Genomic DNA, 121155 nt, shown 5'->3' on the forward strand with positions numbered 1-121155 from the left:
GGGTTCAGTATTTTTTTCATGGAATCGAGGTTTTTTAATAAAATAATTATATTCCATCAAACCGGGTTCAATTTAATTATTACGAATGATCCAATATAAGGATGTCAACTTTGACTCATAAACTATAGCACTATAAATATAGAAACCACTCATTTCATTCAAGATATGGCATCAGATTGGAATCAATAATCGGGTTAAACTGGTATGAGGTTGAGGTATCATATCTGATATCGTATTTGGTTGAGTGCTGGAATGAATATCTTTAATTTAAAATATTTTAAGTCAATATTTTTAATTTAATTAAATATACAATTTTATTATTATTTTAATATATTTTTTGTTTATATATATTTATTTTGGTATTAAACAATTAAATTTAAACACTTAAATCAAAATTAAAATAGTAGTTATAAAGTTGATTTCTCTCATATCCACATCCCCAATTGGATATGAAAAACTCATATTTTGGGGGTTTGAGGAAACTCATACTCCGGGGGTTTGAGAAATGAATATTAATTTTTCTTTTTATGAACCAAACACGGAATTGAAATGACTGAAACTCATAATTGATTACAGAATTTAGTGAAAACTACCCTTAGGCTTTACGAGAACAACACATGTAAGTTTAAGTGAAATAAAATTTATAAAATTTATAACAATATAGGATGGTGTGAATATACCATATGGTAAGAATTTGTGTGTATTTACAAGAAACAATAACAAAGACAACAAAAGTGGAATGTTAAAAGAATAATACATACAAGTCAATCCAAAAAATGAAAAGAATCAACCACTAAAAACTAAAGTATAACATCACCAAGACCATAACCAAACAATTGACCCAATTGAGAACTCTAATTTCTAACCCAATTGACCAGCCAGAAGAAATATCAGATTCTAACAAAGAACTATACTTAAAATTCGGGTTTGACCCATACAAAGCTTGGACCCCTTCCACGTCATCAATCTTTAGGTCCACTTTTTTAGTTCTCGGGCTTAAACTGGGGTACATCACTGCTTCCTTAACCGATGTATGAGCTAGCCCAAGTATATGTCCAATCTCATGGGTCACCACTGATTCTAAATCAACGGCAACTTTTGACTTTTGTTTCTTGAAATCAACGGCCCATGTCTCCGCTCCGTCTAGGTGCAGTCTTCCGTTCTCCGGGGAGAAAGCGTGCGCGAGGACTCCGAGTACCCCGTCGAACGCCTCCCCGTCTCCGTGATCACCTACGAGAGTAGTCGGAAAAATAAGTCAGTACGTTTAACTTCGTTAAAACTAATATACATCAGACAGTGACACGTTATGTTTGACAACATGTGACATAACAAGATATCGTGAATTCAAATTGTACATGAGTGTTTTAAAAATTTGAAGTCATTACTTTTAACTTGGTTGACACGAATATACATCAGATAGTGATACGTTATTTTTGATAGTAGGTGACGTAACAAGAGGTCGAGAATTCAAATTGTACATGAGTTTTTAAAAATTTGACTTGTCAATAAAGTTATGCAACAGTAGCAGATGCTCACCTTGATAAAACCCGATTTTTATATCGGCCGATTTGTACTCTTTATCTTCGGTGAAGTTGACAGGTATAACCGACGACCACCGCGAAAAAGCACGTTGAAACACCGGTCTGATTTCCAGTAAGGACAAGTCATCGGTTATATATTTAGGCGAAAAGGCGTAGCTGAGCATCAACGGTTGATTCGCATCGGATTTAACCCATCTCGGCTGACCGTAAAAATACGCAAAGTGTTGCGTTACATGCAACTTGTTGTTCTTATGATCTTCATCTGTAACCCCGCATCTCGGTGACATGATTTGTTGTACGGTGCTCGAATCGAGCTTCCCGGTTTCCGAAAGTCCTAGGTTTTGTTGATACTTTAGCACAGCTGATTCGAATTTTTCGTCGAAAATATCCGTTAAATTTTTGTCTGCAATTTTAAGGTATCCGAAACGTTCGAAGTATTTCTTGAGCTCCGACATCCCGGTAAGCTGGCTCCCCTTTCCGGCGTCGACGAATTTAAGGAAGTTGTGCCACGTGGCGTTCTGCGCCTGGACGGTTAATTCCGTTAAGGGATCAGTTAAGGTTCTGGCGGGAAAGACAGGAGAAATAAAAAAGAAGAGAAAGAACAAGATGAGAAACATGGTATAACTGAAAAACCGAAACTTGGTCTGTGACAGTTATCTTGGGATTCGAGCCTCAACCTTAAATATACATACACCCTATGTCTATGTTATCCTACCTCGACTCGACTCACTTTCCTGACTGATAATTGTAATTATATATTGTAACATACTCCGTTTTACCGGTACACTCTATATGGTCTGTTATAAAAATTGGCCGATTTTTCAAAAATCGCCGATAAATCGCTTAAAAATCAGTTGAAAATATTTGTCCGATTTGACCGATTTCCGATAAATCACCGATAAATCATTCGATTTTTTAAAAATCGTCCGATAAATCGTAAATCGGTACCTCAACCGAATAATTCCGATTTCCGAAATCTGTAACACTGTGTGTATCGGTGTATGTCTTTTCCTATTATGACTCGATTTTCTGACAAATAATTATGGTGTTATTTTAATCGGACTCGATTTTCTGACAGATAATTGTTACAACGTACTTTTGATTCTGTTTCGGATATGAATTATATATGCACATGTGTGTTTGGATAGGTTAAAGGAGGAAGAATTTAAAAAGCTTGGTGTAGGTAAGATCGATGAACAAGAAAAAGGAGGAATGATGGGAAAGTTAGGAAGATCCTAACTAGTATCGTGTGACCATTTATAAGGAGATTCTGACTTTTGGTTTTGGAGGGTGTTCTAAATATGGTGGGTTAACCACTAACTTTTTGATTATATAAGGTGATGAAATTCCTAATCATATATAATCTTGGAAAAGAAGCTAATTTGGGTTTTTAGCTAGGTTGATAACCAATAATTTGGGATACGTATGTATTGGTGTACTTGGTTAGAACTCCTTTGATGGTAGATGGTTTGTTGACCCAAATATATTAGTTTTAGGTGAGTTCTATTTTTGTATTTGCATAAATATGTATCAATCTTTTCATAAAATTATGAAAAATTATCAAAAATACTAAATCCTTTCATAATATTTTCTGATTTTTTTTTCAAAAATACGGAATCAGCCAAAATCAAACAGATATGCAATCAGTTGAATGGAGTTGCATGTATTTGGTGAGACTCGTCAAAGTTTGCATGCAATTGATTTCAGTTGTCAAAAACCGTATTTTTGCAAAAAAAATTGAAATAGTATTTTTGTAAATTAAAAAGTATTTTTACAATTTTTTTAAAAAATGACAATATTTTTCCAAAAATATTTTTAGACTTGGGTATTTTTCAAAAAAGCCCTAAAATTATTTGTTTTCAATTGTATCTTATAATTGTATCTAATAATTTTTGAAAATTTTATAAATTGTTGAGCATGAGATTTACGGCTATGTTCCCGAATTTTTGAGTTAAATGAAAAGAAAAGAAAGGGAAAAATATTGCAGAAAAGAAAAGAAAATATTTGATAAGTAATTTTATTTCTTATGTTCCTAAGTTTTTGAAAAAAAGAACAGAAGGTAAAAATATGTTAAAATATTCGGTATAAATATTATGATAATTATCTTTCTCTCTCAATCATCCCATTTTTGTAAATAAACTTTTAAAAAGAAATGAACCCATTTTTAACTTCTCTTTTTTTTCCTTTCTTTTCTTAACAAATCTTGGGAACACGGTCGAGAAAATAAATTAGCTAGATCAACATGTTTGTCATGGTTCCATTCCTAAACAACTCCGGAGTTATCAATATTATTGTCTAATTTAGAAAAAATGACAAAAATACTTCTTTTTTTAAACTTTGTGAGAAGAATACCATTTTTTGGAATGTTTGGCCAAAAATACCTACCTAATACGCATTTTAAAATGGGGTATTACTAATACGCATTTTAGAAATGGGTAACTTGTATAAAGAAAATTAAAAAAAAATTAAAAAATAAAATAAAATTATGGATACACATTCGTGAGATGCGTATCATGCCTTTACAAAGCATGATACGCATGTCAGGAATGCGTATCATGATTTTACTTTTTTTTTTTTATTTTTTTTTGTTTTTTTTGTTTTTTTTTAAATAATACTCATTTGTCAAATGCGTAATAGCCTTACCCATTTTTAAAATGCGTATTAGAAATGTATTTTTGGCCATATCTTTCAAAAACGGGTATTTCTGTTACATTTTCTAAAAAAAAAGGTATTTTTAGCCATCACCCTCTAATTTAAATTGAGTGATATTAAAATATACCAATTTTTAGAAAGCCTAAACAACTAGAAATAGCGTGTAAGAGGACGCTAATCATCTCCTATGGTGTGTTCTATTTGTAGAAGAAATCGATTTAAAAGGATTGTGATGTAAAGGCGTGATGCATATGTTTATTAGTTTTGTAATCTAGCTTATCCTTTTCCCAAAGATGGCTGAAAAAACAAAGCACATGTTAATATGTTATACATGAATGAATAAGCTTAATTAATGAAGTATTGCTTTGATACCCACGGACAGCTATAAAATAAGGAACTTATCCGTTTACTTAATATCGAATTATATACCTCTAGTTTTGGGTCGATTTTCAGAATATTTTCTATTATTTGTTTAAGAAATTTATATGTTTATTTATTATCGGATTATATATCTCTCGTCACTTGGTCAATTTTCAGAGTCTTTTCTATTATTCGTCCTTGGTCGATTTCCAGAATCTTTTCGATTGTTCATTCGATTTATTATTCGTTTTTGTTCAATTGTCAAAATCTTTTTGATTGTTCGTTCAAAAACTAAAACGTCAATTTCACGAGATTCGTTCACTTTTCGTTTAGCCTTTGAGAATTTGTAATTAGTTCAAATTATAGGGAAATCAGTGATCCTTGGCTAGGATGTTTTATACCCAAAATTTGGTACTAGCATAGTTCGAGTCAAAATCGGGTTAATTAGACAAAATTGGGGCAAAATTTATGAAGATCACCACAAATTAGGGTTTGCCCCTTTATGAGAAAGAAAGGGCGCGCCCTACAAGGCAGGAGATCTAGCGCGCTCCAACTTATATAAATATTAGGGCGTGTCCTGTTATTTGGGTGGCAGCAGATGGATTTTTAGGCAGATTTTTTGGACGTTTCGTGAGGATAGGAAAACGATGGATCATTATCACTAACATATTTTCTGCAGGTACTCTATTGAATAACTCCTTACTATAATGCAACCACAGGAAGGCGGTGTCCGTGGATAGAGACATCCAGGAGTATGCCTGGACGGAAGGCCTCCTCTTGTAGTCAATGGGTGTCTTTATTGGGGATGTGGGGTAAACTCTGGTGTGTGCTTTGGGAGCTCTGCCTCTGTAGTCGACAGGTGTCCTCGTTAGGAGAATTCGGAGTATCCTGCATTTTGCACCCAAAAAATTGGGTTCAATTTTCATGTAATCTAGTAGGGGCTCCTTATTCGAGGGACAAGGATGTGTCCAATATTTGGGATAAACCATGGCTATACATGCGTTCACGGCTAGAGAAACAGCTAGTAGTGGAGGGTTATCCTCGGCCGGGGAGATGCCTTATTTGCGAAGTATCGAAGCTGACACTAACCCTTAAGATCGTGCTATAAAATAACTCATACCTCGCACACGTTATTATGCCAGTCTTAATATTATTTGGAGACGTATATATATTGTTGACTTTGAAATTTGGTAATCAACAAATTTGAGATAGTCGGAATCAAGATCTATGACTGTGGTTTGTCCCCAAAAATTCACCGGTGTGCGGTGGTTTTTTGTTGATTGGGGGTTGAGATTAAAAAGATTGTGGTTGTCCTTCAGAACTCTTAACTTTTTACTCCATTTATGTGACTCGAACTCGAATTATTTGTGAACAAATCGAACTCGACTCGATTCTTAACGAACTCAAGTTCGAACAACAAAAAGTGCTTGATAAGCTTAATAACCAAACTTAACTCGTTAAGTAAAAACTTGAACTTGAACTCGCTAAACAAAAACTCGACTCGGTTAGTTTACTAATGTAGAGTTATTACTTCTTTTTCCTATTGAATTATATACATTAGGTTTGGACACATAATTCAGGAATATATATAAAAAATGATTAAAGTTACATGAAAAGTGGACACAGTGGTGAGTCCCTTTTATATTTAATAGTAGATTGAGATTGTGGTGGAAAGTAGATTTAATAATGTTTTAAATTATTATAGGATGGCGATAGCGAAAAAATATAGTGGATATAATAATGTTTTATATTACTAAAAATTATAATTTTTGAAATGTATAGAAATGAGTGAGACATCGCAAAACAGAAATCGAATAAAAATGAATAAGACAAATGGAGCAGGATGTTGTGTGAATTTAATGCCTCAGCTTCATACCGCGGGAATGGAATTCATGAGTTTATGGAGTGATGTTATTTAGGACCGAACTTCCACGATAATTTAGTATCTATAATTTAAATTAAACTGAAATATCTTACTTTCTTGCTTAAAACTTTTATAATTATAAATATTTGCGTATATTTTATTAATAAACACAAATCAAAGAGCTTAAAAATTACTAGCCGTAAAAAGTTAAAAAAGATGATATTACAAATCTTTTTTTAAATAATATCCTTCTATCCCCTTCATTTCAATATAATTTCTATTTTTTAGGATGTCTCTTTCAATTCTATGCATTCCAAAAATTATAACTTTTAACAATATAAAAAGCTTTACAAGGATGAATGCAAGAGATTCTTGTACAAGGATGTGGAAGGCAGTGTTGGCTGAAAGGTTGGGAGAAAGGGATATTAGGCATGCTTTAGGAAAGGATGAAAGGGAGGAAAGAGAAAGGAAATATGCTGAAGAAATTGAGATGTTTGAAAGGAGATCTAATGAACTGAAGGCAAGGGGATTGAGCAGGGTTTCTAAAGATGGACACTTTCTGAATATTAAGGCAGACTGAGTTTCAAAATTCAGGATATATCTTCTCAATATTTACTCGTTGGATGAATGGCTCAAACTAGTGGAAGCTCTAAGAGGGGAATAGATTCTGGAAGAACTTGAAGAATGAGTCAAACTCAAGGACCTCATTAGAAAAGAACTTAGTTATGAGAAATCCACCTTAGTTTTGTAACTATGTACTGATGTAACTGCTAGTTGTATAAAAATTATATTTTGTTAATCTGTCAATCTTTTTGTAATTGATTTTAGCTTGGGGTTAGTCTCGTTATGAGGCATGAATTTGTGACAAGTAATCTTCTCATAAATTGGGGGAGATTGTTGTACAAGACATGCTTGTATATAACAAGACTAAGTTATATTGACAGCCCTAAGGTTAAGTTGTATGATAATCTATATTTGTGTAATGTAATTATATTCCTTGAATCTGTAAAAATATTTAGTAGATTAGACTAGGGGAATTTTTCTGTGAACAGCCTTCAAGCTAAGGAATAAACCCTGGAAAAAGATCAATTCCTGATCATGCCTCAGAGAAAAATGTAGCATCTTGGATTTGAATAAAATTATTAGAAAAAATATTCTAAGCCAGATATCGGCAAGTCATAGATCAAGGGATATCGAAAAGTCTGTCGAGAAGTCCAAAATGACTTATCGAGAAGTCCAAAATGACTTATCGAGAAGTCCCAAGTTATATCCATAAGTCAATCTACATGTAAAGATCTCAGAGATATCGACAAGTCATTTCCTCATGTAGAGATCTCAGAGATATTGACAAGTCATTTCCTCGTGTAGAGATCTCAGAGATATCGACAAGTCAAATTCTTCATATAGAGATCTCAGAGATATCGACAACTCATTTCTGCATGTAGAGATCTAGAGTATATCGACAAGTCAAAATATTCATGTAGAGAACTCAAGATGTCGATAAGTCAAAAGCCTATGTAGAGAACTGGAGATGTCGACAAGTCATTCTACATTTAGAGAACTAGAGACCTCGACAAGTCATTTATATATGTCGAGAACTCGAGATATCGATAAGTCACTTTACTTATCGATATGTCACTTCTCGATAGAACAAAAGGAGACCTCGACAACCTATCTCATAATTTAGAATGCAGAGAAATTCAAGACTCAAAATTATCAGTCAATAAACAATTAATTCACTGAATTGGAAAAACTACAAAAGCAGTTTGAAGAATACAAGATCAAGGGTCAAGATTCACTGGATAAAGGATGGTCACAGACCTACAAGATTCTGCACAGATTTGTTAACACCAGAAAAGGAAATAGACAAGATATCTTTAGAAACTATTTTAGTACATTTTAGTGCAAGTTTTGTAATCTGTGTCGTTGGTCTATAAACCATGCACGGGTCCCCAGTTTAGAAGTAACAAATAGATCTAGAAATATCTTGTAGTCTCTCTCAAGATTTGTAGATGAGTTCTTATTTCTAAGAACACGGATTTGTAGCAAGACAAATTTAATTAATACAATTAAGTGAGTTTTTTGATAAATTGTTCCATGTATTTACTGTCAAATAATTTATCTCTACAAATTTATATTTACTTTGTTCAAGTCAAGCTAAACACTTTCAGAAGAGGATTAAAATCCAAGAAACACATTCACCCTCCCTCTGTGTTATATTTCACTGCACTCAATATCTAACAGAGTTTGAAAGAAGCTTTATCATGGGCTAAAATATTCCGAACTTCTAAATGTATTTTTGAGTCGGGTTCTAAGATGCTTGTTGATGCAGTGAATGGAAATTAAGGCGCATCAATGTTTGACACAATTACGGAGGATTGTAGTGAGTTAATTAAACACTTTGATGAAGTGTTAGTTATTTTTGTACATTGATCTGCGAATAAGATAGCTCACCTAGTAGCAAAAACTTTTTATTCTATGTCAGGTCTGCAGGAATGGCATGATAACCCTCCTAATTTTATTGTTTGTAATCTTGCTCTTGATGAGATGGTTCAATGAGTGCAAGTGCGTTTTCATTCAAAAAAAAACTTGAACAAATGTAGGCTATTAAAATTAGCCCACAATTACAACTTTAAACTACATGCACACCATGTCTCAAGCATCGAAAAACATAACCGACTTATTCATACCATTAAAATTTGAACAATGAAACACAAAATAAAGCAAATAATACCTCTGAAAGACTGTGGTCGTTGGATATCAATTCTCCAAGTTCATTTTCTAGCTGAGATTCTGATGGAGTTTTAGCAATGCATATCGTCTTTCCTTCAATCAAGAATGTTATCTCCTCCTTTGGCGTGTTATTTGAGAATATTAGTTTTGCATCACCCAGGGTGCCACGCCAGAACTAATGAGAAATTATCATTTTTCTAGTAAATCAAGTGACACACTCATCGTTACATAACATGTAGTTCAATGAAGTAAATATATGCACCTCTTCGTGTATCTTAGTAAGCTTCCAAGCCATGACACATATCCTGAAGCAAATCCAGATTTAAAATTTTTGTATTGAGAAGAAGTATGTGTTAAAATTTTAAAAATATCGTCATACTTGGTGCAGTTAGACCAGATTTTAAATTATTAGTAATGGACATGATACAGATATATACCTAGAGTCCGCAAATACTGAAGAAATCTCTTCAAGGAATTGGGAAAGCTTGTGTGGAGGAACGAAGAATATCTGGGCAGTTGCTTCATTTGCCGAAACCAACAAACTCTATTTCCTTGTTCCCGCATGCTTAGGAAGAAATCCAACTGCATACATGCTGAATCTTAGCGATGACAATTCCAAGCTATTAACACTGTCAAGAGTGTACAGATTAAGAGAGAAAGGTACCAAATGTGAACTCATTGAAAGGTAATCCAGAGGCTGAAACAACATTTACTAAAGCAGACGGACCAGGAATGGGTGTAACGAGTATGTTTTTATCAGTGCATAACTTGGACTGCATAGAAATGACAAATATAGAGAGAAAAAGGTTGTTACAATTAGCAAAAAGAAGGGTTTATAATTGGGTGCAGTAGAAATTGCAAACACCTGCTCCATTTAGCTATAGTAAGTTCATTAAAGCAAACTTACATGTGACAAATGAAGAGTTATACCAAGTTTAATGATTGATCCTAATATATACTATGCAAACCTATATATAAATCTAATAAATGAATTAAAAACATATTCTGAGTTGTAACGAGAACTAAAAAATTGGAAGAATATTAAGAAAAATAATAGTTCTAGTCTCGGTCACAACTATACAAATAACTTTTAACTTTCACATGATTAAAAAACATTGGTTCAGTAAAAATAAGCTTCCTACCAAATCCATTATGGGATCACTAATGTCGGGTGTTCCAGCATCACTAATCAAAGCGACAATTTCACCTTCTTACAACCTCTTCACACACAGCTTGTTCCCTTTGAAGCTCATTCAATTTGTGATGACTCAACTGAAATTGTAAAGCTTAAAAATAAATATAAATAATTAAAGATTAGAAGACTATTATAACAGTTCACACAAGGATAAAGAATGAGCCACATACAAGGGGGTTTTGATATTGTAATGTTGGAGCAACCGCCCAGAATGCGTTGCATCTTCGGAAAGTATTACATAAGCTGATTTTAACACCCTTAGAGCACTAGCAAAAATACAATCATAAAATTAGCACAAAACATGCCTAAAACACAAAACCCGCAAAGGTAGCAAAATCAGACATGATCCTTAAGTTTTCTAAATTTTCAACATGCTTATAAGTAAAATGCAAATATAAAACAACATGGATCGATTAATCCAATTATTACTACCCATTTTTTTTATAAAAAAATCATTTCCTAAATGTTATCATAATCATACTAAAACAAGCGTTAGAACAATACATTTACAAACACAACCTGAAACTCGAAATTGACTACATTGATGACCTTGCAAAAGAAACAATTTTAGTAAAAGAAAAATACTAATTAGTACAGAGAACTAACCGAAGAGTAATATCTTCAAGATTTTCGATGGGGGTTCCAACAAGATACAAACCAAGCTTCAAAATTCCCTAAAAAACCAACCCATTTCATAAAAACAACATATCACATTTGTCTATTAGTATTTAGGAAGATACACAAGTCGATAAGAAGTTTTTTCGAAGCTAAGACCCGATGAAGTAATCAAATTTTGCCTAAATCTTTTAATGTCAAAATGATCAAAGTAATATCAAATTTGGAAGTCGACAGAGAAGTTAAACAAAGAGAAAATTGGCACGATAAGTTTTTTGAGAGGAAATGTATATGATACAAAGTTGAAACCTCAAAATTGGTAAAACACTAAGGCTTTATCTACATTGAACTTTGGAAAAATGATTACCATTTCCACATTTGAAAAAGATAAATTACGAAAGCTTACAACCAAAAAAGTAGAAATTTAATAAGACAACAGAGAGAATTTTGTCTAATGTGACTTGTTTTTCTTTTTTAATGTTTATTATTCCTCTTTTTTAATGTTTATTACTAGTAAAAGTTAGTAAATATTTTCTTTCATGTTCTTATAGTTCTATATTCCTCTGCCATTTTCATGGTAGCAGAACCCTTCTACCAATAAGAATTCTTTAAATGATCTAAATTATTCAAGTTATGACAGAGCCAATTTAATATACTACAATATTCTATTAGCTATTGCCTATTAATGAATAGTTAATTTTCCAGAAAAAAAGAAGAATAAAATAAGAGGAAAAGTTGAAGAAAAAAAACTTGCATCCAAAAGACAAAGTCATAACTAAATCCCACTTAAATGGTCAAAACTATTGTTTCTTTTGTACAACTGAATCATCCAAGATAAAATACGACTGATAATTTGATAACTAGACCAAATAAATCTTATTCTTACTCATGCCAATGTACAGAGCTAAAATGAAACATTTAAAGAGGTTAGAGAGATAAAGATCAATCTGACATATCTTCATTGAACCACCTCCATGAATCTGCTGATAATGATGCAGTATGTCTCTCATATATTTGAGGGGCATTTATGCGCTCCCCTCAAAATATTGAGGCTTTAGGCATCATCTTTCTTGTTTTCAGAAACTTTCCGGGGAAAAAATGGGAGTCTTGTAGAAAATTATATCGGTTGAAATCTTTTTTTATCTAGTCAAAGCACTTAAGATCAGAAGGCACCGTTCAAACGTTTTGAATGGTACATCAAGAGACTCGCGGACTTTCCTGAGTTGCACATCCAATTATAATAAACATTGATAAGGAAGTTTGCGCGCTGTTGGTCACACCAAAAGCCGGTAAAGTTTCGGAAAACTTTTTCTCACTTCAAACTGATCATTAAGAATATTTGGCTGAAGACTATTTGGTTCAAGAAGTTGGATTTGGAACCAAACTTTTTTGGGATCCCCCAAAACTCTCGACGCGCTGTGAAAATATAATATTCGCATGATTTGACAAATTACTGTGAATGCCATTATGCTCAAGGTAATCCAATACATCTGATAGTAGTGATTGCATGATGGTTGAAGATTCCCTCTTTAACTTATTCTCACTCCAATGTACATTATTCAATCTCATATCAGGCTAAGACAACAACCACCTAGAGTCGGAAGACCTATGCTTAAACATCCAAGCTTCGTGTTTAATGAAAAAAATTAATCAAATTTTCTTAAAAAATATAAGAAATTTGGATAAAATGGGAGAATTAGATTCATTAAAATTCTTAAAAAGATTTTCGTGCTTTCATAATGTTAAAATTATATATATAATTTTAATAATTATTCCTATTACCGTTGCACTTATAAAAAAAAAGATTTTTCTAAACTCAAGTTGTAGAAATTTTATTTACGGACAACTATGTTGTAAGAAAGGCTAAATGTTGATAATGATTTCATTACAAAATAATATATTTAAGTGAATATATCGAAATATATTTATGGTTACAATGTATTTTTAATATTTAATTTTGTTTAGAAACCGTTACTTTAATTTCTTATTGAAGTAAAGATTAAGGGTCTAATTTTGAAATTTTACACATGACCCTCAATTATTTTTCCCCGGCCATATTTCTCCACTCTCACCACCACCATGAATAGTTTGTTATTTTTTATTTTGCCCTTGCTTTTGTCTTTCTGGCCTTCAATGAATTCAACTTGTCTTTTCAACTCGTCAATTTCATCTTTTTTTTTTGTAAAACATATTCATACTTCTTGTAAACTAAATTTCTTCGAGTCTTACTCACAAAATCTACCATATATTCAATGTCCTCCTTTTATACTTCAACGGGTTGGAAATTAAAGTCAGCCTCATACCAATCCAATTCTTTATAAATACAAATTGGTCTCAAGCTTCTGCCCAATCTGGATTTATCGTCTTCGTCAAACTACGACCATCTAAAAACTAAGTTATTGAAAAAGTATCGATGTTGAGTTGAGGTTTGAACTTTGTGTTCATCTCTTCTTTGAAAGGAGTTGCACACACAAATTCCAGAAATTCTTTCTCATTATAATCAACCTTATTGATAAGTTTCATTACTCCGCTGCCTTCCTCTTTGCCCTTGCCCTTGCCCTTTTTATTGCCCATTACAAGTCCACAAACAAAAACTCATGTATAACAAAAAAATAGCTAATTTTTTTCAATTTCAATATGAACAACCCAAAATTCACTCAGAAAAACAAAGATGCCAACAAATACTCCTAAACTATATCATACAAAATCAGGAAAAGAAAAATATATTCCTAAAATCAATCTAAACCAGTGTTCCAAAACTCGAATTTCGGTTCGACTTAGTGAAATGATGGAGTACGGAGTATTCGGAGTACTCGGAAAGAGTACTCGGTTGAAAAATCGGAGTAAAAAATATATATTAAATTTTAATAATATTATTTATTTTATGTTTTTAACTTTTCATAAAAAACACATAATTAAATTAATGCAGTTATCAATTTTAGAACAATGTCAATGCACCCAAATATATTAATACAGTAGATCTGCAGAACTAGCATAAAAAATCAACAAGTGATAAACCTAATAGAATTATGTTGGTTTATTGGTATAAATTATAAAATAAACTTACAATGAACAGAGAACCAAAACTCAGTGTTCACCGGGATAATTAAGAAAAAATTGTATACTAACAAAACTTAGCTTACCAAATTGTGTTACAGAGAGTTATTTTGGCGGCACCCTAATAGAAAATACAATAAATAATCCTGCTACGGTGAAAAGCTTAATAAGCACGATTATAATGTTTAACCTCTGAAATAAACAAAACAAAATTCTGTTTTTAGTCCAAAAACTTCTGCAAAATAGTCATATGTACATTCATCTGAACTTTTACCATATCTCTTGATCAGATTCATCAAATATGATATCATCATCCACTTCAACGTCGGACTCGAAATCATCTTCGTCAAGCTCTCTAACGGCTCTTCTAGGACCGACAGAGGGCAATCCAACAAATTCGCCTTCGTTGTAATCCACACCAGTGGTTGAATCTGGTGGAACTTTTTCATCATTGTCACCGTCTTCTACAATCCAACCTTGTGCTATAGTTGCGTCATTAGCCATCAAAACATCATGATTATCCTTCATCTTATTCTTTTAATTTAATAGCTTTGCATTAAATTGCACATAAGCAAGAGTATGCAGCCTTTCCACATCTAATCTATTTCTTTTCTTGGTACGAATCTACAAAATATATACAATAGTTTATAAATAAATAAACAAGTTATAGATGGAACATATGAAGAAAACATACAAGTAGATTACCCCTTCAAAAGTGCTCAAATTCCTTTCACATCTAGAAGAACTAGAAGTTAAACCAACTATTTTCAATGCCATTTTCTGCAAATTTGGAGTTTCTGCTCCATAATTTGACCACCAGCCAACTGTCAAAACAATTAGCAGAATTATGAACTTGAGTAAACAAAATATGTATACATCTATGTAGTAAAACTATGATGTTACTTAAAATACCTATATCAAAATTATCTTTATTCTTCGTTCTTCTCATGATAGCCAATTTTTTCCCAAGCATTCCTTCCATATTTTTGTATTTCAGTAACTCAACATTGTCAACCAGATCTTGCAAGTCATAATCATCGGGAAAGAATTCCTCAATACAAGTTATAACTCATGCCATATAGTTAGCATCTCTTCCCACAACTTTCTTATCTTTGTAATAAAAATAAGGGTTTAGCAAATATGCAGTTAAGTGCAATGGATTATCAAGACGATCTTTAGCTTTGGAGTCAATGATTTCCAATATTGGTTCATAGGTGTCTTTAGCATTATTACAAATTTTAATGATCTCAGTTTTTGCTTCCTTAATATCTCCGCACTCAAAAACCATTAAAGGGCGCCAATCTCCATCAACAAGTCGAAGTATTTTTACCAAAGGCTTAAATAATTCCACACACATAGCAATGTTCATCCAAAAAGCTTGAGAGACAATTTTTTGATATGTTTTAATACCTTTTGATTTTGTAGACCACTTAGATTCTCCCCATTCTTTTGATAAGAACACGTGCTTCAGTTTTTCTTCTTTCTCCAAGATACTTTGCAAGGTAAGAAATGAACTGTGAACCTTGTGACTCCGGGTCTAACAATATTTTTTTCTTGTAAATTTTCTCATCAAAGCTAGCGTCGTGTGATGTGCATAAAAAAAATTGTCACTGCCTTTGCCTATTCAATTATATGTTGAATTTTTGGAATCTTACCTGGTACGTGTTAACAAAAAGTATAAATATATTTAGTTGCTATTTATGGAAAAAATACAAAACTGGAAAATTAAAAGTAAAAACAAAATGCAATGAGATTTGAGAGTTACCAATTCCTTTCAGGATCAAGCTCAGCGTATGAGTAGCACATGATGTCCAGAAAATATTTGGTCTCTTGATCATTTGAAGCAGCCATGTTATTAGTAACATTATCTGTTATGACTTGAATGACATTGGCACCCCCAATTTCACCAATATATTTATCAACATAATCAAAAATAAATTTTGCAGTGTGTGCTTCTTCTGAACTTTCAATGGAAGAAATAAAACATGTGCCAGCTTAACAATTAACACAAAGATTCATAATACTCCGTCTATTTCTATCAGACTACGCATCTGTCATTAGTGAGCACCCAATAGCTTTCCAGTCTTACTCTTGTTCTTTCATTGATTGTTTTATCTTCTCAAATTCTTGTTTAAGGAGTGGCTCTCTCGGTTGATACTGACTTGTTGGTACATATCCTGGACCAAACTGTCCAACTGCCTCAGAGAACCTTTGAAACCCGTCATTGTTTATAGCATTAAATGGTATACCAGACTCGTACACCCAGCGAGCCAAGTATGCGTGCACCTCATTGGTCCTCTGCTTAAACAAAACATCATTAAGATTCTGTTGTCTCCTTCTTTAACGCGACTCAAAAGTTGATTACATTGGATTACATTGGATCAGTTGGTCAACTAAATTGATCCATAGGTCCAAGTCTACGCGGATTTTTTGTGGAACCTTCAATCTCAACCACATCATCTTCATTTTCGATGATATCTACCTCATCTCTCACCTCCTTAATATGCACTTTTTGTTCTTCTTTGCCTTTTTAATTTGCCTAATGCATTTTTACACCTTTCTTTATTTAAAGGAGTGGAATGAGGACAAGCTTTCACATTCCCTTTTATTCCAGAAATATAATACCTAAGACGATTGATACATCCGTTAAGTTCTTTACCACACAATTTATACCTGACTTATCTAAGATTAGTAGACCTGGCAATACTGGTATACGACACGTGAACACGGAACGAAACGACACGAATAATTAGTGTTTGGGTTCAAAAATTTGTACACGAAAGTACACGAACACGAAAAAACACGAATATAATTAGTGTCGGGTCTGGGTTTCCGATATAGGTACACGACACAGAATGAATGTACACGGAATAAATAAATAGTTAAACTTTTTAAAAAATAATATATATATATATATTACATATAAAATATGAATTTTACATATTCTAAATAATATATATAATTGTAATTTATAAAAACTAAAAGTCTAAAATACACTTTATTGGCCATTTAGCTAGTTGAGCAGCTATGAGCATTTAAGGTTTTCTTGTAATAATTTCTATTCAGCCGTGGGGGTAGGGCTGAGCATTCAGTCGGTTCGGTCAAAAACCGAACCGAACCGAAAAACACGAGATCCGAAATTTCTAAATTTTTTAAACCAGACCGAACCAAAATATAGTCAGAAACCGAACCGAAACTGAACTGAAATAATTTGTTATTTTCGGTTCGGTTTGAAAAAACCGAAATTTTGAAATCATTTAAACAGACCAATCATTATATATTCATCTTCTAGACTCCAGGTCATTCAAAACTCAAATATGAAAAGTTTAATAAATATTTTTTAAAAAAAGATGTACATTCCCGAAGTTTGTGAATATAGCTTCTCGACAAAAAGAGTCTCTCAACTTTTGATTTTCTATAATTCTGCAAAGATGTAATTATGATTTCGATCCGGGGAGCACAATTTTACCAGCAATTAAGTTAGAAGATCGGGAAAGAATATAATCCCCACTAAAATTAAGAGAGGATACCTGTTTGAAGAAGAATCTTGATACTTATGTTTTGGATGTAAATGAATCCACGGCAGCCTATCATGTTGAATTAAATATCGGTGTTTAGGTATGGCCCTCTAGAGTTCAGACTTCAGATCTTTTGCCAGATTCAATTTGGATTTAGACATTTAGTAATAGAAATATATACTGAACTGTAAATATATCTATATAAAATATATTAAAAATACATATAAATATATATTTCTGTTAATTCGGTTTTAATCGAATTTATACAATAACAAACCAAACCGAACCGATATTATTTCGGTTCAAACCGAAAAACTGAAATAACCTAAATTTTTAGAAAAACTCAAACCAAACTGAACCGAAATTACCCTTTTCGGTTCGGTTTTTCGGTTTCGGTTCGGTTTTGCTCACCCCTACGTGGGGGGCTTCCCATAATTGGTCACACGAGAGCTCCATCGTGTGTTTTGGTAGAGAAAACGAGTGTCTAACCTTTGCAAATGGCCTACATGTCCTATATTTATAGGAATCAAGTCCATATGTAATTTTATAGCATTAAGACTCCTCCATGATTGGCTACCCACGTTTTTACTAAGCCCATAACAAATTCTAAGGCTTATCCAAGTAGGTTTAGACTAGTCACCAAGAGTCCTTCTTCTAGTAATGTCACTAGAATCCTTGTTTATTCGTGTTATTACCATAATAATCCGTGAGATATATGTATATTCCATACATATACCATGTATATCCACGTTTTCCAGGTTGTAGTAACCTGTTAGTAGTCCAACTCTCTATTCCTTGCTGGTGAGGAGTCATCTCTTAGTAGAACACTGCCTTTGTAGGTTTATCACCATAATCAAGATAAGCCTGTATATAGGGCTGTTAACGAACATAGCTATTCGCGAACAAGTTCGAACTCGGTTCATTAAGAGCTCATTCGGCTTGGCTCGTTAACGAACTCGAGCTTGATCTCGAACAGACAAATGTGTTCGTTAAGCAAAATGAGCTCGAGCCGAGTTTTGATTTGTTCGGTTCGAACTCGGCCGCTCGGCTCGAGCTCTCTCGTTAAAACTCGAAAAAATTATAAAATATCCTGATTTTTTTTAGTCATGAATTGGTGTTTCAAATTTTTAAAAAAATATTTTTCATCGATCCAACCGTATGGATGTCAATATATATATTTTAGTGATATAACCAAAGTTCCAAAAAATATAATTTATTTGATAAGTTATTTTCACAGTCAAATAGCAGTTGTTCTGATTTTTTCTGACTCGGCTCGGCTCGTCTATGTTCGCGAACAAGCTCGTGTTCGGCTCGTTAGTTAACGAGTTCGACCTCGAACATAATTTGTGTTCGATAAAAAAGCTCGGCTCGGCTCAGTTCGTCAGAAAATAAAATAAAATTTGGCACTGTTCGATCAAAACTCGGCTCGCCTCGGTTCGTGAACAGCCCTACCTGTATAGGAAATAGCTCGGCCTATCATGATTCCTGATTACCCCGTGGTCTTGGCATATTATAAGAAGCACATGGCATTGGATAATCTGTAAGTGGCTGTTCTTATTGCCATGTTATGATAATCCTCATAACAGACCCTAATCATTGTCTTAATACCCTATCATCCCAGCCTGTTTATATCCATAATTCTTACTTTGTTATCCAAAAAACCTAATCCATTATGTCAATCCATCAAATCCCTCTATGGACCATACACTTTCTTAAAATTGAAAAAATAGAACTTCCCAATAGTAAATTTGTGAGTTTAAGTGCCACTTTTCTGGCCAAGGTCCCTGATTTCAGAAGGAGATTATAGCATGTCCTTGTTAGTTGGTTCCCTTGTCTGATTAGTACTCTCTTGTACATGAAGAAAGAGTTTTTACTTCTATTTTTTTAATATATGACATTTGACTTTCTGACACATATGTTTAGGAGATTTGATCATATAGTTAAAATATTTTTTTTTCGAACTTTTTTTTGTAAATAAAAATTGTCTCATATTTTTTTTCAAAAAAAAATTTCTTAAAAATAATAATTCTAGCTACGTGGTCAACTCTATTAAATATGTGTGTCAAAAAAACAAACGTCGTATATTAAAAAATAGAAGGAGTAATATGTAACATGGACATACTCTAATAACTAAATTTTATGCATTTTTAATGGATTATCTTATTTTTATTAATGGGAATTTTATACGGGGTACATCACTATTAATTAGACAAGCATCAATAAAAATTTGTAATCTAAATTGTGTGCTCATGTGCAAGTCACATAATTGCAATACTTATACTACATTTGTTGGACCAGTGGCCCAAGTAAAAGGATCAAAGAAGATAAGTAGGCCCTAACGAGTGTGTGTGGGCTGATTTGGGCTGATTTCTTCTGTGAATAATGTAAGCCAGGATTTGGGTTGGGCTTCGGGCTATTAAAAGCCTAGCTTCGCCTCCCTTCGGGATTTGGGTTGGGCTTCGGGCTATTAAAAGCCTAGCTTCGCCTCCCTTCGAATTTCACAAGCCCAATATACCAATCTAATTAATTCCCATATTGACTTTTTTTTTTGCAGAATTCTGATGTTGACTACTGAATTATTGGAAATTATAAAAAATACTATACTTTTAAAGTTGTTTTTATGATATTGTTTTTTTTTGAATTTTTTGTCAAAAATACGAAATCAACCAAAATCAAGCAGACATGAAACTAGTTGAATCAAGTTTTTTTATTGCATTTGAGATTGTACGAGATTGTATAGAATTGTAAAAAACCCGTAGAAGGTTTCATTTAATTGAATCGAATTGTAGAAAACCGTATTTTTTGAAAAAAATAAAAATAGTATTTTTACAAATAAAAAGATTTTTTGTAATTTTTTACAAATCGAAAGTATTTTTATAAAAATATTTTTGGCCTTGAATATCTTTAAAGAAAATTCTAAATTATTTTATCCTATGCGGATAAGATTTGATCTCCGAATCTCCAATTAAATAAGGGTCTTCATAAACTTTCTCCCTACATTTAAATAATATTTAACTCTTTGACCAAAAATCATAATTGATATACTAAACAATATAACTATACAATTTACTCGAAAGAGTATATATCTTTAACAATTTAATTTACCAAAAAAACATAAAAAATATTAATAACATGAGAAAATAACAAAATAAAGTGAGGGTGATGTTTAAAAATAACCATTTTTGGGGTATAATGGCTGAAAATACTCATTTTTAGAATACATGGCTGAAAATACCGTTTTGGTTACGCATTTTGAAATTGGGTAAGTGTAATACGCATTTGAGAATTGGGTATTTAAGAAAATTACTAGAAATACGCATTTGTAGTTTGGGTATTACCATTGAGATACCAAATGCGTATTTTAAAAGAAAAAAAAAATTAGATACCCATTTGACAAATGCGTATATAGTACAAAACAGGATATTCAAATGGCAAATGCGTATCCAAATTGATATTTTCAGTCATCCACTTCCAGAATGTGTATTTTCAGCAATTTGCCCCAAAAAATTGTTATTTTTAACATTTTTTCATAAAGTGACGACTCAATAATATGAAATTTTAACATTTCTCTTTCATTTTTCCAAAATTGACCTGGTTTCCATTTCCACTTAATGGCACATTTTTGTGATAAAATGACATTATCTAGTAACTTTTCCAATAATTGATAAAATCACTATAATTAGCCTAAACAACATTTAAGACATGTTATTGCTAGAAACCTCATTCATGTAGCTTGTCCTTTAGGTGTGGGCGTCAAAAGATGCCTATCATTAGGAACTTACCTTTTTCTTTATTATAAACTCCGCGATGGTATGTCTTAATTGATTAAGAACATATTTCTTGTCGTTTGAGGTTCTCGATTCTACTTTTAGTCATCCCAAAATTTGTTAGAACGGATACTCAATTGTAATACATATAAGTCAAATTATTCGGGAAAAAAATCTCTACCACTAATCGGACATAAGCTATGTTTGAGATTGCGATTAAAAATTGCTGGCCTGTTAGAAAAAGTGCTGCTGAAAAATGTGTTGTTTTAAAAATCAGATGACTGTTTGATAATTTTTTTTGATATGTATATATTTTGATGCAAAAAATTAAAAATAATAATATTTTTGATAAGGTTTGATGATGAAATAAGCGTATACTTCCCGCAAAGTACCTTTTTCTCAAAGTATGGAGAGACTTGCTTATCATATTTTAAGCCTAAATCATTTTTCCGAAAAACACCTTTTAAATTTTATCAAATAAATTTTTAACTGTTTTTCAGCACAAAGCTGATGTTACTGTCAGCAACAGCAATACCAAACACACCCATAATTAAACTTATCTTAAATTTAATTTCTTGATCTTTATCAATTAATTACCTAAAATATACTCAATTATAAGGCATATAAGTCAAATTAGTCGGGAGAAAAACTCCTATCACTAATCGGACATAATTAAACTTATCTTTGATGATTTAAATTCTTGATATTTATCAATTAATGGCCTAAAATAAATTAAAACTTAGTTGTCTTCATAATCATTCATCAAACATGGCCGGTGGGGCGGTCACGTCCCACACAAACCATGACCTAGAGATGCACAAAAAGCCCGAGCCCGAAAATCTGGCCCGGCCCGATCCGGTCAAAGCACGGTCAAGCCCGGCCCGGTCCGGCCCGGTTAAAAGCCCGGGCTTCGGCCCGGCCCGGCCCGATTAAAATCCCGAAAAAGCCAGGTTATAATCTGATTATTCTAATATATTTTTTTATATATTTATAAATTCACATTTACTATACATATAAATAATACTTTAAACACATATATATTTACATATTTGTGATTAATAATATTATTTATATACTTCGTTGCATAAATAATGAAAGAATATATAATAAGTACACTATATATATTTGGATATCATTGTCATGAATATTTGGATATCATTAACAATGATAAAATATATCATATAAACATGTTTATTTTTTGTCGAACTTAAATGTTTTCAACGAAGTAATGTTTTCCTAAAATATTCCATGTAAACTAATATATTTTTACGATGATCTAGTTGCTAACACATGTATTCTTCGGAATCTCTAATAATACTAGATCCGATTTAAATTAGAAAAAAGTCCGGCCCGATCCGATCCGGCCCGAAAAAAAGCCCGGTTAGGCCCGCCTCGAGGGCCCAAACGGGCTTTGAAATTTCCGGAAAGCCCGGCCCGGCCCGGCCCGGTCAAAGTCAAAGCCCGAAAAGCCCGGCCCGGTCAAAGCCCGGGTTTTTTAAGGTCCGGTCAAGACCCGGCCCGGTGGGCCTTTTGTGCATCTCTACCATGACCACACAAATTATCACAAAGTTCTCGAACCAAAATGTTTATAATTTTATTATTTTTAAATTCTTAAATATATTTTTTGAAATTCACTTTAAATGTTATTAATAGCTAGAATATTCTTAAATATTTATGTATTTTTTCCCTTACTTTAATTCCAATGTTCAGCATACGAGGATATTACGAAATTCGTTACAGTGAATACTTGGTCCGTCTCATCCAATTATCAATATTCAGCTGAGATACCGAGATCGAAGAGTATAAAAGAAAAAGGTGAAAAATGTATTATTTTAAAAGATATTAACATTTGGATTTAAAAAAGTGTTAATAATATGTTGAAACAGAGAGAACATTTAATATTAACAAACGCGTAATTTTACTGAGATACGAATTTAATATTTTACTTTTGCTGGACAAACTTAGTAGTTTAGACTAAGTTGTGAATCATTTTGAGACTCTATATGAGTGAGACACATTATGTGTTAGTGGTGTGTATTTATTGGAACGTATTCTCCTCTTCGAGGGGATTCCAACGCATATTTACACGCTCAAAATGAGTAAAAGGTGAATGAGAACTGATGTTCCAAAATTCTACCTTTTAATATGAAAAGTGGTTTTGTACCACATGGAGAGTAGTACAAACCTATTACTTAGTTTATAAATACCATGTAGCACATCGAAAAGAAGAATAAGTCCTTTCAACTCTCTCTTTATAAATAGAGTCTTAGGGTATCAGTTTTATTAAGTCAAGAGAATAAGAGTCATCTCTTTCATTCTCGATCTCTTTAGTCTTAAATTTTTTCCAATATTCCGGTGATAGTTCTCGGGCTTAGTTCAAGTTCGCTGAGAGTATATTCGATCTATCGATTATACTGGTAATATACTGATATTTCGTTTTATCCTGGGAGGCTATCGACTCGCACATACGGTGAGAGGCGAAATAGCTTTAAGAAGACAATTTCAACTGAACTCGAGTATCTCCCTTTGGTTATATCTTTTCTTTCTCTGTTTGATTTCGTTTACTCACGCACACACTTATTTGATTTATATGTATTAATCGCAGATTGTGCTAACAACTTTTACGGAGAAAATGTGTAAAGATATTAAAGTGTAAAAAATACGTCAACTTTTAAACGTGTCAATTAGTAGGGGATCTAGTAAGGGTCACTGAGACACGTGTCCCCCCTAAAATTGAAAAATATATGAAAATGCTTCCTAAAAATTGAAAAATATAAAGATTTATTCACAAAATATGGTCGGTATCCCCCAGAGTTTAAATCTCGGATCCGCCTCTGCCCCCTCCAATCAGTACAATGATCGGAGGAAAGGATTGTTTTTAATTATTTGTTATTTTTTTATCACAAAACATGTGTAGTATATAAAGCATGCTACTCTGCACAACTTGATGCACACAACAAAACCTTAGAACAACATTTCTTCAACTCTTCTAGGCTCTCTGCTTTGCTCTGTTCTTATTCTTTTCTTTTAGTAAAAAAAATGGTGAAGCTTGCAATTGGTAGCATTGGTGACTCACTGAGTGGTGTGTCAATCAAGTCTTATTTTATTTGGCTGAGTTCATTGCCACTCTTCTTTTCATTTTTGCTGGAGTTGGATCAGCCATTGCTTATGGTAAGTGAAAAATCTCGAAAAATTGAATACTAAGTGTATTTACCAAACTAAACGTATCGAGTATGTTAAGTAGGATGCGGAGATGGTAATACGTCTAGCCCCGGGACAAGACTTTTTTCGCGAAAACCCTGAATTCATAACTTACATCTTATTTTAGAAGACTTTTTCCTTCTTCTAAACCCTAATTCACTCACAATCCTATATACAACAAACAAAAACACTGATAATTTTTTTCAATTTCAGTATAAACAACCCCCAAATTCACTCAGAATAAACAAAGATGCCAACAAAGACTCCTAAACTATATCTTTCCTAAAACGTAACCCCGGGCAGACATTTTTTTGGGTTAATTTTTGCTCAGCCCAATCGTGAAAACCTCTTACCCAAATAAACTTGACATATATTAAGGTGTTTGACTTTTTTAAATGTGATTTAAAAAGCCTTTGAAATTTTGTTTTCATCTTTTTTTAATCCATAATAAAATTAAACATGACTTATTACATATAGAAACTATAAATAATTATTAAAATATTTTTTTATCATCCACTAAGAATATATTCTGGATTTTTATTAATTTATGTAAAATTTTGATTTGATCGATTAATCTTCAATTCACAGCAGATCACAACAAATAAAAAGTCCTAATTTAATGATAATGAAATAACCGATGCAAACAAGCCCCAGAAATCTAAATTCGGGATCTGAAGTTGATAAATTGATGTACGTGAAAAACAAATTTCTGTTGAAAATCTATGTAGAAGATATAAAATATCTTATAAATAAATAGTTTTGATTTGATTCCATATTAAAATAGAAGATATAAAATTTCTTATAAATAATTATTAAAATATATTTTTATCATCCACAAAGTATGTTTTGGATTTTTATTAATTTATATAAAATTTTGACTTTAGCTAATGTGAATAATATATCTATTTATTCATTATTTTACAAAACAAGATAATTTAGGTAAATAACTGTAAGAATATATCGAAAGTTAACTTTAGAAACCTTTTACTAATATAAAATTTTAAACTCAATTTTGGATTTGGTCAAATCAAGTGTTTGGCAATTTTTTTTTAAAAATATGGATTTGGATTTGTACAAATCCATCAAATTTAAAGAATCCATATCTTAATAATAATAATAATAATAATAATAATAATAATAATAATATAATCTTTTTATATATAAAGGAAAATTCTTAGGAGCTCCAGAATAACTCGAATCATATATAATTCCAGCCCGTTACAAAATCCCAGTTGAGGCATAATAATGAAAAGACTAAAGATTTCAATTTTCACGTTAGTAATAGTAATTGAACTGATAAGAGACTGTTATGCCCAAAATTTGGCATTGAGATTGATTCGGGTCAAATGCGGCTTACAGACAGTCAAACCCGATATTGCATTGTGGAAGAGAGGACGCGTCCAGTACCTTAGGACGCGCCTACTTTGGAAGAAATAAGTTACGAAGCGAGAAGAGTGCATGGTCAAGGGAGGACGCGCCCAGAATTTATGGACGCGCCAATGTTTATGAAAATGCTTGGCAGATGGAATCTTATGGTGATGGGCGCTCTAGGGCGCGTCTAAGTTAGCGAGGACATGTCATAGGAGGCGAAATGCTGTGCATGATGGTTTAGAGGGGATGTTGCAAGTTTGATGAGGTTAAGGACGCGCCCAAAGCTCTAGGACGTGTCCTGTGATTTTGATTGCTATAAAGAACGATTGATGAGGAAACAGGTTTTGATTTGTGGGAGTTAGGACGCGCCCAATTAGAAAGGACGCGTCCTGAGTTTGATCTGTGTACATTTGATGTTGAGTTCAAGACAAAGCTTGCATGGAAAGGAGCGATGGAGGATTATTTTTACTAATGTGTTTGTTGCAGGTACTCTATGAAGAATTCCCTCCTTGAGATGGTCAAGGAGGGGGATGTCCGTGAAAAGCTTGAAGGCCTCCAGGGGTATGCCTGATGATTGAAGGCCTCCTCCTGTATTCAACGGGTGTCCTCGTTGGGGATGTGGGGTTTACTTTGGTGTGTGCTTTGGGAGCTCTGTTCTTGTATTCAACGGGTGTCCTCGTTGGAGAACATTGGAGTCATCCTGCACTTTGCACCCAAGAGCTTGGGATCACCTGTCCTGCTATCTGGTGGGTTATCCTCATTCGGGGGACAGGGACGCGTCTGGCACTTGGGGTGAACCGCGGCTATACCTGCGTTCGTAAATCAAGGGAGATAGCTGTAGCGGAGTGTTATCCTTGCGCAGGGAGATGCACTATCCGTGAAGTCCTACGATTACGGACGAGCCTTGGGCCTTTGCGGTTGGGCCTCATAGTTGGACATTCCTAAAGCTAGCGGAAGATGGATATCGGATGGGCTTCTACTGGGCTTAGGAGTAAGAAGTCTCAACGCGTTAGACTTCTTGTTCTACGAGAACTACGTCAGGCTTGATCCCTATATAAAGGGTACGTAGGCACATTGAGAGGGTAAGAAGTTGAGAGCTGATAAGAGAGCCACCACTTACTCTGATCAATCTCAGCCTAAAACAACCACAATCAACCATACACCGCTTAAGTTTCCGGCAAAGAACCACCGTCACAGATCTTAATTCCGGCGAGAAACCTCAATCTTTGTTGATACCAAATTCCTCCGTCAACAAATTGGCGCTAGAAGGAGGGGCTGCTAATTAAGGTCGCAATCTTAGGAGGAAAAGATGTCTTACAATCGTGATGGAAGTTCTTATGATGGAAGTGACAGCAGGTCAGAAGGGGAAGGCGGGGGGCGTTATACTCGCCACGAACCTTACGTTCCCAGAAACATGGCGGACCCACCAAGGGCTCCAGATGTGGGGGGGACACCTCCAGTTCTCATCAGCAACACTGATATATTGGAGCAATTATATCGCATGGGGGATACTCTTAACAGTTTTAACTCAAGACTGAACACGGTGGAGCGTCGAAGGACGAGGAGAGGTCGTCGTTTCCCCCGTCACGGTCATGCCTTGGGGAAAGCCCCTGTAGTTGAGGGAGATACCCAGGGGAGCGGGGATAACCCGCGAATCACTCCGCGGCGTTTGCAATATTCTGACGATGTAGAACCTATTGTAGAGCTTGCGGACGAGGACACTGAAGGCAGAGAAAGGCCTCACCTGGGCAACCAGGTAGTGCCACACCCGCATAGGTCTGGACGTACGATGGACGAGCGTCGCCGTGTGGAGAACGCTCAAAGCCAAGACGAGGAAGGAAGGGATCTTTCAACCTTGAAGAAGAGGCTTGGCATAAGGTTGGAGGACGACGATTTGAGGATGTTGCTGGTAGAATGGCAAAAGGAAGGAAACGCCGGAGAAGCGAGGCCCCGTGATACGACGCGTGTGCCCCCCGCATTCCAAAGGGATGACGGGATGCGGCACCGCGAGCACGAGCGTGCCCCTCCGCGAGGAAGGCCCGGGAATTTCTACCGGGGATATCAGAGGAATGGACGAGGAAGAATGGGATATCAATACGGAAGAGCCCCTTACAATGGTAGGAGAGGTGGCGCGCACTCCGCTGGAGAAGCCCCCGCCGTTATTCCCGTAGCTTCTCACAGCGTTACTGGTAATGGGTCTGGAGCGCGTCCTCATGACCAGGACGGCGGGCGGACTCAAGTAAGAATGCAGAATAATGATGAAATTCCGCGACACGGTCAGGATGAACCTCGTGTACGGGAAAACATTCAGAACCAAAATGGTAATATGCCACCGCCGCAGCCTCAAGGTGAGGGGCGGCGAGATCCTCCGCCGCACCCGGGGGGTAATCAAGGGGAATTTCAGCAGGTCGCAGAGCAACCCCAGCAGCCTAATGTTCAAACCATTCCTGGGGTAGGGACGTTTAATGTGAACGACCTCAAGCGGTTACTCAACCATCTTGAGGGAGGAAGAGTAACGGCGACAGCGCAAGCTCCTTCTCCTTTTGCTGTTGTTGTGAGGGAGGCGCAATTGCCCGCGGGATACCGGAACACAACCAACGACTTGCGTTTCCACGGGAACTCTGATCCTGTAGAGTTCTTGGGGCGTTTTAACATTGAAATGGATGTATATCAAGTACCTGATTTGGCTCGATGCCGTCTCTTGGCAGCCACTTTCAGAGAAGGTGCTCAGCAGTGGTTCCAAAAGCTTGGTCCAGGTGTAATTACATCCTGGGAACAGATGAAAACTTTGTTTTTGACACAATTTCAAGCCGCGGTGAAGTACACACCACCTGTTACCACGCTGGCTAATGTGAAACAAAAGGAAGGAGAAAGTTTGACTTCATATTTCAAGAGGTTTAACGCAGAATCTACTTTGGTGAGGGGTGCAACTGACGAAACGTTGAAAATATTGCTTATAGCTGGGTTGCGTGTGGGGACGGATTTCTGGAAACACCTACAAGGGAAAGACCCAGTGTCATTGGCAGATGTGCTCGCACAAGCGGAGTCGTTCAAAGCAATCGAGCAGTCGCTTGCAGAAACAAAAAAGAATGATGATACCTATAACTCCAAGGGGCGATCCAAGAGAAGGGACAGATCTGTAAGTCCGGGTTATCGGCGAAACGCCAGAAGCCCTAACAGGGTAAACGCTGTGAGCTCGCGAAGAGAATGGAGCCCACCATCGAACTACGAGAGAAGAGTCAGCAATTATACCCCGCTGGCGGCGTCCATTGATCATATCTTCGAGGTAAATAAGGACAGGGGAATCTTCAAGAAGCCCGACCGTCTAACTTCATGGCAAAGCAGAGATAAAAAGAAGTACTGTGACTACCATGAGTCTACTGGCCATGACACCCACGAGTGTCGTCACTTGCGGGATGAGATTGAGGAATTGATCAAGGCTGGACACCTAGGAGAGTGGATCGACAAGGTGAAGCGACGCAGGGGACTTGATGACAAGGGTAAAGATGAAAGACAACCCCCGCGGGCGGAGGATGTTGAGAAAACGGCGGAGGTCAAGTTTCAGAGGGCCGGCAGCATCAGGGCAATTTTTGGAGGACACCCTTTTGTTGGTGACAGTAATCGAGCACTTGAAAGAAACGCGAGAGAAGCGCGACATCCACCGCTCACTAACATCCACAGCTTGGAAGATAGACCCCCGAAGGTCTTTAAGGGGGAGTCCGCTGATATTACATTCAGGGAAAAAGAATCTAGGTGGGTGCATCATCCTCACAACGATGCGCTGGTGATTACCATGCTTATTGGGGCAATGAACGTACATCGAGTGTTCCTGGATAATGGGAGTTCTACAAACATCTTGTACTATAGCACCTACAAAAAGCTGGGTTTCCCAGATAGTGACATGTATTTCGAAGATGCGCACGTCTATGGCTTTACGGGGGAAGCAGTGAGAGTTATGGGCTCAGTCAGACTTCCCGTCACGCTTGGGGAAGGGGCTTTGTCGGTTACTCAAATGATAGATTTTAAGGTGCTAGATCAGGATTCCGCGCACAACGTACTGGTCGGCAGACCTTGGTTGCGTGCGTTCAGGGTGATAACCTCGATACACCACTTGATGATAAAGTTCCCGACGCCAAACGGAGTTGGCAGCCTGAGAGGGTCACAGTATGAGTCACGTGACTGCTATCACAAGGCTGTCAAGGAATTTCGCAGAAGAAGGTATGAAGGGAAAGGTCTCCCAGTTGAAGATGTAAAAGATATTCATACAAAACCGGGTGGAGAGGTCCATGCCCACTATTTTGTTGAAAATCCCGGAAAGGAAGAAACCAATACCTCTGGGAACTCTTTTGTGATGCAGGGACGTATTTCGAAAATCCGTAGTGTAGAAGAAGTGGTGGCGAGTCACACAGGGGGAATCATGCGGAAAGAGGTTAACGGGGAAAAGTTGGAAGGGAGAAGTGAGATTTTGCAAGGTCTCGGCGATAACTGCAAGGTTGATGCTCCTCAAAAGAAGGATGCGCCCTTGAATGAAGTTGAGGTTGATGCTCCTCCAAACGAGGACGCGCCCTCAGGTGAAAAAGTGGAAATTGAAGACCCCCGAGACTTTGATTTCGATTTGGATCCCAGGATCCCTATGCCTATTGAAAAAACGGGACCGGCCGAAGACACAATATCTATTCCAGTTGATAAAAATGACCCAAGCAGGGTTTTGAAAGTGGGATCTCAGTTGGATGAGGAGATGAGAGGAGGTCTTACCCGCTTTCTAATTGCAAACCTCGATGTTTTCGCATGGAGTCATTCAGATATGATAGGGATCGACCCGGAAGTAATGTGTCACCGTTTGAATATCCTCCCGAATTGCAAGGGCATACGCCAGAAACGCCGCCCAGTAAGTGGAGAAAGGGCGATAGCATTAAAAGAAGAAGTAGACCGGTTGTTGGAAGTGGGGTTGATCAAAGAATCGTTCTACCCCGAATGGCTTGCAAATCCAGTACTGGTGAAGAAACCGAATGGGAAGTGGAGGACATGTGTGGATTTCACGGATCTCAATAAGGCATGTCCAAAGGATAGCTTCCCGCTGCCAAGAATTGATCAGTTGGTTGACGCGACGGCAGGGCATGCGTTGTTGAGTTTTATGGATGCATACTCCGGATACAATCAAATTCCGATGTATGGCCCCGATCAAGAACATACATCCTTTATTACAGACAGGGGGTTATACTGTTACATAGGAATGCCGTTTGGCTTGATTAACGCTGGCGCGACCTACCAGCGGCTGGTAAACATGATGTTCAAAGACCAAATCGGGAGAACCATGGAAGTGTATGTAGACGATATGCTGGTGAAATCTAAGGTGACAACTGACCATATCAAGCACCTGACGGAGATGTTTAATATCTTGAGGAGGTTTCGTATGAAATTAAATCCGCAAAAATGTGTGTTCGGCGTGGAATCGAGAAAGTTTCTCGGGTTCATTGTCAACCACAGGGGAATTGAGGCCAACCCCGCGAAGATCAAGGCATTGTTGGATATGAAGTCACCTACCAATGTGAAACAGGTGCAGAGTTTGACTGGGAGAATCGCCGCGTTAAATCGATTTGTTTCCAAGTCGTCTGATAGATGCAAGGAGTTTTTCAAGGCGATTAAATTAGCTGGGAAAGACTTTATATGGACGTCAGAATGTGAAGAGGCTTTCAAAAGAATCAAGGAGCAACTGGGACATCCTCCCATGTTGTCAAAGCCATTGGAGGGGGAAAATCTAATACTGTACCTCGCAGTGTCTGAATATTCGATCAGTGCGGTTCTGGTAAGAGAGGAAGACGGGCAACAATCACCAGTGTACTACGTGAGCAAGCGGTTACACGATGCGGAAACTCGCTACACAAGTATGGAGAAACTGGTTTACGCCCTGATTCTTGCGTCAAGAAAATTGCGGCCGTATTTTCAAGCCCATAGAGTTGAAGTTCGTACAGCATACCCGCTGCGGCAGGTCCTGCACAAACCAGAGTCATCAGGCAGAATGCTGAAATGGGCCGTGGAGCTGGGACAGTTTGATTTGGAATATGTGCCTCGAACAGCGATAAAAGGGCAAGCCTTAGCCGATTTCTTGCTGGAATTTGATTCTGAAATTGATGATAAAGCTTTGGTGATGCTATATCCACCTCATGCCGAGGAGTCTTTGGAGGAGTTTCCGCATCCTTGGTGGATCTTGCATGTGGATGGGGCGGTTAACAATGGAGGAGCAGGTGCGGGCATAGTACTTGTATCTCCGGAAGGCCACCACCTGATGAGTGCAATTCATTTCAAGTTTTATGCAACTAATAATGATGCGGAGTATGAGGCGCTGATTAATGGCCTGAAAATCGCTCTGGAAATGGGGGTGCGAAACTTAATTGCAAGAAGTGACTCAGAGTTGGTAGTGAATCAGGTGAATGGGGGATTTCAAGCGCGAGGCCCGCGAACAGAATTATACTTGAGATGTGTACAGCGCCTGATTGGAATGTTCAAAGAAGTTAGATTGGAATGCGTTCCGCGGGAGAAAAACAGTAATGCGGATGCTTTGGCAAAAATGGGGTCACAACAAGAGGCTGTGTTGTTAGGATCCATCCCTCTTGAAATCCAGGAGGTTCCTAGTATCCCAGAGATAGAAACTATGCAAGTGGATGAAGCTCCCAAAGAAACATGGATGACGCCCATTCTAGCTTACATTCGCAAGGGAACACTCCCCGAAGATAAGTTTATGGCTCGTCGACTCCGTTATCAAGCCGCAAGATATGTGATATACGATGAAGTCCTATACAAGAGAGGGTTCAACCAACCTCTACTCAGGTGTGTTGAAGAAGGAGAAGGAAATTACATCCTAAGAGAGGTGCATGAAGGAATCTGTGGCAATCACTCGGGGGGTAGCTCGTTGGCAATGAAAGTGTTGCGCCAAGGGTATTATTGGCCCACAATGAGAGAAGATGCTACAAATTTCGTCAAGGCATGTGATCGCTGCCAGCGCTTTGCAAACTACTCGTCTATGCCGGCTACACTCTTGACGCCTATGGCAAGCCCATGGCCGTTCGCCATGTGGGGAATCGATCTTATCGGAGAATTGCCGAAAGCTAAAGGAGACGTCAAATATGCAGTGGTTGCGGTCGATTACTTTACTAAATGGGCGGAAGCTATGCCACTGGCTACTATCACCGCAAAGAAAATCAGAGATTTTGTTTTCAACTCAATTGTATGCAGGTTTGGAATCCCTTACAAGCTGGTCTCCGACAATGGAAAACAATTTGATAGCAAGGAGTTGCGACAGTTATGTGAGGAGTTGAAAATCAAGAAGGAATTTGCGGCGGTCTATCATCCTCAAAGCAATGGACAAACAGAGGCTGTTAACAAAATAATAAAACATACCCTCAAAACCAAGCTGGAGGAACGTAAAGGGAATTGGCCTGAAGAACTCCCGAAGGTGATGTGGTCATACAACACTACACCGCGATCTACTACGGGAGAAACGCCGTTTATGCTGACTTACGGTTACGAAGCTATGGTCCCCGTGGAAGTTGGATCGGGATCACTTCGCAGAGACTGTTACGGGAAAGAGGACGCTGAGGTTAATCAAAGGCTTCATTTAGATCTCTTAGAGGAGACGAGGGAAAATTCTCAGCTAAGGCTAGCAGCATATCAGCAGCGCGTCGCAAGGTATTATAACAAGAAGGTAAAAGGACAGTTGCTGAAGGTGGGGGATTTGGTACTTAGGAAAGTGATGCCCAATACGAAGAACCCCCAACATGGAGTGTTTGGAGCTAATTGGGAAGGACCGTACAGAATAAAGTCTATCCTGTGGAAGGGGACTTATCACCTTGAAGACATGGACGGGAAGCTGATTCCGCGAGCTTGGAATGCGGAACATCTCCGAAAGTATTACCAGTAAGGCGTGGCTTTGGCCCCTTGCATATTTCTTTTATTATTTTGGTTTATGCCCAGTTTATAGGCTAGAATTAAATAAATTCCTCCTAGCCTAGGGGGGTAGTGCATGTACTACTTACCTTGGGACTAGTTGAAGGGTCAATTTTTAGAAATAATTTTCCCACAAAGCACAGTAGCCGTGGGACTGGTGCACTTTTGACACCAGAGCGTATTATAAATAAAATTTTGAAACTTTCCCAAAAGATATTTGCTCAATTTGTTTGATCTCATGACGCGTCCTAAGTATAGGGCGCGCCCTAAGCTAGGGTTTTGTATAAAGGAAACTCAAGAAAAATACTGTTTTAAAGGACGCGCCCAAGTTATTTTGGTTGATGCTCCTTTAGACTAAGATGTTACTATGAAAAAGAAAAAGTACTTGTCAAAGACGCGTCCAGCGGGAAGGGTGATGTATTTTGTATTTCCAAGGACGCGCCCAAGTAATATTGGTTGATGCTCATAATTTAAAAGCAAAAGCAAGTCCCTACCAAGGACGCGTCCTCCCTGAGAGGAAATATTTCTAAGAGAACATTAAGGCATGTCAAACAGTTAGGACGCGCCCCGTCGTGCCTTGTGCATTGGTTAAACACACAAGTACAGTGTAGTGCCGTGCTCATGCACTTTCCAAAACAAGCAAAGACGCGTCCAACTAGAGAGGACGCGCCCATAATGGATATTTGCTTATTGGGAGAAAATAATAACAAATTAATCAAAGGCGATGCGCCCTAAACACAAGGCGCGCCCATGTGAATGATTGAGGATAAAAAAAAAGAGAGTGCAAGTGAATGAGGTTCAAAAATAGTCTTTACAATTTGCAAGGCTTCAAAGGGCCTGCGCCTTTAAAGATAGTTTAGGAAAAATATATAGAAAACATAGGACGCGTCCTAGGCAGGAGGCGCGTCCAGGGTTTTGTCTTGATCATTTGCGGGAGGAGGTTGAGTTTGGAGAGGAGCAGGGGACGCGTCCTCCTCCTCTAAGCCCAGGAAAATCCTCTTGTTTTTGATGGAGTCTGCGGCCCTTACCCTGAAGTCGTTTACCCATATCTGGGTATCTGCATCAAACTTTGAGAATGTATACTCTGGGTCGTTGGCAATAAACCCAGAGCACCATTCTTCAAACCCAGCCTGGAAACCATGCTGGTAAACTAGCTTTTTCTCCTCTGTCCACCCATGCAGCCTATCATCATTCAGGATGTCGAGCTCCAGCTGCATGGTGGAGTTCAGAGTGATGACGCTGTCCACTTGTTTTTCCATTGCAGTGACATTGCCTTCCAAAACAGCCTTATCTGCTTGAAGACGCGTCCTCTCCCCCTCCAGGCGTCTGATTTCAGCATCTTTTTCTTGGGTGAGCAGGGCAATGTGTTTTTCCAGAGATTTGACTTTGTCTTCGGCCTGGCACTTTGCAGTATCAGTAACTGCAAGACGCGCCCTGAGCCTTGCCGCCATGTTGGCACTCTGTCTGGCATGAAGGTGAAGCTCAGCAGCAGCCTTCACCATGGCTTGTTCTGTTTGTTGCTCCGTTCTGAAAGTCCAGCCTCTGACTTCCTCCTCTGAAAAATCCCCAACAGAGGACGCGCCCAGGTATCTGAGAACAAAGGATTGATCGTCAGGAATGATCTTTTGGCGTTTAGAAGGCGCGTCCTCTTCCTTCTCAGGAATGTCAAACACGGGAGTCTCAGTTATCTTTGGAGGAGGAGAAGGAGTTGCTGCAGGAGGTGGGGTTTTTGCCTGTGGATCAACTTTTGTAGGAGCCTGTTTCCTTGCCCTTAGTTTTTTAGAAGCCCCAATTGCGAATCCTTTGGGGAGTGAAGCCATATCTGCGGTATAAACATAAAAAGGAATTAGTTATGTGCAAAAAGACGCGTCCTGAAAGAAGGACGCGCCCATAACGTGATATAAAATCTACATGCAGGACAGATATGGATGAATGCAAAGATGTATAAATGGGTGTGAGAATGACGCGTCTTGCCTAAGACGTTTTCTGTGATAATGAGACACGCCCGGGGGGTAGGGCGCGTCCAAAGTGATAATGCATATATAGTAACGTTTATAGGTCAAGCTAAATATGACGCGTCCTAAAGTCGTGACGCGTCTTATATATAATGATTTCTTACCTTGCTCTAAATCCACTTTCTTGTTGACGTCTGGCTGAATAATTTCTGTGGCTTGGAGCCCTTTGGATTTTTCAGAAGCGGTGAGGATGGGTTTCCCATTGTGGAAATCTCGAAATTTGCAGAGAGAACCCACTCGTGGGGACAAAGCTCCTATTTTCTTCAAATTCTCTTCGGTAATCATGTCTCTGAGGTTGAAATGTTTTTCGGCATACTGCAAAACCTTCTCTGCTCTCTTCTTCTTCTTTCCCGTAAGCTCTTTCTGGGTCCTTTTGTCTAAAAGAAGGAATGATAGGTTACAACAAGGAAAATAAAGAAAAGGATTATAAAAGGGAAGGCGCGTCTTGAAAGTGTGGACGCGTCCAGAGCATTGAACTCACTTGGTTCCAAATTGAAGCGAACGCGCGTCCTTTTGACGTCATAAATGTAGAAAAATGGTTCCTTCCAGTCTCTCTCGTGGCTAATTTTGCCTTCATTAAATCCTTTGTTGTTCAACCATTTGTTGACTACCAGAAAATGGTACCCGGGAATTGATTTCCTGATGCTGTAAAAGAAGCTGAACTCTTTCATTGAGGGCGCGCCCAACCTCAAATTATGGTACATAATGTACAGAGCCCAGGCTAGTTTATATGAATTTGGTGATAGTTGGACTGGAGCCACGTCGTACCATTTCAGAATTCTCTTAATGAATGGATGTAAGGGCGCGCCCACGCCTAGGGAAATCAGCTTTGGAGTAAGCACCATTCGGGGGATCCTTTGATTCCCGACGTTAAAAATATGCGGCCTCATGGTTCGAAGAGGGCGCGCCCAGATGCCCTCCATGTCATAGTACTTCATGTGCCATTGAATTTCCCAGTCGGTTGCAGTTGAGTCAAGAGCTACGCATGCCAGCTTACCCTCTCTTTTCCTTCTGGCATTCTTCTCTGCTTCAGTAAGGGTACCGAGCCTCGCCCAGTCACAATCTATTTCCACATCTGAAGGTTCCCAATGCTCTAGGGGAGGATCAGATTTTTGAGGAGATATGGGATATGTCTCAGGATCAGGAATCCTTCTTTCGAATTCGCTTACACTGTGTGGGGACAAGTCTTCGGAAGGAGCCGCGCCCTGGGAAGATGACGCGTCCTGTGTGTTTGACGCGTCCATATCAGAAATAGCCATTCTTTGAGGTTTTTGGCTTGTAGTAGGGATAATTTCGTCGTCCGTCCAATCTTCGATGGCAGCCCTTGAATGGAGAATTGGAGTTCTTTGCCTTTTGACTCCCTTCTTTTCCATTCTTGAAATTATGGGAACATGGTCCATGGAGTCAGAGCTAGAATCAGACATTATTGAGTTTTTTGATTTGAGAGAACGGAAGACGCGTCTTTCTGCTCTAAGGAAGGAATTCGTCCTGTGGATGTTGGGAAAGTCGGGGTTAAAGGAGATCAGGTGTGGGGAATAGGTTCCAATACGCTTGTTGAGTGCTTTAAACGGGTGAAATGGTGAAGAAGAAGACGCGTCCTCCAGCTGCAAAAGAATGAATAAAAATTTGAGGACGCGTCCATTTGTTAAAATAAAAAAAAGAAAAGAAAAGGAAAGATGGAAGAAGGATATTGGGAGGGCGCGTCCTGAAAATCCACCGCAGGGGGGTGTGCTACAATGACGCGTCCTAATAAACCTTTGGCCCTATATTACCCTTGTTTGGGATAACTTGAACTTGTCTTAAATCAGAAAATACAGGACGCGTCCTAACGGGAAGACGCGTCCTACATGATTATGATAGCGGAATGTTAATCGACTGTTGGCAGTTTGGGGAAAATATGACGAAATTCTAGAAATATGTTGTTGGGAGATCAGGGAAGCTAAACATGTTATATTTACCTATACATACATATATACATACAAGCAGACATGAAGAACAGTTTATATGAGCATGGAGTATACGAATAGTTTCTTGCTCAGTAAGATTAATGTATTCAATCAAATAAAGAAATGAGAGGAAATTTGTGTACCTTTTGAGTTGAGGAATGAGTTGAGCTAAAAAAGTAGGGGAATGGTTGAACAGATCACCGGAATGTGGCCCTCGAAGCTCCTGTTTAACGATGCGGCAATGGCGGTTGTGTGTGAGAGAGAGAGATGATGGTGGTGGTATGATGGAGATTAGAGTATTTATAGAAGGATGATCCTATGGACGACAGCTGTACCCCGCATGCAGAAAGTAAGGGCAGGACGCGTCTTTAGGCTACGACGCGTCCGATTGTTGACGGAGCCAACTTTTGGTACTGGGATTTAAGGATAAAACTTCCAATTTTGTTTTTAACTGCAAATGGAAGTTGGGGGGTAGTTGTTATGCCCAAAATTTGGCATTGAGATTGATTCGGGTCAAATGCGGCTTACAGACAGTCAAACCCGATATTGCATTGTGGAAGAGAGGACGCGTCCAGTACCTTAGGACGCGCCTACTTTGGAAGAAATAAGTTACGAAGCGAGAAGAGTGCATGGTCAAGGGAGGACGCGCCCAGAATTTATGGACGCGCCAATGTTTATGAAAATGCTTGGCAGATGGAATCTTATGGTGATGGGCGCTCTAGGGCGCGTCTAAGTTAGCGAGGACATGTCATAGGAGGCGAAATGCTGTGCATGATGGTTTAGAGGGGATGTTGCAAGTTTGATGAGGTTAAGGACGCGCCCAAAGCTCTAGGACGTGTCCTGTGATTTTGATTGCTATAAAGAACGATTGATGAGGAAACAGGTTTTGATTTGTGGGAGTTAGGACGCGCCCAATTAGAAAGGACGCGTCCTGAGTTTGATCTGTGTACATTTGATGTTGAGTTCAAGACAAAGCTTGCATGGAAAGGAGCGATGGAGGATTATTTTTACTAATGTGTTTGTTGCAGGTACTCTATGAAGAATTCCCTCCTTGAGATGGTCAAGGAGGGGGATGTCCGTGAAAAGCTTGAAGGCCTCCAGGGGTATGCCTGATGATTGAAGGCCTCCTCCTGTATTCAACGGGTGTCCTCGTTGGGGATGTGGGGTTTACTTTGGTGTGTGCTTTGGGAGCTCTGTTCTTGTATTCAACGGGTGTCCTCGTTGGAGAACATTGGAGTCATCCTGCACTTTGCACCCAAGAGCTTGGGATCACCTGTCCTGCTATCTGGTGGGTTATCCTCATTCGGGGGACAGGGACGCGTCTGGCACTTGGGGTGAACCGCGGCTATACCTGCGTTCGTAAATCAAGGGAGATAGCTGTAGCGGAGTGTTATCCTTGCGCAGGGAGATGCACTATCCGTGAAGTCCTACGATTACGGACGAGCCTTGGGCCTTTGCGGTTGGGCCTCATAGTTGGACATTCCTAAAGCTAGCGGAAGATGGATATCGGATGGGCTTCTACTGGGCTTAGGAGTAAGAAGTCTCAACGCGTTAGACTTCTTGTTCTACGAGAACTACGTCAGGCTTGATCCCTATATAAAGGGTACGTAGGCACATTGAGAGGGTAAGAAGTTGAGAGCTGATAAGAGAGCCACCACTTACTCTGATCAATCTCAGCCTAAAACAACCACAATCAACCATACACCGCTTAAGTTTCCGGCAAAGAACCACCGTCACAGATCTTAATTCCGGCGAGAAACCTCAATCTTTGTTGATACCAAATTCCTCCGTCAACAGAGACCAAGTTTACATTTTCAGCCTAAACTTTTGATTCTCATTTAGAAATTACAAACTACAAATTATAATATTTATAATCCTTCTTAAAAGTGAAAACACGGGAAATTAGAATTCAAAGAATAGAGAATTAAGAGACAGCCACGTCTGCCTCATGAGATTCAAAGGTTCTATAATAGCATAACAAGGGGATAATATTGTGAGATTAAAAGACTAAACTACCCCTATTTTTAAAATTTTTTAAAATTTATATAAAAGTTGTGTTTTGTGAGAATCGAACTCGGGTTTATTCATTCTTCTATACAACCTCATACCACCACACCATATTGTCACATGTGCTTTTTATCATACACATAATATGTAACTGTGCTAAAGAAATATTTTATTTAACTTTAAAAATAGCTACTTGAATTCCGCAAAAAAAATGATAGTTACTTAAATATTTGTACAATTAATTTTAAAGAACTGAATTTCAGATATAAAGTTAGGCATAATACATAAATGAATTATTATTTTATTTATTATTATTTTTTAGTTTGAAAATATATCTCATATATTTTTAACAATTTTTTAAAATAAAAAGTAATTAAAATGTATATATATAATTTTTAAAGAAAATATTAAAAATGAAAACGCCTATATATAAATAATCTAGATTGGTATTAAATATTTAGATAAGTTCGAATTATAATGAGTCAATGAATTTTAGTTTATTTTAAATTTGAAATCAGAATTTGGCTCATTGTTCAAAAAATACTCGAAATTTGACTACATAACTAGCCGAAAAACATTGTCACATTCTACGTTTAGTAAATTTAAATTACAAGTTCGACGAAAATATCTTACCAATAATGTGAAATTTTTTGATATCTTATATTAATATAAATTAATGTGTTTGAGGTATTTATAGGATCAAGTCAATTGATTATTTGTATTAAAATTACTAACTTAACTGATAGCGCAATAGTGTTTTGGGACTTGTCCAGATTTTAAAAATATTTGAAATTTGATATGAGATCTCACGAGATTTGTTAAAACTACGATGATATATTAAATCGATTTATTTTTCCCGATTTTAAAATTATTTGAAATTTGATATGAGATCTCACGAGATTTGTTAAAACTACAATGATATATTAAATCGATTTATTTTTCATTTTTCACTTAAAAAAAACGAGCATTTTAAAAAAAATTCTTTTAGATAAACAATATTTATTGATCAAGATAATATTGTACAAATATTTTGAATTATTTTAATATTTTGAATTATTCAAATAAAAATTATATCTATACTATATTGTAGCATTTGATTCAATACATTTTATACTATTTAAAAAATATATATTGTTCAATAATTTGAAGGAATTAACCAGTTCAACTAATATTTATAAAACTTTATCGAATTGAAAAATATTTAATTTTAGGAAAATAGTATACAATATTATCAAATTATTATATGAAGAAATATTAGAGTTGTAATGAAAGGAACTTTAAAATAGTTTAAATAACAATATAATTACAATTTTTCCTTCAAATTCTTGTAAAAAATCATGAACATCAATAATAAGTCTTACAATATATAATTTATTTTTATGTTACATGCATGGTTAGAGAAATCAAAAATCGGACTAGATCGGTTGAGCTACCGATTTACAATTTATCGGAAATCGGGGATTTATCGGAATGTTAAATCGGAATTAAATCGGTCATATTTTAATATTCTTTTTAAAATATATGTATTAAATATATATTACATTTGTAGTTGGGTTGGGTATTGGACATGGTTTATGGTGGACTTGACTTTGTACAGATATAGTGTGTTGTACTGCATTTTAAACAACCAAAGCATCAATTATATTATTGTATTGTTAACCCCTCATTCCATCTACCCACCCTCCTCCTCCGCCGCTTCTAATCTTTCTCATCTCTCTCCCTCTCTCTAATTCACGTTGTTTTTCTCCTACTTTTATCTCTTTCTTCTTTTATATTCTTATTTCTTTCTTCTTCTTCTTTCATAAAATACGAAGCTCTGGTTATTTCTTTAATATTTCGCCGAAGAAAATGGATCTTATAATTTTGCCTATCGACACCTTCGATAGTACCCGATCTCAACCGGATTTTGACCGATATGAAGAAAAACGATTAGTGGACCGATTCTGGCTTGTTAGATCGGAAGCCGGTTGTTTTCCGATATGTCGGCCGATAAATCGCCGAAATCGGCGATTTTTATAACACTGGTTAAATGATTGATACTCGGTCGCGTAAAAAACAGATATGGATTGTTTGTCAGTGATAATGTGAATACCATATATAAATTATTGCAATTTATTTATTACATAATTTTAATTTTTGAATAATTATAAATACATGTTATTTAAGTAATCAATTGTCTCACTAGATATTAATAATGATTATACATATACATAAATCAGATATTTAGCATATAAATAATTGAAACCATCGTAATTTTCTAAGAAATGTAACATATGATAATTCACATGCTAACATAGACACATATAACTTAATCTTATTTTGTTAAGAGTAGTGTAAAAAACTAACATTTTTCCAAATATACATACGTTAAATTTTAAAAACTAACATTTTTCATTAAAATCGACTTTTATGTTAACAGTAGTGTAAATTTTATATTATTTTATATTATGATTGCAAGTAGTTCTGAATTCAGTTATTTATTTTTTATCTTTTTAAATTGAGTAAGTTAACTGTAAGTTAGTAGAGAACTCAGTAATAATATAGACCAGTTATATAGTTTATTTAAATGAAATTCAAAATTTTTGGTCAACTCTGTATTCAACATATATGTTAGTTTTTAACTTTTTCTTTGTAAACATACCAACGACATTCTACATATTAAGTTTATTTGTTTCATTTTAAACGTACACCGACTACCCTGTTTATAATCATTCATTAAATACAATTATACAACGCAAACAAGAATACATATATTTTTCTTAATAAGCTATATTGCAAACGTTGTGTAATTTAGTAATGTCTTATATGAAAATGATACACAGATAAATACGTTAGACATTATACAATATTTACAAATAAGAATATAACTAAAAACATTATAATTACATTCATAAAAAAATTCTAGAAAATAACCCGTGCCTCGCACGGGTTATTATGCTAGTTTATTATATATATTGGAAATCGTAAAAGTTGCATCAACTTGATTAAAATACTTAAGATCAATACTTACCTTCTTTTAATTGATGATTGGCGCTTTTGACAACCCAAAATTTTAAATTTTAAATGTGGATAGCAGAATACAAGCTGAACCTGCAAGAGCAAGAAACAAAGGGAGAAAAAATATGCAAAATCACACACACAAATCATATGTTATAGTTAATGATGCAAATGAAAATACAGAGCATATAAGAAAAACACAAAATTCTTATGCTATATTCAAATAAGTTTGCAAATCTATGTTCTTTATCTTGTCAACCTGAACGGAAGTAAAACACGTGTTCCTAAATCCATTACATGCAGGATTTGTAGGATTTACAAAGGTTTTTAGGAGTTATAGAAATCTGAAATCTATCCAAGTGATTTTCAATATATTAGAGACAAACATTATTGTACTTGACATAAAAGTAAATAGGCTACAGACCTTGCAAAATCCAATAAATTATAGATTAGCAAGATTGAGCCAAAATTTGAGGTGAATATATCGGCTTAAGTAAAACACACCAGAGAGAAACAATTCAAAACAACAGGGAATAACTTATAACTTTATTATCTTATACCAACTCCTTTTATGCTAATTATTTAATAATTTTATTTGTACAATTCAGGTTTTGCCAATTAAGTTAGAATAAAGTGCAGTAAACAGAGAACTAAGAGAACTGAACTATCATGTAAAATAGTAAAATGAGAGGTGTTCCCTTTCTCGGACCCTTGTCCCACACATTGCTCCCAGTGTATTGGTCTCCGTTAGAATTGTTGTCCATAATTGACACGACCTCACGGGATCAACAAACGGCAATGCAGTCCGTAGATATGTAATCAGAACAATTAGGGGTCGTTGTTTCGCCAAATTCTGGAATCAGGTATGGGTTTCAGTCAATTTTATACCGATTCCTTAAACCCCTGATTTTTCATACCTTGGTAGGGAGGTGGGTACGAGGGGTATGAGTATCAACTTTAATTTTATTATTTTAATTTCTGTTTAATCAATTACATAGATATGTTTGGTACTAAAAAAATCTATGAGCCTGAAATATATTAAAATAATAATAAATTTAATTAAAATATAATTATTGACTTAATATATTTAAATTAAAAATATTTATTGCAGTAATCAACCAAACACATCATATCAAACATGATACCTAATACTCATAGCACTCTAACCCATTCCTGATTCCAACTGATACCATATATTCAACCAAACGACCTCTTATATGGATGAGGGTGAGAATTGCGAGAAAATAGTTTGAACAATTGTGAGAGGAACAATTGTGAGAGGTTCCACGTCACCCGCTGAAATCTTACTTTATATAGATATATGGATTCTTTAAATATGATGGATTTGTAAAATAATGAATGAATAGATATATTATTCACATTAGCTAAAGTCAAAATTTTACATAAATTAATAAAAATCCAAAACATATTCTTAGTGGATAATAAAAAAATATTTTAATAATTATTTATAAGAGAAAAAATGACTATTTGATTTTTCAGTCTATTCGGTTCGGACCAACCGAATGCTCGGCCCTATCTGCAGGTACATCAATTTATCAACTTCACATCCCCATTTTAGATTTCCAGGGCTTGTTTGCATCGGTTATTTCATTATTATCAAATTAGGACTTTTTATTTGTTGTCATCTGCTGTTAATTGAAGATTAATCGATCAAATCAAAATTTTACATAAATTAATAAAAATCCAAAACATATTCTTAGTGGATGATAAAAAAAATATTTTAATAATTATTTACAGTTTCTATATGTAATAAGTTATGTTTAATTTTATTATGTATTAAAAAAATATTAAAACAAAATTTCAAAAGCTTTTTAAATCACAATTAAAAAAGTCAAACACCTTAATATATGTGAGGTTTATTTGGGTTAGAGGTTTTCAGGTTTGGGCTGCGCCAAAATTAACCCAAAAAACTGCCTGCATGGGCTGGGGTTAGGGTTTAGAAAAAGTATAAAAGGGATGGAATCGGAGAAAACGGAGAAGGTTTATTTTTGTTGGCATCTTTGTTTTTAATTTGAAAAATTTATCAGCTGTTTTTCTTTGCGGGTTTGTAATGGGCAACAAAAAGGGCAGGGGCAAAGGCAAGGGCAAAGAGGAAGGCGGCGACGTATTGAAGCTTATCAATAAGGTTGATCATAATGAGAAAGAGTTTCTGGAATTTGTTTGTGCAACTCCTTCCGACGAGGAGATGAACACAAAGTTCATCCCTCAACCTAGCTTCGATACTCCTTCGATAACTTGGTTTTTAGATGGTCGTAATTTGACGAAGACGATAAACCCTGACTGGGCAGAAGCTTGGGACCAATTTTGTGTCTTTAAAGGCTTGGATTGGTTTGAGTCTGACTTTAATTTCCAGACTGTGGAGGTGCAAAAGGAGGGCATTGAATTTATGGTGGATTTTGTGAGGAAGGCTTGGAGAAGTTTAATGTACAAGAAGTATGAATATGCTTTACAAAAAAAGAAAAAAGAAGAAGATGAAATTGATGAGTTGAAAAGACAAGTTGAATTCATTGAAGGCCAGACAGACAAAGGCAAGGGCAAACTAAAAATAGAACAAGCTATTCATGGTGGTGGTGAGAGTGGAGAAGGAGAGACGGTGGATGAAGTGAAAGACGATGAGGGAGTTGTAAAGGCTGCGGGAGCGGAAGAGAAAGAGGGGGTGAAAGAAGCGAAGGAGGATGAGGGAGATGTAGAGGTTGCAGGAGCGGAAGAGAAAGAGGGGGTGAAAGAAAAAGTGGTAGAAGTTCAGGCTGATTGGAGGGCGGCTGGGGACGATGATGTTGGTGATAACACCATTATTGAGATGACGGATGAAGCAAAAGAGGATAAGGCAAGTGTAGAGGCTGATGACACTTTAGGTTTCTTGTTCACCCCGGGATCTCTTGTTGCCTTTCCTTTTTATGAAGATAGGGATAATATGGTGTATTACGGTGGTCCTTTTTCACTTAAAGATTGGATGCTTAAGCATAGGTCTCCCGACTCCAGGTGGTTGTCGTCGTGACCTGATATGGGATTGAATAATGTACATTGGAGTGGGAATAGGTTGAAGAGGGAATCTTCAACGGTCATGCAATCACTACTATCAGCTGTCTTGGATTACCATGAGCATTATGGCCCTCACGGCAATTTGTCGAATCATGCGAATATTATATTTTTACAACGCGTCGACAGTTTTGGGGGATCCCAGAAAGTTTGGTTCCAAATCCAACTTCCGGAACCAAATAGTCTTGAGCCAAATATTCTTAATGATCAGTTTGAAGTGACCACGTATTTGAATAAAGACATGGTAGAAGTTATTCGGGTCTTCAGGGAAATTCTTGAGGGTAGGGACTTGGATGTTGAAATGAAATATTTGTTGAATGTTCTTTTGAAAGCCTATCCTTTCAATGGCAATGACAAAACGTTATGGAAAACAAAAGTCCTCCGCAACTTTACCGGCTTTTGGTGTGGCCAACAGCGCGTAAGCTTCCTTGTCAATGTTTATTATAATTGGATGTGCGACCCAGAAAAGTCCGCGAGGCTCTCTCTAGCCATTCGAAACGTTCGATCGATGCCTATGGTGTCTTCTGAAGTTAAGTGCCTTGACTGGATAAAAAAGATTTCAACCGATTCAATTTTCTACAAGACTCTCATTTTTTCCCAGAAAGTTTCTGAAGACCAGGAAGATGATGCCCCAAAGCCTCAATATTCTGAGGGGAGCGCAGAAATGGCCCTCAAATATATGAGGGATACACTGCATCATTATCGGCAGACTCTTGGAGGTGGTTCAATGAAGATACGCCAGATTGAGATTTATCTCTCTAACCTCTTCGAAGGTTTCATTTTAGCTCTGTACATTGGCATTTGTAAGGGTGCGATCTATTTAGGCTAGTTATCAAATTATCAGTCGTATTTTATCTTTGATGATTCAGTTGTAGAAAAGAAACAATAGTTTTGACCATTTAAGTGAGATTTAGTTATGACTTTGATTTTTGGATGCAAGTTTTTCTTCCTTCAACTTTCCCTCTTATTTTATTCTACTTTTTTTCCTGGCAAATTAACTATTCATTAACAGGCAGTAGCTAATAGAATATTGTAGTAGATTGAATTGGCTCTGTCGTAACTTGAATAATTTTAATCATTTAAAGAACTCTTATTGGTAGAAGGTTAGAAAGGAATTTGATCCGGAAAGATGGGTAGAGGAGACCTGCACTTGGCAGGTAAATCTTGTTAAAAAAAGGCCCCCTCGACCGAGATGACATTAAGTTTCTCAACGGCCAATGTGTTCTGCCCAAACAAGAGCAGCTCATTGCCACGATTGAGGAACTGGAACCAGACCCCCAAGACTCTTTCTTCACTGATAGGTTTAGAGAAATTTTCCATTTGGGAGGCTGCTTTTTCAGCTATGTGGTCACTGCCTGGCTTACTAGTATTCACGCCAACAGTCAACCTAATTGCCGTGGTGTCTGGATCAAGGTTTCTGAGGAGCTCCCCGGTTCTGAACATCCTCCCCAGCCTCATGTCCGGACTTTAGCTTCTTTCTGCTACAAAATTCGCACTAAATTTAGATGTGACGATTATTTCATCCGCTGCTGTGGTTCCAGACTGTATGTCCTCTCACCATCTGTTTTTCTAGATGTGCTGTTGTTTCCAGTATTTTCTGTTTTTCTAAACTGCTTTCGTGCATTGAAAAGCCCTTGTGCGTTCTTCTTGCATTGTACCTCAAAATATCATCTTTTTCAGCCCAAAATTAATGTTAACTCCCACCCTTTTTCCATATGAATACTCTCTCATTTTTCTGTTCCACTCCTCAGAACCATAAAGAACACACTCACCTTTCTCTTCAACAACAATCCCCATCTCAAAAGGTGATTTTTTTATCAACACCCTTTTTTTATTTATCATTATGATGGTTTTTTTAGCTTAATATGTTGTTTTTCTGATATAAGTTGGTTTTTTTAGGGAATTTTGAAGCTTGGTTTGTATCTTGTTGGAACCCCCATTGGAAATCTTGAAGATGTTACTCTTCCGTTAGTTCTCTGTACTAATTAGTATTTTTGTTTTACTAAACTTGTTTCTTTTGCAAGGTCATCAACGTAGTCAATTTCGAGTTTCGGGTTGTGTTTGTGTTTGTAAATGTGTTGTTCTTACTTCTCATGCTTGTTTTGGTATATGATTATGATAACATTTAGGAAATGAATTACAAACCTTTTTTTTTGCAGATCTTTAATTTCTTAAAAATGAGGATTCATGGATATGGATCCGAAATTGGACACGGGTGCGGGAATTCGACATATAACCTTTATATATGTTAAATTATATACCTACATTTTATATATTTTAACTTTGTAAAATAGTGTCTTTTACCAATATAAAGACATATACTTGCTGTTTCTTTCAAACCAATGCTCCAAAAGAATAGCATGGAAATCAGTAATTTCTAGACATCCCTCGCTTAAAAATAAGTTGTGAGGTTTTGTAAATCATTTAAAACTATATTACTGGAAATAGAAGTGTCCAGATTTCAGTTGAAGGATCCGACTCAGATCTCATACCCACACCCATGTCATGTCCGAGGTTTTTACTTCATTGAACTGCATGTTATGTAATGTTGAGTGCGTCACTTGATTCACTAGCAAAATGATAATTTCTCATTAGTTCAAATTATTTGCTTCATTCTTTCAGAGATATTATTTGCTTCATTTTGTCTTTCATTGTTCAAATTTGTAATGCTTTTTCGATGCTTGAGACATGGTGTGCATATAGTTTAAAGTTGTAACCGTGGGCTGATTTTAATAGCCTACAATTGTTCAAGTTTTTTTTTAATAAAACGTACTTGCATTCATTAAACCATCTCATCAGGAGAAAGATTACAAGCAATAAAATCAGGAGCTATCATGCCATTCCTACAGATCTGACATAGAATAAGAAATCTGTGCTATTAGGTGAGCTATCCTATTCGCAGATCGATGTACAAAAATAACCAACACGTCATAAAAGTGTTTAATTAACTCACTACAATCCTCTGCAACTGTGTCAAACATTGATGCGCCTAGATTTCCATCACTACATCCACAAGCATCTTGGAATCCACAAGCATCTTAGAATCGTAATTGCCTCTCGCCTTGACAAAAGCTCCAAACTCGTCTCGAATTACACATCCAAGCCCTACATATCCAACACCGGGAACACAAACAGCGTCTACATTGATTTTAACTCACCCAGGTGGTGGTTTAGACCAGGTTCTCGAGCTGCCCTGTTGCTGAGATTGAGTGTATTTTGTTACCCTCTTCTGAGCATTCTTCCAATCACTTAACATATTCTTCCAATCATTTCAATTAAATTGTCGAAACCGAACCACATGTGCAACCCTATTCATATTTAAAAGTCTCTCTCCTCTCGTCTATTCATTTTTTATTAGCATATATCACTTTTCTCAACTTCAATTTACACAAGTATTGTTTAAAAAGTAGATTAAAAATAGATAGAGATTAATTTGAGAAGGATTGTTGAAGTGAGAACACGTATTTGTATCTTAAATCACTCGGAACTCATTTAATAATTATTTTTATGAGAATAATGCTAGGTGACTCTCGGAGTTGCTCTAACCGCGACTCTATAGCAGCATGCAAATTGATTTCAACCTTTATTCCTGATGAGCAGTCCGCATAGATAGGCAAAATATTATGCGTAAAGAAATAGTTTCAGTGGGTATTTTGTCGTTCTAGATCAAAGATTCAAAGTGCAGTCCCTAGATTACTACTTTACTAATTAGCTAATTCTGCAATTCTTGTGCTGAAAGTTGATTGTAAAAACCAGAGCAATGCAGCAGCGAAGTTGTTACTAATCTTGGAGAAACAGAGTTTTACGGTAAATGCTAAAATTAAATATCAATATATTATTCTATTTTATATGCAGCAGCGAACTAGAAAACATGTAATAAGATTAAATACCTACCGACTGACCAAAATTTATAATATTTCAACTTTAACATGATAGTATTGAATAGTTTAGCATAAAATAATAAACTTTTGCAAGCATGAAATAGTTTAGCTACAAAAAATAAGTCAAAAGTATGCAAGTCAAGTTCGTCTAACCTTCGAGTGCCACTTTTAAAAGTGCCAGGTCCCATAAGTTTCTGCAATTTACAAGAATTTATTAGGTTATTATGTGAAAAAAAAACTTGGTTTATTTGCAAAAAAAAACATATATAATATATATACAATATCAAGTTCAATGGCTTTTTTTTAACCAATATGCTATTTTTCTGCTTTTAGTTGCATAGTAGATTTATCATTAATTTTACCAAATACACTACATATCAACCATCAGCAGTTTTAAACAGCAAATACCAAACAGATTCTACAGTAAATGATTTCAATACAACCTGCAATTTTAACCCATTAAAATTTTAGCACCATCTTCATACATTAACTTGCTGAGAGCATTCACTATATATATTTTTGCCTAGGCTTTTTGGGCCAAGGCCGCCGCCTCATAGGCTTTCAAGAGTTCGTCCTTCTTTGCCAACTCAGCTTTTAACCTGATGATTTCCTCTTCAGGAGCTGCAATTGAAAACCCAATTCATTCAATTCACATACTCATTTACTCAGAAGTTCTAGATGTGTTCATGCGACAATTCAGTTTTACCTGCTACACTCTTCTCCAGGATGCAATTCCCTTGTCCCTTACCCCCACCACCATGTTCATGATGGCTCTGCTCAACTTTGAGGACCTTTCTCTCTTTTGTAACCACATGATTTTTCTTCATAGGTGTCTTAACCCATGCTGCATTACAAAGGTGAAGAACCATTAATACATCAAATAAGAAACTTATGATTTCTTAATTTCATGTTTGTACTCTGAAGAAGTAGCAAATTCATGATTCTGCAACGTGGAAGGGAAAACTCCTCAGCTAGGAGTACAAATAACAAGAAAGCCTATATTAAAACGAGAAAAAATACACTACTGAAGAGACAATTATCACCATTGTTAAAAAGACGGAAGTTCAACTCCAACTAAAAGTAAACAACAGATATCGATGCCCACCATCTTATGGACAACAAAGACCGACAGCTTGTTGGGATAGAGGGAAATGAAGGGAAGGGGTGGAAGAGCCCTTATTTCAAATGCACGAAAGCAGTTTAGTCATTCAGCCGGAGGGGGGGACCAACTTAAACAACCATGCTCATTGTTCTACATAAGCAGGCCATGCATGTTACATGCAATTCTAGAAAATGACAGAAAAAATTGCAAAACAAACTTGTAGAACTAAAACAACCATGCTCTTTGTTCTACATAAGCAGACCATGCATGTTACATGCAACTCTAGAAAATGACAGAAAAATTTGCAAAACAAACTAGTAGAACAATGCCAACTCTGAAGAAAAAAAAGAATAGTAAGATTATTGAGAAACTATGATCTGCAACAACAATGTCACAACACTTGAGCACAACAGCTAACAACAAAAATTTATCCATTTTGATCCGTATATGTTAGGAATAGCTCTACATCAGTATTATATAAGTAGTAATAAGAGTGTATTAGTAAGAGTAGTTGTGTCTTTTCCATTTAAAGAGTTAGTTCAGGAAGTTGAGTCTATAAATATATTTGATAGAGTCTTGTAATGGAGATTATGCATTATGAATATATGAAAATGGAACTTGTTCCACAAGTCTCTCTCTTCTCTCTCTAGGGTTTCTCTCTAGAAATCTATCTTCTTTTTCAAGTTACCATCTGATTCTGTCTCTCTCTCTACAATTTCTGACTCCATCTCTCTGTTTCTGCCTCTAATCTGTTGTTTCTCTCTGTTTCTTTGCTATATCTAGCTGTTATCTCTCTCATTTAACTAGAAAATACCAAAAACAGTTACAAACTAGTTCAGGAACCACCAATTCCTGACAAATTGGTATCAGAGCTTCAGATTTTGTTCAATCCACTGCTTCAACTGTGTTGTGCACTCAAATCCGAGCCGATCAAGCTTAGGTTAACAGATCAGAACTTTAGTATTTCTCATCTCAGGTGCTTCCTTTCAATCTCTGTTCTCAGATGTGTTCTTAATCTGTTGAAATAAGAGGCTGATTGTATTGTTACTGCTTATTCAGTTGCATTTAGACTCAATTAGTGTTAGTAGCTGTTATTGAAGAAAAGTACAAAAATATTAGGTTAAGTTCTGCTTCGTGTTGTTAGTAATTCGCATAGTCTGTTAGTGCTTATACTGGTTGTTAAGTGTTGAAAAAGTATTCATAGAAATAGGAAACCAGATCGGCAAGTTTGTTAGCTCATGTCCCAACAATTACAAAGGTATCTGGCGAGAATATATGCGAATCAGAGTCACTATTGACATTGCAAAACCCCTGAAGAGAAGAATGAAGGTGCGTAAATCTGGAAACGAGTGGAGCTGGATTACATTTAAATATGAAAACGTCCCAACGTTTTGTTTCATATGCGGAGTCCTTGGGGATTCGGATAAATTTTGCAGTAGATTGTTTGAAATTCCAGAGAATGAGGTCACAAGGCCATACGGTGTATTGATGAGAGCTCCTTTGCGTCGTCCTAATATGATGTTCGGATCAAAATGGCTAAGAAATGGAGTACAAGATGATGCATTCAGAGGCATGGAGGCAGGTGGAGCGTCTGGATCAAACAATGATCTAGCAGCTGAGGTCGACATCAGGACTCCTACAATGACGGGGGGATTGATCACAGCAAAAAATTAGGAGATACAGTTGAACAGAATCAGATAATGGGAGAGAAATCAGGAGTTTTAAATTCATTGGATAAGGCTGAAGGCGGGAAAACAAAGACAGGTGTAAAAAGCGTGATTTTAGAAAATAAAAAAAGGACAGATGCAGGATTTGACAATGAATTGGGCCTAAATACAGAACTGGGGCAGGAATCGGATTGTGAGGAGATAACTGGAATGGAGCAGGACAATGTCAATGGGCCAAAAAACGTATATGGGGCGGGTTCCGATCTTCGGGCCCGCCTGGAGTAATGAGTATCCTTAGCTGGAATTGCCATGGGCTTGGGGCCCCATGGACTATACAATTCCTTAAAGATTTAGTGTCCCAGAAAAAACTAAAATAGTATTTTTATGTGAAACTCTTTGTAAAAAAGATAAAGTTGAAAAAGCAAAAAAAGCGATTGGTTTTGAAGGTATGCTAGCTGTGGATTGTCAGGGGCAAGGAGGAGGAATAGCGTTGCTAAGGAGAGATAAGGAGGAGGTAGTTTTACAAAGCTATAGTATTAATCATATCGATGTAGTGGTGTCTATTCCGGGTTGGAATCAATTCAGGTTAACGGGGTTATACGGCGAGCCAAACAGGACTAAAAGGAAAAGTACTTGGGACCTTATACGTCATCTGCATAGTCAAAATCATTTGCCTTGGTGTCTAATAGGCGATATGAATAATGTTCTTAGTCAAGATGATAAAAGAGGAGGTCGATCATACCCTCCATGGTTGATTCGTGGCTTTCAAGAGGTGTTAGATTCATGTGAGCTCCAAGATATGGAATTACAGGGTTATCCGTTTACATTTGAAAGAAGTTATGGGACAGACAAATGGACAGAGATTCGCCTCGACAGAGCTTTGATTTCAAAATCGTGGTCAGAGTGTTACAGGGATGCCAAGCTAGTCAACCTAAAAACTTCTACCTCAGATCATAGCCCAATTATATTGGAGCCGAAGACGGTGTGTACATCCCCAAGCAACAGAAGAATGAAGTTTGAAAACGCGTGGTTGCGAGAACCCGTGTGCAGAAAAATAGTGGAGAACTCTTGGAATAAAGTCCATAATGCTTCGTTCCAGGTAAAGCTTAAAATGTGCCTAGAGGAGGTATCTGCTTGGGGTTCTGAATTTACTGGGAACTTCAAACAAAGAATCTCGAGAATAAAAATATTAATTCATTGTACAAAAGGTGCTAGAAATGAGGAAGCAGTCCGAAGATACCAGGAGGCAACAAAAAGCTTGACAGAGGTCCTCACTCAACAGGAGGTTTTCTGGAGATAAAGATGTAAACATATATGGCTGAGAGAAGGAGACCATAACTCTAAGTACTTCCATGCTATGACAAAAGCCAGAAGAAGAAATAATCACGTTGAAAATTTGCTTAATGAGGATGGTATCTCAGTAGGGTGGAATGACGGTCTCGAAGACTTGATGGTTCAGTATTTTAAAAATCTATTCAGGGCATCTGATAATAGATGGGAGGAAGTCATAGACTGCATCACGAGTACAATAACGGAAGAACAAAATGCAAGCTTGATTCGTCCGATAGAAGATGGCGAGGTAAAGCAGGCCCTATTTCATATGCACCCGGATAAATCTCCGGGCCCAGACGGTATGAGTCCTGGCTTCTATCAAAAATTCTGGAACATTGTAAGTCTAGATACTATTGATATAGTGAAACATTTTTTCTCGTCGGGTAATTTTGTCGACCAAATGTCTGCCACTAATATTGTGCTTGTGCCTAAGAAGCGGAATCCAAATAATGACAGACCTTCGTCCAATTTCTTTATGTAATGTGTCCTATAAAATTATCTCAAAAGTATTGGTGAATCGTCTCAAAGTGGTGATTGATCACATTATTTCAGAATCTCAAAGTGCATTCATCCCGGGCCGCCTAATTTCTGATAATATCATGATATCATATGAGATAATGCACTATATGAAGAGGAAAACGAAAGGCAAAATAGGGTGGATGGCACTTAAATTGGACATGAGCAAGGCGTATGACCGCGTCGAGTGGAATTTTGTAGAAGCAGTCCTGCTTAAAATGGGGTTCAATGAGCATGTTGTGAGTTTGTTTATGAATTGCATGAAATCAGCTAGATATAAAAATTACTCATGCAGGTAGAGAATTTGGGGACATAGTGCCTGAACGCGGATTACGTCAAGGTGATCCACTGTCTTCGTACTTATTTCTGTTATGTATGGAGGGACTTTCTGCACTTATAAAAAAGTTTGAAAACAGAGGTCTGATCAGAGGGGTCAAAGTAGCTCGAGGAGCTCCTTCTATCACCCATCTCTTTTTCGCGGACGACAGCTACGTTTATTGTCGTGCAACAAGTGACGAAGCTTCTCAGGTCATGACTATGCTATCCGTGTTTGAAAAAGCTTCAGGACAGAAAATCAATATTGAGAAATCAAATGTGTTTTTCAGTCGTAATGTGCAGGATGTGGTGAAAAGGGATATATTGCAGATCACTGGCTTTATGGAGGCGTCAGCTTCTACCCAATATCTGGGCTTGCCTAACTGTATGGGTAGGAATAAAACTGCAATCCTGGGATATTTGAAAGACAGAGTAAGAAATCGAATTCAAAGTTGGGATGGCAAGCTGTTGAACAGAAGTGGCAAGGAGATACTTTTGAAAACGGTATCTCAATCAATTCCTAAATACGCAATGAGCGTTTTTCTGATTCCTCTAGAGATGTGTAAGGAAATGGAACAAATGATGTGCGACTTCTGGTGGCAATCTTCAAGTAAGAAAAACAAGTGCATTCACTGGATGAGCTGGGGGAGAATGTGTAAACCGAAATTGTTTGGTGGAATGGGATTTAGGCATTTGCACGAGTTCAATATAGCGTTACCAGGGAAACAGGGCTGACGCCTAATCAATCACCCTGAAAGTCTGGTGGCTAGAATCTATAAAGCTCGATACTATTCAGATGGTGGCTTTCTCAATGCTAAATTAGGAGCGAATCCCTCGTTCATTTGGAGAAGTTTATTAGCTGCTCAAGATTTGCTCAAACAGGGACTGGGTTGCAGAGTTGGAAATGGGCAAACGGTGAGTATCTTGAATGATCTCTGAAAAACAAAAAAGTATGCTCGTTATTCAGTATGGTTGATCACAGCTGGGATGTTGACCTCATTCGTGATGTATTTGAGGAGCGGGACGCAGACATAATTATGGCAATTCCTCTACATTCTAACGAGCCGGACAAATGGTACTGGAGGAAAGAAAAGCTTGGTATTTATTCTATTAAGTCTGCCTATACGGTCATACAAGAGAATAAACCTCAGCACGATATTTGTGGTGATACTAGGTCCTGGAGAAGATTGTGGAATCTTAAAATTCCTCCAAAGGTAAAGAACTTTCTTTGAAGGGCTGCCATGAACTGTCTTCCTACTAAGGACCTATTACGAATAAAGAGGGTCAATGTAAATGACCGGTGCCCTTTATGCAATGAAGAAGTTGAGAGTATTGTTCATACTCTGATTTCATGTACGTTTGCTAGGGAGTGCTGGAATAACCTTCTGATTGATACAAACGTCAGTCCTCAGCAATCCTTTTTGCAATGGATGTTAGTCGAGCTGAATGAGTGGACAGTTGATCAAAGAAGCATGGGTATAATGTTATGCTGGTCTATATGGAAGTGCAGGAATGATGTGGTTTGGAAACAAAAGGGTATGGAAGTCTGTGAAGTCGTAGCTTTGGCTAAATCGGTCCTTAATCAATGACGGGAAGCTCAGGATAAAAATTTTGACAAGTCATGGGGTCTTTTGAATTCTGATGATGGAGATGAGCTGTGGACGTTACCAACAGACAATAAGATTAAGGTAAATACCGACGCTGCGATATTTCAGGACACAAACAGCTATGCCATTGCTTTTGCTGCCAGGAACCATAAGGGCGAGCTAATTCATGCACATTCCAGCTGCAGGCCAGGGAGAATTACTCCAGAATGCGCATAAACAGTTGGCATTAGGGAGGTATTAAGTTGGATCAAAGACAGGAATTTGGCTGAGGTAACAGTGGAAACGGATTGTCTTGTCGCAGTCCAAGCCATTAGAAGTTCGAAGCAAATGCTTTCATACTTCGGGAGGTTGGTTAATCAGTGCAAGGAGCTCTTAATAGAGTTGTCAAACAAAGGTGTAACCCTTAGATTTATAAAACGTTCCGCGAATAATTTCGCGAATAATTTAGCTCATACACTAGCGAGCTCTAGTTATTCCATAGCTGAACATACTTGGGAGCCGAATGTGGCTTACCCTGATCTTATTCATGTTCTTAAAAACGATCTGAAGTAATAGAAGTTTTCTTTCTTTTGGCAAAAAAAAAAGTGTGGAGAAGGTGAATTGTGGTGTGATCTATGGTGTATTGGTGTACTTCGGTGGTGTTGTGATTGTGTACTGCTGTTGTGCAAGTACTGGTGTGATTTTTGTGCAAAACTAAGTAGTGCAATGGAGGTGTTTGATATTTCTCCCGAGTGAACTGAACTACTGTTAGAATTGTGGAGTGATATGCAGTTTTGAAGTGTGTAACAGTTGTTTGAGTAATTGCCTAAGCGAAGTGAATGTGAATTGATTTAGTATCTAGAAGTAAAGGTACTCAAGTTTATTACTGAGATTGAAATTGTAGTATTGTTGTGTGTCAGCTGTGGTTGTGGTCTGGTGTGATTGATGAACATTGCTGGTTTTGGTAAGTAAGTGAGATTGAGGATTTGATTGATCTGTTGAGTACTTGTAGTACTGGGATATTTATTGGATTCAATATCAGCAAACTGTTGTGAAGTTTTGTGTTCAGTGATTGTGCACACCAAGTGTTTGTAAAAAATTTAGTTTGAAGAAGTTGTAAGTAACTGAAGTTGAAATTGCAAGCAGAATTTGTGTTGTGTGGATAGTAAAGTTACTGAACTGCTGAAGTATTGAGACTGATCTGGAGAACAAGTGTGTGGTGGTTTGAGATAGTGTTGTGACTATTACTAGTGTTCAGAATGCCAGAGATGGAGACATTGATAAGAACAGCAGAGGATAAGGCGTTTGATGAAGCCGTGTGTATGGTACAGCAGCTAATAGCTGAATATAAAGATAAAACAAGTAAGAAACTACAGAAGCTAGAGGCTACAATAGAAGTAGCCAGGAAAATGATGGTAGAAATTTTGCATATAGGTTCAGGAGCTTGAGGAAGGATATGCAAATTTTTGTTTGGCAGAATGGAAGGAAGGAAAATGCTAGCAAGTTTAGTGACAGTCAGGTGGTTGAAGAAGCTGGAGACGAGGAATCTTTACAGGACTTGGAGCAACTGTTGGCAGTTGAAACTATTTGTGATCGTCAACCTGTCTATGATAAAGAACCTGTATATGATGAAGAATCAGGATCTAGCCAGGAGTTTTGGCCTGAGCGAGAATTTTTCTTAACAGCACTAGAAGAAGGTAACTCCAAATCATTTAACCTCTTACAATTTGAAATCTGTACAACCGAAAGATCAAAGGAGCTGGTTGAACTTTCAAAACTGCAAAGATTACAAAAGAAAAGGAGCAATAACAAGGCACCATATGGAGGTACACCATGTCAGTTGAAAGATAGAGTGAATAAGGCTTGTTTCCGTACTATCCTGAGTTTAAGGATCAACAATACGTGTGTCAGCAAGCTTGCCCAATTTTACTGACAAAAGAGGAACCTGCAAAATCCTTTGCCCACAAACCAAGCAAGGTACATGAAGATGGTTACAAACCAAAGTTGGTGGATTACCAAGGTGCTGCTGATGAAGAGTATATCAAGAGTGGTATAACAGGGGGAAGCAAGGAAGAGAGTAACATGAAGTTAAGGTCCTCTGGACTTGTACTTGGACCCATGTCCAAGATTGTTGGTAGTTACAAAGTTGGAAAGAAACAAGGTGCCAACGATGCAGTATCCTCTAGGATTTCTACCAACACGGGAGTGGTTGCTGAGGCTTTTTTTAGAAAAACGACTATCAAAGATTTTCCAACAGCTGACAATTCATATAGCTTGTGTAAGAAGTCTAGCATTATTGTTTTTGGTCAGCTGGGGCAATTGGAGGATATTATTTGCACTACCACATCACATCACAGTTGTATCAGACAATTGTTATTGATCAATTGTTAGATATTTCACATGATTGCAAATACTTTTATTTGTTCTTATTTGTTAACTCTTCTAGCGTTTTCATCATTCTCTTCAAGGGTCAGATTCTTAATTTCTTAGAATCTCAAATAAAACATTGTGGAAGGAGTTGGAACTTAGAACCTAGAACTTAGAAATCTAAAATACATAATACATTTATACATACCTGTGTGTGTATTTATATATTGTATTTATAATTTTTAATTATAATTTTTCTGTCGACTAGTCTACGACGACTAGTCGACTAGTGGGAGGTCCATTACTCGCCTCGACTCATCGACGTGACAACCATGCTCTGCATTAATTTACAAAGCAGGTGTTCATCTTTCCCATAAAAGCTACTTCAGGTATGAGACTGAAACATACAACACTTACACCTGAAGATGCAAACTGACTTTAAAAGTTAGGATCAAACCAGTCAGAATCAAGTTTTCCAGAGTTTTAGCACAACAAAAAAGCTGCAGAAAATGAATAGTATGTAAAGAACACACTGGCGGCTAGTGCAAAGAAGAGGACATACTATGTGCAAGATGGTACATACAAGGTAGGATAAAAACTCCGTTGATCAAAAAAGCTTTACTTCCTTTACACACGTCGCAAATAGTACTTGGCATAGTCTCATACATGATAAAAATGACTCAAACATAATATTAATGTCAATAAAAAATTATCAATCAATAACACTCAACCGGTCCGGTTTTGTTTAACTCGGATTACTAACCGGTTTTCATTGAAATCAGTCAAAATCGGAGAAAATCAGCCAAACTAGGACGGTGTGGGCGAGTTCTCGGGTGAGTACTTGGCTTCTTCCGGTGATTTCAAAATTTTATGGACTGACCAAGAAAATTTTACTGACATCAAGATTAGCAAGGTCGGGGCTAGCTTATCCTAGCAGTTTCTGGTATCTGAATACATATGACTACATTTCTTTTGTAGAATAACACAGCCATTATCAGGTAAGTATCAGTTAGAAAATAAGAACCGGAAACAATACCACATCTAGAAAAACAGAAAAATACCGGAAACAACAGCACATCTAGAAAAACAGGAAATAGCAGAGAACAAAGCGGAAATAGTGAGAGGACATACAGTCTGGAACCGAGCCAAAAGCACAGCAGCGGATGAAATAGTCATCACATCTAAATTTAGTGCGAATTTTATAGCAGAAAGAAGCTAAAGTCCGGAAATGAGGCTGGGGAGGATGTTCAGAACCGGGGAGCTCCTCAAAAACCTTGATCCAGACACCACGGCAATTAGGTTGATTGTTTCCATGGATACTAGTAAGCCAGGCAGTGACCACATAGCAGAAAAAGCGGCCCCCCAAATGGAAAATTTCTCTAAACCTATCAGTGAAGAAAGAGCCTTCGAGGTCTGGTTCCAGTTCCTCAATCGTGGCAATGAGCTGCTCTTGTTTGGGCAGAACACATTGGCCGTTGAGAAACTTAATGTCATTTAGTTCGAGTGGGCCTTTTTTAACAAGATTTACCTGCCAAGTGCAGGTCTCCTCTACCCATCTTGCCGGATCAAATTCATTTCCAACCTTCCACGCGTCCCGGCCTCTCAGATAGTAGAGGCAGGCATCCACATATAGAGACCCACACGGGAAGCGCATTTCATATCTAGGTGGTTGCTTACGGCAAAACATCCATTTCAGGGTATTAAGGTCGAAGCAAACAACCATTGTTGAATTCCCCACGAAAACGTACCTATCCTCAAACACGGTGGCAGAATCAAACAAGGTTGCGAAATCCATACGGTGCTGCAGCCCAAATGGAAAGGGCGGGTCAGGCAGGAGTTCCCACTTGTCCTCAATGGGATGATATCTCTCAAACAAGTTACAAGGCCTAGGCCGCCGCTGGTGACTAGAACCTGGAGGGACGGATCCGAGAACATAAATGAGGCCGTGAGCCGAGAAAACGCAAGGTGTGGCCTTAGGAGCGTTGAGGGAGGCGACAGTACAGAGCTTCTTTGGGTCCCGCTCGATGTCGATAAAACGAACAATCTGTTTTGATTCACAAGGGAAATCAGCAAGTTCATCTACCTCGTCACATAGATCAGGAATGGATCCACCCCCAATGAAGTAAATACGTGAACCCAATTGGAACATTGCAGGAGCGGTTATAAAGCAATCAATCACCTCCTCTTGCTCCAGTGCTATGATTGGAGATACAGTATCAACCACAAATCCATCACAATCCATCTCCTTTTCCTCGTACTCCGCCAGATCCACTGGGGGTTCTATCATGTATATCGACCTATTCATCTCCGGAAAATAATGCTCCACGTACAAGCATATTTTTATCCCCTTCATCCCCCTCTTTCTCCTTCTTCTAAACCCTAATTCACTCACAATCCTATATATAACAAACAAAAACACCTGATAATTTTTTTCAATTTCAGTATAAACAACCCCCAAATTCACTCAGAATAAACAAATAACCCCAGTCCAGCCCAGGCAGGCATTTTTTTGGGTTAATTTTTGCTCAGCCCAAACGTGAAAACCTCTGACCCAAATAAACTTGACATATATTAAGGTGTTTGATTTTTTTAAATGTGATTTAAAAAGCCTTTGAAATTTTGTTTTCATCTTTTTTTAATCCATAATAGAATTAAACATGACTTATTACATATAGAAACTATAAATATCATCCACTAAGAATATATTCTGCATTTTTATTAATTTATGTAAAATTTTAATTTGATCGATTAATCTTCAATTCACAGCAGATCACAACAAATAAAAAGTCCTAATTTAATGATAATGAAATAACCGATGCAAACAAGCCCCAGAAATCTAAATTCGGGATCTGAAGTTGATAAATTGATGTACGTGAAAAACAAATTTTTGTTGAAAATCTATGTAGAAGATATAAAATCTCTTATAAATAAATAGTTTTGATTTGATTCCATATTAAAATAGAAGATATAAAATCTCTTATAAATAATTATTAAAATATTTTTTTTATCATCCACAAAGTATGTTTTGGATTTTTATTAATTTATATAAAATTTGACTTTAGCTAATGTGAATATATATCTATTTATTCATTATTTTACAAAACAAGATATTTTAGGTAAATAACTGTAAGAATATATCGAAAGTTAACTTTAGAAACTTTTTACTAATATAAAATTTTAAACTCAATTTTGGATTTGGTCAAATCAAGTGTTTGGCAATTTTTTTTAAAAAATATGGATTTGGATTTGTACAAATCCATCAAATTTAAAGAATCCATATCTTAATAATAATAATAATAATAATAATATAATCTTTATATATATAAAGAAAAATTCTTAGGAGCTCCAGAATAACTCGAATCATATATATTGGCACTAGATTCTAAATTCTTAGTACGAGCAACCCATAATTATATATAATCCAATTGTCAAAAGTAGAAAAATGTTATTAATATTTATTTAAGGAAGGTAGATAATTACAATTTAAATAGATAAACTTAACCTTCAAAATTTATTTAGCAATTTCACATGCTATGCTGCAGTTGATAAAACTAAGTAAAGGGAGATGCAAAGAGGACTCTGAGAACTTTGAGAAAGAGAATTTTGCACTTGATTGGGAGGTTTAAACTTATGCATATAAATACAAGTGCTCGAAAATTTAATTGATAATTCCAGCCCGTTACAAAATCCCAGTTGAGGCATAATAATAAAAAGACTAAAGATTTCAATTTTCACGTTAGTAATAGTAATTGAACTGATAAGAGACCAAGTTTACATTTTCAGCCTAACTTTTGATTCTCATTTAGAAATTACAAACTACAAATTATAATATTTCTAATCCTTCTTAAAAGTGAAACTGATTTTCATCATAGAGTTGGTGTTTACCATCTCTTCTATATATAATAGTACAACAAGAGGATAATATTGTGAGATTAAAAAGTCTCATTGAAAAGACTAAACTACCCCTGTTTTTAAAATTTATATAAAAGTTGTGTTTTGTGGGAATCGAACTCGGGTTGATTCATTCTTCTATACAACCTCATACCACCACACCATATTATCACATGTACTTTTTATCATACACATAATATGTAACTGTGCTAAAGGAATATTTTATTTAACTTTAAAGATAGCTACTTGAATTCCGCAAAAAAATGATAGTTACTTAAATATTTGTACAATTAATTTTAAAGAACTGAATTCCAGATATAAAGTTAGGCATAATACATAAATGGATTATTATTTTTTATTATTATTTTTTAGTTTGAAAATATTTCTCATATATTTTTAACAACTTTTTATTAAAAAAAGTAATTAAAATGTATATATATAATTTTTAAAGAAAATATTAAAAATAGAATCGCCTATATATAAATAATCTAGATTGATATTAAATATTTAGATAAGTTCGAATTATAATGAGTCAATGAATTTTAGTTTATTTTAAATTTGAAATCAGAATTTGGCCCATTGTTCAAAAAATACTCGAAATTTGACTACATAACTAGCCGAAAAACATTGTCACATTCTACGTTTAGTAAATTTAAATTACAAGTTCGACGAAAATATCTTACCAATAATGTGAAATTTTTTGATATCTTATATTAATATAAATTAATGTGTTTGAGGTATTTATAGGATCAAGTCAATTGATTATTTGTATTAAAATTACTAACTTAACTGATAGCGCAATAGTGTTTTGGGACTTGTCCAGATTTTAAAAATATTTGAAATTTGATATGAGATCTCACGAGATTTGTTAAAACTACGATGATATATTAAATCGATATATTTTTCCCGATTTTAAAATTATTTGAAATTTGATATGAGATCTCACGAGATTTGTTAAAACTACAATGATATATTAAATCGATTTATTTTTCATTTTTCACTTTAAAAAAACGAGCATTTTAAAAAGAATTCTTTTAGATAAACAATATTTATTGATCAAGATAATATTGTACAAATATTTTGAATTATTTTAATATTTTGAATTATTCAAATAAAAATTATATCTATACTATATTGTAGCATTTGATTCAATACATTTTATACTATTTAAAAAATATATATTGTTCAATAATTTGAAGGAATTAAGCAGTTCAACTAATATTTATAAAACTTTATCGAATTGAAAAATATTTAATTTTAGGAAAATAGTATACAATATTATCAAATTATTATATGAAGAAATATTAGAGTTGTAATTAAAGAAACTTAAAAATAGTTTAAATAACAATATAATTACAATTTTTCCTTCAAATTCTTGTAAAAAATCATGAACATCAATAATAAGTCTTACAATATATAATTTATTTTTATGTTACATGCATGGTTAGAGAAATCAAAAATCGGACTAGATCGGTTGAACTACCGATTTACGATTTATCGGAAATCGGGGATTTATCGGAATGTTAAATCGGTCATATTTTAATATTCTTTTTAAAATATATGTATTAAATTTATATTACATTTGTAGTTGGGTTAGGTATTGGACATGGTTTATGGTGGACTTGACTTTGTACAGATATAGGCTTCTAGCCCATACCTTTCTTATACATGTGATGTACTACTGATGTACTGTGTTGTACTGCATTTTAAACAACCAAAGCATCAATTATATTATTGTATTGTTAACCCCTCCTTCCATCTACCCACCCTCCTCCTCCGCCGCTTCTAATCTTTCTCATCTCTCTCCTTCTCTCTAATTCACGTTGTTTTTCTCCTACTTTTATCTCTTTCTTCTTTTATATTCTTATTTCTTTCTTCTTTTTCTTTCATAAAATACGAAGCTCCGGTTATTTCTTTAATATTTCGCCGGAGAAAATGGATCTTATAAGTTTGCCTATCGACACCTTCGATAGTACCCGATTTCAACCGGATTTTGACCGATATGAAGAAAAACGATTAGTGGACCGATTCTGGCTTGTTAGATCGGAAGCCGGTTGTTTTCCGATATGTCGGCCGATAAATCGCCGAAATCGGCGATTTTTATAACACTGGTTAAATGATTGATACTCGGTCGCGTAAAAAACAGATATGGATTGTTTGTCAGTGATAATGTGAATACCATATATAAATTATTGCAATTTATTTATTACATAATTTTAATTTTTGAATAATTATAAATACATGTTATTTAAGTAATCAATTGCCTCACTAGATATTAATAATGATTATACATGTACATAAATCAGATATTTAGCATATAAATAATTGAAACCATCGTAATTTTCTAAGAAATGTAACATATGATAATTCACATGCTAACATAGACACGTATAACTTAATCTTATTTTGTTAAGAGTAGTGTAAAAAACTAACATTTTCCCAAATATACATACGTTAAATTTTAAAAACTAACATTTTTCATTAAAATCGACTTACATGTTAACAGTAGTGTAAATTTTATATTATTTTATATTATGATTGCAAGTAGTTCTGAATTCAGTTATTTATTTTTTATCTTTTTAAATTGAGTAAGTTAACTGTAAGTTAGTAGAGAACTCAGTAATAATATAGATCAGTTATATAGTTTATTTAAATGAAATTCAAAATTTTTGGTCAACTCTGTATTCAACATATATGTTAATTTTTAAAACACGTGTTCCTAAATCCATTACATGCAGGATTTGTAGGATTTACAAAGGTTTTTAGGAGTTATAGAAATCTGAAATCTATCCAAGTGATTTTCAATATATTAGAGACAAACATTATTGTACTTGACATAAAAGTAAATAGGCTACAGACCTTGCAAAATCCAATAAATTATAGATTAGCAAGATTGAGCCAAAATTTGAGATGAATATATCGGCTTAAGTATAACACACCAGAGAGAAACAATTCAAAACAACAGGGAATAACTTATAACTTTATTATCTTATACCAACTCCTTTTATGCTAATTATTTAATAATTTTATTTGTACAATTCAGGTTTTGCCAATTAAGTTAGAATAAAGTGCAGTAAACAGAGAACTAAGAGAACTGAACTATTATGTAAAATAGTAAAATGAGAGGTGTTCCCTTTCTCGGACCCTTGTCCCACACATTGCTCCCAGTGTATTGGTCTCCGTTAGAATTGTTGTCCATAATTGACACGACCTCACGGGATCAACAAACGGCAATGCAGTCCGTAGTCCGCTCCACCACGGTGTCGAAGCAGATGATAAGTGATCGATGGAATCCTGAACCCCTTCACGTTCTTTAAAATATACGGAATGATATTCTCAAACTAAATAAATGTACTTTTATGCCGCAAATCACACCTAGATTGTCAAAATACATTTAGAATTTCAAACAATCATCTCATTTTCTATCTTCAGAAATAAATTTAACTACCAAGAGTTTTTTATGAACAAATTCTCTCAGAGTTAGGGACTCTACAAAAGCAAAATGAGACGATCCTAAACTTAATCTTAACATGAAATGGTCTACATTTAATTACTGTGATTATATTAGGCACAATCCTTAAACTTAATCCAAATGTGGGATGATCTACATTACAAAATCCAATGTTTTATTGGTTGCATTATTCAACAAACTCTGAACAAGTACAATTCATCTCTGAAAAGCTAAGCTTCTTTATATTCTCAGAAAAAGAACCAGCTCAATTAGCTGAGAAGACACCAAAAGGCAAAAAGAAGTTTCAAACACGCCAAATAACACACAGATGCACATGAGAATATTTTGTACATTTTCATCACTTCAATCTTTTTATTAAAATAAACATAGTACCTATTCTACTATTCCAATTTTCATTTTTCAGTTTTGATTGATCTGGCAATCAGTTCTTTTAAGACCAAAACTCCAAAAGAGCCGACCATCTAAAACACTTTTTCATAAGTCGGCAGATTACGTTCAAATAACTTAAGTAGGTCACTCATTATAAATTTGAGTTAAAGTGATTATTAGTTAATTTAATTTGATTATTTCGATAAAGTAAAAAAACAGAAATTATCCCAAAATTGAAAAATGATAACATAATATGGTTGAGCTCGTTTTGGGTTTCAATCTCAGTACTAAAACTTTCTGTTTAGCTCAGATGAAATTTGGTTTTGATTCTCCTAATTTAAGTTATTTTCAAAATTTTGAAGATTAAAAACGAGATTTCTTCATGATTTTGTGAGTCAAAAAACAAGTTTTATAACCATGTTGAAGCCCAGAACGACCCCTACCCTCCTGTGTTAACATTTTTCGATTTTGGCTAATTTCAGTTTTTGACTTTAATGAAATGATCAAATTAAGTTAATTGACGATCATTTTGAGTTAAATTTGACGTGAGTGACCTATTTGAGTTTTTCAGACGCAGTCAGTCATCTACTTGATTATTAACCCCAAAAAATAACATTTCACGGCTCTCTAGTTACCTCAGAACTATGTTTAGGGAGAGTCTCGGATTGGAGTTACAAAAATCAGGTGTCGTGAATGAATTATTATTTCTTGTTGCGTCCTAAACTAAATTTTTGTAAAGAATAAAGTTTTATAATAATTTTTAAAATTTGTTGACTGTGATCAACTCGCAAAATCATCATGAAATTCGCAACCAACCGGCCACCGGAAAACCAGAATAGTGTTTTCTTATGTTTGTTGTAATGTTTCGACAAATTTATATTGGTAAATGGGATCTCGAATATAAATATGTTAACTCTATAGAGTATGTTTTGTTGGAGTCTTTGAGACGTTAGAACAGGGGTCAACACTAGATTACCAGTCCATTTTTCTATCTATTGGATTTTGTATCCCTTTGATGTTTACACAACCAAATACCAATGTCCAATGTAGTTAAAAATATGTCTTCATGTGCATGTAGTGTGCATATAAAGTTACCCCGTTACGGTTACGGGGTTCTCGGAAAGTTTACGCGATACGTGTACATACATCGACGCCCATTTTTATATGTACCGTATAAATTTTTTACGGAACGATGTGCTCATCATAATTGTTTATTGGTGATAATCTCACATGTAATATTCATAATGTATTTTATGGTAAAAGTGTCTAATTATTATTCACAGTGAATTTATTTGTAAAAAAATTCTTAAAAACAATGTATTTACGGAAAATAAAGTTAATATGGCTTACATCGAACTTTTACTCAATTATCGTGGGACGGGTATAAGACTGCATACATCGCGACATCGAACTTTTCCCGGCTCACATCGAACTTTTCCCGGCTCAATTTTCGTGGGACGGGTATAAGACCGCATACATCGCGACAATTCTTAAGCCTGCGGCTCAAATAGCATTTCGCAATAGGGGTGTGCAGAAAACCGCACAAATCGCCCGCACCGCATCAATCCTCACCGCAAAACGCGGTTTTTAATTTTCGTGGTTCAGTTGCGGTTTGAATTTTTAATAAACCGCGCGGTGCGGTGCGGGTTGTGATTTTAAATTTCTAAAATGCGGTTCAAACCGCACCGCATCACATTTATCAACTTTTATTCCATTTAATATGCTATGAGTGCTTACTTAGTGATCATCTTGTTTAACAATTGTTGCGTGGTGATCATCCTATTTGTGTTTCTTCGAAAATAATGAGACACATGTTACAAAGCCACATATTTAATAGTGAACTCATTTAATTGCCGAGCCAAGTTTCTACATTAAACTTTATAGTGTGGAATTTCTAATTTGTATTATTGAAGAATATTTGCGACTTTGTTATATTATTCGAAAATTTAATTAATTTAAGTTTTGTATTTATTTAAAATTTTCGAACTTGTAATGTATAAACCGCAGTTAACCGCATCACACCGCACCGCATTTTTGTGGTGTGGTTTATGCGGTTTTTGAGGGTACGCGGTGCGGTTGCGGTTTGGAAATTTGATCAAACCGCATGTGCGGTTTGAGGAAAAAACCACACCGTCCACACCGCGCTCACCCTTATTTCGCAACCATAGTAGCATTGTTTATGACTAAAGGGTGCGTATATTCTTGGGGGTTAAAAGCACGAGACTTCATGTGTAGACATTTTGTCCTACTTTTGCGGGCTCTTGTGTCCCCTTGGGAATCTACTATATACAAGTACTTAAACAAGTGCACAAGTGCTTACTTCATTTTTGTCTCAGAACAAGTAATCAGCTTCTCTGTAGAAATCTGTAAGTGTAAAAGGTTAGCAATAGCTCTGTCTTCTTTATCAATTTCAAGATTCTTGCTTAGTCCAACTTGAAAATCTAAGAAGTTCTAATGGAGGGTGATCACTTAATGGCCTGGAACAAAAGATCTTTTAGCTGGATTAACAATGCAGATGAAGAAGAAAATGAAGAGGTGAAAGTTGCAGAAACACCACAAGAGCCCTTGGATTTCCTGTCAAGATCTTGGAGTCTTTCTGCTACCGAGATCTCGAAAGCTCTGGCTCAGAAAAATGTTCAGAAGCAATTTATTGTTGACAACAATAATCCAATATTAGTACCTGAAACAGTCATTGCACCACCACACATGGTAAGTTTAAGTTCTTTTCGTTTACTAAGTGTCTCTACTCAGACTCGAACCTTTTAACATTTCAGTGTTGCTTTACAGAAGGCAAGCATCACGAATGTCGTTAATGCTCGGAAACCAAGGACTATTGGGAGATGGTTTCATATAAGAGAGACGAGGAACAGCACAGTGAAGAAGAAAGATAAAGCTAGGATAGAAAATGCTCACCTGCATTCAGCAATCTCAGTTGCTGGAGTAGCTGCTGCATTGGCTGCTGTTGCTGCAACAAAAAATGCAAATGAATCAGGCACGAAAATGAGCATGTCTGTGGCATCAGCTACAGAACTATTGGCATCATATTGTATCGAGATGGCAGAATCAGCCGGTGCTGCTCATGATACTGTGGCCTCTGTTGTTAAATCATCGATTGACATCGCAAGTCCAAGCGATTTACTTACTCTTACAGCTGCTGCAGCAACCGGTAAAATCATTCAATCATGCTGACATGATTTGAGTTGTCATTTCAAATTCTCATGTTTATATTAATATTTGAACGTCCTGGATTTCAAATGAAATCCAAATCCAATTTTCCAAACAGCTTATTTGATCAAATCCAGTTTCCCAAACAGGTCATTAGTGAATTTTTGGTTATTTTTTGTTCCAACTAAATGTTATACATTCATTATAGCTCTGAGAGGGGAAGCAGCTCTAAAAGAAAGAGCTTCCAAGGATGGAAATAAGGTTGCAGCCATTAGCCCTTACGACAAGAACATGACAGAAGCTCGTGTTTTCGATGCTTTACAGAATGAATCTGAAGGAAGGCATCCTCCCTGCATAGGGGATCTGCTGCAATACACTTGCAAAGGTAATTTCTTCATTAATCAAGGCATTAGTCTAAGTTTAAGCATCTGATTACTTGATCAAGCCTCAGTTTGCTTGATCAAGTATGCATCTATTTTGTTACCTTTTTATCAAAATTTTGTGCTTAATAACGGAGAAACTTCAGGTATCTTTCGATGGAAGCACGTGTCGATCTACATCAACAACAAATATGAGGTACAACGAGTAATAAGAGTGTTAGAACAAAGTATCAGCTACCGAGTTATGGTATCTTTACAACATTTGGTATTGTTCTTATTTGAGCTCACTGCAGGTGATAATCAAGCTCAAAAGCAAGCACGTTGGAGGAGCTTTCTCCAAAAAGAATAAATGTAAGCAATCCGTTCTGCAATGCTGCCTTATACAGTTGAACCTCGATGGAGTAATAATCAATAAAGTAATAACTTCGCTAAAATAATATTTTTCTCTGATCCCAACATAATGAACACAATGTATATTTACTCCCGATAAAGTAATAAATCCGCTAAAGTAATGTTTTTTCTTGGTCCCAACCATATTACTCTAAAGAGGTTTAACTGTAGTGAGTCCGTAAGTTTTAAGAGATAAGAAGGAAGTTGTAGAAGCCGTTTCTTACTGTTAGTGACTACAGGTGTTGTCTACGGAATTTGTGATGAAGCTACAGCATGGCCGTTTAGAAAAGAAAGGGAAAATGTAGAAGCGCATTTTGGAGTTAAAACTGCAAAAGGCCTACTAGAATTCAAGTGCAAGAACAAGATCCATAAACAAAGATGGGTAGAGGGGATCCAAGATCTTCTGTGCAGAACTATCAGCATATATGAAGCACAACAGTCTCTAAGCTTCTTAAATATCAAGTAGTGCATTGGTCTACTTAGTAGATGTTCTAGATAAGGAAAAGTAATGTAATCTTCACAGAGTGTAATATATGATAAGTTATCTTTCCATTTTCAAAATAACAGAGTGCATCAAATTCTAATAGCACTTTCAAATGACCAACTTCTGCACAGTAGTAGCAATTTACACTTCCCATGTCTGTGAACAAGATAAGAAAACAGAATCTTCATACTTAGTGTTATAACTTGTGTATCTATAATCTACTACAAATAGAGAACCTTAAAAAAAGGGCGCGACCAACCGACTGCAGCTAACTTCACTATACCAACTGCTTTAAATATTAACTTCACCACATCAGATCATTTTCATTTGCAAAACTCTGAGTACCTGTTCACCACATCCAATTTGTTCAAAAAAATGAGTAGAACTCAGGTTCAAGGTAACCAAGTTGTTAGTAAATCTTACACAAAATCAGATAATTATATGAATCTTAGTGTAGCAGCATCATTTCCTGTATGTTTAATGATGGACCGGAGATGAAATAGTTGCAGGTTGCTCAGAATAACGCCACCTCCCAAGTGCTTCTCCTACACGAATTCTCTCTCCACGCTCAACACAAAACCTAAACTCTGATGATAATCCTTTGTCTTCTTGACTTGATACAGGGGCTTGGAAGACAAGAACAACAGTAGAACCCATGTTGAAAGCAGCAACCTGAAATTTATAATTATGGCAGAATTTATTAGACAGTGACAATTAGGATTCGATTATGTCATGATGATATTTGTCATTTGGTACCATTGCCCGTCTTAGAAACTTGTACCTTTTCTCCAAAATATATATTTTATGCGTTATTTACGGCTATAATATTCATAAAGAAATTCCATTGATATTCATTCTAAAGACAAACTAAAAGTGGCATGCTTACCTCATCTCCTTTCTTAATTGTCACTCCAACACCATCTGGTTCATAAACTCGCTCTTCAGGTCGCTCGGGATGGAGTAGCTTTTTCTTTGGCTGATTAGTACGCAGTTCTGGCTCAATAAAAAGCTGCATTATCGATGTTTTTAGTACAATGTCCAACCACAATCCATCATGAGCTAATACTCCCATTTCATTGATTTGAAAGCAATACTTGTACATGTAAATCAATTAATGATGAAACAATCAACTGAATAAGAGGGTTACATGTACGTTAGTATTTTAACAAAAGATGCATTTACTTTGCTGTCTTAATTTCTTTAAGTGAATTACCAAGTTATTCAGACACGCTCATTTCCTCTTTCTAAACAACGCAAACATTCAGTTCTATCTCAACTTACCCTACAATTACATATAATTTGATGCAATTTGAATAGTTCCTAATTCCTATACATAGAACTGTTTTCAACATAATTTGATGCAATTAAAAAAATATAATACTACCTTCATCCTAGTTATGAGCACAGAATAGAAAGAACTATAGCAAACATAATCAATCAAAAGCAATCGGACCAACCTCTATTGAGCCGATATTGGTCGCACCTATAGCTGCCAAGGCCATAAAACCTTCTTGCCACTGACCTTCCAGCACAACCTGGTGATATGAAGATGATCAAAATCAGACCAGAATGTTGAGAACTTGAGATTATTTCAAAATAGGAAATTAACATTTCTAATCACTGATCTAAATATAGTGCATTACTTGGCAGTGTCAAAAAAGTAAACATCAAACAGGCAGATAACCACATTTTTAATTAATTCAGTTTTCATAAAATATTTAAATTTTGTACAAAGTCCAAAAAAAAAAAAGTCGACAAAGAGGCACCTTATAAGCCTACCACTTCCCCTTCGTCTCATTGTTTCGCAATGCATTCCTCTAACTACAATATCCTTATGTTGGGATTTATTATGCAGTGCTTACCACATTCAGACTGTATACATAAACAAGGAAATATAACAGATTGAGCATTTTCCTTGACAAAGAGTGAAGTAATAGAAGTACCCTTTCATTTTCAAGGTAGAGGTTTCTAATTGTTCTTGTAGCACGTTCATTCACAGGGAAAAGACGACCTAAAACACAAACAATATTGATCCAACATTTATTAACTTATCAGGAAAAAGAGCAATTTTCTTTAAGTAATGATGAAAAGGTACAATATATTAGCAGTATTCATCTATAACGATTGCTTGCAAAATGTAGATTATTTTATGTCAAGTTACTTATTAACAAGTATAAAGGAAAAACAGAGTACCTGAAAAATGTCGACGGACATTAATGTTCCAATCAACTGGGGAATGGACTCGATGATAGTCCCCAGGCTTCAAGTAAATAACACAGTAATAGAGGCCTTTCATTGGACTGCAAGAAAACTTAATTTTCAATTCACTTAATATTTCTGGACTATCACTAGGTGAATCAAACAATGAAATAATGCAACTACTTTCCTGTTAATATGCGAGGTGAAGTCATATTACAAATACAACTTCACAATGACTCACAACTTCCCAAACCTGTGCAGGCTGAGCTCACTAATGTGATACTAACTGTTTATATTGCTTGACTTGCACATATTTCTCATATTTTTTTACAACTGTTATATTCAAAAACTAAGATCCTCAAAATCCTAAATACCTGTGTGTCAAACTAGCGTTTATATCTCTAATGAAAATATTGAACCATAAAAAAAAATTATTAGCACTTGCTCGCTTTAAACAACAAAGATAAACAAGTTGTTTGATGAAAAGATGTGTCTTAAGACAAATGGTTTCGTTACACATTTAGATGAATAAATTTAGTCCTTAGCTCGCAAGTATCAATATAAAGGCTTGAACTTCAAGTATCAGTAAAATAAAAAAAATGTAACCTTTTAAAAAAAATTCTTATTCCACAAATAAAACACATGCACATGAACAATAAACAAAATTAAAATAGTAAATCCCGATTCGGGGCATACTTATTTAGCAATGCTGCGAAAAAACAAATACTTAACACCATATGTAGCAAAATATAATTTGAGGATGTGAGAATACCTTGCTGGCGAAGGTTCCCGAAGTTTTGGTGAAGCTAGTGAAACTTTCCACCATGATTTCTCACTTTTATCTCCAAGACTTTGTTCTTGCCCACTACTCTCTTCTTGACTATCTTCCACATCTATCATAGGTGAAAAGAATGACCTTGCCCCGAGAAGAGAAGCAACAGAATATGAGAAACCTTTAACTTGCTCGATCATAGCTCCGGGATGTTTCAACTCTCCAAAATGTAGTACAGTACCATCCACAGGACTCGCCTATAACATGAAGAGAGTAAAATTAAAATGTACAACTCAACCACATACTAAAGAGTAAATCATGAACATAGTACAAAATACACAACAAGCTGTTACCAGTTACCAGACAACAAGGGTCTTGATCAATAGGCCTTGATCCTTCTTTAAGGGTCCTAACAAAAAACTGCCTCAACGTAACATACTGGTCCAAAGGCATAGCAGCTTCTTCCAAATCTGGGAACAAAGATATCGTGGAAAAGCCGAATTTAATATTCAACAAAGAGACTGAGTTTATGGTTTGAACAAAGATGCATACTTGAATGAAATGCTCGAGCCCACGCCCTATAAACATATGGACGTAGCCAGACCGGAACTTCCTGATAAGAATTTCACAGGAATTGATAATTAGTTGGTGGTAAAGAATAGAACCACAATATATTCAATCCAGTCATAATTCCAGAGAGACAGACACGGTTTGTGAAAATATATATGCATAATCACACATGCAGGTCTTCATTAATTTACGCGTTTATTTATGTGGAATCACATTACAAACGAACGGAGCTATTAAGAAATTAGCTATGGAATTTTGCATCTACATATTTCCAGAAGCGATGAACTTAAATTGCTTTAGGTATGATAAAATAACTACAATACTTCCAATACCTTTTTATCTTGTACTTTACGATATTTTTTTATCAAGGACAACAGGATATAGGGAAGAAAACAACAGGTGGAATTTGAGACTAGCCCAATCCATTAAAAAAAGGGTTCCACTGTTTGTTTATTGTCTCTAGAAATTTTAAAACCTGTGTCACAAATAGCTAATATACCCTGGAATAGAATCTTGCAGCAGAAATCTGATTGGCGGAAATATCTACCATTGCAAATTTCTATCACTAATATACTTTACAAAGATATCTTGCGATAGAAAATTTAATAACTAATTCTAATAGAATCCGGGGGGATTATCATATCGTGTCCTCTTATGCTATTACTTTTGACAGGAGACTTGGATACACTCAGTTAAATATCTAACTAAATGAATTTATAAATTCCTAACAATATATTTATACGCCCACATTACACACATGTATGCATCACAGTTCACAGATACATCTACTTACTCATGAAATTGTTCCTAAAAATCTAATTGGTAAATTGCAAAACCTGCTCCTTGAGGAATATCCTAAACCCGACATTACATAATGGTAGTCATAAATGAGATGACAGACGGGAGCATAACAATAATACGTTGCTTCAAATTATTACACACTTACCACATTTGTCATGGAACCCCAAACTCTAGAAATGGTTCGCAGAGGCAGCAATTCTAGAAACGATGCCTAAAGTAAGATAAGACTGTCAATCAGATTAAAGATTACAAGCTTTATTTAGATAAGAACTGCATCAGAGATGCTAATGTTGAAAATTTACTTTGAAATCAGGACGAAACTCAATTTCAATTCCCTTCTCTCTTGCCTCCTCAAGCTGTCAATAGTTAACAATATCGTTAAAATACATAAACTTCCTCTCCAAAATACCAGAATCATTAAAGTACTTCAACTTGCATGTTTACCTTCTTGTCATCATACATACGACGGACATGAAGTGCACCAAGCATAACTATAGTTGCGGCGGTCGCACCAGACACCAGAAAATAATTACCTACACAAGGACTTACTATCATGACTAACATGTTTTACATCATAACAAGGTCTAAAAAACCAAAAGCTCATTGAGATCAACCCTTCCATCCCTACATCCTCTCTAACAATTTAAAAATGGCCAAAACATATCGGATTTCATCATATACAGTTACAGAACTAAACCAAAACTATACAATTATACAAAGCTTACAAACATGATCACTCGGCTTCCAGTTGCTAGCCAGTCTTGCATATTAATTTTAAATTGTACTACATTGCAGCTTCAACTATAAAAACTAAAAAAATTCATAACTTATGTACCTGTTTTTTACACACTTAAACATCTATCTTACCTTCTCTATTAGGCAAATAACCAATTACAACTAACTTATTCCCTCATTCCTTAAATTTCCGAAAGTCCAAAAAGTAAATTATCAATATACCCTCACCACATGCAACTTAAAAATCTACATTATTTAATATTACGATAATTAACAAGTTAAACATCATCAATCAAATTATCCAAAAAACAAAAACAAATTATCAACTCTACTTAAATAAATTAACTACCACTAAACCAAAAACACACAACTTAGTCAAATAACCAATTCCGACTTGCAAATTGCAACTAACTTATTCCTTAAATCCTTAAATTTCCGAAAGTCCAAACAGTTAATTATCAATAAACCCTCACCACATGTAACTTACAATATACATTATTTCATATTACGATAATTAACAAGTTAAACATCATTAATCAAATAATCCGAAAAACAAAAACAAATCAATTCTACTTACGCAACTTAACGAGCACTAAACCGTAAACACGCAATTTCACTATCAACCTAAAACTTCACTAATCAACAAAACAATCCAATAATCACCTATAAACACATAATAACTACACAATGCACATATAATACACACATAGAATGCAACGAAAAGTAAAATTAAACCTTGAGAACTGCCATTACTGCTACTGCCATTAAAGGAAGCTTTAGCTTGAGAAGTGTGAAGCTTTTGAAAAATTGATGAGAAACGACGACGTTTTTGTAGTTGATATATGTAATTGAAGTTAGAATTGGTGGGATATAATGGAAGACGATTAAAAGCCCTAAATTTCATTTTTTAGGGTTTTTTTAGGGTTTTGGGGAGAGAAGAAGAAGAAGAAGAAGAAGAAGAAGAGGGGTTTATTATGTGAAGTTATGTTTTATGTGTTTTCTTGAAGCACAAGTTGTATGTTTAATGATTTCTATGGGTAATTTTGATTTAATTTTTAATTTTTTAGATTGAAAAAATATAAAAATCTATAGGAGTTGTTTATTTTTCATCCGGATTTTATAGGGAACCAATGTATCTTGTTTACGGATTTCGGAAATCAGAATTAATTGATTAATATTTTAATATATGATTTATAGGCGATTTTTTAAAAATAAGATAATTTATGGGTAAATGACAAATTTAGCCTATTTTTACACAAAATTGACAAAAATAACCCATTTCTGAAAAGTTGGTCAACTTTAGCCGATGGAATACCCAACTGTCAGTGGAGTATCCGCTTTATACAAGATACCCAACTGGCAGTGGAGTATTCCATATATGAAATACTCAACTATCAGTGGAGTATCTTATATAAATTGGGATACCCAACTGACAGTGGAGTATTCAATCGGTCAAAATTGGCCACTTTTTTCAGAATGGTTATTTTTGTTAATTTTTTTCAAAAATCGGCTATTTTTGTCATTTTTTCATAATTTATCGTATTGGTCAAATATATTTGACCAATTTATCGGTAATTCTGAAAAATTGATGGATTTCTATAATTACGATAAAAAAGAATAAATAATTAAAATGTCCTAAAAATTTATTTTTTTAGGTAAATTTATATATTTTTCTAGTGTGTACCTGTGAGTATATGCTAAGTAGATTTTAGTTTATTTTCATCGATGGAATTTGTGTGTGTAGGAGGATCCACTATCATTAATAAATATGAACTAATCAAAATAAATTAAAATTATGAGATTCCACTATCATTAATAAATATGAAATAATCAAAATAAAGTAAAATTATGAGATTTCGCGCTTAACACGGTAAATTAATTAAGAAAAGTAGTGTGTTCTTGTTGGAAAATATGGGTATAAGTCCCATATTGGTAAGTCATATTTTTGAGCATTATGACTAAAAGATGTGTGAGATATGATGATATTCTCTTAATAATGGAAATTATTATTTTCCATTAGAATTTGGCTCAAATATTATGGCATAAATTAATTTGATTTTGTTTCAGATTAATTGATATGGTGTATGTCTTGATATATTTAATCTGATTCTGTTTCAGATTATTTATGGAATAGAGTAGCTTGCAAGTATTACACCGATTCCATAATTAATGATATTTAATTATGGAAAAGAGTAGCGCACAGGTCTATCTACACCTATATAAACACCTCTAAGGCGTTAGGGTTAGACACACCAAAAACATATTCGCCTCTAAACACAAATCTCTCTCTCTCGGTGATAGTTTCGTGCCCGTTCAAACTCGCTGAAGGTGCTCGTTATCCGTAACGCCGCCGCTACCTCGTTTTATCCTGGGAGGCTATCGACTCGCACATACGGTGAGAGGCGAAATAGCTTTAAGGAGACAGTTTCAACTGGACTCGAGGATCTCTCTTCTGTTTATATCTTTTCTTCCTCCGTTTGATTTCGTTTACTCACGCACACACTTGTTTGATTATTTGTATTAATCGCAGATTGTTTTCACAATCTTAAAGCTATTTATTTTATATACATATGTGACTGATACATCTGTATCCGCTTGTTTTGTTGAGTAACAGATCGATGGAGAACCAAACTGTGAACGATTCGATGAACATGACGGCTGATCCCAACGCACAGATCACTGGATCTGATGAGGGTCAAACGCCTGTTGGACATGTGCCTTCGGGACATGTGCCTGTGGGACACACTGTCATTGGACAGTTTAGTGTTCCTCTTGGACAGATATCGGCAGGATTCACTCCTCCGATCATACCTGCGGTGCCTACTGGTGTGCATACACCTGTAGTACAGACGCACGTACCATCTGTTCCACCCGTGGTGCCTGCTGCACCTGTTATGCCAACTGTGCCTGCTGCACATGCTGAAAAACCTGAGAAGTTCAACGGAACGAACTTCAAACGTTGGCAACAAAAGATGCACTTTTATCTGACCACGTTGCATATGGATCGCTTCCTTAAAGAAGAACCACCGTTGCTCACTGCTGAGAGTAACATGCAGACTGTGTATGCTGCTGATGCTTGGAAGCACTCCGACTACATCTGTCGGAACTATGTGTTAAATTGTTTGTCTGACTCGTTGTATAACGTATATAGTGCGAAGCCAACAGCTAAGGTCTTATGGGAGTCACTTGACCATAAGTATAAAACCGAGGACGCTGGGGCAAAGAAGTGGATTGTTGGCCGCTTTCTTGATTATAAGATGGCAGACTCTAAGACTGTGGTCAGTCAGGTGCAGGAACTGCAGGTGATCATTCATGACATTCATGCTGAGGGAATGGTCATAAGTGAGTCTTTCCAAGTTGCTGCTGTTATTGAAAAGCTTCCACCTGGATGGAAAGATTTCAAGAACTACCTTAAGCACAAGCGAAAGGAGATGTCTATGGAGGATCTTATTGTTAGACTTCGTATTGAAGAAGACAACAGAGGGTCCGAGAAGAAAGTTAACGTTGCCACTGAGAAGGCAAACATGGTGGAGCATGCTCAAAGCTCCAAGCCCAAGAAGGCTAATTCTGGTAAAGGGGCAAAGCTGGCACCCAAGGGAGGGATTTCGAAGTCGAAATTTCAAGGGAAGTGCTACAACTGTGATAAAGTTGGTCATAGGTCTTCTGACTGCAAGAAGCCCAAGAAGCCCAACAAGAAGAAAGAAGCAAACATGGTAGAGAATATCTCCAAGGAGATGGGTGACATAGACCTCTGTGCTACGGTCTCTGAAGTGAACCTGGTCGGTTCTAATCCACGTGAATGGTGGATTGATACTGGTGCTACTAGGCATGTTTGCTCAGACAAGGCGGTTTTCTCTAGCCTCAAAGCTTCCGATGCTGGTGAGAAGCTCTACATGGGGAATTCAGCAACTTCTACCATTGAGGGTGAAGGCACGGTGATCCTGAAGATGACCTCTGGGAAGAATCTGACTTTGAAGAATGTACTTTATGTGCCTGATATTCGCAAGAACCTTGTGTCTGGTTCTCTGTTGAATAAGCATGGCTTTCGCATTGTAATAGAGTCAGATAAAGTTATTTTGTCTAAGAGTGGTATGTTTGTAGGCAAGGATTATTTAACTGATGGGCTTTTTAAGCTCAATGTAATGTCCGTTAAGGACGATAATGAAATGAAGAATTCTTCTGCTTACTTGCTTGAGTCTCCTAATTTATGGCATGCTAGATTAGGACATGTAAATTATGACACTTTACGACGTTTAAGTGCAAAAGAATACATACCTAAACTTACTATCGATCCAAAACATAAGTGTGAGACTTGTGTTGAGGCAAAATTAACGAGATCATCATTTAAACGTGTGGAAAGGAACACCAAAGTGCTAGACCTAATACATAGCGACATATGTGATTTAAAATTCGCTCCAACAAGAGGAAGAAACAAGTATTTTATTACATTCATTGATGATTGTACAAAATACTGCTATGTATATTTGTTGAAAAGCAAAGACGAAGCTATAGATAAATTTAAAATCTATAAGGAAGAAGTTGAGACACAACAAACTGAGAAAATCAAAACGATACGAAGTGATCGTGGAGGTGAATATGTTGAACCGTTTGGGGAATTCTGTTCACAACATGGTATAATCCATGAGGTCACTGCACCATACTCCCCTCAGTCAAATGGTGTGGCTGAAAGGAAGAATCGCACTCTGAAAGAGATGATGAATGCGATGTTGTTAAGCTCTGGGCTCCCACAATCGATGTGGGGAGAAGCCATCTTAAGCGCAAATAATATTTTAAATATTACGATGCGCAAGAATAAGGATGTAAGTCCTTATGAAATGTGGAAGAAAAAGAAACCAAGTTACCAACACCTGAAAGTGTGGGGGTGCCTTGCAAAGGTACTGATCCCTACACCGAAGAAGGTGAAGATAGGTCCTAAGACTGTGGATTGTGTCTTCATCGGATATCCTCCACACAGCACTGCATATCGGTTTCTTGTTCATGAATCCAAGATTCCTGATATTCAAAAGAATACCATTATGGAATCAAGGAATGCCTCATTTTTTGAGACGATGTTTCCCTGTAATCCAGGAAACCAACAACCTACGACGTCTAAACGATCTCATGAGTCTGTAGATGACGATAATGAGAGTGACGAAAGTGAAGACAAATATGTGGGGGTAGTGAGAAGGAGCAAAAGACAACGAACGGAGAAATCCTATGGGTCTGATTTTATGACCTATTTGCTCGAAGAAGGTGACCCAAAAACTTATAAGGAGGCGGTTACCTCACCTGATGGGCCTATGTGGAAAGAGGCCATCAAGAATGAAGTTGATTCAATTATGCAAAATCATACTTGGGAATTAGTGGACTTGCCAACTGGTTGTAAACCATTAGGTAGCAAGTGGGTTTTCAAGAAGAAGTTGAAAACTGATGGCACTATTGATAAGTATAAGGCCAGACTTGTAATTAAAGGATACAAGCAACAAAAAGGCCTTGATTACTTTGATACATATTCTCCTGTAACGAGAATAACGTCCATAAGGATGATGTTTGCTATTGCTGCAATGCGTAATCTAAATGTACATCAAATGGATGTGAAAACAGCTTTCCTAAATGGAGACATAGATGAAGAAATCTATATGGAACAACCTGAAGGGTTTGTTGTCCCAGGACAAGAAAGGAAAGTTTGTAGATTGGTGAAATCATTGTATGGTTTGAAACAAGCGCCTATGAAATGGCATGAAAAATTTGATGAGGTCGTGCGGGCCAATGGTTTCAAAATCAATGAATGTGATAGCTGTGCCTATTACAAGGATAACGAGAACAGCTATGTCAAGGAGAATGACAATGGCTATGTCATGATGACACTATATGTAGATGATCTACTTATTGCTGGAAGCAATGATAAAGTTATCAAATCTACAAAGGACATGTTGAAATCAAGGTTCGACATGAAAGATATGGGACTAGCAAATGTAATTCTGGGAATTCAAATTTCTAGAACATCAGAGGGTCTCGCATTAAGTCAACCACATTATGTTGACAAGATCCTTGAGAAGTTTCTTAAGGATGACTTTGAGAAAGCTAGGACACCTGTGGATATGACTTTGCACCTATCCAAGAACAAAGGTGTAGCTGTTTCCCAATTGGAATACTTGAGGATAATTGGTAGTCTGATGTACCTCATGAGTTGTACAAAACCAGACATTGCATACTCAATTAGCAAGTTGAGTAGGTTTACGAGTAATCCGGGAGCTGATCACTGGAAAGCGATTATAAGGGTACTAAGGTACTTGAGGGGAACTCGAGACTATGGACTGCACTATGGCAGATACCCAGCAGTATTAGAAGGATATACTGACGCAAATTGGATATCTAGCAAGAAAGCACTTAAGTCTACGAGTGGCTATGTGTTTACATTAGCTGGAGCGGCAATATCATGGAAATCCTCAAAACAAACGGTGATAACTCATTCCACGATGGAAGCTGAATTTGTGGCACTAGATAAATGCGCCGAAGAGGCTGAATATCTACGTCAGTTTCTGGAGGATATTCCAAGATGGCCAAAGCCTGTAACTGCAATAGGGATTCACTGTGATAGTCAATCCGCTATTGGCAGAGCACAGAGCACGATGTATAATGGAAAGTCTCGTCATATACGACGACGACACAGTTCCATTAGACAATTGATCTCAACCGGAATTATCACTATTGACTATATACCGTCAAAGAATAATATCGCGGATCCACTAACCAAAGGGTTATCAAGAGAAGTGGTTGAGAAATCATCGAGAGGGATGGGCCTTAAGCCTATTGCTTAACGGCATCATGGTGGACACCCAACCATTGCTGACTGGAGATCCCAAGAATTTGGTTCAATGGGACAACTAAATCATGATGACCAAATCACTGTGGGGGTAACCCCTGGCCTGTTCCTATGATGAGGAAACAGTGAGACCCGTAAGGTACGAGGTTAAGCTTTGAGCCTTTAATGATCTTTGATGAATACATGGAGCTCAGGAGTGAACGCATGGAATTCAGTTGAGTAAACGCGGGTTACTCTATAAGATAAAGGTCACCTATGTGGGAGAGAAGTGGGGCCGCTTCAAAGGAGAATTGCGAGGCACAATTCTTTAGAAACTTCTGCAGAACCAGGACGATGATCCATGGCCAAAATGGACATACTCATGAGAGCTGAACGAGTCAGAAACGATATAGTGATAAGTATATCATCGTTTACATAAACGGTCGAACAGTTCAAGGACAAGCACGTCTACTGTCTACCAGTAAAGTCGGTATGCTTACTCGAGCGAAGGTTCAAGGAGCATTCTCTACCTATCGTATGCTATATCTGATCGAAGAAACTATCACCAAGTCAAACTCCGTGTCTGTCTGTCTGTCTGGTGTGTGCTACTAAGATCACCAATCTCACCCATGTGGGGGATTGTTGGAAAATATGGGTATAAGTCCCATATTGGTAAGTCATATTTTTGAGCATTATGACTAAAAGATGTGTGAGATATGATGATATTCTCTTAATAATGGAAATTATTATTTTCCATTAGAATTTGGCTCAAATATTATGGCATAAATTAATTTGATTTTGTTTCAGATTAATTGATATGGTGTATGTCTTGATATATTTAATCTGATTCTGTTTCAGATTATTTATGGAATAGAGTAGCTTGCAAGTATTACACCGATTCCATAATTAATGATATTTAATTATGGAAAAGAGTAGCGCACAGGTCTATCTACACCTATATAAACACCTCTAAGGCGTTAGGGTTAGACACACCAAAAACATATTCGCCTCTAAACACAAATCTCTCTCTCGGTGATAGTTTCGTGCCCGTTCAAGCTCGCTGAAGGTGCTCGTTATCCGTAACGCCGCCGCTACCTCGTTTTATCCTGGGAGGCTATCGACTCGCACATACGGTGAGAGGCGAAATAGCTTTAAGGAGACAGTTTCAACTGGACTCGAGGATCTCTCTTCTGTTTATATCTTTTCTTCCTCCGTTTGATTTCGTTTACTCACGCACACACTTGTTTGATTATTTGTATTAATCGCAGATTGTTTTCACAGTTCTTTACTCTGTTCTAGCTCTGGTTCCCTTCTCATCATAGCACTGTGTTTTCATATAAGTGTTTTACACACAAATGCCTAAAAGAAACTCATGTAATGTGTCACAACAAAAGCTCATTTGAATGACTTTATATGCAACAAATCTGAAGTTAATGCAGTAACCAACACATTTGTGCAATTTACTAGCCCCAGCATCTTGTAACAAACACAGAGGTTGCAGTGATGCCGATTAACTCAAATATTTCCTCCTCGAAAACCATAAATCTGACAAGCAACATCAGTATATTGTTGGATGAAGTACTGTACTGCCATACAAAACGTAACGATAAATCTGAATTTTTATTCTACTTATATTTCGGTTTACTGCATTTCTGTACTCATTAAGTTAACACAAGTTCAGCAGATGATGCAGTGGCCGAGAAGCTCAGCTACTGCAGAAATGGTGCCAGCTAATGGAACAATTCCTAGCATTCACCGCTCTTTATTCAATGTTTTCCGAATTTGAATCACACTGCAACTTTAAGACAAGGATACTTCCTGCCTTATTTGCAGGCACTATATTTCCGAGGAAAGATCAAATGAGGCCAAAACTGCCTTCTTCACAGTAATAAGCTATTTCAGTGCACTGGCGACATGTACCAAGAAGATTAGTTTGATACTTTAGCAGAAAAGATAAGGGACTGTATGAATCAAACGCAACATTTAAGACTCAAAGGAATTGTCTGCAACTATGGAGTTTCTGCAATTGTAAAGGAATTTAAGACTCAAATAACGAGACTCTTGCTACAAGTGTATGCTCTAGGTTCACACATTATGAGTTGAGTACTTTATCACACCAGTCTTCGTACAACCAATTATACTTATGATCTATGGAGCAACAGAATCCTTACACTCAAATATGGAACATACCATCAAGCGATGAAATTGTGCTAATTTCTCACTTTGCATAGTAAACGAAACAATAGTGATCTTTTGGTCTACATGATTGTGATTCATTATCCTAAAAGGGGATCCCTTGAAAATTGTAAGATTTTAATTCATTCGTATTTTTATTCATATGCAATTTGAGGTTTTTTTATTGCTCACATTGTTAGCTAGGTTTCTTGTCCATTTCTATACTGTAAAGATTATAACACAAGAGTAGTGTCTGTGCTTGAGTATCTGATGAGTGATAACTAGCAAATCTCGGGACAGCACAGACTGATGCAACGATATAGTAGGCAATGCATTATGACTCTTATAATTTAGGATTCGAAAGCCAAAATACAATTCTGTAAATACTAGCTTCTAGGCCAACACCTTAAGCAAATTAGGACAAAAGAGCACATACAGGTTTTTAGGAAATTCAACAGTTAAAAAGTCATATATAAGGATACCTGCAGTTTTTGCCCTTTATTCTGCTAGCTCCTGCTAGGCTAATTCAAATTTACAAGACTCTCGCTGTAATTGTAAATTGTTGGTCTGACCACTAAGAGTTGAGTAGGCGTCACCACTTCATTCACAGAGTCATATACGACTAGTCTATAAAAAATATCTCCCACAAAGTCACCATTCTTCAGACATGCCGATATTCTGAACTTTGGATTCGGGATAGTGAACTTCTTAATCCAACCATTGTCATCATCTAGTGTCCAGATGTTTATGTCTTCATCAAGGGACCGTGCTGCAACAGCAACAGCAACAGATTCCTTAAACTCAATTATGTTAACTATTGATGAATATCTATGGCACATACCATCAGGCAATGAAATTGTGCTAAATTTCTCACTTTGCATATTAAAGGAAATCATAGCTAACTGTTGGTCAACAGGATTTTGTTCTATTATCCAGTAAGGTGATCCCTTCACAGTCGCGGGATGAAGGTCATAAGATTCGTACTTGTGAACTCTAAACTTTAAGTCCACCTTAATTTCTTTCTAAGCATTCCAAGAAATCTTGCTCTTATTCAACGAGTACACCTGGACTCGACTAACATAAGAAAGAGTGTTTGTTACAATCATCACAACCTTGTAGTCACTGCTGGAAAGATCAAAACCAAAACCGATAGAAACACCGTGATAATAATAATTGTATTTGTTGATAATATGGGTATAGTCATTGATGTCCTTCAGCTGTCTAGTAGCAGGGTTCCAAAGGTATAATCTTCTCTTTAGTCTTTGTCTTTGGCGCTTGTAAGAAAGGCAAATCAGACCGTTACATGATCCAACAATATTTAATCCGTCATAAGCACGAGGTTTATTGAGTTTCAAAGGGAGCTTGAAATCATTAGCAATATCGAGGAAATTTTTGTTGATGAGACAAAGTGTATGTTGAGAATTGTTATGTGCGATGAAAGAATGATTTTCAGGGTTAGTCGAGGTGCGAACCATGTGGAGTTCTACAAAGTAAGAGTTTAAGATATGTGATCTCCATGACTTGCATACAGATTTGCAACGCAGAATAAATTTGACTGGTAATCGTGCTAAAATATCAAAGATCATATCGTCAGGCAACTTATCCATGTTCCCCAACAATTTACAATATGTTTTGATGATTGCAAGTAAAACCTCTTCTTATAGGGTTCATTACTTGATGCCCAATCTGTTGTTTTTCTTTCCTTTTTTAATACAGTGACTATCAAATCAAGCCCAATATGCAGCCCAGTCCATTTTGGTTATTGTTATTAACCACCACAATATCGATCAATAACAGTTACTAAGTTTGTTTTTGTTTTAGGCCCGTTTGGTATTGCTACAATAGTTTTTTGCTGAAAAACTGTAGAAATGTGTTTTGTAAATTCTAAAAACTGTTGTCTGAAAAAACGTTTTTGTCTAAATGCTGTTATCAAAAATATGTTCTCATACTTTTAGAAAAAATTGTTTTCAGCTTTTGCACGAATGAACTATCAGTTTCACCATCAAAATTTCTCAAAAACATTATTTTTATATATTATATCTCAAAATATGCTTAAATTAAAAAAAAATAACAAACACTCATCTAATTTTCCTGACATCACTTTTTTCACCGGCATTTTTTTTATCACAGTACAACAGCTTTCAACAGCAATACCAAATGGAGCTTTAGACCGTGAACCATCCATCACCTAGGCCAATAATCCCTGCATGCTCAAAATAATGGTTGATTAAGAGTGTGTTTGGTATTGGTGTTGGTGACAGTAGCAACAGCGCCGCTGAAAAACAGTTAAAAAACTGTTTGGTAAAATTTTAAAAGCTGTTTTTCAAAAAAGTGTTTTTGGCCTAAAAGCTGCTGTTACAAAAATCCCCGTGCTTTTAGAAAAAGTTGTTTTTCACCTTTTACGGGAAGCAGATGTTGATTTCATCATCAAACCTTACCAATAGCATTATTATTTTTAACTTTTTGCATCAAAACATGTACATATCAAAAAATTTACCAAACGGTCATTTGATTTTTACAACAATACTTTTTTCAACGACACTTTTTCTAACATCACAATAATTTTTAACGGCAATTCCAAACAGAGCCTCAAACTCGAGTTTACATCTGCAAGACTCACAAAAACTGAGGATAATGTATATGACTTACCTGATGACTAATATTAGGAAGTGCAACTTTTAAATACTGGAAGAGCCCAGGAATAAGGAGGGTCTCTGAATCGCGAGAAGAAACCTGTTCTCTGTCAGACTGGTTTATCCGCTTGAGCTCCTTCGATTACAGAGGTTTTTCCAGGAGGTGCATGCTATGATACTCGGACTCTTCATTTTACCTTGGAGTACCCGTGTCGGACATTCGACCCTTGGACATGGACACTCGAACCCGGACACTTATTTTAGGCCAAAAATATGTATATTTTTTAAAATATTTCCGAGTCCGATACTTGAACACGTGTTCACGTCGGACACTTCTGAGATGTGGTAGCATCATAGTTCTGCGCAATCATCAGATTTACTAATCCTTCATCTCCTTGAAGATGAACAACATAACGACCGAAATACATTTCTGGACTGCTCTGGATTCCTCGTTCGAAATCACTGCTTGAAGAAGTGTTGGGGTTTCTGAGCAACCTCTTTAATCTTGTGCAGGTGTATCATAACAGAGAACCAAAAACACTCGCAAGGAAGAATCTGTCATCTTGAACTAGAAATCGACGACATAGGGATAAATATCAAAATCGTCGAACACTCATTTTATTCAAATATATTAAATTAATCACCCATTCAAAAAATATCAAAATCGTTGTCGCTCATTTAAATTAACAAGGTACTTTTTTTTCCGCTAATTAACAGGTACTTATATATATATGGTTCTCTTTATAAATTATTGACTTTTTTTCTCATCCTCTTGTATTGGTACTAATTACTAATGACAGTTTATCCCCTAATTTTGCTTTATAATTTTACAATTCTTACCATACATGTAAGTCTCAATCAGAGATTGTAGGGTAACAGTAACTTGTTAAATGGGTAATTAATATTAATTTTCAATATCTATTCCAGTCTAACAATAGTGGATACTGGATAAGAGAGAGACTTGGGAGAGAGTGGGAGAGACTTGGGGGGAGAGAGAGAGAAGGATATATATATATATATATATATATATAGAGAGAGAGAGAGAGAGAGAGAGAGAGAGAGAGAGAGAGAGATCACAACAAGGTGAAATGGAGGTAGTAAGATATGGAATTATAGGTGTAGGAATGATGGGAAGAGAACATTTGTTGAATCTTTATCATCTCAGCAAATCACAACAAGGTGTTTGTGTTGTTTGTATTGCTGATCCTCATCTCCCTTCTCAACAACTTGCCATCAATCTTGCTCACTCCCTCAATTTCTCTCTCAAGGTACTGCACACACACACACTGTGTTTTTATGCCTAGCCCATTTCTTGTTTTGCTATAGTTCATAAATTTATAGTCAGTGGAGTAGTGACCCAAGTTTTTGATTTCTGAGTTATTGACTTGTCTAACGAATATCAAGAAAATAAAGTTATCATCTTTAGTGGTTTTTATGTACACATACTGTAAATTATTGAGAATGTCCAAGAAAAGTAAACCCCAGATTGAAAGTCAACATAAAGATCAATTTTATAGCCCGAGATATCACATTATTGCATCTTTTTGGTACATAACATCAGTGGCGGAACTAGAAATTTGCGAGAAGGGGGTAAAGTTTGAGTTTTTTGGTTGGGAATTCCAAGTGAATGGGAAATTCAGAAAAAAAATTAAGAATTTTTGCAAAAATTTGCGAGGAGCGGCAAAGTTATGATTCATATCATTATTGTTTTAAACTCTGTTACTACGAAAGTCAGTGAGTTTGGGGATTAGTAAAAAAAGTACAGACTCAAGGGGATAACAATGTGAAATCTAGTTTCTAAAGTAAGGGGAAAGGACAATGCGAATTGGGAAACAAGGAAGGAATGCAAAAGAAGGAAGAACGAGTGTCTTTTAGGATTTAACTCCACGACATTATGCAAAAAGTCTCCTACAGACCATTTTTACAACATTGAGTGCCAACTACAGAACCAAGGGGGCTCGCTTCCGCTAGATTTGCCACTGCCTTCCGTACATGTCTTAACATTATATCTCATGGTACTTGCCAATGATAGATGGTTTCTAATTGTAAATGATTTTGCTAGAACCTTAATTCTGTGTACAAATGAAAGTTAGTGATTTGTTAGACCTTCTGCTGATAGCTAAACTCGACATGAATTTTTGTATTCCTTCTGCTGTATTAGCTTATTTGTCCACATCAGCTTTGGATATTCTCTATGTTCACATGTAAGCATCCTAGATCTGAAGTCCAGTGTAAGTGTATTGGTTAATGGTTATCACCGGCTTAAAATATGTGTTATTTACATAGTGAGAGTTTTTTAAAGGTTTTTTCAGGACATCAGGAGCTGTTAGAAAGCGGACTCTGTGATGTGGTTATTGTTTCAACTCCGAACATGACTCATTGCAATATCCTTATGGATATCATTAGCCATCCAAAACCTCACCATGTGCTAGTTGAGAAGCCTCTCTGCACCACCGTAGCTGACTGTCAAAAGGTTAGTTATATAGTGTGTTTGTACTTCACTATGACCAATTCAAAGTTAAACTAGCTTTCGCGTACATGTATACTTTTCTGTGTACCATTTTTGCTTCATGTGTAAGGAATTTTTTTTGTTGCCAACTCATGTAGCTTCCTGGGAAGTCCAGTTTTTGAAGTATCATAATATATCTAATCTCAGGTCGTAGAGGCTTCTAAAAGGAGATCTGATATGCTGGTTCAAGTTGGACTGGAGTACAGATACATGCCGCCTGTTGCTAAGCTGATAGACATAGTTAAAAGTGGAACACTAGGACGGGTGAAAATGGTGTCATTTCGGGAGCATAGATTTCCATTTTTAATAAAGGTAAAAACTGTAATAATGATATATGTTATTTAGTAATGTCCACTTTTACTGGAAAGTGTTGCTAGCTCATGCTTTTGGCAGGTCAACAACTGGAACAGGTTCAATCGTAATAGTGGGGGAACGCTGGTTGAAAAATGTTGCCACTTTTTTGATCTCATGAGGCTGTTTGTTGGTGCACATCCTATCCGTGTAATGGCTTCTGGAGCAATTGACGTTAACCATAAAGATGAAGTATATGATGGAGAGGTAATCTTACTTTTCTGAACCAATATAGGTTTTGTCAATTAGTTTTATGTATTGGATTTGCCTGAAAAAGGTTAAAATGATATCTGTAATGGTCTATTTCCACGCATCATGTCAGGTCTGAAGAAGTAATGACCTAAAATGCATAATCATACTCTTGCAGGTACCTGATATAATTGACAATGCATACGTAATTGTTGAATTTGATAATGGATCACGTGGCATGCTTGACCTTTGTATGTTTGCGGAAGGCAGTAAAAATGAGCAAGAAATATCTGTCGTTGGTGATATTGGGAAGGTAAATATCTCAGCCTGGTAAACTATTAGATTAACAATTCCTCCAGTGTTTCAATCCTCAGCGTCAAGTGATCATGTTTAGGAATGCTATGTGGTAACTGTTAAATATATGATCCTATTGGGGCCTTCCTCTAATACCTTAAGGTTTTAGATGAGCTAGTTACTCTTCAGTAACCACAACTCCGTTTCAGTACATTCATCTATTAACATTTTATTCTCCTCTTTGGCATTTTTCTGTGTCATAATTACCGTGACTGAATTTTTTTGTTCCACAGGGCGAGGCGCTTGTTCCAGAAAATATCGTGCGGTTTGGTATTCGAAAGAATGGAAGAGATGGAGTTCAGACCCTAAAGGCTGTAGATGGCCGAATAAAGTCTGGTTCTAACTTCTAACTCATCATCATCATGTTATCATAAAATTTGACTCTTTCAAGTTGATATTCAACTTTTTGCTTGTTAGATACGACGGCCTACATCATGGTTCTAGCTATCTGGAACACCTTAATTTCTTGGCTGCAATCAAGGCAAAAGGCTCAGAACCTCCAGCCGTAGATTTGAATGATGGTTTGATTTCAGTAGCTATAGGAGTTGCAGCACAGCTTTCTATCGAGAAGGGCCGATTTGTTACAATCGAAGAGGTTACTGGCTAACATAGTCTCTCCTTCCATCTGTCATTGCTGCATTCTTGTTTTCTGCAAGTTTGTTGTTTCTGTGACAAAGTACATGTCAAGCTTTCTTTGGCCTCCATTGTAAATCTAAAATATGAAGTTGAAAAGCCTGGAAAGGAAACAGAAAGGGACACAAGAACACTATCAAAATCTGAATCTGCATGTAAAAATTTGTTATTAGCTTTTTATTTTTCTCAAATTTACTTAGGACTTGTGATCTTTTTTACCTGTTTTTCTTGTATTCGTTTCTCAAATTTAAAATATGATTTTTTTTAGGTTTTTTTTGAAAAATACCCATGTCCAAAAATATTTTTGCAAATATACTGTCATTTTTTAAAAAAAATTGTAAAAATACTCTTTTACTTGCAAAAATACCATTTTTCAGTTTTTTTTTCAAAAATACCGTTTTTTGCAACTCGAATCAACTAGATTTAACCTTCGACGAGTTTCTGCAACCGCATACAACCTTAATGCAACAAAAAAAACTCGATTCAATTAGTTGCATGTGGTGGATTTTGGGTGATTCCGTATTTTTGCAAAAAAATTCAGAAGTCAGTAAAATCGCAAAAAAACTTAAAAAAATTAGTTTTTTTGATAATTTCTCAAATTTTTAACCTGTTTCTTTAAAGATGGTAAAATATTGAAAATATGCGAAAACTTGATAAGCAAACAACCGAAAAGCCAATAATAAATTTAATTTAATTTAATTTAATTTCTTATCCAAATCGAATTCGAATTGCTCAGGACCCGCCAATTTATTTATATATCCTACTGGAATTCAAATATTAAACAAATCCATATTCTACATTGTTTCATAATCCTTCTTTTAATCCCTATATATATCATACATTGCATTAACCTCGTTACATCTCTCAGCTAAACATAATAATTTTTTTCTTGATTTTCTCTACTCTACGCAACAAGTACAGAGATACCAACAGATTTGGTGAAAGCTTGAAAACTGAAGGTTAGTCTTTTGTTTTTGCATCTAAATTTATGCATGTAGTTCGGCAATATTTTCGTATATTTTTAATCTGCATGCTTCAAGAAGATAGAATGATTAATGGATTGTTTAATGTTAAGTACTTTGTGATTATATGGTTTATGTTGGTATATTTGTTAATGTACATGCTGAATTATAAAGCCTGAGCTCTTCTTCTCAAGCTAAGTAATTGACAAAACTCGAACCCTCGACGTTTACGAGTAGACCAAAAAATCTCAACTTGCATCATGTACTTGCTTGTACTTCACTGCTGCTATTCTGCAACAGTTCTGCAACAGCATTACATGTAATATAGTTTGACGTAATAATAACATAGAATCTGTGCTGGGATCATTACAGAACATCAAAATCATATTCTGATTAGGATATGCCTGTTTAAGCTATGTTGAAGGGGTTTTTGGGTGGGGTTGGGAAAGTGTGGGATAAAAGATCAATGTGAAGCACCTGTAGAGATTAGTGTTAGTTTAATTATGTACTTTTCAATTTTTTATTTTTTAAAAAATTATTCTTTAGTAATTGTCGATTGATATGTATGTTGTAACTTTCCTTGCAGATGCTTAAAGATGATGGCAATTTGTGCATAATTTCTCATGATCTTAACTTTATGCAGATGGGTAATTTTTTAACCGGACACCCGAGATTAGGCCTCACTGTCGGTTCTTCTGATAATCAAGAAATTAAAGATCAAACTGTCGCTGATAATGATGGTATCAGAATTCTGGATGACGAGAAACGTACTGTAGATGAATGTGCAAGTGACAAGGAGTTGGGAAAACAATGTCAGCCTGGTATTGCCAAGGTGCCAAAAAGACCAAGAACTCCTCGAGTATTCATTGGACAACTGACTTATAAATCTGGAGGAGGTGCTTATGAATTTCGCAGTGCTCAGATGATCATAGACGAAAAGAATTCAAGAAAATCAGAGAAACGCCCTCTTGATGAAGGTATTGTCCCGGATGGAGCTTTTGTCAGGCAATTGACTTGTGAACCTGCAGAAGCTACTTGTCAATATGATAGTGCTCAGGTGATCATAGACGAAAAGAATTCAAAAGAATCAGAGAAACGCCCTCTTGATGAAGATATTGTCCCGGATGGAGCTTTAGTCAGGCAATTGACTTGTGAACCTGCAGAAGATACTAGTCAATATGATAGTACTCAGATGATCATAGACGAAAAGAATTCAAGACGATCTAAGAAGCGCCCTCTTGATGACGATTATGTTGTCTCTACTGATGGTAATGGAGTGGAAAGTTCTGCAAAAAGGCAAAATAATGGTGGCAAAAAGATAATGGCAGTTCGAGGAAGACAAACATCACAAGTACAAAACTATCCACCCTCTGAATTGCCTCAGAACTTGCAAGATTACATTAGCAAGTTAAACCTGGAGTCACCACTGTTGTTTGTTGCACAAAAGGTCTTATTTGCCTCTGACATACGTCGTGATCAGAATCGCCTTCTTTTGCCAAAAACCATAATCAACCCTGCCTTTTTTGAAAACTATGTCACTGATAAGGATATGAAAATGCTGATGGAAGGGAACGGTGTAGGAGTGAGTATGGTAGACAATAAAATGCATGAGTATCATACTCTAAACTTCGCGAAATGGAACATGAAATCTACTTCAAACTATGTGTTAAAAACAGGCTGGTTTGATGTGGTGAAGGACAACAAATTGGAGGAAGCTGTGCTTCAGAAGGACGATAAATCGAAAGAAGCTGCATCTTCTAAGAATGCAGTGGTGGTGGTGGTGAAGGAGGATGATAAATTGAAGTCAGATGTGGTGGTTCAGGTCTGGTGTTCTCAGAAAGAAGGAAGGCTCTGGTTTGCACTTAACATTCAAGCCATGACTGAGTGTAACTTCGTAGGCAAGACAAAAGAAGGACGTAGCATTGTTAAGAAGTTAAGATCAGACTAATCAGCTCTGTTTTATGTTCAAATTGTTCAATTAAAAGGGTAGTTTATTAATCTCATGTTGTTTTTTATGGATAAATAAATTTTGATTAATTTACTCTCTTTCCGCTCTTAAATGGTTGCATGGGTTGTAGTTGTAGATGCTCTTAGAACCAGTTTTAACAAAACATTTTATTAAGTCCAATTTACAAAGATGAATAAACAGGTTTATACAAAAAAACTATAAATATTTCAAAAAGAGCTATACTAACGGAAAAAAAGAGCATCTATCGAAAATTCATGTCAATCTATTAAATTATTCAAATTTTGATGTAAAAGATTTATAAACGGAGTTGACCATTTTGATATACACTCATCGGTCATGTTCAACTTGTCCCCGTTATTCAACTGAAAAATGTTAACACTTAGGGTCATTTGTTAACTACTATGCCATACGAAAAGTAATGAAGGAGGCATGCTGGACGGTTCATGTAACCTCATGATAAGTTTTCTCAAGTGATATCAAGCCAGTAGATCATAATGCAAAAGTATAATATATTTATATATAATACATATATAAATTTAAAAAAAGTATAAAATTAAAATTTCATGCCATATATTAATTTTATTTAACATTATACTTATATTTTTAGTTTTTAAATATGTTTATATTCAAGTAATTATGTGGATTTTAATATGAATACATTTGTCTTAAATTTATTTAATAATTTTAAATAAAACTTCCAATTATATATTTTTTATGTTTAAACTGAAAAATATTGTTTACTCTTCAAATGAATAATATTTATTCAAAATATATGTGTGTTTTCTCTTATTAAATTTTCAAAATGCGTGTAAATTGTTATTTGATTATTAGGATTAAAATACATATTAATTTTTACATATATGTAAATCAACAAATATTAGCGTTTCGAAATTTTCATATTTATTTACCAAACAGGATTAATAGTTCAGCATTCAGATTATCAATCGTTCAGAATTTTAATCGTCCAGAAAAAATGATTCAGATTTAACAAATGGCCCACCATAACACTAAATTAGTAACAGAAAGACTTTATCTTCCAAGAAAGCGAAATTATTTGAGATCGTAAATTAACTGAAATTCAATAAAAAGTTGACATGTGACACAAATAAAATTAAAATATGACAAAAACCGGTTAGACTAAATTTAAACGAATGCAATGCTCTCAGTTTTATTCAATATGTTGTTCTATTACGGTTATTATTATTTCTCTCTTTCGTAGGTTACGATCACAGAATGTTATGTAAAATGCTGCCGAGAAAAGTAATGTTATAAGATATGTTTTGTATTTTTTCTTATATACAGGTAAAATATAAAAAAAATGAGTGAAATTTGATAATAAAATTTGTAATTGTTTTGACAAAAACTGAAAAATCACTTTTCCAAAAATATATAGGATCGTATTTTCTCTAAAAAAATAATTAATTTTGTTTTGTTAGTCCTCTAAAAATAATTATTTGACTAAAAGACCTTTTCATAAAACAATTCTACATTTGATATATTTTCGGTACCAAACATGTCGTTATAAAATTAAGGGTACCCTCTTCGTACAAGTGTTTTATATTACTTTTTAGTCTACAATCACAGTTCTTGCTCATTTTAATTAACGTACTTTTTTTTACGGAAATATACGTAGAAGTAGCGAGCTCTTTGTAATTTTTGAAGAGAAATTTTTTTTTCTTCAAAAAACAAAGATTACACATATCATCACTATCAATTTTATTTGACAATATTTTTAAGGTCCGGGTTCGAATTTGGATTCAATTCATTAATAACGAATATAATTTGTATTCGTATACAAAACAAACGAATTCGAATTCTACTTTAAAATTCAAACGAATATCGAGTCGAATCTCACCATTATATATGATATTCGGTCATATTTATATAGAGTAGTTCGAATAATTTCAGAGTACTTAAATATAAATGTATTAAAGATATTCGATCTGATTTCGTTAATTATGTTCATAATATATATTACATGTCATGCATATATATATATATATATTAAAATTATATTCTATAAAATGACCACTTTTTAGTTTTGTGCTTATTTATTCGAGTATTTTTAATTTTTTACTATTATTTTAGACTATTTCGAATCCGAATATATAAAAACGAGTAATTCGGTACATAATCCAGTCAAATCGAATCATATACGAGTATTTGTATTAAAATTCGAGCCGAATATCAGTAAAGGGTAGAAATTTTAATTCGAATTCGGACCGAATCTGAACGAGTATTTATAAATTCGAGCCGAATCTGACCTTACTACTGTTTGTACCTATTCGAATTATTTTCACCCCTATTCATCACTATCAACTTTATTTTATCTTATTATTAAGAGCACATTTTTCTTATATATACATGAAAAAATTATAAAAAAAATAAATATAAAATAAATTTTAGGACGCATTTTTAATATTTATTCTAAAAAATTACAATCGGGCACAAAAACAAATACAGTTGGGGCTTTTATCTGTCTTCAGGCGTGTCTAATTTACTGTCCTAAAATTAATCTAATTTACTGTCCTAAACCTAGTGTAACCAGAAGTCCGACTTTCAGTTGTACTAGTACTACTTCTATTAAGAATAAGAGTTCATAATTTAGGGTTCTTCTTGTCACAGGACCTCTATATATACACCTAGATCATATCATCACTCCATATCTTTTTCTCCAGATTACATCTTCTTCTCGTTACGTATTTTTTTTGTCCATATATTTACATTATTTTTTGATAATTTCGTATAATTACACTTACATTCAGCCATGCAGCTGGAAAATTTGCACCCTGAGCTGCCTCAGAATTTGAAATATTATCTCCGCTACGCGAAGTTGGAGGCGCCGCTTATGTTTGTTGGCCGGAAGCGCTTGGTGATAACTCTTGGTGGCGGGGCTGCTCCTTCGACGCCGTACCTGGATCTTTCGCTGCTGTGGTGGTGTAACTGCTGTGGAGCTCCTACAAAACAACACCGGAAGGGGGGTTTGGTCCCGCGGCGCCTCCAGCGTGAGAGTAAAAACTCGCTTATGGGGAAGATGAAGATAGAAGGGAATGAGAGATGGCTGTGTGTGTATATAAGTGTGAGAAAATGATTAACTCCAAAACCTTACCTTCTTGGGCTATTCCAAGGATAGGGTTTTGAGGTTGGTACCTTTAAATCGTAGTCATTGGTTCTGGGAGCGGAGGACACCTGGCGGGAGTGGATGTTTTACACGTGTGAGTGCGAGACTGGCCGAGGAATGTTCTGAGGATCCTCTGACACGTGCCTTGATTATTCACATGATTGATGTGTGACAGTTGTTCCCATCATGTGCTTGGGCCAGTGTCTCACGTGCTGGGATTTCTCAAGGTTAGGCTTGCGGGACCGGTCTAGTCAGGACTGGTAGTGTTCAGGACTAGACTGAGTTGGGAGCCCAGGAATAGTCCTTCTAAGAGCTGTATGGAGTTAGGAGTCTAATACTAATCCTTCCAGGAGCTCTATGGAGTTAGGAGCCTAGGACTAGTCCCCACAGGAGCTGTGTGAATTTAGGAGTCTAGGGCTAGTCCTCCCAGGAGCTGTATGGAGTTAGGAGTTCGGGGTAAATCCCTTGCAGGAGCTATGTGCACTATCACTTGGCTGTCGTGGACGTCGAGCGCGACTATATGTCTTTGCCAGTAAGTACAATCAATCCAGAATTTCTGAATTATTATTTGACGGAAGAGGAGAAGGAAAAGCTGGAGACTGCGAAGGTATACGTGAATTTGGTGGACTGTAAGGGGCGTGAGTATGTTGTTCGAGAGTTGACAAAATTGGCGTCTCCGGAGTCTTGGGAGCACCTGTTGTTGACAGGCGATTGGTGGCATGTGGTATTGCAGAATGAAGTGAAGACGTTGAAGACTAGGAAGAAAGAGAAATAGAGAAAAATTGTGGTCATGAAGGATAAACATTTGGTAACATAAGTGGTGGTTCGATTCTGGTGTTTTCGGGTGCGTTCATTTTTATGGTTCGCACTCGATTTCCTATCGGAATATAAATACTAGGCAAGGCAAAAGAAGGACTTGATAAAACTTAGTAATTTAATTTGTTAGTATTAGACCTTTCAATTCTGTAAAACTTTGAATTTGTTAGTATCAGACTTTTCAATTGTGCTGCAGAGAAGTTTAATTTTCTTTGATATTTGAATGATTGGGAACTTTTGTGACGTTATATTGTTTTCTTAAATTTAAAAAACTTCATGCAATCAAGATTCAGTATTATCATTTGGACATAGTTGGACTTCCTCTTAATATGAATACTATATATTTTTTATTTCTTATATAAATAAATATGCACCTGAGCAAAAAGAAAAACTGACGTGTTTATCCAATTAATTTCCTATCCATCTTTTCATTAGTACACGTGCGATGTACATAATTTTTTATTACATATATAATTTTAAATTTAAACCAAGACATCTAATTTGTTAAATTTAAAATTTTCCCTGAAGACAGTGTATCAAATGGAGAATGGCACCCAGATAATTCAAATGATGGAATATGGACTTTGACATTGATAGCAGTGATGATACAAAGGCTGATGAGCAAGACATTGATCTGAATGATGAAGTGTTTGGTGGTAGTGAAAAGGAGAACATGGTTGTCAGTGGTGATGATGAAGATGATCACATCTTTCTTGAGTTCACTAAAGAGAAAGACATGAAGGATCCTCATTTTGAACTTGGAATGCTTTTTAGCAGTACAGAGGTTTTAAGGCTAGCTGTGAGGAGCCATGCTATTACCTAGAGAAGGCATGTTCTTAGGCAACCAAATATGGGAAGCAAAGTCCAGTTTATATACACAGCTCATTGTCAATGGAAAATTTATGTCAATAAATTCCAGAAGACTGATAGTTACCAAATCAGGACTTATCAAAGTAAGCATAGTTTCCAGTTGACATGAGAACAAAAAAAGCTCTCTGCAGATTGGATATCTAGGAGGTATATGGATGAAATAAGAATAAATCCTAGCTGGGAGTGTGAAGCTTTTTTAAAAGAAGGTGGTCAATGACTTGGGGTGTCAAGTGAACAAGTCAATGTGTTACAGGGCCAAGGCCGTTGTTTTGAAGGCTATAAATGGGACTCGTGAAGAGTCATATGCCATGTTGTGGGATTATGACAATAAACTAAAAAGGGTTATGCCTTCAAGTACAGTATGCATAGAATTTAAGGAGAAGGAGCCTGGTCAGAAAAGGTGTAGGTTTAAATGTATTTACATTTTTCTAGGTCCAGTGAAGTTGGGTTATTTGACTGGATGTAGCTCACTTATTGGATTGGATGGGTGTCATTTGAAAGGCCCATATGGGGGCAGTTATTGACAGCTGGGGACAACTGGGGGTATGGACCCTGATGATGGTATGTATCATGTGGCCTGGTCTGTTGTGGATGCAGAGAATACATACAACTGGTTCATTGGAGAGTTTAAGGAAGACCTGAACATAATCAATGATAATGGTTGGACTTTTATTTCAGATAAGTAAAAGGTAACAAATTAGTTTTTTTGTGCTTACTTAATTGTTAGCATTCATGTGTACTGAAATATTTGTGTGTTTTATATTTTTTGCCAGGGACCAATCAATGTACTGGATATATTGTGTCCAAATGTTGAGCACATATTTTGTGTCATGCATTTGTACAACAACATGCACAAAATTCACAAGGGGACAGAGCTGAGGATTTTGCTTTGGAATGCTGCAAAATCAACAACAGATTACCATTACCAGAGAAACATGAATGCCGACAACAGATTACCACTACCAAAATTCAGGTTTCGTCTAAGTGTTCGAGGTGGATAGATTTGGAGTTCGAGCACTTAAATTTCTAGTATGTTGCATTTTGGATTTCCGCTTTTAACTGCGCGTTTATAATAGACAGCTTTGTAATAGAATTTTGGTTTGATAATTGTATTTTATCTTAGTTTGGATTTTGGATTAATGGTCCGGAAATGCGGGCTGTTACACCTAACCTATATTTTGTAATTTAATTTGGACCCACTTATCTCTCTCTTAGTCGGGCCATTATTTCTTTTAATAAATTTTTTCCTACAACATTATTATAATAGGGTGGTGATTTATGTACACCCTAAAGTTATTTATGCACACCCTTCACATGCTTAAGACTAAAATGCCCTTTAATTCTCCTTTTTGATATTAAAAATGAAAATTTATAATATTAAAAAAATTTATTGATATTTATCATAAAATGCAAGTCCGCATTATATTTCTCAAATAATTTTTTTCGTTAATTTATTTGTAAATAAAAGTCTAAATATTAAATATTAAATTTTAATTACAAATTATATATTACTAATTTCAACCAAAAAAAATTATGATCCATAAAAATGAATCCGTTTTTTAAGAAGTTGCACTAGGATGCATTAGATTTCCGTAGACGACAAAATAGAAAGAACATAACTTAAAAATAATTTTTTCCCGATAATTTCTTGTTAAGAAAGTTTTTTCAATACAAAATTAGTATTTAATATTCCTTTTAGTAATTAAGGTTTAATGTTTAAACTATTATTTATAACAAATTCATTTTTTTTTCTACATTTTAGTCCAAAAAATTAATTTAAGAAAGATAACTCATGTTTGTATATTAACAAAAACTAGCATAATAACCCGTGTGAGTAACGGGTCATTTTCTAGAGTTTTTTTATTCATCATGCAATTACAATGTTTGTAGAGCAACTCCAACAATATCCGTATATAGGCTCGTAAATTAAATTTTGAATAAATAGAGATAAAATTTCTCTCCAACAAGCTCCATGTACCCCTCTATAACATTAGGAGCTTCGAATGCTTCCTCAGAGTGAATATCCCCTCAACTATTATTATATTATATTTTTCTTACCCGTCATTTTATATTTAATGAATGAATATAAATATTGTGGTAAGTGTACATTTAAAACAAAATGATTAAACTTAATTTGTAGAATGCTGTTAGTATGTTTACAAATATAAAACTACAAATTAACATATATGTTGAATACAGAGTTGACCAAAATCTTGAATTTTATTTAAATAAACTATATGTATTACTCTATATTATTAATGAGTTAACTACTGACTTACAATTAACTTACTCAATTTAAAAGATAAAAAAAATGCATAACTGAAGTGAGAATGACTTGTCATCATAATATACAATAATGTAAAATTTACATTATTGTTAATATTAAAGTTGATTTTAATGAAAAATATTAGTTTTTGAAATTCAACGTATGTATGTATGGGAAAATATTAGTTTTTTATTTACACTGCTGTTAGCAAAGTAAGATTAAGTTATAAGTATGTGTATGTGTGTGTTAGCATGTAAATTATTGTATGTTATATCTCTTAGTAAATTATGATGGTTTCAATTATTTATATGCTAAATATCTGATTTATGTACATGTATAATCATTATTAACATCTAGTGAGATAATTGATTATTTAAATAATATGCATTTATAATTATTCAAACATTAAAATTATGTAAGAAATAAATTAATATAATTTATATATGGTATTCACATTATCACTAACAAACAATCCATTTCTATTTTTTACGCAACCGGGTATCAATCATGGTTGTAACATAAAAATGAACTAGCATAATAACCCGTGCGAGGCACGGGTCATTTTCTAGATTTTTTTGTACATCATACAATTATATTAGTAAAATCTTTTAATCGTTTTCATATTGATAAATATTGTATAACGTCTAAAACATATCAAATACAAGTTAGTATCTATCAATGTGTATGATTTCATGTAAAACAGTTCATAACATTTTTAAATATATCCTATTAACTATAATACTTATTTTCTTATTTGTGTCGTGTAATTTTATTTATTAAATAAATACAAACAGAGTAGTCACTTTACTGTATGTGTAAAAGAAAAAAATTGTAGTTAATCCATCAAATATTGTCAATATGTTTATAAAAAGAAACTAAAAATTAACATATATGTATATTATAGAGTCGAATAAATTTTTGAGTTTTGGTCAAATAAACCTATAGTAATGATGTATTTTATTACTAAAATCATTACTAATTTACAATTATCTTCCTTAATTTAAAGGATCAGTAATGCATAATTAAAGTGGTGAAAAACTACAATCGTAATATTCAACAAAGTAGAATTCACAGTTCAATTAATATAAGTTTATTTTTTTAAGAAAAATATTATTTGTTTAATTCAACGTTTATGTTAATTTAATATCATTGCTAATTGCTAATGTCTCAATTCACTAACTAAAGTTGATCTCGGCCATGTATTTAGCTTTTAAATATCTCCATTATACAAAGTTAATTTTATAAGATGTCAGATTATTATCAATTCATAAATTAAAATTGACATAATCTATTTAGTTTTTTTTACATTGATAAAAAAACTTAAATTTAATTGATCATTCTTATTTTCAGAACATAAAAGACTTATGTTATTTTCTTATAGTATATATATCAATAACTCTGAAATACAACATCAAAATTGAATTTTTTAATATTGGTTAAGATAAAGTCACATGTGTGTTTATGTATGTAAATTATTATTTATTATATTTCTGAATAAATTATGTTGATCTCGTTTATTTATATTCTAGATATCTTGTTCTAGATATCTTGGTCATTTATATATCTAATTGTTATTTAGTAAATTACTCAAATAACATGTATTTATGATTATTCAAAAATTATAATTATCTAATAAATAAATTACTATTATTTATATGTCGTAGTCGTGGTAGCACTGAAAATCAAATAATATCTATTTTTACTCAATAGAGCATGAGTCATGGATCTGACATTAAAATAATTCATATATCGTCAAGACTAACTACTCATATTTAGAAGTTTTCTTTCTTCAAGAATCTGAAGATAAATTTACTAATATTATCATTCAAATCATTTTAAAATTTCTTTCATTTATGATACTAATATTTCTTTTATAGTAACTTTATAATATTGTCTATTTTTCCAAAATTAAATATTTTCAATTTGATGATTTTTTTAAATATTATTTGAACTTATTAATCCTTTCAAAATATCGACTAATATTAATTATTTTATTTAGATAGCATAACATGGATTAAATCAAATAGTACTATACATTATAGTTTTAACCTTTTTTTAAATAATTTAAAATATCTGTACAATATTTTACAACGCTAAATATTTTTTTGTAAATTTATTATTGTTAATTTAATTATATATATATATATGAGAGTCCTTGTTTTTAGTTCAGTATGAGAGTCCATATATGTTCTACAAGTAAAATAGTATAAAAATAGTAATTTGATACATAATATCAATTGACTTGATCGTATAAAGAGCTCAAAAATATTAATTTTTATTAATATAAGATATTATAAAATTTATCCTCATTGGTAAGATATTCTCGTCGAGCTCGTAATTTAAATTTATTAGATCTAGACGGTGATGATGTATTTTCGGCCGAATCATGTATTCAAATTGCGAGTATTTTTCAAAATGGGTAAAATTCTAATTTTGAAGCTCGTAATTTTGATACATAAATCAGTTAACTTGATTCTTAAAGATCCCAAAGATATTATTTTATTGGTAAGATTTTCTCGTCAAACTCGTAATTCAAATTAAACCTATGTAGTGACATGGTATTTACGGGCAGACCATTTAGTCAGATTTCGAGTATTTTTTGAAAAATGGGTCAAATTCTAATTTTAAATTGGAAATAAATCGAAATACGCTAATTATTACTTATCTAAATATGTAGTACATATATACATATATTATTTATATAAGTGTATCTCTTTTTAACATATTAAAATATTAATTATATGTACAATTTATTTTTAAAAAAAATATATATATTAAAAATATATGAGACATACTTTTCAAACTAAACTATTTAATAAATAAGGTAATGATCTGTTTATATATTGTACTTAACTTTATATCTCAAATTCAATTGTTCAAAACTAATTCTACAAATATATTAGTAATTATGTTGAAAGTTAAATAAATTGTCGTTATACGACACTCACATATTATGTGTATAATAAAAAACTTAAGTAACAGTGTGGCGTAGTGGTAATGTGATATGCTTGCGAAATTGAAGACTCAGGTTCAATTCCTCCCAACAACATTTTTTATATAAATTTAAAATACAGGGGTAAATTAGTCATTTCAATGAGACTTTTTAATCTCATCAATTTATCCCCTTGTTCTCCAATTATATATAGAAGAGATTATATATTTTTAAGACTTAATATTCATGATTTTTTCAAGAATTCGAAAGAAAAATTGTATTTATATCGTTATTTAAACTGTTTTTAAATTTCTTTCATTACCACTCTAATATTTCTTCATATAATAATTTGATAACATTTTATACTATTCTTCTAAAATTAAAAAATTTCAGTTCGATAAAGTTTTATAAATATCAGTTAAACTCATTAATTCCTTCAAATTATTGAACAATATATGTTTTTTTTCTTAAATAATATAAAAGGCATTGAATCAAATGCTACAATATAATATCGATATAACTTTTCTTTGAATAATTCAAAATATTAAAATAATTCAAAATATTTGTACAATATTATCTCGATCAATAAATATTGTTGATCTAAAAAAATTCTTTTTAAAAAGTTAGTTTTTTAAAATTGAAAAATAAAAAATAAATCGATTTAATATATAATCGTAGTTGTAACAAATCTAGTGAGATCTCATTTCAAATTTTAAATATTCTTAAAATTGGGACAAATCCCAAAATTAATAATGCGTTAATGGTGAAATTAGTAATTTTAATATAAACAATCAATTGACTTGATCCTATAAAAACCTCAAACACATTAATTTATATTAACATAAGATATTAAAAAATTTCACATTATTATTGGTAAAATATTCTCGCCGAGCTTGTAATGTAAATTTACTAAACGTAAAATGTGACGATATTTTTCGGCCGGGTCATGTAGTCAAATTTCGAGTATTTTTTGAATAATGGGCCAAGTTCTAAAATGCATTGACTCATTATAATTCGAATTTATCTAAATATGTAATACCAATATAGATTATTTGTATATAAGCGATTCTATATTTAATATTTTTTTTAAAATTATATATTTAAATTTTAATTACTTTCTATAATAAAAATTATATTAAAAATATATGAGATATATTTTCAAACTAAAAAATGATTAATAAATAAGATAATAATTCATTTATGTACTATGCCTAATTTTATATCTGGAATTCAATTTTTTAAAATTAATTGTACAAATATTCAACTAACTATCTTTTTTTTGCAGAATTCAATTAAGTATGTTTAAAATTAAATAAAATATTCATTTAGCACACTTACATATTATGTGTATGATAATAAACACATGTGACAATATGGTGTAGTGGTAAGAGGTTGTATAGTTGAATCAAATAACTTGAGTTTGATTCCCACAAATCACATATTTTAAATAAATATTAAAAACATGGGTAATTTAGTCTTTTCAATCAGACTTTTTAATCTCATGAAATTATACCCTTATTCTCTTATTATATATAGAAGAGATATCAATGTTATTCATCAATTTTAATAAAATTTCATTTGTAATTCAAATATAAGAAGTGAGGGACATTTTAGTCTAAAACATATAAAGGGTGTACATAAATAAATTTAGGGTGTGCATAAATCAACTCCCTTATAATATTACTAGGGCTCTCAAGATGTTGACATAATTAAATATTATTTTTCCATTATTAATTTTGACCCATAATAACATATTTTCGAAGAAAATCATCTGTTGATAATATAATATTAAATGAGGATTGAGTATAAGGAATATTATTAGAGAGATAAAATTACTAATTCATGTCCTAAATTACTAAGAGGTACAATTTTTTTATAATTTATATATCAAGAGACGGTTGGACTTTCTCTTGGGACAAATATTATATATTCTATTTGTTATTTCTTATATAAACAAATATGCAACTTAGCAAAAAAAAACTGACGTGTTTGTCCAATTAATTTCAAGACATCAAATTTGTTAAATATAATTTTTTTAATAAATTCTCCTTGTACCACATATATTACACAATATTATTCCGTTGTCCTAAAAGTCAAAATAATGTCTCCCAAGTCCGAACCCGAATTAAAATCAATCTAAGATTTCGATTCTCCTATATTTCCTATTACTAACAGGATTTAAATATTGTACACATTAGGTTTAATTTCCCTTCTTTTCTACAGTCTATATATATATAATACGTTCATTACACCCTCTCTACTGCATACTCAATCTCTCTTCTCTCTTCACATATATCTTCTTGTTATAGACACACACATTATATATACACATAATCTTTATAGCTTTCTTGAGCTTTCGTGATTATATATTCAATAATCAAGATACGTCGAGATAATACATAACATATAAAAGCGAATACATTATACGTACACAGAATTTTAGAACTTTCTTCGACTTTCTTGATTATATCTATACTCATCAAGATACGTGGAGATAACACATTACATATACAAAGAGAAGAGTTTAAGGTTTGTATATATTTTCTTTCTCGTATGAGTTCTTGAATGTTTATGTATGTTGCTGTTACGAGATTTTATTGTTTTTTTTACGAAAATTGACATCAAGATCGGGAACTTGTAGCTAATGTAGGTTTTAGTGTTTATGAAATCTAACAGTAATAACCTGTACAAAGTTTTCATAAAATCAGTAGTGGGACCCACTTTACAGAATATTCTACCTGATCAGTGTCAAATAGTTTATCTACTCCCTCCGTCCCAATTTATCTTATCCAGTTTGATTTTTGCACGTAGTTTAAGTTGCATTGACCGCATAATTTTATTAATTATTTTTCAATTTTCTTTTTGTGATTAAATATTCAAATCTTTAATTTCTATTCACAAAAAAAAAATTGAAAAATAATTAATTGAATCATGCGGTCAATGCACCTTAAACTACGTGCAAAAGTCTAACTAGACAGAAAAATTGGCACTGAGGAAGTATTTTTGTTGTTTGTTGATATATATGCTGGTAATTATTTGTATATTTGGTAAATTTTGACAGTAAATCTTAAACTGAATCTAATAATGTCTAATGTGTCATTACTAATGTCCATGCAGATGGGGTCTATGGGGGGAATCAAGAACTCAAGACTGGAGAAGTTCAGAATAAGGTCTTCAGTTGATGGTCAATATGCTGCTGATGAAGCTAATGACATTATGGATCAAGAATGTTCAGGAGAAAAAATTGCAACTGTCAAGGATGCTCGTCGTGCCAGTAATAGCATTGTGCCAACAAGGCCAAGGACTCCTCGAGTTTTCATCGAAAATCAGACTTATAATATCGAAACAGGTGTTTATTACTGCAGTGATGGGATGATTGTAGACCGAAAGAATTCGAGTCCATTCAAGAATAAACACTCTGTTGATGAAGATTTTATGGTCTCTGATGATGATCACGAGGATTTTATGGTCACTGATGACGATTATGAGGAGGAAGAACATAGTTATAGTAAGAAGAAGTACGCGAAGAAGGTTGAGAGAAAGACAGCAGTGCCAAGAAAACCAAAACCAGTATGCAATTTGCCTTCTGAGTTGCCTCAGAACTTGCAGGACTACATTATGGGGCTGAACTTGGAGGCTCCACCGTTGTTTGTCGCGCAAAAGCTCTTGTATGTCTCAGACGTAACCTCTCAGCAGAGCCGCCTTCTTTTGCCAAGGAGTCTGATCAATGCTGAGTTTTTCGATACTTTTCTGACAAAAGCCGAGATGGAATTGCTGGATAAGGCTGCGATTGAAGTGAATTTGGTGGATGATAAGTTGCGAGTATTCAAGGATCTGCGTATGAAAAGATGGATAAAGACTTCTGCTAGGGAGTATATACTGCAAAAGCTCTGGAACAATGTGGTTGCAGAGAATAACCTGGGACGCCTTAACGTGTTAAAGGATGACCAGAAGTCGACAATTGTGGCGATGAAAGATGATGATCAATGGAAGACTGATGTGGTGGTTCTGTTATGGTGTTTTCGGAGGGAATCGAAAGTCTGGTTGGCACTTCATACACAGGCTATGACTGACTTCACTGTACTGGATGTCAAACAAGATGCAGACGGTAGCAAACGTTACATTATTGCGTAATTTGGGGCTGTTATACATTGTTGGTACCAGACTAATCAGTTTTGTTGCATGTTGTTCATGTATACATTGTTATACTGCTATTAACTTTGAGAAACATGATAGCTTCACATTTTCATTTCAATATGTTGTTCTAATTACTTCTCAATTTATGTTTTAAGCTACCTTTTATGATGTTGGTTGATGATAGGGTGTAATCGAGCCGAGCCGAGCCGAGCCGAGCCGAGCCGAGCCGAATATTGTCAGGTTCGGCTCGAGTTTTATTAAAATAATTCGGGCTCGAGTTCAATTAAAATAATTCGGGCTCGATCGAGATTTTAATTTCAAGTTCGAAATTCGGTTTGTCAAAGTTTCGGTAGGCTCAAGTTCGGCTCGAATTAATTCACTAAATATTAACAAAAAATTCGAAATATGATCAGTTCGATTCGAGTTCGACTCGAGTTCGACTCGATAAAAAAAATAATATATAATATATATATAATATTTACATAAAAAATATATTTATAATAAAAAAATTAAAAATAATAGAAGCTCAATAAGGCTCGGGAACCTTACGAGCCGAATAATTTGAAGCTCGAGCTCGGCTCGGTTAAAAATTCAAAAGCTCGACCTCGAGCTCGAGCTTGGCTCGACTATTTTGGAGGCGAATTCGAATTTTTTACGAGCCGAGTTTGAATAACTCACGAACAGTTTGACTCGTTTAGACCCCTAGTTGATGCTGCCCTCATTAGAGAAACTAGCCATAATAAAAAGAAGGGAAAACCAAAAGAAAAACAACAATCAATGATGAAATAGAAGTGATTAATTCAATAACAACTTGATATACAAACTAAAAAGCTGTTGAAATACACCGGAAACTCGATTATCTAGAGTCTAAAACCATGCCCACAGATAAACTAGAACACTGGACTGGTTCTTTCTCAAATACTTCACAGAATCATTGGATGATTCCTGAACAACAGTATCTCCCAGCTAGGCCTTCCCAGATTCTAAGTCATCCGCAGATAACACACAAATAAAATTGGGTACATCTAATACTTCAAGGATACCACTTTCATAACAAACAACACAGTGTACATCACCTTGATCAAGTGTACTTTCAGAGCTATCAATTTCCTCGTGTATGCCACTTGAATTCTTGAAAGCCATGGTTCTGGGCCTCTATCGTGATCGAGTGCCCACAACAACATTGATTTCTATAAGTATTCAAATACTGCTGGGAAACAGGTAGAAACAATATAAACCAAAATAGGTTACAGGAAATCGATTATCATACAATTGCAAACTCGATTATCAAGACCATGCCAACAGATAAACTAGAACACTGGACTAATGACAAGATCATATCCTTCAAGGGGACAAGTCGGAGCATCAGTGTCAATATATTAAAAAGTATATACACCGGATAATATATGGAGAACATTCACGAATTAGATATGTAATGCTACCAATATTAAATCTTCGCAACGAATAGCAAAGCTGTCTCCCTACTTCCGTCCTACTTTCTGTACAGCAAGTGCAATGTATACGAGCAACATGGATTAAACTCCTCCTTGAGGACCTTGACTGTTAACTTCACTTCCAAAAATGAATAGCAGAATCCTTTCATGACTACTAAAGACTGCATCACTTACCAATCTGATGCTGTCCTAAAGTCATATAATTGAGATAACCACAATATAACCTTAAAGCTGCAGAAATATACTGGTCGTATAATTTTTTCCAAAAGAGTCGAGTTACCTAGCACAAAATACAGCAAGGTCAGTAAGTGAAACTTTTCATTACTTTTCAGGCTGCAGTCGGAAATAATTAGTTCTGCTTATATGGTCTTCCTAATTCAGACTCTAGGAGTTGAATCGCACACCGTCTTCAGAGACAAACAGAAAACAAAAGGCAAGATTAATGCAAAGGCATGTCTTCACTTTTCACATGAGAACTATTTCCAGATAGATCTGAGGCATATTATATATTTCCAGATCCTCTGCACTACGTTCTAATACAGAGCCTAGTGACCACCCTGCATCTAAGCCACTGGATAAAAGACGCTTTGTGGACAGCTCTAATGCAATGTATTTCAGGTTTTCGAGTTTCCGGACACTGTTATCGAATCATCTAGCAAGAAAAATGGACCGGCTTGGATATCCTGCCTATCAATATGCTAGATTAAAAAACTATAGTCGTCTCCTTTGACAATTGGTCGAGCGTGTGCAATATCCAAGTAGACCGATCCAGACGAACGTGGTTAAAAATAATCAAAATGACTGTTTTACAATTCAATAAATTTATGTACAGTAAAGAAAGAAGAAAGCACAGTTCAAAAAAGACAGGAATGCAGCGACTCTAGTCAGGATGACTTATTGACTTGCACAAATACTACTCTAGTCTTCTAGTTAAATACCCCCACCCCACCCCCACTAAAAGAACGGTAAGTCTTTTATTGAAGTCCTCTATCTACTTACCAGAGTTCCAGCTATGTGAAATAGTATCTTGGTTAGTCAAGTGCTAGAGTTCAACAGCCTCCGGAGGCAAATGAGATTCAACACCCTCAGGAGGCAGATGAGATTTAACAAACAAAATGCATTACAGTACTACCTTGAACGTACTTCCATAGCTCCACCCCAAATTCGAACGGATTCCTTGCCAAGCATACCAAGATTACAAAATAAAGACAGATGAGAACCAATTAATGTCTTAGGTCAGGAGAAACGAGGAAAAAAATACAATACTAAGATTATTAAGATTGACCAACACATTCAAAAGCAGTAACACAAATATAACATAGACAGATATATTAGCATCTGTTCCCTGAAATAAAAATATAAATCTCAAAATCACTGAACGGAGGCAACTGTCAATAAGAAATATTAGCGCCATGCACACTTGAAAAGACCTCAAAAGACTCCCAGCTGCAGGAACAAATCAACTGGTGGCTCAGAGGTTTCTGCAATAGTAACTAGCACAGCAAGAGTAAAGATGTGAGTCTGAAACTTCCAATATGTTGAAGTCAAAAGCAACATGAAAGTAATTAGGCTGACAAGAGCTCCAAGAAACCTCATCCTGCCAAATAGTATGATCATGAACAAGAAACATAACTTAGATAAAGCATGGAACTCCAAATTAGAGGATGAGCATGGATATATAAAGCTCAAAACTCGGACCTTTCTGTTATACAGAGGACTCGCTAGTAGTAGCTCATATTGAATAATTCTAGGGTACTTATAGCACATACAATCCAAGTACCTTACCATCCATATTCCATGGGAACTTTTTAAACATATACAATGAAGTCACTGGAAAAGATTCACTCACCTTTTTAGTACAAGTAAAAGGCGCAATATATTGTTACCTTTTAAGCATTCATTCTTTATAAACCATTGACAAAAATAAAAGATAAAAATATTAGTGCATAAATCATTCAATCAAAATGTTAAGATGTAACAAATATTCACTACTCAGATGATGTGCACATCTTCAAAAATTGTCTCTTTTTTTTCAAATTAAACAGAACCCAAAAGCTGCTAGTCCTAACAAGCTAATTTTGTTTCGCAAAAGATAGATCAAGCTGGGTACACCAAAAAAATAACAAATTAATTTATGGTTCTCTCTTTGCAACAATATAGATTCCTACAAAAAAATCCGTGTAAAAAATAGTCCCCAAGGAGATCCCAGCTTCAGGGACTCCTTAAGGTTTACAAAAAAAAATTGCACACTTACATTAGAGTAATAGTTCTTTCCAACATACTCTTTCATTTCATCTCAGCCATGAACTTTTCATACTCTGGGTCTGATCCGTAGGTAGTCTGCTGATTTTGATCTGCAGAAGGGACTGCCGGAGGCATTGGGGGGTTAGCAGCCCATGGAGCACTCGCAAAACTCTGTTGGTCAGTTGAAGATTGCGGTACAGCCGGAGGTGGAGGATTAACTCCATAATAAGAAGTGTAACCCGCTGAAGATGGAGGATAAGTTGGTTGTGAGTTTGGGGGCATTCCTGCTTGTGAGTTCCCATACAAATTATTAGATGCGGATGGGTTAGTTTGAGATTGCATCCCAGCAGAATAATTTTGCTGTGATTCAGCATTTGCCAAGTTCTGATCCTGGGTGGTTGTTTGTCCCATTGGAGGGTATTGCATGGCATAAGGGGGCATGGATTGACCCTGGTAAGGTCCATAGTTTGCTCCAGGGGGAGGTGGTGGAGGGTAAGCACCATACGGAGGTGGAGGAGGCCTCCAAGGAGGAGGAGGACCCATGTAGCTACCAGGTGGTGCAATCCCGAGGGAACCACCTGACTGCATCTGTTGAGATGGGTATCCACCATATCCGTGGTTGGGACCAGGGTACATAGGCGCAGGTGGAGCAGGAGGTCCAGGGGGGACAACAGGCTGGGGTTGTATTCCTGCAACTCGTACTGCAATTGCTCTTCCATTTAGTCGATGACCATTCATGCTAGCAGTTGCCTGATTAGCTTGCTCAACATCAGAAAACTTAACAAAACCATAACCTTTAGTCTGTCCGGTCATTCTATCTTTAATAACCTTGGCCATTACTATATCTCCGAAAGGCTGAAACAATCTAATCAGTTCATCATCTTCCATAGTTGGAGGCAAGTAACCAATATACAAATTCGTATGATCGATTTCTTTTCCGATCTTGGGTACAATACTTCCAAGACCTGGATGTAAGCTGTTGCCATTACTTCCAGAAGAATTATTATTTGCCCAAGGAGGAGGATTACTTCCAGAATTGTCGGACCCCATAATAGTCAATAGTGTGCTCTGCTTAGTAAAAGATTCCGGAACACTCCCACCTAATTCCGCCAAAAAGTTCTGATACTCATCATCCATTTTCTTCCCCGCTGTCCCTTTCAACGGACAATCAATAGTTGGATGCCCCCCATCCCCACAATTCTTACACAACACCTCACTCTTAAAAGTTGACAACCTCGACGGACACGCATACTGCCTATGCCCCGCCTCACCACACAACCTACAAAACTCATCATCCCTAATCGTCCCATTCAACGCGGCCAGCTCCTTCAACTGCTGCCTCTTATGTTCATTCAACCCTTCATCAACCGGCCTCAACAACTTCTCAACCATCCCCGCCGCCGCATCAAGCGACTCCTGATTATCCGCTTCTACCAAAACATGCAAATCCTCATTATCCGACGAATCAAATTTCAAATCCCGCTTCTGCCCAAACCTCCCTTCCTTAACACTCCCTTTCCCTCTAATCACAATCTTCGCTCCCGTCTCCTTCTCCATCCTCTTCTGCGTATTCCCTCTCGGCCCAATAATCAACCCAATAAAATTATACCCCGGATACTCCCTCATCGGAATCCCCAATTTCCTATAAAGCTTCGGTGGCCTATAATCCGCAGGCGGTTTAAACGCGGGATTCCTCTTAATAATCAACGCAATTATCTCCTGTCTTTCCCTATTAAGCCTCTCTCGCGCACGAAACTCTCTCGTATTAATCCTAATTCCAATATTATCATACAAGGGTTCGGGAGAAGGTGATCTATCATTATCAGGGCGATCATCTAATTGCAAACCAGCTTGTAAAATTTGACTAATTTCGAGTAATCGAGAATTAAGAGCTTGAATAGCAGGGTCATTTTCGATACCTTGAGTGAAGTCTTTCATGAAGTCTGGTAATTGAAACGCTTGTTTTGGCTCCTCTTCTGCCCACCTGGACTTCCTTTTCTTTTCGGGGTTGTTGGGTTCTGTTATTGGGTCCCATCGGCTTCTGCGTCGTGTTCGTGTCGTGTTATCGTTTCGTGTCGTGTTATCGTGTTCCGTAGCGGTGATGCTTTGTGGGGGTGGGGGTAAATCTGGTGAGGTGGGAATTGGGGGAGAAGTTAGGGTTTGAGAGGGGGGTAGAGTGGGGTCCATAGGAAAGATGAGATTTGAGATTTAGGGTTTGGGGACTGTTTAGTGAAGTTTTTGGGTGTTATATTTAGAAAGGTCGGTGAAAATGGGGACAAGTATGTTTTTTTTACAGCCCGTGGGTTAATAGTATATGTTTTTACTGTCCGATTGAGGAGATCCAACAAAGTCAAAATGTCAAAATGCCCGAGTTTGACTTTCAAATTATTCCTCATGCAAGATTTGTCGGCGTAATCAAGTCTCTATTATTTTTTAATTATTATATATTATTTTTTTAATAATTATATAATCGAGCTTGACTCAATTTGAACAATTAGTGTTCGAGCTTTTGTTAATATTTTGAATCAGACTCGAACGTATCAAACTTTTTACAAGCCAATTTTAAACTCGAAAAATCGAACTCGAACCATTTTTTATTCAAAATCAAACTTACGTTGTTCAACTCGGCTCAGGTTAGCTACACCCATGGTCCCGATGTAGATTTAACCCCAAAAGATCAAAATACCATAATCTCAAAAGTAAGTTTACTTTGAAAAATCCGTTTGCAAATAAATTATTACTCTCTCTATCCTATTAAATTTTATAAATTTTTTATAAATTACTTTTTGTTACGCTTTTCAATACTCTTTTAAAACATAACTCCACAATATTTTTTTAAATTATTTTTTTTCTAAATAAAAGTTTTATATTTAAACTTTTATCAAAAAAACATTATGAAACTATACTTTATAGAAGTCTCGAAATACGTGCAAATAGTGAGCGTATATAATCTCACGAGACGGAGGTAGTATTATTATTGTTGTCACTAGCATTAGTATTACTATGAATATGATATCACAGTATTATGACTGTCAATCAGCAGGAAATGAGAAATAAGTAATAAGTAATACTGGTTTCCTTGTCAATATGTTACGTAAATCTTTTCATGCAACCAAACACGAGAACTCTGGTTACAAATTACAACCAAACACGAGAACTCTGGTTACAAATTACAACAAAACACAAAACTAGGAAACTGCTAGCTCTTTTTGTGATCTCTTTCTAAATAAAAACACTTTCTCGTTTTTTAATTACTACGATATGTACAGCACTTAAGGCTTGGAAACTGCTTTCTTCAAAACGCGGAAGGCAACGAACATAAGCAGCAACATTATGATCTTCTTTGAAGCAAGTATCCTCAAGTTCACCTTCAGACCATGGTCTCTCATGAGCTTCAATGTTGCCCCAATAACTGATATAAGCCAAGAGGCAATTGACCAGAACACCACTTTCACTGTATCTGCAGGTCCACTCACATTTCTTGTCTCTCTTAACACCTCAACATATGACCAAGAAGGGCCTTGATTATCGGTATTTTCACTTCGAATGAGGCCAAGTTTTTCATTCAACCAACATGATAAAATCACAAGTATCTTTGCAAGCCATGCAATCTCGTCACTGGAGACTGGTCGCTTCGACCAGTCCTTGTATTTCATACTGGTTTGCTTCCTTTTCCCTGTCATTCTAGGACTAAATACTTCATAGCGTGGGTGTTGATTTTCTCTTGTCTCAGGGATGACATGAATGTTTTTTGGAGTAGAATCACCAAATAAGCATCCCATCTGGGCTTTAATAGAATCTAAACAAGCCATATTGTGAGCTTGATTATCTCCCAACACGGTCTGCAGCTCCGATTCAGCACGCAACACAAAAAGCTGCAGAAACAAAATGACTATTGAGTGAGACTAAGACGTAGAATGACACTTTTGGATGGCGTTAGAAGTAATAAATAGTCCATACAGAATTTCTTTAATTACACGAGATGCTGGAGGAAGAAAGAAGCGGAAAATTAACCTGGAGCAGCTGTTGTCCACCATTATCACCATCACTGAATAATTGCAAATCTTTGTTCCAATTCTCATGCAAGAAAGAACCATCGGCATCACTCTCACATAGTCCATCCTCCCAGTCCTTAAAAAGCAAAAAAAAAACTAGGATTTAATAAAATATTTGAAAAAGAATATAGCAATGCACACATGCGCACACAGCGAAAGAGATGTATATATGTCATGGTACCTGCAATTGTTCTCTGATCGATGGAACAAATCTATATAAGTTGTTATGTACGGATTTGGACGACCCACAAGGCTTGGAATGGAAAACAGTATCCACATTCTTAATAAGATTGATCAGCTCAGTGGATGATGTCAAAATACTTAAGACCTGGTAAGGTAAGGAACACAGACATATACAACATAAGTAAACGGAAACCACAACCAATAGATTTTGGAATTTTTTTAAAAATAAAAAAATATAGAAGTAAAGCCCCATATATAAGCCTGCCAGAAGTATCCAATCAGTGCCTTCACATTGACAAACATCTTAATGCAACTATAAAAGAGAAAAAATAGCAAATTAGCACTGAAGATAGCCTTTCCTTAGTTTCTTGTATAATTCAACACAAATAGCTTTCTATAGTGGTCCAATTCAAGTTCAGAGGTATCCATTTAGCATATTTACCAAGATCACTCAAGCAAATTACGCTTCTACGTACAGTCTAAGCAAGACCATGGTAGTGCGCTAGCTACAGAACAACCGAATTTATCTTTTACTACTTGTACTCTTATGTTCTGCTTAGCCAAGAAAAAACAGAACAAATAGACTTGGTCAAAATATATGTATAAGCACCGCCTCTTAATCAGCACTCAGTTATGAAGTCTACCATAGATAGCAATCTGATGCTCCACCATAACTATTTAATTCTAACTAGCCGTAGACCACTAAATAGAGAAAAGAAGCATCGTTGCTAAAACAAATCATATCATCCTTCGCATATTTAACAATCAGTACATACACAAAAAGATATGGAACCGATCGAAAACAATCAAACATAAGTAGGACGCCCTGAATCATAGTATTAAATACATGATAGAAATTCTAGTATTCCATGAAAACTGTAATATAACCAGTAGTTAACTGCCTAACATAATGATACTACTTCTTAACTAATACTAGATCTTACCTCCCAACACTTTAATTTAAGCACCATAAATAAAAACCCAGAGTTTCAATTTCATTCTACTCCACATTCCCTGAATCATATTCTGTGCAAAATTAGCAACTCCATCTAGTTGTCAATGGTATCTGCAGATGTTAAAGTATGTAATATCTACATTTTTACTACTAAACAAACAATCAAGCAACTAACAGAAACAGAAGTGAGAAGATGTAAGATATGCAACCTTATACTTTCACAACTGTACTTCTGCAATATCCCTAACCAAATCTTGAAGTTTCCTATTTCAGATTATATTCTCTATTGAAGAGTCATTTCTTCGTTGTTACACATCGGCCTGTTTTTAGTAAAGAAAAGGTGAATTTAGAATTGAAGCTTTAAAGTGCAATCTTTTAATTCCTCCTCAAAAGCAGGTTAAAAACCTTCTCCAACACCATTCCTAGTTCATCAGTGTTTTCTCGAAAACAAGCGAACCAATAGTTACCAGTAACTCTGTCCTCCTGGAGAGGGATTAGGAGCTTAATATTCTCAATAGGTGCTCAATTACAAACTAAGGCTATACACTATAGCAAAAATATCAATTAGTACTACAAACCTAAATATACTACGAATTAGATAAGATTACCATAGTGCTAGTGAACCTAATACACGCAATAGTGATTTATAATAGAGAAGCTGGTCAGGAAATCAAACCTTTGATACCATCTGTACAATTGCCTCTGTGTCAGTATGGAGAAACTTGTGAGCAAATCCTAGAAAATGCATAACCAAGGAACTATAAAACAGATAGTTGATCAACACAAAGCCTTGCCAGGAACTCGAATAGCCACTTGAGAGAGACTGTGAATCCTTTTTAGTACCATTATTTGACACCCCAGCAGTTGCATCAAGACCAGAAAAATCTTCAAAGCTAATGTTCCAAGGTTCTATATAGTTAATCCAAAGGGAAAACACTTGAGATGCATTCTTGATAGAAGTCTCCATTGGGCAATATATAAACGTCCTCAATATAAACCGGTACAGTGGCCTCTTAATCAACGCATTCCACGAACCAACAGAGCGAAGACCCACATCCCCCGACTTAAAAACATCAACACCCCCTGATTTACCCCACCTAGGACTCTCAACAGATGCAACCTTATCTGATCCATCAGCGAGGTTCATCGAAATCAAATTCAGATACTTCACGAAGACATTCACAATCTCACCCAACCCAGCCGTAGGAGGAGTCTCCCCCAAAATAGTCCGAAAAGAAAAATTCAAACCCAAAGACTTGCACACATTCAAAGGCAACGGTGAAAAATCATTATCAACCAACCAGAAATGTATCAACGTATAAACCACAAACTCCGCTTTCTCAGCATTCAAATCATCATAACCAGCCGAATAATGAAGTAACGAACTCCTATAAGGCTGATAACTACTCAACTCACTAACCGTCACATACTCCCTCAAATACGCATACAAAAGCTTCACATACAAACTACACTCACTCTTCTGCTCACCTCCGCCTCTCTTAGCTTGTGCAAAAACCGGAATCGAATACGCCCAATTCTCAAACCTAAACCTCTTACTCTCACTACTCGTAACCTTAACCGTCTCAAAACTCTCACTATTCCCCTTACAAACAGGATAATACGCAAACCAAAACATATAATACTCGAAAACATTTAACCTAACTTCATTTAAACAACCAGCATTACTCGAAACCCTACCTCTAAACAACGGACAAAGTTCCGATAAAACACTAACCTCCCTCTCATTACGAAACATAAACCGCATCCACTCCGGTAATCGCTCCATTGGAAACACATACTTAACCTGCGATAAACGATCAGCTGATAAAATCGAAGAAATTAAAACACTATTCGGCGATAAAAAGCTAAAAACTTTACAATTAAGCTCTGAATCATTAGAATTAGTGATTATATCGATCCAACCGTTAGGTTTTCGAGACGGAGAGTCTTCGAAACCGAAGAGTTTACAAATTAGGGTTGGGAAAGTGATGGTGAAGAAGTATTTGTTCTGTTCCGGTGTTCGTTTGTTTAGGAACGCCTCGACGGCGGCGCAAGCGTCGGCGATTTGCGCCGGCGAGGTCGCGGCGATGATTGTGGCGGCGAGGTCGGAGGATTTGGTTTGTGAGTCGGTGGCGTAGGAGTGAGATAACATGCTGTTTTGATTTAGGGAATGGTAATAATATCGAATACGACACGAAAACACGATACAAAGACGACGAGGGGAGGGGGAATGTTAGGGTTTGGGGGATTTTAAATTGGGGGAGGAGGAAATGGCGCCTTTTAAATGAAGATGGGGATGCTGGTATGGTGGGGGGTGTATACGTGGCAGAGGTGGAGTGGGTGGGTCCCACTGGAGGACTTAAAGACCGTAATACACGATACGGTGTGATTTTGGAATCGATTGATGAGTTTTAGTTTTGGATGGACGACGCATTTTTTGATTTCTAATGTGAAATTAATATTTTATTTTATTAATTATGTGAACGGATGATTTATTGAATTTTTATGTTTTTTTAAAGTAATGGTTAACAAATAGAAATACTTTTACTCAAAAAAAACAAATAGAAATACTACTATGTTTAGAGTCGAGAGTAGTGGAGTATATTAGAGGGGATAAGATTCCATTTTTGTTTATAAATAATGTAGATATTTTTTATTAATAGGCATGTGATAATTATCCGAATGTTAAAACATCTAAAATTCAAAGCCCCGATCTATATAAATAATATTTTAACTGATATGATAAATGGGACAGTATCTTATGTAAATGGGACAAACATTTTATGAATGAGATAATGAGACCGTCTCAATTAACTGCAGAATGTAAATTGTTGAAACACAAATGCAGTGGAAAATGAACAATGTAAAAACAACAGAAGTTTTCCCTAGATTCGGTCCTTAATTCTAGTCTATGGCCACATCCAAGTCTCGAGGGGCGGACCGAAGGGGTGGCTCGGGTTGGCTCCAGCCCCAATGAATTTCTATAGTGGCAAAATTTTATATGATATTATATGATGATTCAGCCTGATTAATTTTGTCAATCTTATGATAATTTAGAATATCACTAAATAAAACGCATAAGTAGGTACCGTTTGTGTTTGTGTATCAGCTGTTTAAGTTTTCTGAAGAAAAATAAATATTTTAACGTTAATTATATCAGAAAATCGAGAATTTAACTCCACTCAATTAATTATTTTAACATCTACTTTAATTTTTCAACATGTAAATTTATATATAAAAAATCAAAAAATAATGTTAAAATTAAAATTTGTGTATATTTTATTTTTATATTGATGAAAAAAAAAATAAGAATCAATTTTTTATTCAGTCCCGGATAATGAAACTATGAGTCAAGATACGACACTTACAAAAAATGGAGGGAGTATTATTTATACGATGGATTAGCGGGTCGCTTCACAAATTTAACACATTTTTCTCAATTCTTTTATACCGTCATAAATCTCTAGGCTGGCCCAATCATTTGCAACTCAAGGTAACCTTGGCGGCCTTCCATCAAGAGAAAAGGCCCAATTTTTCCATCAAGAAAAGAGGCCCATTTTAAGTACTCAATGTGTTAATGGACCCAAATTGAATCATGTGTAGAACATAACATGTGCTCTTTGATATGCCCATCATGACCTTTATTTAATATTTTGTTCCTTCTTAAATAAATATACCCGGATTTTCAAAAAGGAACAATATATT

At 35.5% G+C, this 121155-nt stretch overlaps 11 protein-coding genes and 1 pseudogene across 18 annotated transcripts; 5 read left to right on the forward strand and 7 right to left on the reverse strand.

Moving 5' to 3' along the window:
• Positions 1-724: 724 nt before the first annotated feature.
• On the reverse strand, positions 725-2816 carry LOC141696734 (metalloendoproteinase 1-MMP). The gene is made up of 2 exons (XM_074500858.1): positions 1537-2816; positions 725-1230 (listed from the first exon to the last, which is right to left on the reverse strand). The coding sequence occupies exons 1-2, from the start codon at positions 2156-2158 to the stop codon at positions 794-796; spliced, it is 1059 nt and encodes a 352-aa protein (XP_074356959.1). The 5' UTR covers positions 2159-2816; the 3' UTR covers positions 725-793.
• A 6214-nt stretch (positions 2817-9030) lies between these two features.
• Positions 9031-14545, reverse strand: LOC141696592 (uncharacterized; annotated as a pseudogene).
• Positions 14546-27375: 12830 nt separating this feature from the next.
• LOC141696593 (uncharacterized) lies at positions 27376-33155 on the forward strand. Its single transcript, XM_074500717.1, has 6 exons — positions 27376-27752; positions 27996-28386; positions 28438-29013; positions 29191-30762; positions 31147-32088; positions 33108-33155. Exons 1-6 carry the CDS (start codon positions 27376-27378, stop codon positions 33153-33155), a joined length of 3906 nt encoding a protein of 1301 aa, XP_074356818.1.
• Positions 33156-44801: 11646 nt separating this feature from the next.
• On the forward strand, positions 44802-48468 carry LOC141698130 (uncharacterized). Of its 2 annotated transcripts, XM_074502753.1 has the most exons (4): positions 44802-47387; positions 47595-47648; positions 47743-47810; positions 48003-48468. In XM_074502753.1, exon 1 carries the CDS (start codon positions 44855-44857, stop codon positions 45800-45802), a length of 948 nt encoding a protein of 315 aa, XP_074358854.1. In that variant the 5' UTR covers positions 44802-44854; the 3' UTR covers positions 45803-47387; positions 47595-47648; positions 47743-47810; positions 48003-48468. The 2 variants fall into 2 exon arrangements, with proteins under 2 accessions (XP_074358854.1, XP_074358853.1); XM_074502752.1 differs by having other exon boundaries at positions 44802-47648.
• A 182-nt stretch (positions 48469-48650) lies between these two features.
• On the reverse strand, positions 48651-61094 carry LOC141696933 (uncharacterized). Of its 6 annotated transcripts, none has more exons than XM_074501091.1 (5): positions 59741-61094; positions 50431-50568; positions 50210-50345; positions 49878-49918; positions 48651-48948 (listed from the first exon to the last, which is right to left on the reverse strand). In XM_074501091.1, the coding sequence occupies exons 1-3, from the start codon at positions 60960-60962 to the stop codon at positions 50248-50250; spliced, it is 1458 nt and encodes a 485-aa protein (XP_074357192.1). In that variant the 5' UTR covers positions 60963-61094; the 3' UTR covers positions 48651-48948; positions 49878-49918; positions 50210-50247. The 6 variants fall into 6 exon arrangements, with proteins under 6 accessions (XP_074357192.1, XP_074357191.1, XP_074357189.1 ...); XM_074501090.1 differs by having other exon boundaries at positions 48651-49036; XM_074501088.1 differs by having other exon boundaries at positions 48651-49042.
• Positions 61095-68591: 7497 nt separating this feature from the next.
• Positions 68592-70751, forward strand: LOC141698327 (VAN3-binding protein). The gene is made up of 6 exons (XM_074503012.1): positions 68592-69050; positions 69129-69507; positions 69715-69891; positions 70033-70082; positions 70180-70237; positions 70516-70751. Exons 1-6 carry the CDS (start codon positions 68796-68798, stop codon positions 70740-70742), a joined length of 1146 nt encoding a protein of 381 aa, XP_074359113.1. The 5' UTR covers positions 68592-68795; the 3' UTR covers positions 70743-70751.
• An 82-nt stretch (positions 70752-70833) lies between these two features.
• Positions 70834-76818, reverse strand: LOC141698326 (phosphatidylserine decarboxylase proenzyme 1, mitochondrial). 2 transcript variants are annotated; one of them, XR_012565066.1, is made up of 13 exons: positions 76573-76818; positions 75547-75635; positions 75405-75458; positions 75248-75313; positions 74284-74344; positions 74092-74201; positions 73732-73988; positions 72954-73060; positions 72704-72771; positions 72218-72295; positions 71647-71769; positions 71184-71432; positions 70834-71105 (listed from the first exon to the last, which is right to left on the reverse strand). XR_012565066.1 is itself a non-coding variant. In XM_074503011.1 (12 exons), exons 1-12 carry the CDS (start codon positions 76739-76741, stop codon positions 71238-71240), a joined length of 1377 nt encoding a protein of 458 aa, XP_074359112.1. In that variant the 5' UTR covers positions 76742-76818; the 3' UTR covers positions 70835-71237. The 2 variants fall into 2 exon arrangements, 1 of the variants encoding a protein (XP_074359112.1); XM_074503011.1 differs by having other exon boundaries at positions 70835-71432.
• Positions 76819-85338: 8520 nt separating this feature from the next.
• LOC141696595 (putative F-box protein At3g23260) lies at positions 85339-86424 on the reverse strand. The gene is made up of 2 exons (XM_074500718.1): positions 85930-86424; positions 85339-85839 (listed from the first exon to the last, which is right to left on the reverse strand). The coding sequence occupies exons 1-2, from the start codon at positions 86422-86424 to the stop codon at positions 85339-85341; spliced, it is 996 nt and encodes a 331-aa protein (XP_074356819.1).
• A 1961-nt stretch (positions 86425-88385) lies between these two features.
• LOC141698284 (uncharacterized) lies at positions 88386-91697 on the forward strand. The gene is made up of 7 exons (XM_074502954.1): positions 88386-88718; positions 89753-89923; positions 90107-90271; positions 90353-90517; positions 90678-90812; positions 91087-91184; positions 91271-91697. The coding sequence occupies exons 1-7, from the start codon at positions 88539-88541 to the stop codon at positions 91458-91460; spliced, it is 1104 nt and encodes a 367-aa protein (XP_074359055.1). The 5' UTR covers positions 88386-88538; the 3' UTR covers positions 91461-91697.
• Positions 91698-92542: 845 nt separating this feature from the next.
• LOC141698522 (uncharacterized) lies at positions 92543-94438 on the forward strand. The gene has a single exon (XM_074503227.1). The coding sequence runs from the start codon at positions 93035-93037 to the stop codon at positions 94394-94396; it is 1362 nt and encodes a 453-aa protein (XP_074359328.1). The 5' UTR covers positions 92543-93034; the 3' UTR covers positions 94397-94438.
• Positions 94439-111165: 16727 nt separating this feature from the next.
• On the reverse strand, positions 111166-114489 carry LOC141696815 (splicing factor-like protein 1). Its single transcript, XM_074500941.1, has 2 exons — positions 112268-114489; positions 111166-111610 (listed from the first exon to the last, which is right to left on the reverse strand). The coding sequence occupies exon 1, from the start codon at positions 114442-114444 to the stop codon at positions 112300-112302; it is 2145 nt and encodes a 714-aa protein (XP_074357042.1). The 5' UTR covers positions 114445-114489; the 3' UTR covers positions 111166-111610; positions 112268-112299.
• Positions 114490-115288: 799 nt separating this feature from the next.
• On the reverse strand, positions 115289-119788 carry LOC141697461 (uncharacterized). Its single transcript, XM_074501852.1, has 4 exons — positions 118127-119788; positions 116494-116640; positions 116272-116388; positions 115289-116132 (listed from the first exon to the last, which is right to left on the reverse strand). Exons 1-4 carry the CDS (start codon positions 119600-119602, stop codon positions 115530-115532), a joined length of 2343 nt encoding a protein of 780 aa, XP_074357953.1. The 5' UTR covers positions 119603-119788; the 3' UTR covers positions 115289-115529.
• Between the last annotated feature and the right edge of the window lie 1367 nt (positions 119789-121155).

Source organism: Apium graveolens, chromosome 11 (genome assembly GCF_009905375.1).
Source record: "Apium graveolens cultivar Ventura chromosome 11, ASM990537v1, whole genome shotgun sequence".
In the NCBI taxonomy this organism is placed as follows: Eukaryota; Viridiplantae; Streptophyta; class Magnoliopsida; order Apiales; family Apiaceae; genus Apium; species Apium graveolens.

Bases quoted from the DNA above. Each gene is read 5' to 3' on its own strand.
- LOC141696933 (XM_074501091.1), bottom strand. From the start codon at position 60,962: ATGAAGGGGATAAAAATATGCTTGTACGTGGAGCATTATTTTCCGGAG. The intron at 50,569-59,740 runs GTATGTCCTCTC...TTTGTAATGCAG, and splicing joins TTTTGGCTCGGTTCCAGACT to CATGGGTTAAGACACCTATG. The intron at 50,346-50,430 runs GTAAAACTGAAT...TTTCAATTGCAG, and splicing joins CCTGGAGAAGAGTGTAGCAG to CTCCTGAAGAGGAAATCATC.
- LOC141698130 (XM_074502752.1), top strand. From the start codon at position 44,855: ATGGGCAACAAAAAGGGCAGGGGCAAAGGCAAGGGCAAAGAGGAAGGC.
- LOC141696734 (XM_074500858.1), bottom strand. From the start codon at position 2,158: ATGTTTCTCATCTTGTTCTTTCTCTTCTTTTTTATTTCTCCTGTCTTT. The intron at 1,231-1,536 runs GTGAGCATCTGC...CTACTCTCGTAG, and splicing joins AAAAATCGGGTTTTATCAAG to GTGATCACGGAGACGGGGAG.
- LOC141698327 (XM_074503012.1), top strand. From the start codon at position 68,796: ATGGAGGGTGATCACTTAATGGCCTGGAACAAAAGATCTTTTAGCTGG. The intron at 69,051-69,128 runs GTAAGTTTAAGT...GTTGCTTTACAG, and splicing joins TCATTGCACCACCACACATG to AAGGCAAGCATCACGAATGT. The intron at 70,083-70,179 runs GTACAACGAGTA...AGCTCACTGCAG, and splicing joins ACATCAACAACAAATATGAG to GTGATAATCAAGCTCAAAAG.
- LOC141698284 (XM_074502954.1), top strand. From the start codon at position 88,539: ATGGAGGTAGTAAGATATGGAATTATAGGTGTAGGAATGATGGGAAGA. The intron at 90,272-90,352 runs GTAAAAACTGTA...TGCTTTTGGCAG, and splicing joins GATTTCCATTTTTAATAAAG to GTCAACAACTGGAACAGGTT. The intron at 91,185-91,270 runs GTCTGGTTCTAA...TTTGCTTGTTAG, and splicing joins GCTGTAGATGGCCGAATAAA to ATACGACGGCCTACATCATG.
- LOC141698522 (XM_074503227.1), top strand. From the start codon at position 93,035: ATGCTTAAAGATGATGGCAATTTGTGCATAATTTCTCATGATCTTAAC.
- LOC141698326 (XM_074503011.1), bottom strand. From the start codon at position 76,741: ATGAAATTTAGGGCTTTTAATCGTCTTCCATTATATCCCACCAATTCT. The intron at 75,636-76,572 runs GTTTAATTTTAC...GTCCTTGTGTAG, and splicing joins CAGTAATGGCAGTTCTCAAG to GTAATTATTTTCTGGTGTCT. The intron at 72,296-72,703 runs GTACTTCTATTA...TCATATCACCAG, and splicing joins TCTACCTTGAAAATGAAAGG to GTTGTGCTGGAAGGTCAGTG.
- LOC141696815 (XM_074500941.1), bottom strand. From the start codon at position 114,444: ATGGACCCCACTCTACCCCCCTCTCAAACCCTAACTTCTCCCCCAATT.
- LOC141696595 (XM_074500718.1), bottom strand. From the start codon at position 86,424: ATGGATAAGTTGCCTGACGATATGATCTTTGATATTTTAGCACGATTA. The intron at 85,840-85,929 runs GTTGTGATGATT...TGGAATGCTTAG, and splicing joins TTTCCAGCAGTGACTACAAG to AAAGAAATTAAGGTGGACTT.
- LOC141697461 (XM_074501852.1), bottom strand. From the start codon at position 119,602: ATGTTATCTCACTCCTACGCCACCGACTCACAAACCAAATCCTCCGAC. The intron at 116,641-118,126 runs GTTTGATTTCCT...TTACCTTACCAG, and splicing joins TTGTACAGATGGTATCAAAG to GTCTTAAGTATTTTGACATC. The intron at 116,133-116,271 runs GTTAATTTTCCG...TTGTTTCTGCAG, and splicing joins GTGGACAACAGCTGCTCCAG to CTTTTTGTGTTGCGTGCTGA.
- LOC141696593 (XM_074500717.1), top strand. From the start codon at position 27,376: ATGGGGGATACTCTTAACAGTTTTAACTCAAGACTGAACACGGTGGAG. The intron at 29,014-29,190 runs GTAAGTCCGGGT...ATCTTCAAGAAG, and splicing joins CCAAGAGAAGGGACAGATCT to CCCGACCGTCTAACTTCATG. The intron at 30,763-31,146 runs GTAAGTGGAGAA...GCGACCTACCAG, and splicing joins TACGCCAGAAACGCCGCCCA to CGGCTGGTAAACATGATGTT.